General features: G+C 31.8%; 1 protein-coding gene and 1 non-coding gene across 2 annotated transcripts; both read right to left on the reverse strand.

Moving 5' to 3' along the window:
* Positions 1 to 18,365: 18,365 nt before the first annotated feature.
* On the reverse strand, positions 18,366 to 115,751 carry LOC133325939 (putative uncharacterized protein DDB_G0282133). The gene is made up of 5 exons (XM_061534637.1): positions 114,831 to 115,751; positions 114,499 to 114,749; positions 34,976 to 35,079; positions 24,058 to 25,691; positions 18,366 to 18,448 (listed from the first exon to the last, which is right to left on the reverse strand). Exons 1-5 carry the CDS (start codon positions 115,712 to 115,714, stop codon positions 18,376 to 18,378), a joined length of 2,946 nt encoding a protein of 981 aa, XP_061390621.1. The 5' UTR covers positions 115,715 to 115,751; the 3' UTR covers positions 18,366 to 18,375.
* Trnat-agu (transfer RNA threonine (anticodon AGU)) lies at positions 37,799 to 37,872 on the reverse strand. The gene has a single exon. It is a non-coding gene; the product is annotated as a tRNA-Thr (tRNA).
* Positions 115,752 to 144,179: the final 28,428 nt, after the last annotated feature.

Genomic DNA, 144,179 nt, shown 5'->3' on the forward strand with positions numbered 1-144,179 from the left:
GATCTCTAATTGGTTAAGTGTGTGCAAATATCGCGAAATATTGCCACAGAAATTTAGATTTTCTTGGAATTTGTGTAGGGTATCATATGGCCGGCACCGTCTGACTATACTGTACCGCTCACTGGTTTATTTATGAGAATTTATAAGAATTTTTGAAATTTTTATTAATAAGTATTGGTCAATTTAACTTTGGATTTACCCATTGGGTCTTTTAATAAAAAACAGAATTGGCCAAATGAACTGACGTGTATGGAACCAAATGACCTAGTCCCTTTTCCGATACAAACTGAAAAACATCGAACCGAATTAGGAAGAATATTTTCCAACTCTAACAGATAAAATTAACTTCGTTTCGTGACTGTAAAAAAATATCGAATAAATAAACAAAGTTGTTATTATTACCAACGGCAACCGGTCGTCTTATAATCCATAAACTAATTAATTCAAATAGTTATTTCCAAATCAGAACACACAATCTCTCAATCAGACTATAAAACAGCAATTGTGTGAAATTATAGTATCAACATTTAAGCATATATAATTTCTCGCAAATTGAGCTGTTAAATTACAAAATAGATATCCAATAAAAACGGTTTACAATTTCCGCGCGACCACACGCTGCAATAACGAGCTTCTTATTCCCATATTCCCACCACTACCTGAAACCAACATGCATAAAATCAATGAACCAGACAATTTTTTCCGAGTTCGTTAAATGAACAAATTACTACTGTTACTACTATTGTACCCCTAAACAGAGGGGGTGTGTGGTGGTTATGACCTACGTTTTACTAGGGTGCAGAGATGTTTGGTTTGTGACTTTAGTCACGTATGCATAAAAATTCGACAAGAGCATAACACAAAATTGTTTGCTTATTTCTAGGTAATTGGATAGGGATGTGTATTAATGTGGGTTACAAAGATATATCACACAGACATATTGTGTGCTGTGATATTGTTATTAATTTGGAAACCAAATGTGGCTGACAAGGTATTTTATATCGAAATGTATTTACCACAGATCATTAAATGCGAAGTAGAAGATGATATACTTTGGCTTATAAATTAAATATGGAATTTGTTAGATGTACAAACAGGAAAATATAATTAAGAACATAATCACAATCGACAATACTTTTTAATTGCAACGAGATGGGTAGACTTCCAGAGGTAGAACATAAATAATGAAGTGCAATAACAAAAAAAATAAATTTAATGCTTCCCATGTTCTAGGGTATTATAAGTTCATCCCGTCTGAAAGTAACGGTTTTTATATACTTCACAATCAGGTGGAGTCTATAAAAAATTAGTCATTCCGTTTCCAAAACTTCATAATATTCACCAGAACATGGGGTCTTTGGTGAATATTATATTTTTGATAAAACCGCAATTCTACATCGATGTAGCCACGTCGATCTGTCTGTTTAAATCACAATGGTCAATACCAAGTTTCGCGATAACCTCCATACAACGGTACACACCATTTTTCGGTATGTTGGTGATTTTGACTACGTTAAAAAAAATAACTTTAAGTTAATATTTTTAGTTCTCATTGGCTGGCCACTCTTCCTACCAAAAATTGTCTGTATCGATCCACTTTTTAAACTACCAAACATATCAAAGCACATTTTGGAAGTTGCGCCACGTTTTTCAAATTTATCATTTTGTGTTCTTAGTTGGTATGGGTGGGTGGTTAGTGAAAAAACAAAGAAAAAGAGAAGCGGGAGAAGTCAAAATGGGTACAACAACTGCCAATTTCGGAGTTAAAAACATAGTTTTCCTACTTATCTTACATTTTGTCGTACCATGGATATAACGAACTAGTTCGCTGTAATCGTACTTTACTGTACAATGTTGAACATTCGGTTGAGCTTGCTGTTAGTATAAACCCTTTTTAGATATATTGTGCATTGATATTGAAATAATTTGGAAAATACATATGAGAATTTGGTAATACCAAGAATGCATGAAACAAGGAAACAATGGAATACAAAACTAGTCACAATCGAGTGTGTGGAAAATCGCCGGTTAATAGCAACAGAAATGGTAGAAACAGCTGAACAATGAATGGTGCTAAGATTTTCTTTTTCTTAGGAGGAATGCATTTGTTTATGTCGAAAAAAATCAAATAGCCTGTTGTTATTATTTCAGTGGGTCCACGTTTTGTCATAGTAAATTTCCAGCATTTGAGGGATTGTGAGGAAACATAACGTATTCAATATCAGTCCATGTTTCTGCAGAACTCTCATAAAAAGGTCATGCAACTATTTCGGTATGTTTAAGGTCTTTGTCAAATTTTCAATCCAGAATTTCAATATTTTATATAATTTTTATCATATATGTTTGAAAGAGTTCAAATTTGTTTGGCTGGGCAGTTGAAAAGGTGTAGCGTGGAATGTGGACCGTTGTAAGGGCAGATATTATTGACCGCCCGTCAATTCGTACCCAATAAGATGTGAGACGGCTACACCATCCCCGTCTCAATTGTGCCAAGACCACTCTGGTTTGTCGGGGTAGTTACTGCTCTTCTACAGCTATCGCAGGCGGCTGATTACCGATTATTGTATTCACACAATATTCTCGTATTGCTTCCTCAACTGCATCCGTGTGAATACGACTTAATCCTGCTTGTTATGCTAGAGGCTCTCCTTTGCACCTCTCTCTCTATCTCCAGATCATGAAGATCCTTCCTGACATGCCTAGGTAGTGGGTGCGTATCCATTAGGTAACGATTTGGATGGCTACTTTTATAACACCCAAGCAGGTATAGTGTTAACGCACAGGAAGGATCTTCGTCCCCTCATGTAAGAGGTCTATTGAAGCCATGAGGAGGCACCCTGTTGCAGTCCTCAGGGCAGCATTCCGGTAGGATTGAAGACTTTTCCACTGCGTTTCACTAACGTTAGCGGACCACACTATTGCTGTGTATGTCGTTACAAGGCTTCTTTGTCAGCTCTCCAAGAACCTTGTTTCTGCTCTTGATCTTATCGCAAATAACTGTGGCATGCGCGAATGTGACCCCTAGAACCTTGGGGGTAGTTCGTGGTCGGAATAGTGGACCTGCACATTCAAAGGTAGCCGCTCTCTGTTTTCCATGTGGTAAACAGTGTGGACGTTGATTTAGTGGCGGATATTTCCATATTCCTCTCCCGGAAAAAAAATCAGTTATATCCACGAGATAGTGGTTCATCATCTCGCAAATTTCATCAATTTTGGGTCTTTACGCCATTAAGTTTAGAAATGTATGCTAGTTTTCCTGGATATATTTGTTCTCTCAGTGCTAGCATTTATGATAACAAGGAAAAAACATTATTTCCGTTTAGGCCCAACACTTTATACCCTTCGTAATATAAAAAAATACCTGTAATATCAAGTGACGATCTAAATTGATTTCAAAACATTACTAAAAAGATCAGCCCATACCATTGTATAGTATCTATTGCTAATGAGGTACTTATATCGACAACTTTTTTCTCGGACTGTTATTATCCACTAAATCTAGGAATACTAAAATGGCATAATAAGCTGTTCTCGCATTATAACCATCTTTAAAAACCTTAAAATTCCCAAAATGGACTATAATTTTTTTCATAGATTATTATTGCAATTTTATTTTTTCCCACAACCCACTCTAATGTTTAAGTTAAGATTTTATGTTCCAAGAAACAATAACAACAACAAAATACACGATCGAGCATTGCGAAAACATAAGCGTGAAAAAATATTCCCATTAAAATCAACACCAACAATAATAACTATAAAAGTGATTTGTGTGTGTGCGTGTTTGTTTATTTCTTTCTATTTTATTTGCTAACCAACTTTTTCTTTTGCACAAACATTTCTACCAAAACGTTGGCTCATGTTTCTGAAAATGTTGTTGTTGCTGTTTTTTTCATACTCACCTTTAAAACGTTATTTAAATAATTCATTTAATTATCGAATGGAATATCAAGGGGGTATATCCCAAAAGGTTTTTTAATTGAGTCATCATTTGTCGATTCGCATTATTGGCTATTCGCCGCTCCATTAGTTTATCGTTCAGCGAATATTTGTGAATTTTATTATAGAGCTCAACGATTAAAGTGCAAATATTTTTTTTGTTTCTTTTATTGCAATACTACCCATTCAAAAATTTTGTTTTTCTGTTGTTGGGCAGTCAGAAATTGGAGTAAAACTTGCTAGCTAATTATACCCTGCTAAAAGTAGTCAGTGTACAGAGTTGGGAAGTAAGAATTTGTAACAATGTTACGATTTTGGGTTTACCTCAACCCCATGTGAACGTTGTTTTATTTCCCGATATTCTGTATCAAATAATCTGAGGGGTAGAAACCTCCTTATAAGGATGAAAGGTCAAATTCGTGAACAAATTGTATATCTTTGTTTGCGGCTATTGCAGTTTATTTTTTATTATTTTGATATAATATGACTTCAATCAAATGGAATGAGGAATACTTTTGTAAAAATATTCTCCTTCTATCTTGATTCCATTTGCGTTTGTTTCTTCCTTATTTTCTAGATCCGTAATCGAAATATCACTAGACGATATTTTTTTCAACCCAAATGGTCTACTTAAGATTTTATATAGGTTCCAATCCCCATAAGAAATTTTTCACCCCAGACCATGAGTACGATTTTGTAACACAGTGTAATAAATAAAGTACTAAACAGAAGCTTGTTGATTCACGCCCTGTCTGGCTATTGACATAATGTTGGTGTTCTGATGTTTTAAGTCGAAGCTTAGTAATTGTGTACACGTTGTCCACGTTTTGATATATCCCCAACACCACCATATTTTTGTTACGTTAAATAACTTACTCTAAATCATTTCTTAACCCTTTGAGCCCCGAATTTTTTCCGTGACAATAGAACTATTTTCTGTGCACATATTTAATGAATAGAATAGGATATGAACAAAATTGTACGACGCTACATCCCTGCATTCGGGAGATACAGTACCTTCTTTCCGAAAAATAAAAGTCCAATAACAAAAAAAGCAAATGAAATATCGACAAAAAATCACTTTTAATTTTCTTTACGTTCTTTTTTACAAGACTCAACAACAATTTCGTATACGAAGCGATTTAAAAAATTTGGACTGTATACACAAATTGGTACTGTACATATTTGTGCACTCATCTGTGTATTGAAAAGCGTATAACTTTACCAAAACTTTGAATTTATTAAAATATTTATTTTGATATGTGTCGTCCATAATCAGCTCGTAACATATGTAATCCAAAAAATATACATTTAGCATCCACGTATTAAATATAAGCTCTAAAACATTTTTTGTTTGTTGTTAGGCCACAAAGGGTTAAGTACGTCCGTGTCTTTATATACGACGAATCGTTTTCGTAATTCTCACAGTTTTGGTTGTATTTTCCAACCATGGAAAGTATATTTTTGCAGTCATCATTCCCGGAAGGCAAGGAACTTCATCCAGAAAATTTTAACGTACATCAGTGATTTTACGTTAGTTTTAGACGAAATGAAAGGTCATGTTTCGACTTTCTTCCACTTGATCTTTCCTTCGAATTGGTAGCCTTCCCCTTCTGTATGAACCACCAGTTGGCTCGTTTTTATATGCCTTTGGTCTATGACATCTCATCCTTTCTAGCAACTTGACCATAGTCGCTGCAGCTCTTAAACACTCCAAGAGCTGCCTAGTCTGCTTGCGCAAGAACCCATGCTTCAGATCCTTTCAACAGCTCGGGTACAATCAGCGTCTTGTAAAGTGTAAGTTTGGTCTGGCGATAGATGGCCTCGTTCCTAAATTGCTTACCCAGCGTTGGCTACCTCAGACCTGTAGTTTTCAAGTTCCACGGTTGTTCCATCAGTTTGGTTTTCCCGCCATTTCCAGTCCGACTTTGGCATACTGCTTCTCAATTTATTCAAAGGTGACTATTATCGCTCGCAATGTTCAACCCATTATGTCGATATCATCGGCGTAGGAGAAGTAACATGTGCTTTTTGATGTAAAGAGTGTCATTTCTGTTCACCTTTGCAACCTTTTGACCTTTCCCAGCAAGATGTTAAAAATGTCACACAACAAACTGTCACCTTGTCTGAATCCTCACCTTGTCTGAATCCTCACTGAAGGGCTCCGAGAGGTCCTTTCTGACTTTAACTGCTGACCTTATGCCAGTTGAAGTTATCCTGCATAGCCATATCAATATCGCAGGAATATCGAACGCAGGCATGATTTTAAACACCTCAGAACGAAGTTGTCGATGTGTGTTCTGATCAGGTCTTAAGCCGCATTGGTATGGTCCAAGTGTTGGATAGCACTTTATATGCGATAGGAAGAATACTAATTCCTCTATACTTGCAACATAACGTCTTGTCTCCTTTTTTGTGAACGGGGCACAGTATGCTTAGGTTGCAATCATTGGACATGCACCTTGCCAAATTGCCAGTTAATGCTCCTATATTAACCAACGGTCTTGAATATAGCACCTGTTTTTTTTTTTAAATTAAGAATAATGACCTTCATCCAGAAATTTTCTAACAGTCCATTTTTAAATATTTTTATATGGCAAATCTAAAGTATCGGTAGGTTATGAACTTTTCTACCAAAATTTTTGTTTTGACATATTACTATCCTTATTCTGAAGGCTTTAAACACATTTTCCATGCATGGAAATAAAGATTAGCCTATCTATATTCTCGGAGAATAAAGGAATTTATCCAGAAATTTTTCAAGGTAAAGCAATTTTTTGATATATCCCGCATGTAAAGGTAACGACACATTTTCGGGATTATAAAGTTTTTAGTTGTGTTTTTTAAGCTAGGGATACGCAAAAGTAAACTTTTAGATTTTTCGATTTTTGCCACTGATCAAAAGGGGTGTTTTAGACTTTTCGATTCTGGCCTTTGACTACAAAATCGACTTTTCGATTTTGTCAAGCCCAAGCATTTATGAAGATAGTCGAATGTCGTTCCTGAAAAGTGGACTTTGCGATTTCTTCATAGATCAAAAGTCCACTTCGATTTAGACCATGACCCAATAAACAATCGTTATCGGGAATTCTGGATTAAAATCTCACATGACCCAGGTCAATTTTTTGTTTACGTTTACGAATAAGTCAAAATTGAACGCATTTTGACAGTAGGCCATGGCTTAGGCTTTTAAGTACAAAAAGACTAAAGTCAAGCATGGAAAATGTAATTTGGTAAGTCCACGTTTTGGTATTGACCATACATGGAGGTTCCACATCTTTTTCGGCATTTGTAACGTTTTTGGCCGCATTTTCCATCGGTTGAAAATTTATTATGACAATCTAGGTCCGTACGTCGTGTCATCACATTACCATCATGAGAAGGTCCCCCACTACGTTAGATATATTGAGTATTCGACAATCCTTTCGGAGTTCCAGAGATAAAAAAATACTTTAACTTAAAGAAAGTGTTTCTTTACATTTTGTTATATTTTTACGTTGTTTTTGCCCTGACGATTATGGACATATTCCATGACGACCCAAATCAGTTGTTGGGGATCACAACGAATAAATTATGTTTCTGTAAAAACTAGAACACAATAATACCAATTTTAAAGAAGGGTGAAGTTTGGTATTTATATTTTTTCGATTACAGATGCACTGTGCAATAATATAATTCATACGCACCATATGACGATAAACATTGCAGATCACAAGAGTTCCCATCCCTGGTCAAGTTATCAATGACGTTGCATGCGCGACTGTATAACTGATAAACTGGCACATGTAAAACACGTGCATCGTAATAGTATTTCAATATGCATATAAACTTATATATTTAGATTCTACTATAAATAATTGAGCTTTAATTTATATGTATGCATATATATTGTATTTCCTATACATTTCCTCACAATCATCCTCTAATGCAATCCAAACACTTTGCAAAGGTGTTTCTCAACCTCGATTTGTTTAGAATTTACGACAATACCCCTAGCCTGACGTGCTCACCCATTTCTCGTATTATATTTAGTGTTATTGTTGTTATTATTATAATTGTTATTGTTGTGACGACCGACGAGCGACCACTACTCGAGTTGGCAAAAACAAAAGCCACATAAACAACGTGGTAAATTATTTGATTCACATTACAATCTAAAACAAAACAACAACAAAAAAAAACTAAAAACAATTTTCCGCGTATGCATTTTCGTCATATTCGTCATTCGTTTGTTATTGAGAGAGTCGGGCCTACGTGATCTGAGTAATGCAGCCAAAATCGTTTAATAATTTTTTCCGATTTCGCTGTCAGAAGAGCTTAGAATACTTTGTAATATTGTAAATTCTAATTAGATATCGGTAACAGGCTAATAATGAAAGTGTTCTAGTTTTTTATTTTTTTGTTTAAGTCAACAACGATTGAGAATTAGTTATTGCAAATAAACATGCATTTGCAATTAGTTATATTAATTAGTGGGAATAACAATTGTGTGTGTGGTGCTACTTTTTTATAAGGAAATAATAAAGGGTAGTGCGATTTAGTGGCTAATAAAATGAAAACGTTTTATTTTCTTATTTTTTTTTATATTAAAAAAACTGAAACATTTTTCGTATCAGCAGACAATAAATTAAATAGACAACATTTAAATAAATTTTGCAATAAATCACGTGATTTCGTTCGATTTTCGCTTCAACACACAATTTGTTGTCATTACCAATTAGGAACTACTAAAAACATCGTTATGTTCGGCCGGTTCGAATTGTTTATTCTCTCCACCTTAAGGTGTCCATTCAAAATACTTAAACCAATCAAGACTTTCATATAGGGTAAATTTTTGGAATGAAGGTCTTCAACATTTGGTTGCCCAATTGAACGGATATGGTTAAATCTACATAGAATTAAGGGGTATCGAGGTTACCAAACGAAATAACAAATTAAATATACAACAAGTAATAAAAGTCGTTAGGTTCGGTCGGGCCGAACTTCTTATACTTTCCACCACGTGGGGAGCAAATCTCTATGGAAGACTTGCCAAACCATGCCTCCAAATGCCGTATATATTGATGATATATTGATCATTTTTGTAGATTTTCTAAGTCTAAAAAATAAAATTACAGCTTATTTGACTGAAGCACGTGTCCAAGCTCTCCAAAATACCGAAGTTAGGGATGTAGGGTTATATAAGAACCATTATTGATCATGTTGAGTAGGAAAATTTAACACCCCATCAGAACCACCCTTAAAGGTGGAGATATATTGAGCACTTTTAGTAGGAATATTTATTACCATAACACAACCCAAAATTACAACCAATTAGATAGAAACATGTGCCCAAAACCATCAAAATACCGATTTAAAACTGATTCCGTTGAAAAACGTGTTTAAAGCGCACAAAATACCGAATAATGTTGGGGGCTACCCTAAAAAGTGGCTATAGCAAAACGTGGGCCGATATACCCCATTTGCAATACCAACCGTCCTAGGAGTAAATTTTCAAAACTCTATCGGCAATAATTCGATCTCTATCGTGACCAGTTCTGCGAATTTAGCACTTTTTAAACTCATTTAGCACCAAAAAAGTGATCTAACATATAGCACCTTTTTTAGCACTTTTTTTAGATTTTTTTTTAATTTTCGGTATTATTGGTTTCATTAAAAAAATTGCCGTTCTTCGATTTCACATTGACGCGGGTCATTTCACCCTATGTTTCACACTAAATATGTTCTATTCTACAATATTGCGGCCTAAAATAGGGTGGTACTTCAATATGAGGGCTATGTGCAAATCTTGACCAAATTTGATCATTTTCTGCATCGAGTGCTACCGTTATAGGAAGATATGACATCCCCCTAGAATGAAAAGTATAATATTATCATATTATCTAAAAGGACCGATATATCCCATTTTCAATACCAAACATCCTTGGAGTAGTAGCAATGTGTCTGCAAAATGTCAAAACTCTGACGACAGATATGGCTAAATAGGAATACAGATCTCATTCTTTTTGTTAACAAATTTCTTTTATTTGTCACTTTTTTTAAATTTTCTAGCATTTTTTATCCACAAAGATCAGTATTACGATCGTGAAAGACAGACGGACACGCATAAATTAACATAGAATTTCATTCTGATCGTGGTGTCTCCGGAGAATATTTCGATGCGTTGCAGACGGAATTACAAATTTAATACACACTTCCCTTATAGTGGAGGGTAAAAAGTGGCTGGATAATTAACATTCCTAATTCACTGTCCCATTCCGCCACAGCATTTCGCCTCGTAATCCGTGTATGGAGTACATGACAGTTGTAGCAGCCCTCCATAAACCCCAATTAGTGTTTTTATGGTTTACAGATCACTCCGTTTCATAAAGTCTTAATGAAAGAAAATTAGCATTAGTGGTTGGACTAATTTCTTCCGGAACCAAACAAGTCTAATGAATTAAGCGAATGCACCTTTCAGATGTTGGGCTTTTCGGGTCATAATCTCTACCGGCATGATATATCAGCGGATCAAATATCTTACGTCGGACCAACTTCCCTGCCAAGACGGCGGCATGTGCTGGACTGCCCAAACTCTTCACACTCCATAATCAGAGGTCATCATATTATATTTAAAATGCGACAACTATTATTTTTAAAAGCAGTTCGATGGATGATGTTATAAATATTGCTTCAAAAGCGACATCATCAGATCGGGGAAGACGTATTTTCCAACCGAAAGGGTTGAAATATTGGTTTTGTTTAAGGCTGACATACTAGTTTGTTATTTTGAGGGCTTCAGCCACATTTTCTAACCGAACCGAAGAGGTTTAAACTTGGGATTTTAATTAATGCACAAGAAAAACAGTTCTCTCCAGAAAATGTTTTATATAAATTACAACGCAGTTACACATGTAGAAGGACTGCACTAGGACATGCAATAGACCCTAACAAATAGCTTTTTATAATGTAAATATATTTATCAAAGAGGTAATGTTGATCAAATCGGTTATTCAAGTCGCTTCAAATTAAATTTAAAAGTTTATAAAATATTGTATATTGTGATCCGTCGCACAGTGGGTTAGAGTACCATGTTTTCTTGGATCAAAACAAAATATTATTGTAACAATGAATATTATTAAAAGAAACAAAAATAACAACAATAAAATAATTAGAAAAAATAACATGAAAAACAAGAAAACACAACACTCAACAACAGCACCCGTCACGAGATCAATGTGACTTTTAGCCAATTTGACTGCTGCAACACTTGTATTAAACAATGCTTTGCTTCTAAAAGACACAAATGGGCAGCGTAAAATTTTGCAATATAACACAGATTTATGTCCTCTTTAATATAAACCAAAAATTATGACACGAATGTGGACGAATAATAACTATTTATCTATTTAAAATATAAAAATATTAATTCTTTTGGCATTTTCAATATAAATAACTACATCTAAATCACTTCCAAACACAATTTGATACTCAAATGTTAACAAAGTTTTTGCAAAATAACCTAAACTTCATGGTTCCATTGAAAAATGTTTAACTTTTACAACACTTTTTAAAATAAATAAAATTTTCAACGGGAACGTTTTCACTTTTTTCAGCCTTTTTTGGGGAAAAAAATTTCTATGAAGTTTGACTTTGAAGTTTCACTACAAAAACAGCAGTCCACTTTTGACATTTATTTTAACGACAAGTGATGTAGAATTTTGAATACTTTAACCGTGTGCAAAAATTTTTAACGATACTTAAAATTTTATTTTTTTAGTTAATCCAAGAAAACAGGCTATTCTAACCCACTGTGCGTCGGCACAGAAGGAGAGGACCGACGGATCCACCTTCGGACTTGATCTTGGCTTGGTAAAGATAATAGGTTTGAAATGTTTGGTTCATATTAACACTTAACGTTTTTCTGTTTATACCGCGCTTTTTCCACTAGTCTAAGAACTTTCCGAACTGCCCTCGTATAAGGCTATATGGCTATATTATATGCGATACTGTCAATTTTGCAAAGCTTTTGGATAATGTCGAAGGATGAATTTTACGCCTATGTTTAGAATTTATACTCTTAATGAGACTTATGCAGTTTAATAGACTTTTTTCAAAGCTTATGGTTTGATTTTTTCGGGGTTGATTTTTGTCTAAAATATTGTGAAGTGTTTTTTAACTTGGTGTCCTTAAACAATATAGAATATATAAGGTAATATGTTTCGTAAACTTTTTAAGAATGCCAAGATTTTATTCAAAACCCAAAAACTCATATGAAACTATTTTAATTAATTCATACATATTTCATTTTGAATTCTATGCAAAATTGCATGTCAATTGGGCAGACTAAGAGTATTTAATGCACCATTTTTATGAAATCGAATAGAAGCGGAACAAAAGCGTGTCAATTGCTATGCTGAAGGACATCACCCCAAAAATATATATGGAAACTATATCTAAATTTTTACACTTCATTATAGGCTCACTAAACCAACTAGTAGGGGATTATAGATACCAAGCAACGGCTCTGATTGGCTTTAACATGGCAAAAACATGGTAGTTAGCAGCACCAGATTTCTCCTGATCAAGCAACGAGAAATCAAATTGATCATGTTGTGATAGACGGAAGGCATTCATCCAGTGTATTAGACGTTCGATTACTCCGATAACCGAATATCGATTCGGACCACCACATTATAGCAGCCAAGGTTCGAACTCGTCTTAATGTTGCAGCAAAGGTGCGATCTAACACAACACGAAAACTCGACGTCGAAAAGCTGCAAACACAACAGGTAGCCGAAGCTTACTCCGCTCAACTTACCCACCTGTTTGACGAAAGCACTTCTTGTTCTGATAATAGTAGAGTAAATTCGGGTAATGTGGACCACCATTTTCTTTTTTTTATATTGTGGGCGTAACAAAGGTAAACAATAACCAGTAAGGAAAGTTCAAAAGTCGGACGGGGCCGACTATATGATACCCTTCCCCACTATGGGTACATGTAAGACATGTTTATATCTACAATATCCTGTAGATATAGAAATTTCGCATACATCAGTCGGGACCTAATTCAGTACTCTGTGCAAAATTTTGTCTCAATCGAATAAATATTGGCAGTATGGAGCTTCATTTACATAAAATGGGACGACACTACATATAGCAGCTATATCTAAATCTGAACCGATTCCAACAAAATTTCACATACATCAGTCGGGACCTAATTCAGTACTCTGTGCAAAATTTTGCATTAGTCGGACCATATTGGGAGTTTGGTGCACTAGTTACGAAACTAAAAATCGGAGCTATATATAACTCTGAACCGATTTCAACAAAACTTGGCATATAACTATCTAGACCTAATTCAATACTCTGTGCAAAATTTTGTCTCAATCGGATCACTATTGGGAGTTTGGTACATCAATAAGTTAAAATCGGGCGAAAATATATGTGGGTGTTATATACAAATCTGAACCGATTTTTTCCAATTTGCCAAAATTCATCCAAATCGGATCATAAATGGGACCTGTACTTTGTTAAAAAATACATGGACGGACAGACGGACGGACATTCAGAAATCGACTCAGAAAGTGATTATATGCATATTCTCAAAAAGGAACCATGATCTATTTCGATTTTTTCCCTGCAACAAACATATGCACAAAGACACAATACCCTGTACCACAGTGAGGTGAAGTGTATAAAAAGGGGGTTACATGTGGACTACCCCTAAAAGGGGCGAATATTTATAATTTTTGGGATGGAGGTTTTTTACCATATACGACTACAAAAACCAAATTACAAAGAATTTGGTTGAAAAAGGCGCTCAAGAACCCCAAAATACCGAAAATTGAGGATTCCCTTATATGGGGTCTACCCGAAAAAATGGACCTATATTTATAATTTATTGTGGAGATATTTGCTACCTAATAAGAACTCGACGTACTAAATTACAGCCAAAATACCAAAAATATGGGGGTACCCTTATATGGGGACTACCAGAAAACCTGGACCTATGTTTATAATTTTTAGTGGAGTAATTTGATACCCAATAAGAACCCAACGTACAAAATTTCAGAGAATTCAGTTATAAAACGAGCTCAAGAACCTCAAAATCCCGAAAATCGGGGGTACCCTTATATGGGGACTAGCTGAAAAAATGAACCTATATTTATAATCTTTAGTAGGGAGATTTGCTACCCCATAAGAACTCAAAGTACCAAATTTCAGCGAATTCGGTCGAAAAATGCGATCAAAACCCCCAAAATACCGAAAATTGTGGGTACCCTTATATGGGGACTATCCGAAAAAATGGACATATATTTTTAATTTTTTGTGGGAAGATTTGCTTCCCAATAAGAACTCAAAGTACCAAATTTCAGCAAATTCAGTTAAAAAACGCGCTAAATAACCTCAAAATACCGAAAATTGGGGGGTACCCTTATATGGGAGCTATGGCTTAACGTGGACCGATTTTTTCCAATTTCAATAGGGTTCGTCCTTGGGCAAATTTCATCCAAATCGGATCATAAATGCGACCTGTACTTTGTTAACAAAAATACATGGACGGATGGACAGACGCACGGACGGACAGACGGACATGCGTAAATCGACTCAGAAAGTGATTCTATGCATATTCTCAAAAGGAACCATGGGTCTATCTCGATTATTTTTGCCTGTTACAAACATATGCACAAAGACATAATACCCTGTACCACAGTGTGGTGAAGGGTATAAAAACAAATTGTTTTCACAACATGGTAGATTTGTTGGCTAATTATATTCCAGGTCAAAAATTATATATATTTGTCCATAAAAATGTTATTGCATTATATTTAAAAAAACTCAAAGCTGCATATAAATATAACTTGGCGGGTAATGTGGACCAGTATGTGTGGGTAATGAGGATCAGTAAGTTAAAGGTAGGTTGTGGATTAGTTGTGATAAATTTAAATTTATTGCACTCTTGGGTAACAATGAATGCAAAAATATATGGGTGCCTGTTTTGGAATAGCCCCCATTTAAGGGTATCACCCCATTTGCGGTATTTTGAAGATCCTTGCTTCATTATCCAACCGAGGCACCTATAATTTCTGATATCAAGTTTTCAGAGGATAGAATACCTCCTCACATATTAAATGCGTCCTTGTTTTGAACTCTTCCTCATGAAAATGTCCCACTTTTTTATAGTGGTCCACATTACCCGACATTGAATATTTTTATTTACAACTAATTATCAGCTTAAAAAATGAATAAAAATTTAAAAATAACCGATTGTAATTACAGATAAACGTGTATTTTTGTTAAAGAAAACAAGAAAACCACATAACCTCTTTATAATCGAGAAAAACAAAATGTTCGACTATTTTACAAAATCGTTCGACTATTGTGCTAAAAAACTTTCAAATCACACTTTTACAATCAGAGCTACATTTTCACCTACTAAATTTTCAACATTGCAATTATTTATTAAAAACCAAGTTTGATGTTTGTTTTCACTAATTAGGAAAACATTTATCAAGGCGGTATTGATATATTTCAAGCATTTTCTTAGATATGGGGGGTGGTCCACATTTGACGCATGGTCCACATTACCAGAAGTTACTCTATAGAAGCACTGCAGCAAAAGCAACACTTGGGTACCAAAAACCACCACCAAGAAACCCATGGTACGATCAGGAGTGTCGTAATGTTGCTGATGTGAAAAACGCAGCGGCAGGGCAACCCGGCAGACAGTAGCAACACGTAATGTGATGGAGAATTTTCGGGAGAAAAGGAGAGATGAGAAACGTGTTTTCAGAATAAAGAAGAAAGAACAAGAAAAATGTGAGCGTGAGCAAATCGGGATGTCAGAATGAAGTCCGGAAGTCCTTCGGTTTGGTCCAGGCACATCCTCCTGTAGAGATGAAGAAAGAAACCTGGTGACAGATACAGACAGCGTGTTGAGGATCTGGAAGGAGCATTTTGAAAAGCTTCTGGTATCAAATAGTGGTGGTGAAGAAGATACCCCATAACCAATAAGATATGATTGGTATAGATTGTATACCACCTATCCAAGATGAAGTCAGAGTAGCAATTAATCGTCTGAAGAACAATATAGCAGAATGAGCCGATGGATTACCATCCGAACTATTCAAGCCTGGTGGTCAGATGCTGGTCAGGAGCATGCACCAGCTGATAAGTACAATTTGGCTAGAGGAAAGCATGTCCAATGATAGGAACCTCAGCATCCTGTGTCCCGTGCACAAAAAAGGAGACAAGACCATATGTGCCAACTATAGAGGAATAAATCTCTTTCCCATCGCATATAAAGTGCTATCCAGTGTCCTGTGTGAACGACTGAAGCCTATGGTCAATGGCATAATTGGACCATACCAATGCGCCTTCAGACCCGGTCGAACTTTGCGAGCAGTAACAGCCACCTTTGAACAAATTGAGAAAGAGTCTGCCAATGTGGGTCTGGCAGTAAACTGCGAGAAGACCATGCTGATGGTATCAACGAGCAAGACGTCCAGTAGACGCGGACCAACTGTGGAACTTGAGAACTACAGCTTCGAGGTAGTTAAGGATTTTATATACCTTACTACCGCCATAAATAAAACGAATGACATCAGTTTTGAAATTCGGAGAAGGATTGTGATGGTCAACAGATGCTACTATGGTCTAAGTAAGCAGTTAGAAACAAGGCCACCTCCCGCCAGACCAAACTCACACTTTACAAGACGCTGATACTGCCCGTGCTGTTATATGGATCTGAAGCATGGGTACTTGCGCCAGCAGATGAGGCAGCTCTTGGGGTGTTTGAAAGAAAAATTCTCCGAAAGATCTACGGGCCGATCTGCGTCGACGGTGAATATCGGCATCGAATGAACCACGAGTCAGTCGTATTCAGCTGCAGCGATTACGATGGCTAGGTTATGTTGTGCGAATGAATGAGAATGCCCCAGTTCAAAAGGCATATAAAAGCGAGCCTACTGATGGTTCCCGTAGAAGGGGAAGTCCACGAATCAGATGGAAAGACCAAGTAGAAAACAACATCTTGGATCTTGGTCTTTGAAATTGGCTTTTTTAAGTTCGGCTTATGGAACAATCGTTCTGTAACAAGCCAGCTAAGTATGTAAGTAAACCAACCAGTTCATTGCTATCAGAAAATTTTAGGTTTACTGGTACACCATTTAGATTAAATCGGATACAAGTATATAGGGGAGCTATATCTAAGTCTGAACCGTTTTCAACAAAACATAACACACTTGATCCTTTCTCGTTTAATTAAGAATATTTTATCGTTCGTTAACACAAGAATATTTTGTATGTCCTGGAGTCCTATAGAAGTACATGGACTGGAATACTCCAGATCGGAACACCAGGACATATAATCGTAATATATTGTATGCAGCCTTCATATTGAGGAAGCAATTTAAAGACACAGAGTTATGTAAAATAACTTCCTCAAAAAACTAGAATGGTTTTGGTACAACTAAGATGTGAATGTTGACCTAGTAGAAATAAGTAGGAAACTGTGTCATCTTTTTTTGGTAATTTAATTTTGGTATTCCTCCAAATATTTGTCTCAGTTCACCACAGTGTGCTTGATGTAATCCAAAGAACAAAAATTTCATGGTATTCCTTACGCAATTTTGGGAAGAAATCTTGACGTTTCGTTCAATTATGTTGCCTTTTTAATATTTGACAGATGAAGCCACTATCAACAGAGTTGCTTTTTTGTTATTCACCTGATGTTATCGTACCTTGTTCTATTGTACCATGGTGTTTACATAAAACTAAATTCAATAAATCACGTCGGTATATTATTTTATCCTCTACTTACCAAAAATGTGCTAATAACAACCACTTTAAAAACAATCCCATTATTTGATTAAAACATCAAAGGAATTTTTTATTTGAATTATAATTTTTTTTTTTTATTTTAAATTCAGTCTTTAAATATAAGAACATATACATATATATAATAACATAAAAAATAAATACATACATATAATAATTCGTTACTTTTCCTGGCATTTTCACAAATCAGTATACAATGCAAAAGTATAATGAATAAAATGCCTAAGAAAAGTGAAAATCGTTTGTACATTATGTACAGTTTTTGTTTGTTTGGTTTTTTTCTTCTAGATTATATCCTTATAAAAATGATAGTATGTATGCACGACTAAAAAACAAAGTATTTAGTTTAAACATCTTTATAATAATACTAAATTTATATACAAAATACAATACAAGACATACATACAACATTTATAAATGGAATAAATAACACTAAAAGCAGGAACATTGCGTTACAATTTATAATAATAGTATGGCATTTAATTTAAGCTAAATCTACAAAGCATATTAATAATATAAACGTAGTATTATAATACAATTTAATAATGAACTAGGTACCCGTAGCACTTGTAGCAGGACAAATAAACGTATGTTGAAATACGTAGAAGTTAATCATCAGCTGATTACTTGTAGACTCCAAACGAGTATCCATATGACAGCTGTCAATTCCCAAAGTCCCATGGGTAGGCTAAAAATATATTGCACACAGAGAGAGAGGGATAACGTTTTAGACAAATACAATTTTTGGCAAAGACAGGGACACTTATATATGTAGACAGTGGATAAATTAAATAAACTATGTTATGTTCTAACTACAAATAAATCTACAAAGTGTTTTTATATGGCTTATACCATGGCTACAAATTGAGATAAAAAATTTCATGCGTATTGTTAGCTAAGAAAAAACTATAAATTAAGAACAAACCAATAAAAGCAACATTCAAACAAATAATGCAATAATTTATAATGGTATACATGCATTTATCTTGGAAATAAAGGGATAAAGATAATTGAATAGAATATTGATAAATTGAACAGATTAAATATTATAATTTCGATATAATTATTTTATATTTTGGGCATAAGACATTTGGACATGAAACATTTTAGAAAGAGGTGGTTTAAAGTTTGGGTAATTATTTTATTGTCTGATGATTTACTTTAGGCCAAAAACAAATATCAGGATATCTAACATCCTCAGGTTAGCAAATTTGTTAACCGCCAGAGTAACATTTTCATCATTATTATAATACATAAAAAAGTGCTGCCAAGTTTTAATTTTACTTAAAAATATAACTGTGCCATGGAAAATACAGACATTTGTGACAAGGTTCGTGACATTATTATGAAACACATAAAAAGCAAGCAGGGAGTATCTTTTGGTGGACATAATGCATACATATATAGATTTTAGTTACAAACAGGACATATAGGACATTTAAACAGAAATTCATATGCTATTGAGAAACATTTAAAATTGTGCAATATATTTACTAAAAATAAATATACATGATTGCCTTACATACAATAGTTATGAATACATACAGTTTGTCTTATACATACAACAGGAACGGATTTATATTATTCTGTAAAAATTTTAAAACTTCTTAGGTATATTTTATTATCCTTCACCTAAATATTGATACATCAAATATCAATATTGAAATTAATTTCAATTTTAAAATTGTTTTATATTGTGTGTACCCCCCATAAAGTCAGCTGATTGCAAGAAATTTGCCATTCGAAGTGCGTCTTTATTGAAGAAAGTCGAAGAATGATTTTATAAATGGGTAGAATTGTTTTGTGTACTAAAATGTACTCTAAATCGATATTGTCCAATTTGTCAGATTTATTTCATGAAGATTTACTTTTGTATAAAGCGAATAACCAAATTGAGAAATATGAACGCAAAATTTATAAAAACCTTCAATATCATTAAATTTTAATTATTTCTCATTTTTTAAGATAATAACTGTCAGATTATTTTTTGTTTACATCGTGTTCTTTCTAAAATTCTCCATTATAATCAAATTAATAAGTCAAATTCGATCAATCAGCTGATGTTTGTTTACATATGACGGCACTAAATCATATCAGCTGACTGTCACTCGTATCATCTTTAATCAAACTAAATTATTAGAATTTGTAAAAATGGATACATATCATACATATTTTGACACTTCCCATATGTGTTCAATGGAGAATTTTATTTTCCTCGCTTTAAAGTACGCTTAGATTTTCGAAATGCACTCGATCTCAAATGTCAATTTCATAGCGTATACGTCAAAAATAATCCAGTGGATTTGTGAGCAGGGTTAATGTGACGTAAAAACTATGAAATTAGCATTTGAAATCGAATTAGAATAAGAGAACAATCAGAATAAAAAAATATATTGTGGTGTAATCACGGCCTATTTTAAACTTATTTCCAATGGCAATGGAATTCAAACCGCCCTAACAAAGTCCTCATTTCATTTCCCCCATTACGATAAATTAAAAAATGCTTTTTCATTTTATATTTTTTGTGTATATTTTTTTATGATTTTTATTCATTTTTTTTAGTTTTGTTGTGATTGTTAATGATTTTCATTGTTATTCTTGCAATTGACACAAAATATCAGAAAATCTTTCGTTTTTTTTTTTCAAATATATGCTAATACATATATAAGGGTGAGTGTGTGTGGTGTATTGTGTGTCGTACTAAAATTAACATTTATAGGTAGTTCTTGAGCTGTCTACAAATCTAGAGAAAAAAATTTACAAAATTTATATATAAAATAGGAAAAAAAATAAAACTTAAAATAAAAACATATTTTGTTTTTGAGAAAACTTCATTACAAATGGATGTGTGTGTGAACTTACAACAAAATGATTTTTATTTTCTGTTTGTTTGTATTTTTTTTAAATATAAATAATTAAAAAAATAATCATAATAACTAATATAACACATTACATTACATTATTGCATTGTTGTTAGTATAACTAAAAATATTGTGTTTATTTATTTATCTCAAAAATTGTTAAGTAGTCTGTCTGTTTGTCAATTTTCAGTATTACGTTTTCTACGGATTGTATTTTACAACCAAAAGGAAAAAATAAAAAAAAAAACATATAATTAAAAAAATAATAATAAAAATTTTGAAAATATATTTTATTTTTGAAAGGCCTTGTTTTGGCATTTTATTTCATTTTCTAGTATTTGTTTTGTATAATTAATGGCGTGTTGCTTCAGGTTTTATTTTTTGTTTTCGTATTAGAAATTACTAATATTCTTATTGAGAGGCAGCGAGGTTTTCATTTTTGTTCAATTTTCATTTTTCTTCTTCTTCTTGTTTTCGTTTATGAGCTTTTCTTTTCGTGTGAAAAATAAATTGCATTGGACATATTCTATCGTTTTTGTTTTAAATATTTGTTTATTTATGTTTATTTTTTAATTAATGTTTAACATAATATTTACAATATGGCATTGAGTACATTAGTTTATTCTTAACTATTTCCTTTTGTGTTATTTTCAATTGTTTATTTGTAATTATTTTTAGTTATATTGTTTGTATATATATTTTTTAAATACTTTGCAAGTTTTGTAGTTGTGATGCTAAGACATGAAAGTGTATAAGTGTGTGTATTTTGTGAAAAGGAATATATTAAGGATTATCGTTGAGTGTTTTGGGAAAAGGATTTTTTTTGAATTTAGGTGATTAATAAGTTACTATATATATTGTGTGCAGCTTCGAGCTGTTCGAGCTGTATCAGATTCGAGCTTCAATATTGGAATCATTGGAAAATAATTGTGAAATTAATTTGATTTGAAAACAAATCTATTTTCGGGGGAATAGCTGCAGAATAATATTCAATGCAATTTCTGTCACTGTAAAAGTTATGCCAAGTTCACAATAAATTTCACCGACAATGCTCTGTTAACACTCATACCACTTTAAATTGCCTAAGTTGTAATTAATTAAAATAAAAAATAATAACAAGGAATTTTCTCGATTTTTTTCTGTATACATTATAAAAGATTTATAATTAAGAATTAATTAATTTTACTTTTTTTTACTTTGTCAATCGTTAATTTGAAAATATTATTTTTTTATTATCCAATCATTAATTTTACACGATAAATTGCTATTTACTCAAAAGTGCACAAAATTTTTTTTCTAAGATAGAGATCAGCTGTGCTGCCAAGTGCTGCCAAGTTAATTTGAAAATATTATTTTTTTATTATCCAATCATGGCCTGTCTTCGCATTCGATAAATTGCTATTTACTCAAAAGTGCACAAAATTTTTTTTCTAAGATAGAGATCAGCTGTTCTGAATATTGAACAGCTGATCAGGGAAACCAAATCATTTAACAACTGGAATTCTAACTCGGCCCAGCCGATTACAATTTTAACATTATTATGCATAGTTTAATGTGTGGCCTTTCATAAATATATAAAATATTTGGAGCAAAACATCAAACACAAGGTGTGCCTTTTAATATATTTTCGTAATAATACGTTTACATTGCAACGGATTTCGTTAACCCAGTAGATTTAAATTATCAATTCCATTGTATATATGCCAAATAAATCCGCATAAAGTAGGTTAACACGGTAAAAAGTTCTAATGTAAACGCCGTTTAATCCAATTTTGATATATTGCTGAGGTTACTGGAGAAAAACGTTCCAATAATATTAGGTTTGTTCAATCAGCTGTTTTAGAATAACCTGTGCAGAATAATATAAGATTTAAACACAATGTTTTTTATTCTGCTATAACGTTACACAAGAGGAAACATCTTTCTCTGAATCTCAAAATAGCTTAAAAATAAAATGGACACAAATGTTTTTTGAATTACTTTAGGAAATTTGGTAGCATTTTTAGAGAGAGTTGCAATTTATTCGCCAAAATCGATCAGCTATTTTTACCGATTATATTTTTAACTTTTCCAATTCGAAAAAGAATATTTTATCTTCATAAACACACTTTTAAGTAAGTAGGCAATGAATACAACCGAAAATCGATTACACAGGCAGACTACGTATATATCCATATAGTTACTCATATTTATACGTAACGTAGACGTAACACACCTTCAATATTGTTTAGATCACTCCAAATGGCACGGCTTCCGATATCCATCAGGTTTTTTTTTTGCGCAATATCCATCTCCAAGTTCATAATTTTCAGCAGCAGATTTTCCGAACACTTTACTAAATATTTGTTTTATTTTTTCCAATAACAGACAAAAAAGGCAATGCAATGGTATGAATATTGGCAAGCAGATTGATTAAATGGTACCGCGTTAACCCTGGTTGTGTGGAGGTGGTACGTATAATAACCATAACCCCTTTGAATGACTTTGACTTTAAAATGGCTTAAAAGGAAAATGTCGGATATGAGGGGAGGATCAGGGAAACGAGCATGGGTAATGAAAGGTGGTGTTGGTGATGGCCATGAATGTCTTGTGTGCATTGTTGTATGATATTGTGTTAGTGTGTGAAACATGTATGGCTTCTTGCAAAATTTACACAGATTTGTTTATATATATCATTTTTTATATATATTTTATATCAATATTTTTTTTCTAAATGCCTTATTAACAATTATACACACAGAGTACAGAGAAGATGTATTGCATCGTCTTCAACATACATACATTTCCATTTTTTTCTTTTTGTTTCTTAAATATATTTATATTTTATGTATATTTAACTTTGTACACTTTTTTCAATTTTTATTTTTTTTGTTTTGTTTTCTTAAAATATTTCATTGCATAACATTAACAATTATTTACACAACAAATGAGTTTTGTTTACGCTTGTTTTTGTCTGACAATTTCCTAATAATTTCGAATCGAAAAATGCAACTCTGAATTTGAAATAAAAATTATACGGAAAATCAAAAAAACTACAAAAAATCAAATGAACCAAAAAAAAAAGAAAAACTAAAATTCTGACAAACCGAAAAATATGTTAACAATTAAAGAATTAAAAAAAAAAACAAATTAGGAACGAAAGATTTTGTTTTAAAGCCAAATTCATACAAAATTAAAAATTAAATGAAATCTAATTTAAATTTTTGTTTTTTGTTGTTGTTGTTTTTTTACATTAAATTATAAAATAAATAAATTACTTTACGTATTATTATTAAGTATTAGATAAATAAACAAAACGAAACGAAAAAAAATAAAATAAAAAAATAACTAAATAATATGAGGAAATTTATTATAAATTAATTGTTTTGTGTATACATATGTATATGTAGTAGTAAGTAGTAGGTGGTAATAATAATAAGGAGGATGTTAAACTCACACATCAAGCTGGTCGTAATACAGGAAATCATCTGCACCCCCTGCTATTGGCGGATTGGCAATATCCGCCTCAGCATGGGGCATGTGACTGCTGCTCGAAACAAATGAATCATCTTCATAGCTGGCGTCTTCTTCACCGTCCGCCGTATAGCCATCATCCTCGTCTTCGTTGTCATCCACCGCCGCCGATGTGTCTTCGGATGACACTTCCATGGACTCTTCCATGGAATTGGAGTATCTTACGTTGCGTTGTTCACGATCGCCACGATCACTGGTGCTTTCGGCATGCGGATCGTAGGTATCGAAGAGTGTGGATGAAGGCATCAGTGATGAGGTTTCCCAAAAGCTTGAATCAAGCGTTGAGGTAGAGGGGCTTGTCGAGGTTCTTTCGGTTGTCGTTGTGGTAGTTTTTTGCTGCTGTTGTTGTTTTTTGTTTTTGCCATTGGCACCAGGGCCGCCACCACCAGCACCTCCACCCCGTTTGGGATTCTTTTGTTTCTTCTTTTGACCACCGCCGCCGCCATTGCCACCATTTTGTTTAGCTGGCTGGCGACCACCCGCTGCTGGACCTGGACCCAGGCCACTACTTAGCTTTTTCCCTCTTCTGTTGTTGGGGCCCAGGCCATCGGTGCCGAGGCCGTTTTTGTTGCGACCCTCGCCAGCCGGACGTTTGTTGTTCTTGGCGCCCTGCTTCTTGGGGCCCTTCTTCTTGCACATGGGCGGCAATACGATATCTGTGATACCCTCCTGCTGTTGTTGCAACATTAGTTCCCTGCACCTTTTCTGTTTGCCTGGTTTCTGCAATGCCTGTGGCCTACGCTGGCAATTGTGCTCTTCCTCATTTTCATAGGGTCGACATTTGCGTAACTTCTTCCCTCGACCCTTCGGACTACCATTACTACTACCATTTGTTGTTGCTGTCGCCGATGTTGTTTTGCTATTACTATTACTACTGCTATTGCTAATATGGCCATTATTTTGACTATTGCTAATACTACTCTGGCTATTGTTGTTGTTGCTACTACTACTACGCTGATTTGTTTCTGGTTTGTTGTTGTTGCTATTGCTATTATTACTATTTCTACCACTTGAACTAGAGCTATTGCTTAATTTAGTTTTATCATTGGCAGCAGGAACGTTGTTCAATAATTGGCCACTATTGCTATTGCCTAGACTAGTACTACTACTGCTATTTAAATTATGCTTATTGTTTTTATTGCTATTACTATTACTACTATTAGCTGTGTTATGACTATTGCTATTACTATTGCTACTACTACTGTTTGGATTGCACTTCGGATGTGCTTTAAAGTTTTTGCTATCGATCAGTTCGATCAATGGTTTGCCAGTATCACAGAGTTGACGTATGCCATGTTTAATGCGATTCGCCCCGAAATTCTTTGCAATCAGCTGTTCGACACGTTCTTGCGGCACCGATTCGGTAATGGCATTCGTATAGGTCGCCAGTTTGCCCAGCGAACGGGTGGGTGGTATTTGCAGTTTTCTCGGTTCACCATGGCGATTCAATGCCAAATAGTATTTTCGCCTTGAATTCGAGTTGTAAGTCGACGAATAGGTGTTGTAGTTGTGCTGTTCCATGTTTTCATTGAAGACACAGTCGTCGGTGAACTCTTTCTGTAACGAGAAACTATAGTAAGTTATTTGGTTATTTTTTAATTTTTTTTTTGTTTAGTGTTAAACAAAAAAAGCTCAACGAAGGTCAACGACTAAACAAAAAAGTAATAATAATAATAAGGAAACGGTAATTGGGGGCATTTGGTTAGTATTAAAACCGAAAGAAACAATTCAAAATAGAATCTGATTGAAAATGTCAAAGAAAAATTTAATAATATTTCGATGTTCAGAAGTCTATGATTTTTCTTTCAAAATCAATCCATCAATTCCATACCACTAAGCCTACGTCTTCAATGAAGCATCAAAATGCTAGTTCATATTAACAGGGTGATTCAAATAAATATATTGTATAATTAATATGTGTTTGTATGAGTGCCCCTGTTTTATGTTATTAAATTATAGAAAATAACATTGTGATCAAGCTTTTATCCAATGTTCTACACGTTCTTGGATTCAACAATTAGAACTCCATATAATAGAAATTTGTTCAGTGAGAATTTAAAATGTTGGAGAGATATAAATACAAACGCGATGATGACCTTTATTTTCTGTATGTGTGACCCTGTTTCTCAAACATTGTGATAAATAAAAGTGTGGCCAAGTTCCTCATCTAAATTAAAGCATAACCACCCAGTAAATGATATCAAATTCAAATAAGATTGGATGCAAATAATTCACCTTAATTCTTTCAAAATTTAAAAACAAAAAAAACTGTATCGCAAACTAAATATATTTTTAGAAACTCATTAGATAAATTGTTTTGGTATTTTTGTTGTTTCATTTTCAGCTAACGAAGATACAATAACAACAGCCATAGAAAACAAATAGGGGAGAAAGGAAGTAAATATAGATTGGTTTTGTTTTTTAATGAACCAATTCTGTCGTCGCATGTCACATCATTTGGTGTACCAAAAAATGAAAAAAAAATAAATAAAAAAACAGTCAAAGAAAATACAGATTTTTTTTGGCAAAATTTCACACTCCCCGAAAAAGTATACGCAACGCAAGTCAAATGAAATAAAAACAAACAAAAATCAATCGACTCTTGACGATTGACTAACTGACTAATGTGACAAAATTTAGATTTCGAATATACAGACACAGTCAATGTTGATTATTGACACAAAAATGACATAAAATAATAAATCATTTCGTTGTTTATTTTCAAATGGTGTCTGAGGAATTTGATTTTTTTCAATTTCTCGTTTTGTTTCTGCATTTGATTTTTCTAAAAGTAAAAGTTTACGCAAATTCTGAAATATCAGCTGATATTTGTATTGGCACCACATTTACAATGGCAACACCTGTTCTCATCAACATATTGTAATTTAATAGAACATCTTTTATTTGATTTAAAAATAAATATCATACGACAAATCAATTTGCTATGCCAAATTTGTCCCGATGGCATTGCAAATTAATGCGTATGCCAATTCGAAAACGTATAATTATTGAGTTGATTTTCTTTTTTTCGTACGTCAATATTGAATATTAATTTTGCGGAAGTAATTCAATAAGATAATGTTTATTTCTTAACTTAATTTTAGGTATTCGTCCAGACAAATTATCATGGCGCCCAATTAAATAGTTTCTGGGTTTACTTTTTGTATTATTTTTATAATCACGAAACTATGACTACATGTCAAACGAATATTGTAAATGTAATTAAAATGCTGGTCAACTTTAGATATTGCTAGGAGTAAATCCTTACCCTTTGGCGATTAATTTAACCAATATGAGAAAATGTTGTCCACTTCATTTGAATTAGCAAGGAATCAAGAAAACAAACCCTGGTCAACGTTAAGCTACGCTTTGTTTCTATGCCGTCAATATCCAATCCAATTTGTTTTTACAAGATAACCCTTGGTCAGAGCGAAAGAAATAAAATAATCCCACCAAAATCTATGTCAATTGTTAAAGACAAAACAAAACTTTTTTTCATACAAATCATTTAAGCGATAGCATCTATTTTCGAATAATGTCATTTTGGCCATTGCTGTGTAGCACAATCGAAAAAAATCATACCACCACCAACAGAAAAAAAAAACAAAATCGCCCCAAACAAACAAAACTGCACTTTTCAATTGGCTAATTGCCCAATAATTTTTTACTGTTTGCATTTTTCCTACTTTTGAGTACCATTTTTTGTATTTCTTTCAATATCTTGATTTTCCCCTTAAATGCAACAGAAATTTAGCATTAGGTGGATAATATTATCCGATAACTATTATCGTTTGGTTTTTCTTGGCAACAATGCGGAATACATTTGAAAAAAATAATAAATATTTTTATGGAGACAAAATTTAGACAAAAAAAATTGACATGCATCTCATTAAATTGTGCCAGTAGAATCATATCTTAATAGGTTTACACATTTACGATAAAACAAAATAAAAACAAAACGTTTTATGTCGTGTTGAATGAAATGTGACATAAATTTGCAGTGATGACTAAGTAAGAAAATTGCAAAATGTAGTAACAAAAAGTAATAATGGTAAGTACGTTTGGCTATTTTCTGTCCAAATATGTATTGGCTTAGGTCATGAGCATTTTATTCTGCAAATTTCATATTTATTTCAGTTGCTATTGATATTAAATAATAATAATACACCGCTTGGTTTGAAAATAAAATTAATATCGATTAAAATTGACTATGAGAATTTTAACAATATTCCGAAGATCAGAAAGTATATGAGGTTTGTTTCAATATCCATGCCAGACGGCATACGTCATTACTGAAGCAGCTACATGTATTATCATATGTGTAGGGTGCTTCAAATAAAATTATTTGATCATAAATATATGTTTATATGAGTCCCCCTGTTAATTGGTGTGTTTTATTAATATATTTTAGATGTATTTGAAAATTTATATTATAACATTAGAATGATTATAAAAAGACGAAAAACAAATACATATTCATTTACATACAGTATTGAATGATTTAGATGGCAGACAGCTGATGTTTGTTTACAAAACATATGAAAGAGACATAGAAATAATTAAACAAGAAAGGTAATGTGGATTAATGTGCAATTGTTCGAAAAAAAGTCATTTTCGTATCTGCCTCAAAATGGTATCGGGATAAAAATTAAAAAGCAAGAAGATTTAATTTCGTATCGTAAACCTCGTCCTTTGCGGGAAAATAAACCTCTGGTTATAATGCACAAAATTACCCATTAAAATTCATATTTCAAACAAATAATTATTTTTTTTTACAAAACACATTTAATGTACATGTGACATAATTCTACAAAATTTGCCAGTCATATGCACACGTTTTTATGTAAGAGTTGATTTTGATTAGAATAAATACAGGGTGACACAAGTAAAATTTTAAATGAAATATTGGTTTCATGTGACATAAAATCTCTCATTTAATAAATGAAATACAATAGAATATGATTCAAAAGGCAAATTTACAGCATTACATTATCTTAATATTCTTTATAAATTAAATCTATGGTTTCAAAATTTTTGTAAGTCGTTACCATTTAGAGAAGTAATATCTCGTTTTTTGATTTTGGTACACAAAAGCAGGGTTGAATTTTAAATTATCTCGATTGAGCATAGAATTTCGGGCAAATCGAAATATTGTGTGGATTTAATTTTAATGATTTTTAATGTACAGTTTTAGCATAATTCTAATAAATTTGCCAGTAATATGCACACGTCTTTATCAAATAGTTAGTATTGGTTAGAATAAATACAGGGTGACTCAAGTGAAAAAAATAAGTGAAATATATTTCATATCTCATTAAATCTTCCACGTAACTCTTATTTAAATAAACTAGAAATTAATGAATTACTGACGGCAATCTGTTGATTTTTCCCCCCATTTTCTTGCGATTAATTCAAACTATAAAGAATTTTGACAGCTAGTGGGATTATCAGCTGACCTTACTGGTTGATCCTATCAACATCCTCCAATATTCCCAAAATAAATGTAAAAATGTTTCTAATACGAAAAACGCCTAATTAAACATCACTGGCAATTTCATTATATTAACCATAGCAAATAAACCAAATGTTACAAAAAAGAAGTTTGAGGTCAAATCATCAAAATTGTCAACAACTTTCCATCATCATTGTTTTATTATATAGACTACAATTCCCAGTGAACTCCATTTCCAACTAGTTCCACACAGAAAAAGCACACAAACGCTACGAAAATCTGTAACTAAACATTTGATGAAAATGAAATCATCTTACTCCAGGGAACAATTTGAATTAAATTATCCTACGCAAGAAAATCTAAACTGAAGTTTTTATGGAGAAGGCAATTTTTTAATTTAACGCTTGGCTGCCACAAAAATTAGTTGCAGTTTATAGCAAATTATGAAGCAGAAAAAAGGAAGAAGAAATACACAACTTCTGTGTAAATAAATGAAAATCACCCTGGACAAATAAAGTGGGGAAAAATATTTATTTTTTTCCACCCGTTTTAAAAATAGACCGCGAAGACAAACTAGACGAGCATGACAGCAAATGGTACTAAATACGACACATTTAGGGTAAGATGTGGTGGCATTATTAAAAAATAAAAACAAAACACAATGGAAGATTGTTCTCCCTCTTCTTGTAGGGTAGGCTAAGGCTGCATATGGCAATGCTGCCCGCCGTTTGGGAGTAAACCATTAAAGGCAATTCTGGCGAGCAGTGAGAAAGAGAGAACGACCACGTGAAATATTTTTTTGCTGACAGTTTTATATGTCAAATCAATGTTGACAACTTTATTGTTCATAAAGTATGTAATGCGGCTGGAGAAGAAAAGCCAAAGGCACACACACAAAAGTAATCTACAAATGGCCCAGAATCCCATACTAATTCCAATCTCCTTTCAACCCCTCGGTTCCAAGTAATCATCAGCCACAAGAAAAAACGGACATTATATTTAGCAAAACTATTTTAATTTCCAAGAATGTAAATTTATGTGCAACTTTTTTTCTTCTCTGTCTCACTGATTATGTTGTTAATGTTCTCTACAAAATAGTTCTTCTGTCTGTCAACCATTCACGCCGTTGTTGTTGTTGTGTGTTATGCTAAAAATTGTTGTTTAGGGAACATTTATGACAGCTCCGCAAACTGACATTATTTACACATATTTTAATGTGAAACCAAGCATTTCAAAATGTGGGCCTCTTTGGCGTTTTTATTGCAAGAATTGCATTAATTTTACAAAAAAAAAAAAAAAAATGAGTTTAATTAGATTTTTTGCTTTCTAGTGTTGGAGAAAAGTTAAATCATTGAGTCATAACAACAAATCCGGCTATAGCGCCCCTGCTATTTTTTGCTGTACAGTTTCATTTTTTATAGTATAGAGGTGAAATAGCTTGTGGCCCAATGTGGCAATTTGTCTGGGGGCTCTATTTTCCTTCAGTCGAGACATAACAACAATTTTAATTGACTGTCAAAGAAATTGGTTCAATGTTGTTAATTGTTTGTGATTTTTTGAATTGCAATGAACTTGGAAGTGATCACAAACAATGCAAATTGTAGACAGTGACAAAATAAATGGCTATGGTGACTCAATATAAGTGTTTTTTCAAATAACATTGATAGTTTTTATACATTTAATGGGAAGTTAAAAAAACGGGGAAACATAATGAACTCTTTGAAATGGGGCTTAATTTTGTTTTTTTTTATATTTGAATACATATCATTACGTTTTGTTCTAAATGTCCATTGTATCCAGTGCGGTAATCTACTTTCATGTCTAAACAGATTTTTGAAATTATTATCTTAACAGAAAAATCTGCTTTAAACACAACGATTGCTTGCCTGCTTGTGCAACAATTGACAAGGGCATTTCTTTCATTTTTTTTTTGTTTACAATGCCTGGTTTGCCGCTCTCATTGTTATGTGCCGATTTCCCTACCCTCAAGTACTACACCTGTCACAAATGTCACATAAATATCAATAGTTTATTGGCTGCTCACACCTATTTTGACATCATCGATGTTACACTGCTGATCATCATGCAGACATGCATGCTGTTATTGGTTCTCAGCTTGTATTTCTCTCTTCAATGTCTTTTTAAACACGATGGCGTCTTAGATATGAAAAGATTTTGTGTGATAATGTGCAGTTTTTGTTTATTATCTTTTATCAAGGCTAAATAGGCTACCATTTAAAAAAAAGGATCACACACATTCTTGAGTTGGATAATGTGACAGAAATGGAGCAGAAGGTGGCACAGATTCAAGGTAAATGGTTGATTACAAAAAAAAAAAAAAAAACATTGTTTAATTGGGCGCCATTGTATGAAAAAGTGAATATTTTAAAAAAGGGTAAATCTGAGGTGAAATTTGTAATAAAATATTATCCTGAAACAACACCGATCGAGGTAAATGTTGTACTAAAAAAGAATAACCACAAACAATTGGGCACCAAAGAGAAAATGTTAAATAGGCTACCATTTAAAAAGGCTCACAAAAATTCTCGAGGATAAAGTGACGAAAATGGAGCGGAAGGTGGTACAGATTCAAGGTAAATGATTGGTTACAAAAAAAAAACAATGTTTAATTGGGCGCAATCGTGTGGAAAAGAAAATAGTGTTAACAAGGACAAATCTGAGGCGAATTTAAAAATAACTACACAGATTCTCGTGGATAAAGTGACAGAAATTGTGGAGAAGGTGGTACAGATTCAAGGTAAATGGCTGGTTAAAAAAAAACAGAATTTTTAATTGGGCGCCATCTTATGGAAAAATAAATAGCTTTAACAAGTATAAATCTGAGGTGAAATTCTACTATTTCCCATATTAAAAGCTCACTTTGAAAAAATACTGAAAATAAATGTTGTACCAAAAAAGAGAAACCACGAACAATTGGGCGCCAAAGTTTGGAAGAGAAATTTTTTTGAAAGGGACAAATCCGGTTGTTTTTTTTTATAGTTTGCCTTTAATATTTCAGTCATTGAATATTTTCACTAGCTAGTAGCAAATATACACATCCAAAATTTTCCAACAGCTGCACTGCACTTCAAATGTGAAAAGGGATATATTTATTACAACAACTAAAAACCGCAACATAACTATTAGTTCATATATTTCCAAAACTAGCAACTAAATACTAATAAATGCATTATAAATAATCTAATAAATATATCAAATAGTCTTTTGTTAAAAAACCGTGATTTGGGATGAAATTAAAATGTATCTGTTTAAAAAAAAAATATTTCAGGTAATTCGAAAATGTCATATTAAAAGATCTAAAAGAGACGAAAAATTGGAACACGTTCTATTGTGTTTCAATTTTTTTCTTTTGGATAAGGGACATTTTTAGACAATAAATTGTATTTATTTTTTACCAAAAAAACCATACTCATTTTACACACAAAGGATACAACCCTCAAGTGGTGTATTTGTTAAACAATAATTACACACACTTACTACAAAAGGGTATCCTTGAAACCAAATGATCATAATACGTAACGCTTATAGTTGTTTTTTTTTATGGGTGGAGTGTCAAATAATGTCCTTGTGAAAATTTTCCCTTTTCATTTCGGTTTTTGGGTGTCCTTTTGAAAATTGGCAGTGGTGATAAGTAATGTCATTGTCGTTTCCACATTTCAAAGGACATTCCCCGCCATACCCTTGTCAATTGTATGTTTTTTTTATGTTACCAGGGGGTTGAACGCCGCCGCATTGTATTAACATGTTTTGGGAAAAACAAATACTTAACATTTGCCGAGAAAAAAAAAACAAAATATCCTGTGGTGAGAGAGAGTACTCTAGGCGGAAAATATACCTTCCTCCTCCTATTGAAAACACTTGTTATGATTGCCCAAGAAATAAAATTATTTGCACTTTGTGTAACCGAAAGGCGCCAATTATTGTTCCTCACTTTTTGGAAATGTGTAAATGTTCGACAATCGATAAGCGTTTTATTGCTTTTCATCATCAAACACGATGCTGTTAATTAATATTGAACTAAAAGCCATTTACTATGGTTTTCATAAATTTTCATTATGTGTCACAGAACGAACGAACGAACGGACTATTATGAGGGATATTCTGAGAACCACATAAATGGCCACAATAGACCGCCCATGGATTTATCTTTACCCTTTCTGGGTTTTATTTTTCTTGTTCGTGTTGTGGTCGTGGTCTTCGGTGATCCCGATCCCTCCAAAATACCTCACACAACGTTGTACATAAACATAAATATTTGGAACAATCTCGGCAATTACCATTGAAAAATAAGAATACATAATTAATGTACCGAACCCATGCCATCATCATCATCATCGTCACTGCCAGCCACTATCGCCCCATTATCCTGTCAAGGTGATAGGGCTTTTCGGAAACGCTTAACCATTGAAAATATATGTGAACATATTTTCAAAACAAAGCCAGACGACAGGCGTCAAAATTATTTCAAATCGTTTTGTGGTGTGCCCATGGAACCAAATGCATTATGAAAATATTTGTGGTCATAGCTTATAGAGAGGCCGTTTTTTTGTCGTGGTTCAGATTAGCTGGTTGGTTATTCATAACCTAACCCAAGCACACACACTCGCACGCTAACAATTGGTCTATTGACAATCATATTCTGATTAAGACCTGTTCCCGACTTAATAAGAATTTTATTGTATTGTATCTTCTTCTTCTTCTTGAAGGTTGAGAGGCAGCAGCAGCAACAAAGTGCACCGGTGGCGCCACATTGCATGCGTTCGATCAACGTGTTATCTAACGTGTTTCAATTTGTTTCTACTCTTCCCAAATTAAAATAGAAAGTAAAAGAGAAAAACATCACAATGTTTGTTTTTTGGTGGTCGCGATAAGATTTCAACCTCGTTTTCCTCATCCGGGGCAATTGGTTTTTAATTAAGTTGTGGTTAAAAAAATATCTGTCAAATTTTTTTTAAAGAAAATTTAAAAGATTTTGGCTTTAAGAGGCTTATGTGATGACCATTTGGGTTGATTGAAGAACGGCCGATATATTAAAAGGCCTAATAAAGATGAAAATTAGTTTTTTTGTTTTGAGACTGAATTTTTCTAATATGATGAGCATGTTCGAAAGGAATTATTCATTATATTTGATATGATGTGATTTGATTTTTTATGGAATTGAAATTTTTTGAAAGATCAAAAGCCAATTTTTCGGAAACTTTATTTTTATAACTGAGGATTAGGATTTGTGGGAAAGAAACAAAAGGGAATTCTTTTAATATTTGACATTTAGTGGTTATAATAAATAAATTAAGTTAATATAGTTTTTAATAGAAAAAATAAAAATTATTATCCAGATAGTATTTGTAGAAAGAGACTGTGTACTTACCGAGCCATAAACAGCACCGCATGGATCCATGCATAAATAAAGGCAAGTGGCAACGCCTTGAACTTTAATACGCCCCACGTCGACAGTAGAACGTTGTAGTATTGCTGGAAAAAATAAGAAAAATAATATTAAAGCAAATTAATTTTAATTTTTTGATTTGGTTTTGTTTAAAAATTTTAAAATATTTTTAATCAATTTCTCCGACATATCGAAACATTTTTTAGTTTAACATGTGCTCCATTCTATCTTTGCAAAAATTAAGCTAGGTCATAGCCTATTAATAACATCAACCAGGGAGACCAGTTGGATATCAGCTGTTTGCTGGCAAACGCTATTACTGTGAATTGACTTCCATTTTAAAAACGTAAACAAAGTTCAAATTTTTGACATTAGACTTGAAAAAACACAACTGACTTTAGCTAGATGGGTGAGCTTATTAGTAGATCATGAGCTAGGTCGACCAGAAAGCTATCGAAATCGGGAAACAGCTGTTGTTTCCCAAGTCAAATGTCAAATGAAGTCTATTCACAATAAACATAATTTGACAGCAAGCTTGAGAAGCATCTGATACAGCTGATCTTCGTGTGTGGCATTATTAATAGATTTTGAATTAAGTACAATAATACAATAATTAATAATAAAATATATCTAAACTTGAACTTCAGTAGGCCGAGAACATGACACTCTTCTTTTTTTCTTATTTTAGAAACACCTGAAAACAAATAACCAGATTTCCATTATTCGAAGAACAGCTGATGGAAAATCACCACATGCTCAATTTCAATTTCAGAGACACATAAACCCATTTTAAAATATGCGGCCGCTAAAAAATAAAAAACCGTGAGCAATATGTATTTTTTATGATCTGCAGCAGCATATGACAAAGTCCAAAGTAAAATGTATATTGTCAAGTGTGTGTTGTGTGCGCCCGTCTTTGTCTGTCGTGCGTTTTGTTGCCGAACCGGAGACATGAGACAATAAACTGTTAACCGCATATTGCGGATTGTAATTGAACGTAACAATGATCGACATAACTACCATCATGTACCATGTGACCAAACGATCGATCGACCATTATTGAGAAATGGACCTCACAGATCAGATGTATAAATCGCATATTCAGTTCAGCCAGACCGGGCCAGCAGCATTCACTGCCGAAATCATATGTTTTAGAGTTGTATTGCAATAATGTGTGTTTTACTGAATGTTTTGGAGCATTTTTTTTTTTTGTTCGTCTGCGGCCAAATGCTCGACTACCATTACTGATGTTCAATTTAAATTGAGCACTATAAAAAATGAAAACAGCAACAACAACAAAGACATTTAAATTTTTTTGTTTCTTCTCAGGTTGGTGGCCAATTTTCGGTTCGGTACATTTTTAACGTTTGTTTGCTGGTTGCTGTTTTATGGGGGGAATAAACGGGTTTTCATGCCATGTAAACACATGCTAAGGAAAACGATATGCGAAATATCAAAACAAAAACCAACCAACAAAAAAAATTAATATAAAAATATTTGAAAATCATGTCTGACATTATTAACAGTTATCAAAACATTGTTGTTTTGGGAGTTGGTGAAGTGTTTTAAGCGCATTTTATGATATGAGTGAGACTTGTTTTTTGGGGAATAACATCAACAGATGTTCGCTGGGATTTGTTGTTGGATGTCATTTGACTCCAGATATGAAATGCAACAGCAGCATTGTTGATCAAATGATGCCTGTAATCTGTAACGTTAACATCATGTTTGCAAACACTCTGGGCTACGATCATATTTTATTAGCACCACAAAACATGTAGCCAGACACAATAAAACCGCCGCATCGCGGCTATTGCATTTTGGTTTACACTTTGTTTAGTGTTATTACTTAGTGGAGTAGTTAGATAGGCAGAGGAAACCCAACATATGTGCCTGAACGGAAAAGAAAACTTCCTCAGCACTTAAATGCATTTCGTTTTCATGTTTTACTTTCCTTTAAGAAAGCCGATAGTTCAAAAACAAATACCGTCAAAATATAATTAACATGTTAATCAGTATGTTAGCTTGAACACAAAGATATTCAGGCAACGTTAACACCTTGGCCAACAAGCCTGGCAAATTCTCTCATCATGTCATTCTTAGGAGACGGACATAAATCCGCCATGAATGGTGGTGTTCCATTCCTCGTATCGCTCATTGTGGGTTTTTGGCATAAAGTGTTAAAGTGTGATTTGTAGTCTGCAAAATCTTGAAATCTTTTTTTGCATTCAGAATTAAAAATGCAGCATCATTTTGAAGCACGGAGAAGTATATTTTCATTGCTCATGCTATGACCCATTTATGTCAGATTTTTCATATGATCCTAATAAACCTATTGTGATGATATTATTAATATGGTATTTTACGTTTTTCTTCATTAATTCAAGGCTTCATTCAAAAAGAGTGATTAATGTCAGGTATCAATTTCATTGAGAAAAATTAATCATTTTTATTTACATCTGGGAAAAAATATTGGCCACACGGAATTAATTATTCGATTGAGTTTTTTTATTTTGTAAGATTAGCCTCGTTCACACATGATTGTTCTTTTTGCGGAATTTTTATGCTAAATGGCATGTACATTACGGCTTTTTACCCGGTTAACCTTTTTTATGAAGATTTATTTGACGTATATTCAATGATATTGATTATTTAAACTCACGGGGTTAATCAAATTTAGTACAATGTAAATGTACTAGTAGTCTAGTAAATTTTTTTTTTAATGCCAAATATTTATATTATTTTTTTTTTGTACAATAATATTAATTAAAAAATAAATAATAATAAAAAAATATTTCAACTCATAGGCCCCGGCGAGATTCGAACTCACGATCTCCTGTTTACTAGACAGGCGCTTTAACCAACTAAGCCACGGCGCCCTCTTGCTTGCCCAATACACAATGTGCTATGTGAACTCACACATACCCATAACCAAAGTATGCAAGCACACACAACATCGCCTTAGTATTGTTACGTGCCATTCAACTCACTTCTCTCTCATTCTTCTAAACAACAACGCAACAACAATCGCATCAACGATGACGTTTTGTTTACACTCATAAAAAAATGTTAAGTATTTTCATTCGTTTGCCCAACAGTGCCGATGTACTAATTCGTATTATTTATACCATAATACATAATACCAAATATATTGGCACACTGAGTTGCTCTCTATCAAGAGATCTACATATCTCACACCTTTCCACACATTGAGATAGAGAGAGATTATGAATTCTTCCGCAATAACATGACAGCATGCCGCCAACATAATCACCTCTTCTCACTCTTTCCATATTACTGTATAAAATATTTATTTGTTTTTATACACTTATTTTGAGTAAATCTTTTTTGTTTTTATTGTTGTTGTTGTGTATTCTGTTTGTTCCAAGTATGCGCCAGATTATTAAACCAAAGGGAATCTAAACAACAAATCACCTTACATTTCATTGATGATGACGCACAAAAATGATGAATGATTATCGGTATATATACATACAAACATACATATAACATATCTTAAGCGTAAGAAGTACTTGAAAGTAATACGCCAGGCAATCATCATCATTATAACTATTTGGTATTGGGCAATGCATGTCTGGCAATGACAAGCGCCTACCTATTGATGTGTGTGCAAGTGCTGTTACACACAATTGACGCGTTCGCCGCCGCCGCCGCCAAAGGTCCATGTACAACAAAACGTAGGGCGTTTTATGATTATGACGAGTTATTCTAAACACGGCAAATATTTTCAGTGAAATTGAACACGATAAAATGTGTTTTATTTCAATATTTGGCTTTCAAAAAATCTCAGCCAAAAGACGAAAAACATAACAAACATCAAACACACAAACCATCGTTTCAAGTGTGTGTGAATTGAGTGAACCTGTGAAATGATATTGTCGGTTATTAACAATGTGTGAAATTGTTGACCTTTGACACTTGTGTTGTGTTATTGATGAATTGTGTGTTGTGGAATTTTGTTTCTTTCTTTTTTTATTGCATATTTACTTAATATTGGGTTTTATTTGATTGTAAAGTGAATGGGAATTGTGTGGGTTTTTTTTGTATTGAATATCGCGAGGGAAAAAAGAAAGGTTAATGCAAACATAAATTCATACATCAAAATGTGTGTTATTCATGACCTATGCACTTGAATGTTGTTTGACCAAGGAAACAATATTTAACAAATATTGTAAATTTTTTTTATAGAAAGTTAAAATAAATATTTGAGATTTTTTTCTTTATCGTTAGGAGTGCTTGCCTCCTAATCTAAAAAATCTACTCGAAGTGTTAATCTTATTTGGTATTTGTTTAAATATATCGAAAATATGCTATGATAAACAAATTTATCGCGAAAGTGTAAACGTGGTATTACTATAAAATAGTCATATGCTACAAATACGTTTAAATTTAGTTATATAGCGCAATTATGTTCACAGTTTATATGATGTGGATATGCGAAATCCTCAAAATAAATTAAAATTATTTACAACGGGTTTGCAATAATTTTTAATGGCAGCCAGCTGAAACTTGTTAAAATATAAACACATTTGTTTACAAAAAAATGGTAGATTTATTTTAATAAATTTTAATTATTTGTTTGTTAAATTTATTTTATATAAACTCTGTATTAAGAAAGTTCTGGATTTATTTAATTCCCTTATATGTGTGAATTCGAAAAACAACTTTTAGTGTTAATTATTTACAAAAATATTTCCGTCTACACCATTTTACATTACATTATTTATTTGTATTAATAAAAATATTATTTTTCACGCTTTTACAATATTAGAACGATTTAATTTTTTTCAACAGCGACAAAAACAAATAATTTTTCACACTTTCTTCCCAAACACAATGACTACTTTAGATTTTCAATAACAAAAACATTAACTAATAAAGCTCAAAATATTTATTTAAGATTTTTTTACAGTTCATTGATATTAATTTTGTATTATTAATATTATTTTCTTTACAGTTCACTGATAGTTTTTTGATTTTTATTATTATCCATTAAAAATGGGGTTTAATGGAAATTGGTGTTATATTACAACTCTTTAATAAAAATTTCCTCTTCAGTGAAAAAAAACAAACAAACAAACCTGCTAAAAGCTTTTCCATTTAAGCAATTATGAATCCAAAAATAAAACTTGTAAATTGAAAAACGTGTTAGATATGTAATTATATTGATTACGATTTTATTAGTTTTTTTTCTTTTCTTTTATTGGGTAAAAATGTTTGTAATTTTTGAATTAAATCTGGAAAAGGATTTTTTCGTGTATGTGCATGTTTACATTTATTTTCTGGCACTTCGTATTTTATTTTAATGCATTGCAAATCTTATTAATTTTGGCATGTAAATTGAGCATTAAAGTGATTTATAATTGATTGCGTTTTGATTTGAAATGTCAACGACAACGAAAGGAAATGACAAATTTTTAATTTTTAATTGGGTAAGTAAACCAGCTGATTGGTTTAATCAGCTGTTTGTGTAAATTTATAAAGTTGATGTTTTAGAGATGAAATCTTTCATAATTAAACAAACATAAACGAAAATGCTTTTAAAATCCTTTAAATGAAACACAACATATGTAGGCAAAATACTTTCAAATCAGCTGATTGGATCAGCTGATTTTATGTCAAAATTACAACTTTTTGTTTATGTTTACATTAAATCTGTTTAATTAAAAAATCGTTGGAAAATTATACAGAATTTTGTATTTTTATTATAAAATCAGCTGTTATTTTCTGTTCTCCACTTTTTTAGGTCATACTCAATATTGTTTCAGCAAGTAAATATGTAATTTATTTGATGTTTATTTAATGTCCAAATCATTGTCAACTCCTCCAAATAAATAAAAAAGAAAGAAAAAAAAAACGTGACGAAATAATTGTTGTAGCTTTCATAGCAAAACAAAAAAATCCAATGGAATTCAATTCCGAAAAACCATTTCGAAATTGCTCCATGAGAATAGACTTTGTAATCTCCGCATACAAGCAAACACAAGCTTCGGTAAAAGTTGCACCATAAGAATGAAAAGAACAAACACAAACGACAAAGAAGCTGAAAATCCCAAGAAATGTTCTAACAAATGGAAGTGATGGATAGGCTGGATGGTAAACAGATGATGCATAAAAAAAGCAACAACACCCACACCAGTGACGATAAGCCATTCCCTAACCAAAAACAAATTAGAAAGATTAAGAAAAAATGCATTTTCATCACCTACCAACTAAATTACAAAAAATAATCACCATAAAAAAGGTGCAGCCGTTGAAGCATTCGGTCCCATCCGTAGATGAAAAATGCATCATTACTAAAAAACCACAATAGCTGCCTGTTGATAATTATTAAGAATATTTAAAAGATAGCCGGTTGTTTATTCTTTGTTTAGCCATAAATTATGCTTAACATAATTATCATGGTCACCTACCTTGCTGTGTGGATGACCGACCCCATAGCTTAAACTTTTCTTTCATTTTATAATTATCTAGACAGGTGTTGAAAGCTTACATGGCCAGTATATCAAACTAAAATTCTGGAATTCCTCCTACACTTAACCCTACACTTTTGTGCTCTCATCTTGCCTAAATTAAGATGTCATGGTGTTAAGTCAATGTTTTTTGACATGATCTTTGTTTAGGGGAAAAAATCGTGAAAATTTATTTAAAAAATTAGTAACAATTCTATGCTATGTGGGTAACACCGCTAACACTTTTTTCTTCTTCTAAAAGTTATGGGACATTGACTGCTAGCTGCATGCCCAATGTTAAACAATGTGACACAAAATTAGGTGACCTAACAACATGAATTACGACGGAGCTTTGTCCAGGTGTCGTCGTCGGCAGACAGACAGTCATACATTAAATTGATTATTTGAATATTTATTTGAAAAATTATGATTACGATTCGATTGCATTTGCATAAGAATGTCATTAGAACAGTGGGTGAGTAGGCCACTTTATAATTGGACGTCGTCGAAATGTAACAAAATTATTGTCACGTTTCGATGGTATCAGCATGTAGACAACAGTATATCACAAAATTTTGATTGTTATTATTTAAAAAATATGTATATTTTATTTTTTTGTGCTGGAAGTGAAATTTAGTTCTTGGGAATTTTGTTTGGGTTTCATTTTTCAGAGTTGTGTTTCATTTGACAATCCGTAATTTGTGGAGCAGTCCAATTAGAGTTGTCAGACAACAGAGAGCAAATTATATTGCCTCTTCTATATATTGAGAGAGTATGCGAAAATATTTGTTTAAATAATTATATTGAAGAATTAATAAAAGACAAACCTATTATTTAATGTTAATTTGCATATTTGATGACATTGCGTTCTTGACATACTTAATGTAAATTCTACTCAGTATATTTATCATATTATGTAAAATGGAACACAACGCTGCATTGCTGCTTCGGCCACCAACTGTGCCATCATACATTATTTTATCTCATCTAAACATTGTATGAATATTATCAAATAATGGTTATGCTGTTGCAATTGAAGAAGGCGTGGGGTAAAACGATCCCCAGGCTTTTAAGAAATCTCCTGGCAAATGATGCGGAATACAAGTGGATAATAAGCATGCAATGCAACGAAGAAAAAAATGAACAAAAACCATTTTTTTGGGTTTGTCAGGAAAAGAAAGTCAACATTACAAATAATATGTCAAATTGCATTGGTTTGACAGTTGAGTGCATTTCTAACACATTGTATCATTTATCACCCTCTCATATAGATGTACTAAAAGAAATGTGTAGGAAAATGTAGGTTGTCTTGAAATCATTTCTCATTTTTTTTTATTTTTGTGTGGAATTTAAAATGCATTTAATTTTTGTTCGGTATTATCGGAAAAAGAAAATGAAAGTTGTTGTTAATGAAACATATCCAATCATATTGGTGGCCAAACAGAGGCAGAAAATTTCCATTTCATTTAAAAAACAATTTGTTTTATTTAAGTTACCACCAACCAGACTGCAGCGTAACAGAGGTGGTAGCTGAAGAAGCCCACCTTCTTCTGCTTTTTCGTCTGTCATGACAGAAGATTAAGAATATTTAAATTAGATAATCCGGGACCATAGTTCGAAATTGAAACAAATTGATTATGTTTTCATGGATTAACAACAGAGAAAAATGACGACGACAACGACAACAAGTGGAAGGGAAAGCATTTCTCCTCTCCCTCATATTGTGGAGTGCAGTGATGCATTCTGGGGAAGAGAATAGTAGAAAGTGCATCCATTTAGAAAACTAAGTTTTTTTTGGGAATATAATTATGATGGATTAGCTAATATCCATGGGAATTTATCACCCAATGTCAGTTGTAAAAGATTCCCATATTTATTCATATATAGAGGAAATTATTCATAAATAAGAAGAAGGGAGAGTAAAAAGTCATGTTAATTATTGGGTGGTAATACTTCAATCTTGTCAACTGTCATGTCAAAGTTGTGAATAGAAAATGCACAGCTTTACAGAAATCATGATGCACAATTCATCTTTGATTTATACAACATTTCATTCTTATACATTGACGGAAGTCAAATTAATTGAATTACTTTAAAGTATACATTTACATATACTACTTTAAATTGAATCGATTAATGAAATTCTGAAATACGGCTTTAGACATACCTTGAGATGATATAAAAGTCCCGTCAGCTGTGGATTGACATATACAAGAATACACCAATGTTTACTTAAGCCTAATTTACACTGGACATGTTTTACGGAAACCGTGATTTATTTGACATATATACAAAGGAAATGACAAATTTAACGACGAATAAATGTCTATGATTTTCATCATAAAACTCATTCGGCGTAAAGTCGCATTTAAAGAAGGAAATTGGTGGAAAACTGAAAAGTATATTATCATGTCTTTAAATCAGCACTTATATTAGAACTATTTGTCGGGATATGTAATGTTGCCGGGATATGTAAATTTGGTACAATGTAAACGTATTTTTGCGAAATATTGGTTTTTAGGTTGTATTTCAATAATACTATGATTTAGATCATGATTTAAAATAAATCGAGATCTGAGATGATTGAGTTATTTATACCTAACAATTAGAAAAATAAATTCCAACTTTTGATTGGTATGTATTCTGTTCTTACTATGTATGTTATCTGACTTAAATTCCTAAATTAATTTAAAATTTCATAATCCTTCGCCCTAAAAAGGCATAGAACTCAAAAATGTTTTTATTGTATTACCATACAAAATTGAATCCATCATTATCTAAATTGTCGTGTAAAATTGTGTGTAATCGAGATAATTTTAAATACAACACTGATTTTGTACCAAATAATACAAAAACAACAAAAATGTTTATTAAATCCTTTAGATTTTATAGCAAATGACATACAACATATGTTGCAAAAATACATTAAAATCAGCTGATCATTGGATCAGCTGACTTTATGTCAAAATAATAACCTTTTTCTTGTTTACTTTAAATCTGTTTAATTAAAAAAAGAAAAAAAGATTGGAAAATTACACAGGATTTTGTATTGTTATACTAAAATCAGCTGTTATTTTCTGTTCTCCCCTTTTTAGGTCAAAAAAATATACGTAATTTGTTTGATATTTTTTTAAAGTGTGTGGAACAACTTTCCTGAGAGTATCAAAATGGCAAGATTTTTTTATAAGTCTTAAAATTTTCTGCAGCTAAAAAATCGATTAAAAAATAATATTATTTTCATTTTTTAAAGGTTAATTAATATTATGAATTATGAAAATACTAGCCAGCTACGTGCCAAACTGTGTGTGTGTACGTAAACAAATATCAGCTGACTGACTTATGTCATTTTAGTATTAAACTAAACAGCTGTGATTTTGTGTCACGATTTATAAATCAAGTCGGTTTAGAAGGTTTATTCTAAACAAACCTTTTGACATGCAAAAGCGCCAAATTTAAATTTTGGAGGAAACGATAATGTTATTTGGTAAAAATATGTGGATTTGTCTAATGAATATTCAAAAAAAATGCTTTTTATACGGCAATTGAACACAAAGCAAGGAAAGTAGTGTTGTAATAAAATAGTCTTTCAGAATATACAACGCACGTGGCTTATTTTACGAGTGTTGGTTTTTTTTTTATTAATTTTGTTTATTGACAATTTGTCAAGGACTATTACAGGGATATCCTAATTAAATGGTAGCCACTCTGCAGGACAGAAGAAACCAATATTTATGTGCACATATCAAACAATATTTTCAAATAAAAGTGGTGAACACACACGCACGCTCGGAAGGAACTTTGCAATCATTGAAATGTCAATTGTAGAAATTATGATAGCGTGTGTGTGTGTGTGGGTCGGAAGGATATCTACAATTTTGTTAAGTGTTGATAATTCAAGTGCAGACGTTCATATGCCGATTATCATCACATTGGTGGTGTTAACAACATGTCAACACCATGGCTTATGCCATGTTTACCACAGCCCGTTGAGAATGAAAGGGAAATTTATGTTGCACCCTGCAACTTGTTTACTTTTGATTAGAAGAAGAGGCGGCATTGTACATAAAATAAATAAATATATTGCATTCCCTTCCGAAAGTTCATAATAATGCTGTGTAATTTCTCTCTATTGTTTAAGATGATTTATTGGCTATGGGGTGGACCATTTCTATTTCAATTTGAGTGGGGTGGGGGTTTAGACTATCGATTGCATTAAATTAACACTTAAAACCAATTTTCGGGCCATAAATCTATTGGTGAAGCTTATTACAACAATAACAATGACTGTGAAAACTCCCCCCTCTAAACACAGATATCATATCACAATAACAAAAATCATACAAGTTTTGGGTTAAATTAATATTCGAATAAACACATTGCCATAAATTCTTTCCAGCTGATGCGAATGCAGGCTGCAACAGATCAACAAAAATATGGACTTAACATTTTTTTTACAAGATAATAATTTGCATAATTATTCTGTAATATTGCAGCCTCAGTTGAAATACAACTATTTAACGAATTTTTTCGTGTTTTATGTAAATCACCAAAATGTAGTCATAAATATATCAGCCGCACATTGTGGGGCCTCGTGTAAACCCACTGTGATGCGGTTTTTCGTTTTTGTTTGGTAACAAGTAGAGAACTTTCTAGAAATAACTTAAGCTCAAAAAATTTGACACTTGCTAATGAAAATTTTGACAAAATTAAAATTATGTTCTGCTGAGAAGAAAGTTTACATAAATAAATATATGAAAAATAAATATTTTTTATAGAATGGTTAAATTTTCTAATATTTTTTTCATTCCAAAATTTCATATGCAATATATATATTTTTTTAGTATGGCATGTTTATGGCAACCCAAGCTCTGGAGGCATTTAAAATGCAATCCGTTTTTCGGATGACTACAATTACACGGACTAATGCTGCTGTTTGACCCCCTATTGCTTCAATGTGGAAATTGATTTATAGCTGTTTTCACACAAAAACGAGGAAAACTCACAAAAAAAATCTTAGCAAAGAGGAGATGACATAGCTAGTCATTCATCCAAGCAACCAAACCAACAACCATTTAAATTGTGAGCAAGTTCAATTTTAGGCAACTTCATTTCCTATGCCATCATTCGTAGTGGCTTGCTGGTTTTCCTCGTTGATTTTTCTTTTTTTGTTTTTGATTTTCACAACTAAAAATAAAACTAAGACAAATTGTTTGGATAATTTGTCTACAATTTGCCGAGACGGAGCCATGAAACTGAACCTGAATAGGCCAACAACAACAAAAAACCAGTGTTATGTGGTGTTGGATGGAAATTCTTGAAATAATTTCAAACGACAAAATTTTAATTACTTAATACCAAAAGACCAAAAGAAAAAAATTGCCGTAATATTGCGTGTTTGTCTTCTTCTTCATCCTCCACGCTTGCTTAAGTGTGGAAATTAATTTGTGGACTATATCATTGACATGAAAATGGGGAACTTTTACTATATGTGTGCGTGTCAGGAAAATATAGATTTTCACTTAATATCTGTTCCAATTTTTGTGTGGTTACATTTATTTTATTATTGTAAATCATGTTTGATATATGTGTGTCAACACAAATTAAGTTTTCTTTTCAAAATCTAGGGAGTTTTTAAAAAAACATAAAACTTTTCATTCCTAGACAAAACAGAGAAAATTTGTTTGAAATAAATCATGCATTGATTAAATGTTTCCATTAAAACAGATCACTTTTAAAAATTCTTGATATAAGAGACAGAAAAATAAATGTGTAAACATGTCTGCAGTGAAAGCAAATTCGTCAAGTGGGAAGTAACAACTTAAAAAGCTCGAGCGTCAGAAAGTACGATCAGCTGTTTGCTGTTTCACTTCGATCAGCTGTTTGTTGTTTAGATTTTTATTTAATAGCGTCGTTTAAAATTACATTCTACTTATTTATTATAAAATAACATTACAACCTGATTCGTTGAAAAAGACGAATTTGTCAATTCCAAATACGTCTCGACTATCTGTCAAATTTTTCCTTATAATATTTCACATGCTTGGCAACATTGCACATCGAATTCAAGTAGAAATTACGCACTATGACAGTTAATCGAGAAATCAGCTGCGCTAAATGTATTTCGTTTTTTTTTCGAGTCGATTTATCAGCTGTTTCTCAAGTTTGCTGTCAAATTCCATAATTGTGAATTGACTTTTGTTATGAAAACGTAAACAAAGTCTAACATTTTGACACTAGATTTGAGAAAAAAACAGCTGACATTCGCTTGCTGAGTGACGTTATGAATAGATCATGACAATTATTTTCAGATGTCAAAGAGAATGTTCCCTCAATTTCATCTCACTACGATTATGGTTTAAAAAACGACTAATTTTTCTTAAATATCGTTTAAACTCCCTGTCACCTGACTGTCGAGAAAAAATAACTATTCCCATAATATGCAAATTGCAAGCTCAATCATGGGAACTTTAATCGTTAAAAACGAATATCAATAATTTACACCCCCTGTGCATAGCATTCGCTAATTGACTTTAATAACCGAAAACATGTTGTGAATTTTAAAACTACACGAAGATGAAGAAGACGAACTTCTTTTCCAACACACACACCTATTGTTGATTTATAAGTTTGGCTCGATGTTGCCAACTATAATCTTGCCGTATTTTTTAATATTCCTGTCATATCTCCGCTTCATATATTATTTCGAGCAAATTCTTGTCAACACTTTGTAAATCAATCAGCTGGTGTGTGTGTGTGTGTTTGATTTTTTAATTATTCGAAAAATTAACAGAAAAAGAAGAAGAATACCAACAACCGAACATTCCTCTCACAAATTGCACATAAATTAAATTATTAATATTTTTCCTTATTATATTCTTCGACAAAAATAATAGCCACACCACGACGTCTGCGTGTTAGGGAGAAATGGGACTTTGTCATTTCTTTTTGGCTTATTTGGCTGGCTTCATGCTAAAATCATAAATGTCTCAATAATTTCAGTCATTGATAATTTGTTAAAATTTACTTCTTCTTCTTCTTGTGCTTCGTGAAAAAATACACATGTATTTGAATACGTATTTCAATTTCACGAAAATCACATAAATTATTCGTGTGGATATGCAAGCAAAGTTATTGTTTGTCCAGTCGAATTCAAACATCATCCAATGGAAAATTTACATACACATGTTTCTAATTTGTTGTTGTAAAAAACAAACCAACATATCTGTCTGACCTCCAAGCGTTTGCCCACTTTTTTGTTGTTGTTGTTTTTGGTTTGTCTGTCAATCATAATTCACGCATTGGCTCACGATTTCAAGACCACTGGCTGGGCAGCAGCAGTGGCTCAATATACAATATTCAGGTGGTACTACTTACCTGAAAAGAAAAAGAGAAAAAAGAAAAACGATTAATAAAATTAGGTTTTTTGTTGGTCACCCAAGGAAAATATTTAATTCTATAGATTAGCTGGCAATGATAATAGAAATAAACATTTCCCAAATTCGGTCACTCATTCATTTCACTCAAGTTCAATCAGAAACATTTCAAAATGTGAAGCTAAACTTTAGCATAGGAAGTTCCATGTGAATCATATCCAAAACAAAAATCAACCAAACCAAATGGTGAAAGTCCATATCAACACTAATGATGCAATTAATTTAAATAAATCTTTAACAAATTAATAAGCCTATAAAAGCTATTCGAAAAAATAACCCCCCCAAACATATGTTCGTTCATCTTCCGTCAGATACCGATCCCAAAGAAGAAGAAGCAGACAATCATGCAGTTGTCAGAAAATTTAAGTTTTGTTTTTTTGGTGTTTTAATTTTACCGCTTACCGCATTAAACATCGATTTTTTCTATTAATTTTTAACACGCAAACAAATGTTATGTTTTTTTCGACTATTTAATTATTTAAACATTTCTTGGTTAACACCTTGCCTGGGGCCATTCAGTCATGCCCATTAGAAATCACTTAGTCACAAGCATGGGCACACAATTGCCACTGGGGAAAAATGCCATTGAAGTTTTCCCATATAAACTGAGTTCATCAGAAAAAAAATTGGAGGCGTTTCTGGATAATTTGAAAGCTACAAGTGGCAAAAGCCCAAGCCCCAACGAAGCTAACATGCCAAAAGGAAGTCTTCCAAACGAACAAGATTGTAATAGCGATGATGATGACGATTTTTTTGTTTTTTCTGGAGTGCAGACAGTGGGGAGTGCTGCTACTAAGTTTTTCCTGATATGCAAATGAATATTCAATTAATTTTCCTAGTGATCAATGAAAATGTTTCTCTGGCAATACCTGTTTCCTTGCCAGTGTATGTCTTCCCTGGTTTTCCAGCCAAGACAATTTGAAAAAAAAAATACCGTCTTACGAAAAGAGAGGCGTTGATTCACTTAAACTGCAATTTCTAAGTCTATGAATTATGATCTTGAGAATTTAAGACCAGTCATTTAAAAAGGAGGAAATTGTCTCCACTACTGTCATTTCACTACGTTCTTATATCTTAATTGTCAATGTAATAGTAACACAATTCCATTTGAAATCGTTAAACGAAAATTGATTTTTAATTAGAAATTTTCGTGGATTATGATATGAGATGATTGAAATCTATAAATCTAGTTGCCAAGATTAGCAGTTAATAATCGTCGATTGAAAACGTGCAAAAAAAGATATGAAGAAATTAAAATGATGTCTTTGTTAATTAAGTGTCAGTTGCAATTAATGGATGAAACATAATGAACGCATCAAATAAATTAGGAAAAATGAGTTGATAAATCAGAGTTGCATTCTGGCAAAATAAGCGGAAGATTTAAGGTTTGTTATGTGTGTAAATTTATAAACAAAATATCAGCTGGCTGTGATTTAGGTTTTATTCCAGGATTTATTAAAATATGCTAAATTCTGAATAATATAAATCTAGAATTACATGTTTATATTAATTCAAAACGATTGATTTTTTAAATTCATAAACAAATACCAGCTGACTGTGATTTATTTTACTCATGGGTACATGTAAACGTGAATGGTTTTATTTCAGGATTTATTAAAGCTCGTTTAATACTGAGTAATAAAAATACACTTATATTAGCAATTACTTAGAGTGAATTAGTATTGTGTAAGAAAATTGAAAAAAAATTTAATGAACTACTATGGGCAATTTTGTGGAATAATACATGGAAAATTTAATGTTTGCTGTGCATGTATATATTTGTAAACAAATATCAGCTGATTGGTTGAAAGGTAACTAAATGTAAATATTCAGAGTTTGTTTCCAAATCTTTTAAAGCTGGTTTAATATTGCATAAGATAAATTCAGTATTAGAAGTTTTTATTAATTCAAAACGACAGAATTTTAAAATTATGTTTTATCTACATAAATCAAGATTTAATTAAACACGTCATTTACATTTTCAATTTAATTGGGTATGCATCAAATAAATGAGCACAGTTTGGCAATTAAATAAAGAGAGCGACTTACAAACAATGTTTCGTATTGAAAATAAAAAAAAGTGATTTTTAAAGGTGAACTAAATTTATTTATTTAAAACGTCAAAACAAAATCTGCAAAATACAGCTGATTTGATAATTAATGAAAAAAAGTTATTGACATTTTACATTAAATGTCAAAATAAAGTCTGCAAAAACAGCTGATTTCATAATTAATTAAGAACAAGTTATTGGAATTTTACAATAAAATTCTAAACATTTTGAAAATTATCTTGCCAATAGTAAGACCATCGTTCCTTTATCTATCAAAAATAATAACTATTATATAATATATAGTTCATCTTTTGATATGCAGATGTTGAAGTTAAATAATAATGATAATGGTGTAAATGTTTTGCTCTATCAATAGCAAAAAGTTTATTTCAGTTGAGATCGGCTAATTTATTCATATAGAGAACAGCTGATTGTTTGTTATGATTCTTCTTTGTATATTAACCATGGCACAATAAATAGGTAGTCCATTTAGCACAGCTGACTATTCGATTAACTGTCAAACTGTGTATAGTTTCCACCATGGCACAATAAATAAGTAGTCCATTTACCGCAACTGATGACTTGATTAACTGTCAAAGTGCGTAATTTCTACTTAAATTCGATGTGTAATGTTGCCAACCATGTGAAATATTATCACATGGGCAATTATTCATCCTTTGACAAATAATATGTACTTAAAACCAATTATTCTGTTTTAAACACAGTGTGAGAGGTAAATGTAAATATTGCATTACTCTGGCATTAGGTTATTCAATACCTATTAATAAAGTCATCCAGAGAGCAGAAGTCATCTGTTATTTTAATTTAATATTAAAAATTTGAAGGTTGTTTACATTTTCATGATGTGAAATCTATTCACTATGAGAGAATTTTACAGCAAATTGGAGAACAGCTGATTTGCAGCTGATCTTCCTAGGTTACCATTTCTCAATAGACATTGGTTAATTGTTTCATTAAGTTGAAGACAGCTGATTATTTCGCATCTTATTCTCTCTCTTTCTCTTCTTATTCCCAATGACTACTTTGACATGTGCACCTAAATAATTTACCCTTTCAAAATAAAACCAATTAAATGGAACGCTTTCGCTTTTCTTGGACAATGTGGAGGCGTTGCAAATGCAGATTGTTTTTAGCTTTAAAGTAATAACTACATTGTGTGTAAGTATATGGTTTTTTTACCAAAAGCACAATTTCCATACATCTGTGCTACATTATTCACTTGGGTGTGATAAATGACATGTTGCCAATTTTGTGACGTTTAACAATGTTGCCAACTATGTTTCCCTTTTTTCCTTCATTTTTTACCAAACGTAACATCAAATTAATTACAATTCAAATGCTAAGTGAATACCCCCTACCTTGTAATTAACTATTTGAAAAATCTTATGGATACTTGTTGTTGTTTATTTGCTAAATATATAAAAATATTGTTTATTTATTCCATTTCCAAAATTCAATTGCATGCTGTGTCAATATGAAATATTTGCAATAAATTTGAATATTAACGGCCATGTTTTGACAAATTCGTTGAATTTGAATTTATGTTTGTTAAGAAAGTCAGAAACAATAAAAAAAAAACACCAAAACCAAAAACGCAAGGCATAATCTTTTTTGATAATCATGGTTGAAAATTTTCGAGTTTTGCCATAAAGATTTGATATGTCTCTCCCCGGCAAACCACAAGGTTGTCTGTTGCCACTTAAAAAAAAAAACCAAAAATTGAAAAAGCTCACGCAATATTAAAAGCCGCTACAGCTGAGCTCATGTTTCAGCTGTTTAATAGCTGGTGGAATGGCAGTACTTTTTTTGTCCAATTTGTTTGAATGCTTGAGCTGCACTGCCACGCCTATCAACTGTTTTGACTACTGTCTTGTGTTGAAAATGAAATCCAATTCGCTGCCAAGTTGTGTTTTTTTGTTATTATAATGGCATTAAAGCATGTTTTTTGTTGTTAATTTTATGGTGTTTGGTGTTTTCATTAGACTCACTCACTTTAATGTAGACATTTTGACATAATGTAATCTCAAACAATTGAAATGCAAATTTGAATTATAAGGAGATACAACAGGGCAAAAATTAAAAAAAAAATAAAATAAAACGGTTTCTTATTCTCGACCTAAACATTGCAACATTTGAATGTCAGTCAACAAACTTTGGGTATGTAATACATGCCACTTGTGTATGTGGCTAATTCATCAGACCAAAAGCGTAGTTAGTGGGTGAGTGTAATAATACACACTGCCAGGTTTACATGACGTGCTACAAAAACAAAGCAAAAAATTCGTGAGTTGACCATTTGAGAAAAAACCAACAAACAAGAGTTGATGTTACCAACTCTTCAGGTTTATTACCGAATACATTTTTTAAACTACTTGCATTTTTGTTATTGTTGTATTTTAAGTATGTTGAAAATTACATAATTTAAGCGGTGTTTTGTTTGTACAAATTTTAATGATACCGAAATTAAAGAACAGTAATACATATTTTTATTGTTAAGATTATTCACATTTAAAGACACGTTGCTAATGTGCGAAGCGTGAGGGTCATTTGGGTGTTACTTCAACAACAAACTATTGGTTTACACCCACGCACACAAAATTGCCGGGAATTGAAGTCTCCTCTTTGTCACATTGCAGTGTGTGTGTTCTGCGCTAAAGCATCTATTAATCTGCATGGCATATGCATTAAAAAAGAGTGTGTGTGTGCATCGTGTTATGCCACCTTCCTGCTCTTCCTTCTTTTTAATGCCACAATATCATATTTTTTTTGACAGCAGATGGTTTGGGATTTTGGCTGCTAAATGCATATTTATGTTTACGACTTGCAACAACAACATAACCAACAAAAAAGAGCTTCTATTTATTTTGGAAGTTATTTTAGGTTTGACCTAAAGAAGAAGAACTGACAGCAAACACTTCGTCATTTGGGTGTGTGTGTTTGTGATTTTTTTTCATTTGAAATGTCTAAATATTGACATTTCAGAAGTGTTGAGTTTATTCATTTTTATGAAGACTATTTTTTTTTAAGTTTATTTACTCTACTCGTAAAAATGACCTCAGTTGCGAACAAACAGCTGTGGTCTAGAAAAATAGCACTAAATTTTAATAATAGGGGGATTGATGTTTTTTTTGTTTTATGTTTGGGTTGTGAATTTAGAAACATTTTCAAATTATTTAGCCAATACTGGACATTTTGGGATGTGAACATATATCAGCTGAATGTTTTTTTAATTATCTCAAATTCAGTGTAAATAACATCAATTGATTTCGTAAATCCACATCATATAAAGTGTGTATGTAAATGCGCTGTAGGTTTACTCTTGTTAATCGCAGCTAACTTCACTCTAATGTCACATACTATTTTAATACTAATTATTACAACCATGGCACAATAAATTGGTAGTCCATTAAACGTAACTGATTATTAGATTAACTGTTAAAGTGCGTAGATTCTACTTGAATTCGATGTGCAATGTTGTCAACCATGAGAAATATGAATAGATAAAATTTGACAGATTGTTGGATAAAAAAAGAAATGTTTTTCTTTAGATACATCACCTTCTTATGGCATCATGATTACAACTAAGGAAAACTTCAATTTAGAAATTCAAATTTCACTATTATCTAATTATATATATATATATATATATATAAGAAAAGTCTCTTGGATAAGTTTTTATTAATCTTGCAAGGACAGTTAGGAAAAATATGCTTCGAAACTAGTCGGCTTCATTTTAGAGCTAGTTGTTTTATTTATATAATTAAAAAAGCTATTCTTTTAATAAAAATAATTTTCTAATTTCAAAGATTTTTCGCATATCAAATAATTATAAATTCTTTCTGCATATTGTAATTCATTGTATTATTATATTTTCTTTCCACTTGCATCTAACTTCACTCCAATGTTACATACTATTTTAATACTAATTTTTGCAACTCGGAATATTCACCATTTTAAATTTCACTAGTTAATTATTTATTTTAATTTAAAATACATTTTACAAAATATAATTTCAACGTTATTCCTCGACTTTCCATCTCTGTTCGCGATGCCTTTACATCTCATTTCCATAGGAGTGTTAAAAGGCGCAAAAAACACGCGGCCCTTCATCTCATCCATTGTGTGACTAATTCATAGCGCAATGTCAAATAGAGATGAAATGTCAAGATGACAGGTATGTCTGGTTTCTGGTTCTTTGCATAATTATAGAATATTATGTAAGTTTTTGCTGAAAAAAAAATATTTTGTAGGTTGACAATTTTTCTTGTTGGAATTTATTTAAATGACTTCATCATCGAGACGAGACTATTGAGACAGAACAGAATGTTATGTTTTGCAAGAAACGCCGTATGTCATTGTCACAATTAACATATTTTAATAAGATTTATTTTCAAGATGCTTTAGAAATTTTACAAAAAGAAACATGCCGACAATTCTAAAGCGTCTTATATACTGTTCGCACAAGGCAAAGATTTGTTTGGTATTGGAAAGGGACTTGGTGTTGAAATGGTAGAGAGGAGATACATTTTATTTCCATTTCATTTACTTGCATGTTTCGTTTGTTTAATTTTACAGAAAATTAGTACGTTTACATAATATGTTGATTCACGTATTTTTTGACATATCAAAAGACACTTTTCAGTTTTAATAAAAATATATTTACATTGTACTTGAATCGGTTAACATAGCTGACGGTTTTAAATTGCCAATTCCATTGGATATATGTAAAATAAATCCTCATAATGTAGGTTAACCAGGTAAAAGGTTATAATAGTACGTTTACATTGTACTGGATTTCTTTAGCTCAGTAAGGTTTAATTGTCAATTTCATTGTATATATGTCAAATAAATCCTCAAGCAGTCTATTAACCGGGTAAAAAGTTTTAATGTAAATACATATCAATAATCGATTCAAAATAAAAACTCAATCGGTTTTCCCATCCTCACTACTTCCGGTATATTATAACATAAATAAATCTGGCATTTAAACGGAAATAAAGCCTCCATGTATATTATCTATCATCCTATTCACACATACCATCTTTACCGCATTCACACATCTCAATTTTCTTATAGTTACTTAGTGTCAAAAAATTAGCCACTTAGACAACCCATTGTGAATTGGCAACAAAACAAATGCCAAAAAGGGCTTTTGTTTCCCTTTTATGAAAAAAAACAACACAATAATAATAACAAACAAATTTTAACTTTTTCTAAGGTCATATAAAATAAATAGAGATAAAACGAACAGCGACCCCATCATATGGAAGTGTTTACATGCGCAAGTTTTTTTTTTGGTTGGTGGGTAAGGGAGGAGGGGAACTTGAAAATCAATGAATGACTGTCAGAGATCATGTAAAAAATGTCACTAGACTTATTTCGAATAGTGATGCCCAAGCATAACCAGAATTACTGGATGAAAAAAACCCGCAAGCGGTAGACTTGTTTGTTGTTTTGCTATGAACAAAAAAAAAACGCTCATTTAATTGAGGAATATTTAGTTTTCGGAACTGGAAGACACAAAGATTGACGAGTCTATGGCTTAAAACAAAGGCACACTTAATGGCTATTTATGTTTATTGCCGACAAAAAAGTTATAATCCAGTTTTCAAATTTGTTTTTTTTTTTAAATACATGGATATTTATTGAAATGATTTCAGCGTTGCATCTTGCACACGCAACCCGAATATGGCACGGCGTAACCAACAAAAGGTGATGGTGATTTTTTTTAAATATTTTATTAAGAAGTTGCAGTGAAAGTCACCGCTAATTAATAGCCTGTGGAATTTATTGAATTCCCAAAACCCAACATACAAAAATTATTAACACAAAAATCAGATGATCCACAGTAGTTTTAGTATGACATTGTTGACAACATATTTTCCCAAAAATCAAAAAAAAATATATATATATGCATTGCATATTAATCCCATGGGACCCCATACCGTGGTTTGTTGTGAACACAAGGTATTAACAAATAAAGATATCCCACAGAGATTATAAAGTGTTTTAATCTTTAATGCAATGGCAAATGCTTTTCTCAATAAGTTAAAACTATGATTTTATGGGTTATGGCCGAAACACAATTAAACACCCTGTTTCCCCCACAATGCTGTCAAGTTTACGGTGTCAATTGACACTTGCTGTTTTAGTGTCAAATTTGAAACTCTTTTTTTATTATAGTTTATGTTCATCACCATTTATTTCTAACTCTTTGTTTTTAGTATAGAATTTTGTGGAATGTAACCAAATACTTTTGTTTATTACTGTAATTTTATGATTAGAAATTAATACCATAATGAGGGTGGTTAGAATTAAGATGAAGAAAAATTTTATGGCAGAAACCGTTTTCATAGCTAATATTTCTCGGTAATTTGTTAACTAATTTATAGATTATTTCAAATATGACTTACCAGATTTCAAAATAAAATTCTTTACTATCCAACAGAGAAATTGTGTTAGAAATGGGTTAATTGCTGTCATTATTGGATATTTTCAATAAAAAGGGAACTTGACACTTTCTTCATTTTTATTCTAATTTTTTAGAACAGTTTAAAATGATGACTTTTTGATTCCAGGTTGTCATGTGGTTTAATGCAATAATAATATTGACCAAACACAATGAACTCTTTTTAAGGCGTTTGTAAAATTTGACTTTGGAACAGATTTAAAACTTTATTAAGAGCATAAATATAACACATTTGGGCTTTATGAAGTCGATAACAAATTTTAAGCTTTCGAACGACGTGATACGACATTAAACGTATAAATATAATGAAGTCATAATTTCCGCAGTTGGGCTAGAACATAAAGAGGTACGTCTTTAAAATTTCAAACATAATGATCTAATTTAGTTCGTTTTTTCTTTTTCTTTATAAATTACTTGAGCTTATTTCAAGTTAAGTCAATATGAAAATTTTGACAGGAAATTATAAATTTCTTTTATAAAAGACAACATATATCCCACTGAGCTTCCCATGGATTTCTAAAGCAATCTTACGTCTCGATATTTCCAACAGTTTTTTGTTAAAAGGCTTGTTTCTTTAATAATATTCAAACGGAGTAAAGTAGTTAATCAACTATGTGTAAACGTAATTTAAGTATTTCATCACCTGATTTATTGATGTAAGTCTTCTATTTGACTCAAGATGCAATAACAAGGTGATGTATCAGAACAAAAGAATTTATTTTCAACCCGACCATCTGTCAAATTTTATCTAGTAATATTAATCATGATTGGCAACATTGCCTATCAAGTAGAAACCACGCACATTGACAGATAATCGAATTGTCAGCTGCGCTAAATGGACTACCTATTTATTGTGCCATAATTGATCCCCATGGTGTAAATTGCTAAATTATTATGTAAATATTATATAATATTAAACTAAAAGTTGTACAAACTCATAAAATGAGCAAATTTGCCTTCTAACCAGTTCGTTGAAATCAGCTGGAAATGTAATCAGCTGTTAATTAAAATTGTGTTTGTCTCTTTATAATAAAGACAGACATTTGTTATTCCCCTTTAAATTTCTTTTTATACATACATTGTGAAATAATTCTTAAAAACTTGAGATTACATACCGACTAAAATAATAAATTGCAAATAAAAACCGACGCTAATATTTTCCATTTCATTTGTTGGTAATTAGTTTCATTGACACTTAATTTGTTTGATTACACATTTTATGATTAGAAACCAACAATGGTTTAGTGTATGCTGTGTCTTCCTTATCAAATGGTCAAATGTCATTTGCCGGAAATAAATAATATTTCCTCAATATTATTTCAGAGTTGCCATATAACTGAAAAAACAAAATATGAATATTCAAAAAAGGAAGAAAAATCAAATGATAAATAAGTTTAATTTATTATTTTAAATATTCTTTTGTAGAACCATAAAAATATAACTCTCTATTTTCCTGTAATTAAGAACCAATAAACTATAAAACACCATTCACACCGAACAGAAAAATTGACCACCAAATTCCTAGGAAACCCACCGCTGCAATGAAGGGGGCGTTCAATCACTGCAATTGAAATGAAAACAAACCAAAAAAATCAAACGATACGGTAATAATTCCAATTCTCTCGACGTAATCACTCGTAAGCGCGATGCGCAATGTATGGCATATTGTCTTAGGTCAGTGGCTCATTGATTGTCGTCACACATGCAAAAGTCAGACAAACGTAGAATCAGCAACAACCGCAACATCACTCACATCCATCCAAACACACATGTTCGTTTGCACATTTTCGGTTCAGACGGCTGGCAGGCAGGCCAGTTTGTTTGGCGATTGTGTGGTGTTTATTTAAGCAGCAAATTTTCGCGCTTCATATATCATTGTGATGTGTTGTCTCCTCATCCACCAACTGCGTTTTTATTTTCCTTTTTGGTTTTAGCATCAATTTTTTTGTAGATGAGAGTTGTTGTAGTTTTCTGTTTTCATATCTGTTATTGGTTTTTCATTCATGCATTAGTTTACCATTGCAGTAAATCGTTTAATGTCGTGGAAGATAATTGTAATACATAATTTAGGAGAGGTGACGCGCCAATGCAAGTCATAGAGCGTTCTAAGTGTGCTGGAGAAGACTAAGTCCAAAAATTTAAGAAAAATTAGCACATTCTTGGTTCAAAAGTTTTCTAGAAAATTAGTATTTGGTGCGATGTTATCTCAAAATGAGAGAGTGGGGAAGAGAGAGAAAACAACACAAATGATTAATTCGGAAACATATGATTGGTAGAGTTGTACAGTTCACGAACGAACTAGTTCAAATGAACGATTCACTTAAAAGACCGATTGAACTAGGTCTTACAAATTAGTTCTTTTTAGTTCATTAAAAGAACGAACTGGAACAATCAATCAAAAGAGCTGAACTAAAAAGAACGATCAGCCAACTGAACTAGATAGAACAACTCTAATGATGGGACATTTTGTTGTCAGCTATAATATTTCGAGACATGGCTTGAATTTACTTTTGATTGATAAATCGAGATAAATCCAGCTCTTTTTAGCAATTAAATCAAAATAATGCACATTATTATGATACAAGCTATTGTCTAAACCCTGATATAATATTCAAAACAAAAACACATGTTTTTTATTCGACCAGCTGTCAAATGTTATCGAGTAATATTTCTCATGGAAATTAGCAATGCAATGCTGCGCTAAATGCAGTATCTATTTATTGTGGCGTGGTCTGAACGAACCCGAAATTTCCTTGTAAACAAGACATTTGTGCAAACTTTTTGAGGCGTTGCCAAATAATTTTTGGTTATTTATACGTTGCCAAATCATTATTTATTTCCATGTAATGCCTGTTCAAAATTCCTTTATACAATTTTTAATGTTTCAAAGTTTGGATGTATTACGTACATGACACTCTCATGACTGACTGGTCACATGTCATAAAGGTATCTCACTCGTCACTCGTGGCAAAAAACAGAAATACTAAATGCTTCACTTGACAGACAAGAACTTGAACCGACAATGACTTCGGCGAGTAGGAGGAGTATTACCACATACACACGAGAGTAGGTGGTAATGAGAATTGTTGATTGCTGGCTGGCTGACTGCCTGGTATGGCATGCATCAAGGGGATTAAAAAATTAATCCACGTGCCACTGGTAAATAACACAAGAGTAAGGCAGATAGCTGGGGCTCCGCATGCCGGGCAGCAGAAGCCATTACAATTTAATTTGTGTCCTCACACATTCATGCAAGATTTCTTTGGAGTGGGCACAGCAATTAATGGATATAGATTGTATGGAAAGGGGGAAATGAAACCCCCTACTCATAATGTCATTAATAAATTGGGAATTTACCCTTTCATTAAAGGGTCCATTTCTCCCTTTTTATTGCTCCATGTGGTGTTTTATAAACTTATCCCCCCTCAAATCCCTTTAATATTATTTTCTTCATTGTTACCAAATATTTCCGATTTAAATGTGTGATCTTTTGACATCGCTTGTGTGGTGGCACCCTTTCTTCTCTTCTCCTCCTGTCTCCTACACAACTCATTAATTATTCGAGTTAAGTAGGAAAACATTTGATGTGTAAACGTTGCCGTGCCATTTTCTCCTGTCAATGTTGTGAAATATTAGGGATCTTTCGTCGGATAATGGTTGGGATTTTCTGTGAAAATTTGATAATTCCAAATTCTATTTTGAAAGGAATTTTAAAGGTTAATTTAATGAAATTTATTAGAATCAATTAAAATTTTTACTTTTATTGTTGTTTGTCTAAGACTTTTTTTCAAATTACCTACGTGGAAACAATTAAACAATGTTTAATGTCTAGCAATAGGAAACATGACATTTTGATGGCAGCTCACAACACTTTTCGTTGCTTTTCGCAGTGTCGGGGCAAAAAAAGTCGTGCATACGCCTCGCTTTAAAATGTGCTAAACATTGTTTCGCTGTAAGACTGGCAAGCGCCAAACGCAAGCCTTCATAGTATTTCGTGTGGTTTAACAGACCTGTGTGTTCTTTTGTTTTTTTTTAACATGACAAAAACAACAACAAAAAGTAAGAGAAAATATTATCGTGTTGACAACTGTTGCCTCACAATGCAATTTGTACAATGACTTTTTGAACACATCCACATACAATTATTGACAACCATATGTTAAGCACGGCATGCATGTATGTAAATTCCTGTGGTGTGCCCTTCACCACAATTAAAGCGGCAAGGCTACACAAATTTTCCTTTAAAGTAATACCGCTGATTTTTTTGTTGAATTTATTTTTAAATCCTTTTTTATTTATAATCCAAAATTTTGAACTAAAAATATCTGGCAAACCAGGAAGTATAAATAAACCTACAATAATGTAGATTTGTGGTTTATATTATTGGTGTAAAGTTGTAAACATAACATTTCAAAAAAAAAAAAAAAAGAGAGAAGAGAAAACAATTATGAGAACCCACCTCATATCTAGTTATTCATAAATTAATTCGTTTGTGACAAGTGTGAAATGCAAAAGTGAATTGAGTAAACTTTTCATATTTGTACAACCTTTTTTCACACTTGAGCTTGGGGTGGTGGTAGGCCACCATAAACCCCTTCCCCCACTCTACAAACATTTCCATTTGTCTTCAGGGACGCTGGCTGCCGCCGTCTCATTCACATTGTCTCGCTGTATTATGGATCAGAGATGATGGTCCGTCTATTATCTGGGTGTTGCATTAAATTTGCCTTTAGCGAAATGAAAATGGTGACATATTTAGTGCTGTCATAAAACAACAAACAGTGTTGTACTTTCAAGTGTTGTCTTTAGAAGACATTAATGTGTGGTGGTACATTACTCATGTGCGTACATTTGTAACTCATGTGTTTACACATAAAATATTTCCCTTTAGGTGAAAGTTCAAGAAGTCCAGATAAAGTTGCAATATTTTAGGTTGTGGTTGTTGGGCGCGTCCTTCATTACAATGCCATATCATAATTGGAACAATGAAGATGTGAATGTGCTCTATTTCTGGTTTTGTTATACTTTTATAAAATGTCATAAATAATCAGCTGATGATGCTTTTGTTTTGACATGTGAGCGACAATAGTAAACATTGTATTTGGTGAATAATAGTTGTTGTGATTTCTCAGATAAAATTGGTCTGAGAGTCTTTGGGAGCATAGATAAGGTTTTATTCTCTCAGTCATATCTCTCTCTCCCTCTTGAAATTAGTTTGGATGCGATATGTCTGAGCGGGTATTTCTGAATTTCGTTAATATAGACGATTAAAAATCGTATGTATAAATTTCGTGTTTTGTAGGACGATCTCAATCATAATGCAATAATAAGGTGATGTATCAAAACAAAAGCATTTGTTTTTTATCCGACCATCTGTCAAATTTTTTTCTAGTAATATTTCTCATGGTTGGCAATATTGCACATCGAATTCAAGTAGAAACTACGCACTTTAGCAGTTAATCGAATTGTCAGCTGTGCTAATGTGCCATGATCTCAATGTTCCTCATGCGATTAAACACTGTTCACACATTTAAATTCACTTGAAAACAAAATAGCAAATTTGACATTAAATTTAAAGTAAACTCCTATAATTTTAATTTATTTAAAATCCAAAATGTTTAAATCTCCTTAAATCAAGTAGACAAAACACAAATATAATTAATCGTTTCTATAATATTTAATAACGTCTGTCACAAATTTTCAATTAAATCATATCTTCAGTGAATGAAAAATTAAAAAAAAAAATAAACTTGTTTACCATACCGCCATACGTCAGCGAATCAATTGAGTTTGAGCCTCAAAACACTATTGACAGTTTTCCCGATACAAAGTAAATTATTTTTTTATGATTTATAGAAGAAGAAGTAGACGAGAATATATACAGAGAGAGAAAAATGATTTAATGTCTCTGGCAGACACTAATAAATTACTTTTCATGTCATTTGGTGATACGACGCGGAGCATAAATGACAAAAGTATGAATTTTCACACTAAAAACCAAAGTGGCGAAAGATATGCAAAACCAAAAAATCTTCTGACATACATAGATTTTAATTAACCTCCACTCCACATACATATATTTTTTTGTTGGTGTTTGTTATTCACCTGATTTTCCAGCAATGCTACGTTTTTTTCTCTCTCTCTTTCTATATATAGATAACGGTATATGTTCCTCGTACGCCGCTTAATTCCGGCCTTCGTTTGTCAAAACTGTCATTTTTCCTGAGAGTTAAGCTAAGCATACACCAGCCATCTTAACGAACTAACTACCGAACAACGAAGAAGAAAGCAAATTGAATATCTTGTACACGAATACTTTGTCATCGTATGGACAAATTACAAATCTATGCAAAATATACGCGGTACTATGTTCGAGTATCAATGTTGCACATGAAAAATGTCGGGAAAATGTTGTCAGCAAATGCGTAACAAATTGAAAAGCTTGTGTTTACAATAATTGCAGGTTGTTTTTGCTTTTATTTGTTTACTTTATTGGCCATGTCTAACAAACTGGCTTTGGAATAGGCTTGACAAATTGTATGCAAAGTAGCAAGTCTTCGTTGTGTAAACAAAAAACTTTTAATTGTCAAAGTCATATGAGACCTAAATAGAATCAACTCTTTTTGATTGAGCTTTAACTATCAAATCAAAACTGTTACAAATCACATGAAAGGAAGTGACATTGAGTGTTTTACACAATATGCAAAAATATCAAGTTTGTTTGTTTGTTATTTAAAAAAATATATATAAGTCTTTGCTGACCGATTTTTGTTTAGCAAGAAGGAAACCTAAATCTATTTCGTCTTCTTGCAAAACCAAATTTCAGATTTGTATTTTGGCATCAATCTATTAACTTGAACATACCTTTGTATTTTTTAAATTTCAGTTGAAAAATATTTTTATTTGAGAAAATTAGTTGTTAAATTTCTTAAATTTTCTTTTATAATTGTAGAACTGTCAAAATTGTTGCTAAGCTTTTTTGTAAACTGACACATGCGTTTTCAATGATGCCGTATGCAAGTGCTGCCAAATTGCAGAAAGTAAAAACCGCTTTATGCCTATCACGTACGAAATGTTTACATCTGGAATAAATTAATTTAAATTGTCAGTTCCATTGAAAATATGTCAAATAATTGACATTTAATGTCAATCGATTTAGCAAGAAAAATGTTCTAGATTTCAGATGTGAAAATACATTTTCCCAAAGATCTGAAATTTCACAAATTTTTTAGGGGCACCCAGTGGCATAAAAGAGGCAAATTCATAAATAATTTAAACATGCCTAGAACTGGCAGTTAAAGTTAAAGAGCATTAATGTATAAAATAACATTTATATGTTGAATATTAAACTGTCATTAAATATTGTCCAGCTACTCTCTATTCCATACCAATTTATATTGTCGCAGCAATTTAGTACATCAAATTTTAGCATTTCTTTATAATTTAATGATCGGAATTATGACAATTGTCATGTTTGATGGCCTGGTTCCCACATTTAGAGAAATTTTATGATAATGGAGTTTAATAGTTTTTGCCTGATAGAATTACAAGCAAACATTTGGGAAACAACAGAATTCTGTTGCTGTCAATTAAAGTTAACAATTTGCAGTCATTTTTGGAACGCTATCCAATATGGTTATTATTAACAGTTATTAACTATGTTTTACGATTAGCGGCATTATTTGTAAAGGAAAAAATAAATTTGTAAAAAATAAACTATAAACATTTATGCAAACATTTTTCATCACATTGTAATATGAGAGCTAGTCCGCACATATCAACAACTGCCACTGAGTGTAATAAAAACAACTTAATTATTTTTAATTGTTATTAACACAATATTTATGATTTTATGACAGTTGATTAATTAATGTCTGTCATAAATGGCAAACAGTGACAACAACCGGAACTCAATGGGTTACTGTGGATTAATTGAATGTGCTTTTGGAGCTGGAATAAAATTCTTCTTAAATTTAACAAACATTTGAAAGAAAAGCGACATTGCCATTTAAACAAAATTTATGTAAATCCCAATTTTATCATCATCTGTAATTATTTATACGATTTAATTGAAATCCTTGAAACCACTCGATTAACATCATAACAATATTTTAGCTTAGATTTAAATTAGCGATACATTTTACTTAACCCCAAATCCAAAAAAATTATCTGTCAAAATGCCTCGCATTTGTTATTACATCATAAAGTGCCCAAAGCAATTAAATTGTTAATAATATTCGGACTGCGGATGACAGAACGTCGTAAAACATTGTCGCTTCGTCATCTCGCTCACAGCATTTGTTCAGCTCTTGATTTAGAGCGTGTCAAGTATAAAACACACAGCTCACATATGCAAAATGTAAATGCATTGACAATTGCATCAATTATAAGTGACAACGAATGTTGAATGTGTTCTTCGGAACTCCAAACACAACAATTAATAGTCACTACACTACAGTACACTGACAACATCACCATCGTCCAAATTGACGCCTACAATAGCATGGTGTTACCCGCCGCCGCAAGCGTATCCATTGCTCTTGCTGACCGACCGATCGATGGTGGTCTATCACAAACACTTGGTGTGCTGATACGCTCCGCTTGACATAGTGGCAGAAGCTTATCAGATATGTGTGAAATTAAACGCTTTGCAATTGGTAGTTACATCCCATTAGCATAAATAACTATTACCTGTCAATAATACATAATTGTTCATAGTCCACGTTCGACTCGGAGCAGCATATACACTACAAACAACTGTTTAAGGCAAACTGCTAGCCACAAATTTGTAAAAAGAAATCCATTGATGGTGGTATGAAAAAGAATAAATATATTGCATTACTACACGATATCTTAACCATGTAAACGTCGCATGAGGCAAATTTTTCAAAAACCGTTCCAAAGATCAAATGAAATTGCAGAGGAATTGACACTTTAAATGAAGCGTTTTGATAAAACACTTTGATGTAAACTTTACCGATTTTATAAAAATATATAATTTTTTGCAGAAGCAAACCAATAATTATAAAATTCACAAATTTGTTTTAAAAAAAGCGAACACATTAACTGACTAACATATATCTTTGAAGGGTATATATCTCAATCAGCTGATGTTTGTTTATATTTATTAAAACCTTCACGTTTTTGTTTTTGTATATGACAATTGACTTTGTAAAAATTGTATTCTAAAGAAGAAGTAAACGTAATTTGTTTTTGTTTAAATGCGATGTTAAAACATAACAAAAATTATATTGTGTTTAGCATGAATTTTATATCAGGGATCACAACCTAACCGAAACATTTCAATTGAGTTAAACTATCTTTGCTTTTTCAAATATATTTTTGCGAAAATTTTTAAACTTACAAACATCAGCTGATTGTCATTTGGATCATGATCAAAGGTTTGTGTAAACAGTTATTTAGTATTTCTATATTTCGTTAATCGAGTCGATTAGCCGAAACATTGTTTTCAAATATTTGTTTCCGCAAATTTATGAATATACAAATATCAGCTGATTATCAATCAGATCATGATTAAAGGTTTGTGTAAACAGTTATGCTGTATTTCTTGTCGATTTAAAATTAAATTATTAATAAATTATTTTTAGCAAAATAAAAACCTAAAATTAGTGACACATAATTAAGATGAAATGTTTTAAATAAATATCAAGAATTTAAAAACGTTTTTGGAACGTCTTTTCAAATAATGAAGAATAGATACATGACACAATAAAAAGGTAGCCCATTTAACGCAGCTGACTATTCGATTAACTGTCAGTTTCTACCATGGCACAATAAATGATGGATTAACTGTCAAAGTGGGCAATTTAGAATTTCATTTGCAGCATTTGAAATATTATATGGAAAAAATTGACAGATTATCGAGGCAAAAACAAATGTTTTTGTTTTGATACATCACCTTATTATTGCATCATGATTTCTACCATGGCACAATAAATAGGTAGTCCATTTAGCGCAGCTGATGCCTCGATTAACTTCCAAAGTCGGTAATTTCTATGTGCAATGTTGCCAACCTTGTGAAATATTATAAGGACAAATTTGACATATGGTCGGTTAAAAAAACAGATGTTTTTGTTATATGTCAATTAAATCTCGTACTTTCTATGCTCGTTTAAATTGATTGGTTTTAATACTTTAAATAATACTTTATACTTTAAATAATAATTTTCATAAAATAAATGTCAAATAAAACACTTTTTATTGTAAATAAATAAACTATTTTTTTTAAATTGTTTAATTAGTTACCGTCGATGGCATTGCTAAAATATCTTTCAAATTTTTTTTTAAATTCCAATCGCAATATTATCATAGATGTGGGTTAACAATGGGTTATAGATATGTTTGCCAGTCATTACCATATGTGTGGAGGTGTCAATAATTGGTATTATTCATGCAACATTTAACAAGACTATTAAGTGGCGTTAAAATAACAACAACAAAAACAACAGACAGACAGACAGAAGGTAAAGCATGAGTTGAACGTTTTTGTTTTCTTTCTTCATTTCTTGTGGAATGTTCAATGAAGAAAAGGTGGCGCTCAAAGACGTCGCGACACCCAGCTACCAAACATTAGTTGGAATTTCAAATAGTTTTATGGCAAAAGGAAGTAACACTATATATTTGTATTTTTCAGCTCATTAGTAACAATGCAGATGAATGCGGAAAACATATTTTTAAATGATATAATGCGTACATTTGCATATGAAAATACAAAAATGTTCTTTTATTTTTCCCGCGAAAGGAAGAAAGTGTTTTTTTTATTCAAAACACAATGAGCGCTTTATGAAGGGACTATAAAAGTCTGAAATGGCATTGTCCTCAAACAAAATTGAGAGTAATTGTTATACAATAAGCAACATTTTGTTTTAAGTTTTATTATAATATATTGTAAAATTGAAAACTAGTTTCAGGTGGTTTTTTAGTCATCATCTTTTTTCCATCAAATCATTACAAATCATGTTTACAAAGATTTATCTTACAAAGAAGTTCTAAGGGAATGTTAATGGGCAGCTCCAAAAAATAAAGAAGAAGTTACAAACAACCCATAACTACCGTTAGCTAAATTACTATGTTTAGACAAAAACACTACACCATTGTAATAATAACATACACTTATGAGATCATAGAAACTTTTAGAAGGGAACACATCATAATTCGCTAATATCACTACCGCGTTGCCACGTTTGTGGAAATGAATTATGAGTTTAAACGCCCTAGGCATGCTGAAATATTTTTTTTTCGTTTGTCGCTTTGTGTTCGATTTACATTAAATCCCCTTCGCCTATGCCTATTGGCAATAATTATTTGAGTTTTTTTGTTGTTGTTTATATCTCTACATAAAGCTACTGCTGTGTTCGACCGCCTAAAATGACAGCTGTTGAAATATTTTGAAATTTCAAACAATTGACAATTCCGGAGACAATTGTACTGGTGGTATTTATTAAAATGTTTAAAACATTTTGGGATAAATTCACACAGGCTGACTTTAATGGGTCGGTCATACATTACAGATCTAGAGGCAATTTTTGTGTGACTGTGATAGTGCCATTAAAATATTAAAATAAAATATATGTTATCTTAGGATACACTTAAAGAAAATTTAGTAATGAAATAAACATTTTTTAGGAACTTACATTTGACATATTCCATAAGAAATTAATTAAATACTAAATAATAAGAAAATGTAAATTCAGCGGAAATGTTTACAAAAAATGGGAATTCAGCAATAGAAAAAGTTAATTCAGCTAACATTTTCTACAGGAAACCGATTTTTTATTAAACATTAATTCAACAACTTCTATATATAAAGAAATCAGAAATGTTTTTCAATTGAAAACTTTTTTGTACAAAAATAAAAAATCATTGAAATTTGAATTGAAAAAAAAAATCTGAATTCACATACATTTTGCGAAAGGAAAAGTAATTTCAATGAACGTTTTCTATAAAGAAATATACATTCAGCGCATTATTTCAATAGTAAAAGTGAATTCAGCGAAGTTTTTGTTTAGATAAAGTGAATTTCGTGAACTTTTTTAAAAAATTATTTTATCGGTTTTCTATAGAGGAAAACTCAATTCAGCTATTTTTTTAATTAGAAAATAGTATACTGTCGAATTCAGTAAGCCTTTTCCACACTCAAATTAGCATATTCTTCAAAAAGCAAAATTTTTCATTACAAAAAGTAAATTCAGCCAAGTAGTAAAATTAGCAAACTTTTGTACGGAATATGTTAACTTACCTAACTTTTTCTATCGAAAAAGTGAATTCAAAATTTTTTTCATTATTAAAAAATTCAATGAAAAAAGTGAATTCAGTTAGTCTTTTTACTCAAAAAAATCAATTCAGCTAATTTTTTTCCTTATAAAATCTACATTTTTTAACACTTTCTTTTTATGAAACGATATAGCGAATTCAGCAATCCTTATTTTATAGAATATCTAAACTTACCTAGTTTTTATTTAAAATTTGAATTCAGCAGTTTTTTACTAAAACTGAATTCATCTAATTTTTTCTATATAAAATGTAAATTTTTCTAACATTTTCTTTATATGAATCGAAATAGTGAATTCAGCAATCTTTATTTTATAGAAAAAGTGAATTTATGTACACTTTATTTCTAAAAACTGAATTCAGCTAGTTTTTTTCATAGAAACCTTAATCAGCTTATTTCTTCTTGATATAAACATTTATTATTTATTAGAAAAACTGAATTTAGCCTACTTTTCCTTCTAATAAAGTGAATTCAGATATTCCTCTTTATAAAAATTGTATTCAGCTAACTTTTTCCTTCGAAATAGTCAATTCAGCAAACTTTTTCCTACGAAAAACTATATACACATTATTATTTCTATAGAAAATTTGAATTCAGCTTGTTTTTTTCTTTATGAAAACTGTATTCAGCTATCTTCTTTTTTCGAAATAGGCAATTCAGCAAACTTTTTCCTTAGAAAAACTATATACTCAACATTATTTATATAGAAAATTTGAATTCTATTTGATTTCATTCAAAGTAGTTTTTTTATCAAGTGTATATTTATTTTTTTTTTTTCGTACATTTCGTATAACTGTCAAATTCAGAAAAAAAACCAGTCTAATTGAATGATTTATAATTTTGTGCAATTACCTGACATTCATTTGTGCGCGAGAGCACTGAAAACCGGGGATTCAAAAAACTAGATTAAATCCACCGCCATTAAAATTCTAAGCCGTTACAGTTTGAGATATGTTTTATTTTTAAAGTAAACTGAACTACAAACAGCCGGTCGGAGGGTCGGTTGGTCGTCGTTGTCTCTCTCGCCTGAAAATTGTGTTAATTTATTGCTTAACCTCACTTAAATGTGAGATTAGTTTTGTTATTCTATTTTGTGAGTGCACAAAACAAAAGCAAAAACAACAAAACATCGACAGACAGCAAAAACATAACATAATTGTAAAGCCTTCTGTGTGCGAACTGTGTGCGAAATAACGAACTTCGTTTTTGTGGACCAGACAGCCAAGCCATCAGAGCAACCAGCCGGCCGGCCGGCCGGCTTTTTTTTGGCATGATCTTGCAGTTTAGGATATTTTCGAATATCTGTAGATTCGACACCAGTTTGGTGTTTTTCACAAGTGTGGGCGTTGTTTTCAAACATTTGTTAAATGAAATTTTTGAAAATCTTGTGTTTTGTTTCGGTTTTTTGAGAGCTCAAAGTTTAAGTGTTGACACCAAACCGAGGAGGAAAATGGTTGGTTCACCAAGTTGGAGGGGTTTCTCAAATGTATGTCACTTTAATTAAGTTGAACATCAACTTCAACAATTTGGCAAGATCATGGCTAAATGTTGTGTACCACACTGTAGTTTTTTTTTTTTTTTTGGTGTTGTTGCTGTGCCTTAGCTTTGTGAATGAGTAGATGCATGAATGGAATGATGGAGGCCATCGATGGCCATGGTGGTGGCAGTGCCAGAATTAAGAGAAACAAGTTAAACTCAGATTTGTTATTTTTTGGCTGAACTGTCATCGTTGCTGTTGGTTGTTGTTGCTATAATCATTCATTTTGTTTGTTTCCCAGACATACCAGAGCCAGTTAGCCAGCAAACCAAGTTCAGTGACAAGGTTTTCATTAAAAATTTGTGTTTTACTTAATTACAAAAATTGTAAACAACAGTCATTATTATGAACGAAAATGTACGAACAAACGTGAAATTCTCGAGGTAGTTTAACGGAAATACCTGAAAGTATTTAAATGCTACATGATGATTGTATGTTGCCACCAAAAAGAGCCTCTTCAGTAATGACACCAAAAACAACAATGACTTTAAAAAAAGTGAAACCGATATTTTCATTTAACCAAAAATAAATAAACAGCCCCTAAACAACAATGTTGACTTACAGTGATTAGTGTCAACAATAAAGATTTAATGTATTTTTAACACTTAAGAATTTTTAATATCGACTAACCTGAACATAATTAAAATTGTTATTTGAAAACAAAAAAAAAAAATTAAAAATTCTATTGACAACAATTGACATTGGAGATTTATGGCTATTGTTATTGGTTTACTCCTACGCCATTAATTGAAAATGAAATTGGGGTTAGGGTTTTTTTGAAAGTTAGTATAGTTTATAGAGGGAAATATTTGAGGAAAATTAAAGCAGATAATTTATTGTTTAGAAAGTGTAATTTGGTTTGATTGATTAAAGATTTGTCCATGTTATTTCGGCGCCATCGTGTAATAAATTCTTGTTTATTTTTATATCAAAATTATTACCGAAAATTTATAGCTATTTTCAGCAAACAGCAAGTTTAGCGTAACTTAATTTATGAAAAGGCGAATTCAGCTAACTTTTAATTTCTTTCAGCTAACTTTTACATTTTTAAGACCTTGTTGAAATCCGTCAATTTTCTCTATAGATCTAAAAAATTAGATTTTTAGCGAATTTTTCCATATAGTGAAACCACTTTTCCTCAAATGCCGATATTTTTCTATAGAAAAAGTGAATTCAGCGAACTTTTTCTATAGAAAAAGTGAATTCAGCGAACTTTTTCTATAGAAAAAGTGAATTCAGCGAACTTTTTCTATAGAAAAAGTGAATTCAGCGAACTTTTTTATAGAAAAACTGAATTCAGCAAACATTTTCTATAGAAAAAGTGAATTCATCTAAATTTTACTATAGAAAAACTGAATTCAGCTAACTTTTTCTATAAGAAAGTGAATTTAGCGATCTTTTTGTAAAAAAAGTAAATTTGGCGAACTTTTTCTAGAGAAAAACTGAATTCAGCTAACTTTTTCTAATGAGAAAGTGATTTTAGCTATAGAAAAACTGAATTCAGCCAACTAGTTCTATAAAAAATGTGAATTCAGCGATCTTTTTCTATAGGAAAAGTGAATTCAGCTAACTTTTAGTAAAGAAAAAGTGAATTCAGCGAACTTGTTCTATGAAAAATGAGAATTCATCGAACTTTTTCTATAGGAAAAGTGAATTTATCGAACTTTTTCTATAGGAAAAGTGAAGTCAGCGAACTTATTCTATAAAAGAAGTAAATTCAGCGAACTTATTCTGTAAAAGAAGTAAATTCATCGAAATTTTTGTAAACGTGATTTAAAATACGAATTAAAGTAAAACTATATAAGATTATTTTCAAGCTGAATGGTTTCTTTTATATAAATGTCAAATAAATGAAGATTCCCTTAAAACTTGCTTTGTGTAAATGTACCCTAAGAAATATTTCTAAATATTCCCTTTTTTCAAAAAAACGAAAAATCCATTGAATCTCATCGAAGTTTGGCAATATTAATTATCACTTTTTTCTCTTTGGCGCCTAGCATTCATTTAGTTCTACACGCTCCCATAGGAATAATTGCTGTTTGACGTAACACACTCCGAGCCGAAAAGCCTTCATTATGTTCTGTAAGTATTGGCCAAATCTTTAAGCACACAGTAACTCAAAAAAAATCTTTGAATTTTAATGTTTACATTTAATGTTAATAGTGCCATTTTTTATCTCCACTACTAGTATTTACACAAACTGTTTAGCACATTTCGAATATTTATTTAAACATTTAGGAAATTTGATTTTCTTGGTTTGTTGTTTGTGTGCGTATGGTATTTTTTTTCGCTAGCATCAAATTCAATTGCAAAGCACTTAAAAACGCATTTATTTCAGACATTCCCATTCGTCGAAGATGTGTTTTTTGGGCAATTTTAGAAAATCGTAAAATTAAAAAAAAAAAAACACACACACATCCATGTGTAAATAGCAACAGAAACTGGAACACAACAAATTGCAAAAGTATACAAATTTGGATTTGGTGTAAAATAAAAATAAACTGACCATTGTATATTTTACAAAAAATACAATTTAATATGGTCAGGTATATAGGTGTATGAGGGAGGACGTGATTTTCGGAGGAAAAAATGCTATACTCTATGCCAAGTTGTTGTTGTTTTTGGAAAACAAATTGCAACATTGTTGCATAAAAATGATGCCAATGCAATATTGCGATGGAGGGGATGGAAGGCAGGAAACCCCCTCATATTGAGACCATGTTGTTGTTATTTTCTAAATATTTTTGTTGTTGTAATATTATTGTTATTATTACCACTGCAACTATCAATATTTAGCAAAACATTTTGTATGCCATCAACTAGACGTCTGCGATGGGCATCATCATTCAGCGGTTTCATGTTTAGAATGTATGTTCAAAAAATATGAACAGAAAATTTTACATTTTTGTTGAAAACATTTTTGCATTTGACATCATAATCATCATCATCTAGTTAAAATTTCTCAATTGCTGTCTGGCGTTGCATTTCAATTCACTGCATATTTGTTTTCACTCAAAAAAATGATGACGAAATGTTCGTTCTAATTGTTATTATAATTATTGGTGTGATGTTTGTAATTGCATTCTTTTATAGAAAAAACATGTAATGTCTGCAAATTTTGAAATTTATACGATAGATATGAATTATGATGGAAATTGTTTTAAATTATTAAAGAAATTGTGAAATGGAATGTAGCTTATAATGAATATTGGCATCACTTGTTGCGCTGTTCACACAAGGGAATATTCTTAAACCCCGGGATTACATGAAAGACTAAATATTTATGTCTGAATACATGTTCAGCTAATTGAGAGCAATTCATATTAGAATTATGAAAATATTTGCCAACAAATGTAGCCACAGAAATTATGAAACCAGTGAAATGTATAGGTATACGTCAACAAAGAACAGCTGATTGTCAATATTTGGTCTGTTCCCGTACTGAAAGAGTCCATTAACTCTTAGAGGACTTTTAGACTTTTAAATCCACTCGGTATCAAATGTCAATTTCATAGCGTATACGACAGATTAATCAATCAGCTCACAAATCCAGTTTATTGTGTTTGACATCTACGCTATGGAATTGACATTTGGGATCGTGTGGATTTTGTAAATCTAAACGCACTTTTATTATTTTTTTCTGATATCACATAGAAAAACAAAGCTATAATACCCTGACAACATAGTTGTTTAGGGTATAATTATTATCGTAGTAAAAAAGTTTACATTGTTGCAAGATCAATTATATAATTTTAAATACTAAATTATATAAAAGTATATGCTTTTACATTTTAGGAACAAATACATAAATTACTTACTCTGTGTACTTAAAAATTGCAAATATACCAAACAATGACTTACCTAAAAAGAGAAAACAAAAAAGAAATATAATTTTAGTATAAGTGAAAAATAACATTATTTTTAACATAATTGTTTGCAAACAAATTAATTAATTTTACATACATATAAAAATCTTATTAAGAACCATAAGCTATGCTTCTTAATTCTCTTCGGCTTCAGATCATTTGTTTTTAAAATTTAATCATTTATCATTGTAATTGATGACAGTGCAAATAGAGAATTAAAATCAACAAAATGTTTATCAGTTTCTTACATCTAACAATAATTATTCATGGAGTGCCAAAGTGCTGAAGGAATCGCATGAAGAAGAAGAAAAAGTACAATTTCAGATTTGTGTATGGAACTTTAATCGTCATTAACAATGTGAAAACAGCAAATATCTATTGGGCAGAATAAATTAAATAATAAAGAACACTGGGGGGACAGTGGTCAAATGATGGAGTCATACTAAAGAATGTGAACACATTCTTATATGTGAACACCGATTACGGAATTTTTATAATTGTCAAAAAATTACAGTCAGTATAAATTGTGTTATATATTTGTTATATTAATAAATTTTCATTTAATTATAACGTTAAAAGATTATTCCAAATTATATACTCTCAAGGCTCATTTCATCAGTCAAATGAAGTTTTTTAATTCAAAAATGAAAGTCATTTTGACTTTTAAGGTTGCTATCAGTTGTTCTTGTTAGATTTGACTTTGTGAAAAAGACACTATTGTGAATGAACCCTGGCACCATTCTTGTTTACGTTTTCGTGCATATAATGAACAATAACGAACATTTGAATATTCTACATAGATCAGCTGTTTATTATTAAGTTGATATTTCAGTCCTATCGCCTGTTTTATATTTATTAACTTAATTTTTTGTCATATATAATTAAAACAGTTGATTAGCTTTTCACGTTTATACACAAACATATGACGGTTTGTTCTGATCCCCGAAATATATTTTTTCCTCTTCCCCACATTGCCCAGTGTGCTTTTTGCCTACGAAAAATCATCACATAATTTATCTTAAGAAGCCCCAACGAAAAAAAAAAGATTATGAAATACTTGAACAACATAAGAAGTCTATTAATTTATAACTCATTTCAAGGAAGAGAGATAGAAAAAATCTACGTATGGACAACAACCAGCCAGATACATATATAAATCATAATTGACCAAAAAAGAAGGATGAACAAATATATACATTGCAAATTTTCAATTATGTGAGTTGATATTAGGGGGGTTCAGACAACAGGAATCTAATGTGTGAATGATTTTCTATTCACAAAAAGTAGATGTTTTGCTAAAAACACATATTGCTCTTTTCGTGAGTACCCCTACTTTTGCATTTTTTTATTATTATTTATTTCCATGATTTATTGAAATGAAGAAAACGAACTTGGGCTGTTGGTCAGCCACTTTGTTAGTTGGTTAGTAGACGTTGACCATTTGATCTATGCAATTAACTTATATTTGTTGAAATTCTAACAGAATTTTCTGTTTTATTTTTTTTTTTTTTTTGTGCGATGTTCAGGAAATTGTAAACAAAATTTTCAGTTAGTTATGAAATTATTTTAAACTTGGATGTTAGATTTAGTTAATGACCTTCTATGTTGGCCATCGCTGAGGCAATTCTATTGGTATGGGTCCTCTAAATACAAAATAAAAGGAAATATTTTTGGTAATAATGCAAAATAGTTTAAATGCCATTTTTAAATAAGCAAAATAAAACAGATGATAGTGTGGACGTTAAGTAGAATTACATATAATAGTATTTAGTCAATGTAAACATAAAAAATACATGGTGACCACAGAACCAACTACAAATCTACAAATGCCATGACACAATAAATATGTATTCCATTTAGCGCAGCTGACTACTCGATTAACTGTCAAAGTGCAAAATTTCCATTTGAATTCCATTGGCAATGTTGCCAACCATGAGAAATATTACTATATACATTTTGACAGATGATAGAATAAAAACAGCTGTTTTTGTTTTGATACATCACCTTATTAGTGCATCACTTTCATTGATTGAAGTCATAGCACAATGAATAGGTAGTCCATTTAGCGCAGCTGATGTCTTGATTAACTGTCAAAGTGGGAAATTTCTACTTGAATTCGATGTGCAGTGTTGCCAACCATTTGAAATATTATATGAAAAAATTGACAGATAATCGAGACAAAAATAAAGGTTTTTGTTTTGATACATCACCTTATTATTGCATCATGGATTGAAGTCAAATAATAGTACGTTTACATTGTACCGGATTTAGTTAACCCAGTGGGTTTCAATTGTCAATTCCATTGCCTATTTGTCAAATAAATCCTCATAAAGTAGGTTAACCCTCCAAAAAATTCCAATGTAAATGCCGTTTAACTGAATTTGGACGGGCAATTTCGGTGTCGTTCGGTGTGAAGATTTTCTTATATTGGCTACGTTTACACCAAGGTATTTAAACAAAACACGTAATTTAAATTTATAGAGTTGTATTTTAGTAGCTTACTCCACTACGTGTCGTCCATCTAGAAAACTGCATTTACATTAGAACTTTTTCCGGGTTAACCTCCTCTATGAGGATTTATTTGTCGTATATGTAATGGAGTTGACAATTTAGATCTATTGGATTTAACAAATCCACTACAATGTAAACGTGCTATTCTTTTTTTAATTTTCTGCTAGTTATATTCTTTTGCAATTTATCCACTCATTACCATTCATTGTTGTAATCTTCTAATACCATTTGAAAGTGTTTCTATTGTATATGTCTTTGGTGTTTGTCTGTCTCTGTGTATATCCATGTGTGTGGGTGTGTTTTTTGTGATGATCTCTGGTGTCCCGTCTAGTTCGACAACAAGTAACTAATTTACATTTTAGATAGAAATTTATTATGACATGCCAAACAAATAATAAAAGAACACCAAAACGAATCAACGCATTTCGCATAAAAAATCTCCATAGCCTCAGAAGAAGAAGCAGCAGCAGAAGAAATTACAATTGCTGTTAGATATTTTCTTGTTAGTATTGTGTGGAGTTGTTGTAAACTGCTATACTACTACTATGTTGATAATATTACTGATGAGCTTCGTTGGGGTGATGATCACGATGATGATGATGATGAAAACATGTTGTTCGCTTGTTGGACAATGGTCGTGGACTTGTGCTGGTTTATTGTTGATGGTGTTGCCTGAGTTGTCGATAAACAAACAAGGAAGTTTTAGCAAATAAATATCTATGTATCTATCTTGCAATCTTCATCAGCTTCAGCATCATCGTCGTCATCACCACCACCCTGACCGACCGGCCGGCATCCACCTCATCGATTCGCTATTGGCTTCGACATTGCCATCAACAACAACGGTATTAACATTGCCAGCAATGTTATCAACGCCATCATCTTTGTTGGCCGCTCGTCGTCGTCGTCTTTTGCATTGGCGTTGGCGCTGCCATGTAGCAAATATTTTTTACACCATGTGGCATGCCACACTACATATTGCAAGAACTTAAAGAATTTCTATATACATGTTAAATATAGACAAGTTCAGTTGACTCGCTTCTGCCACATTGTACACCACGTCGTCGAATGTCTAACACATGCCACCAAACAGTCACCATCATCAATGCCAGCGGCCAACGAAGCAGCAGCAGCGACAGACGTCAGTCGTCTTCTCATATCTAATCACACTTTCAGATCTAAACATAAAAATTCGTTCAAATCAATTTCAGTTATTAGCATTCCTTCAAAAATCTCTTTATGAACAAAAACAACAACAACAAATGTAAAGAAGAAGTCGAAGAAAAACCCCATCAAATGTGAACACCACCAATATGAGTATTAATCAAAAATGAATTCTTCTTGATGGAACTGCACACTTCTTTTTCTTCTCAACAATTGCCAGCCATGGCATTTGAAGTTCATATTTTATTGAGTATTTCGTGGTGTTTATCATCATCGTCATCATCATCAAATGCTTGAAAATCTTGTGGTGATGATGGAAATCATTGGAGCATCATGGAGTCTGTCTCCAATAAATCAAATAGAAAATGATCAATTGTTGTTGATCGCTCGGTCGGTTATGGATTTCTTTTTTGTTTAGTTTGCCATTCTTATTGATTTAAATTGACAACTGACACAGTGAATTTCAATTCCATTACAATGAACTTGATGAGAGAAAGGTCATCAACAGCAAGCATTAGAAAGCAATGGAATCATTCTTGGAAAATATTTTTTTGTAAATGAAAATTTTTAATTTCTTCCTATAGAAAATATAGTAATTTTAATTTTCAACGAGAAATTTCAAAGATTTTTCAAAAAATAGATTTTTTTTAAAAAATAGGTTTTTTTAGCCCAGCTGACTATCCGATTAACTTTCAAAGTGCATAGTTGTTTTGCATTCGACCAACAATGTTGCCAACCATGAGAAATATTACTAGATAAAATTTGACAGATGGTCGAATGAAAAACAGTTGTTTTTGTTTTGATACATCACCGTATTATTGCATCATTGTTTCGCAATAACAAAATTTCAAAACGTAATTATCAACTTTTTAAACTAAGGAACCCTTGCAAATCAGCTGTTCACATTTAAAATCAAAAAATTTCAAATTTTCTTCAAGATAGAAATAGCGGTTTCTATTACCGTTCTTAAAAATTGTTTAAAAACAAATCTAGAGAAACTTTAGTAATTTTCTTACGTTCTTTTTAAAAAAGTTGGCGAAATGAAATATATTCAATGAAATTGATAGATAAAGTGATATTTTTTATATAAATACTTATGTAAACTTGGAAAAAATGGGCCTTATGGGTTTTATTTTTTTATATATAGTAAATAATTATTTCTTTTAAGAATTCAAGTATGGTTCCCCTTGACATTTTAAACCTTTATCATTGCTAATGTTATACGTACAATATATGTCAAATGAAACAGCTGTTTCTCATTCTAATGTAAACATTGTTTTAGGTGATGTTAAAATGAAACGGAAGAAGCTATCATAGAAATGATAATTGCGATTTTAAATCTAGAAAAAAACGGTATCGTAAAAAATTAATAATCAGCTGATTGAGTACCACCTATAGTAATAATAGGCCGTAATATTAATTTTTTGACAATATACATCCATAAATTACAAGCAACTTGTTAAATAATTAATCAGCTGATTGAAGAATGTAAGTTATGACACAAGACAGCTGTTAACCCAAAAAGAGTGCTATTTGATGTGATTCAAGTATAGTTTTGTGAGAACACAAATGTTGAGGTTTATGACACATTTACATCGAACGTGTTTTATGATAAATAAATATTATGGTATATGTATGACAAATAAATTATGATCAGAGTAGAACCTCTTCCGTGTAAATTTGTTTCTAAAAATATATTAGTAAACAATCAGCTGATTTAAATATTTTTGTAAAGCAAATAATTGATTTTAAAATAAACAATCAATTGATTGAAACAGCCGGCTATACGAAAGTACATAGATTACATTTTTTTAATATTTGTGTTTATTCTCTAAAACTAATATTATTATGTGCCAAAATATTTCACAACATGTTTAATTTTGTATAAATCTGTCATTGCAAAATTAAATTGTTTAGCAAAACTGTTTTCTTAACACTTAACATTCAAAATTCATGATGTGGTGAATGATGGCTATACCGGACTGTCTAAACAGTAGTTTATAACAATGTTTTGTCCATGACCATGAGATCAGTAGGTAAATTTTTCTATTTTAAAATTGATTAACTAATTTTATGTTCAGTTGAATGAATTGAATGATTTTTATGTTCAGTAAATGTGAGTACTTCACCATAAGCAGAACAAAAGTTCAAGGGTAATTTGACTACTGATGGGACATCAATTACACATATCAGCTGATTATTATAGGGTAAACAAATCGTTCAGCACCCCTTTAGAGAGAAAAGTGTTGAAAATTCAAGTCACTACCTCTCATAAAAACATCAGCTAGAAAAGTTAACCCCATGAGATTACTATAATAATAAGAAAAGTGTATTTTAATAGAATCATCTGTGCCTTTTTATAAATTGTTCTATTTTCCACAATCTTTGTGTGCTGTCAAAAAAATAAGTTTTTCTTCATGCCCCTAGGTGTTTCCAGTTTCCAGATTTGATTGTTGTTATTCACTACATTTGTAGTTTATTTTAGATTATTATAAAAGAAAATCTGGCCAAAAGCAAATTTAATTTAAATAAACAATTTCTAGCATCCAAACATTTATGTGGGATGTTCACACTTGTCAGTTGGGCACAGCGTCTTGGTTTTTCTTGAAGAGAGAGAAAGAGCGAAGGCTTGCCAGATTTTTTATATAAAATATAGTTAGCGGCAATTCAATCAAATTTGATAACATTTTAATTAAACTTGGGGGTAAGCGAATACCAAAAAAAAAATGACCTCAAATGTCAAAATTGTTTCCATTGTAAAAAATGCTAAATAAACTTTTTCATCTTCTTTTTTGCTTCATGTCAATTTTGTTTGTTCACCTGTCTGCGTAAATAGACATGTGCATTCATTAATTAATATTAATTTTTGTTTATATTTATTTTTACATGCTTCGTTGTTATTTTTGTTGTTGCTAACCCTCTTCATATTGATTTATATAATTCAGTAATACATTGTAATAATCGTTAATGATTATTATTTTTTGGGTTTATTTACAATGGCAACCAATGTCTGTGCCTCTGAGTCTAGGGCCCTCGGAGGAGGTTTTTTTTTGAAAAATAGACATCAAGTGACAAACGAAGAAAGAGAAGAAGACGAAGAGGCATAATCTTTAAGTAAATAAAATAACTTTGATTTGTTTGCCTACACTTATAAAGTACAACATCACGATTGACATGATCACCCGGCACGTTAAGCATTATCCCAAAGCCAGTTACTTGGTTATGCATCGCGCATGGCATTTATTTATTTAGAGAGACCGGCGACAATAATGGAGATGGGGGGACCTATGGAATGTAATTAATTTGTCATCGACACCCGGGCATTTGGGTATCATTGATTAAGGTGTAAGCGGATTTTGATTTCTATTTCTTTTTCCCTATCTGTCTGTCGTATCGTTAACATTCTTCAAACTGTCAACACATTGTTATTGTTTTGGAGATAAAAAAAACACACAGTAGCATTTTCAACAACTTTTTTTTCGTTTCTTCCGAAATTAAAGTTTTGGTTTTCTGATTCGTATTAGAAAAAAAACGAAAAAACCCTAGTTAAAAAAATGTTAAATCTTATCGTTATGTAAACAGCCAAAAGAATTTTTTGGTTTTGGGATTTTCTGTTATGTCATTGTTGTGATAAGCTTACGGAGATTACGGCGCTAGGTTGCACCAAACTATTACATGGTGGGGGTTTGGGGGAGTTTTGAAAACAAAAAACAGATATTGTCATGAAATGTCATTGTTTAATTTGAGTAAGGTCATGATCCAGGTGCCATGACAAAAAAAAACCCAAAATAGGGTAAATTGTTACAGTTTCGTATTTAGAGTAAATTTGTTTACTAAGACAATTTGTAGTGAATAAATTTTGGGTTCAGTGTTCAATTAAAAATTAAAGTTTTTGAGAGAAGAAATTTAAATTTTGTTCAGACTTAAAAATAAATACATGAAATGTTTTGCCTATTTGGGTCCTAATTAATAATTTAGCTTAATTTTTTGTCCCTTTTCAACAATTTTCTTTTTTCAACAATTCATTTTTGAACTAAAAAATCCCCCCTTCATTTAATCACTGTAAATCAGTGTTAAAATGCGTTCCTGGTTTTTGATATTTTGCCGCATTACAAAAACGGTGGAAAGAACAAAAAAACTTTGACAGTTTGATAACTTTATTAACTTTACTCAATCAATTATCTATCAAAAGCCTCAACAATACGCATAGTCATTGCTACTCTGTAGCAAATAAAAGCGAAAAAAAAAATATAGAAATAGTACCAGAAGAACACCGCATTTTTATATGTAATGGGTATTAAATGTAAAACAGAGCACCTGCTGTTTATCAAATCTTTAAATTCGATTTTTTTCAACATTAACGCCACATTTAAATGCAGACACTGTAATTGAACGTGCTGTGATTATGCTATGTGCAGCGGGCACAATGAGCGGCCGTTCGGAACAGGGTAAAGCCCAGGCTAATACAAAACGAAAATCAAAACAAAAATACTGGCAATTATGGTAGTGCGGTGAAAAAAATTTGTAAACCCTTTTTATTTTTGAATTCAAGAACAGGACCATCACAGAAAGGGCCTTTTGAAATATTATTAAATCTGAGAACAATATCCAGCTGAGATGTAAGCCATTAGAGTTGTACATTTCACGAACGAACTAGTTCAAATGAACGATTCACTTAAAAGACCGATTGAACTAGGTCTTTCAAAGTCGTTCCTTTTAGTTCGTTAAAAGAACGAACTGGATAATCGTTCCTTTTAGTTCAATTGTGAGTGTTTTACGGACCTAGTTCGATTTTTCTCTAAATTGAAGCGGCACCGATCGAGTTTTATTTTGCATGTGATATTAACAGCGCTTTAATTTAGTAAACATATAAAATATGTTGCGTATCATTTATGCTCGCAAGAAATTTTTCAATTAATCTGAAACTTTTCTTTAAAAATCCACACCTTATAGATCCCCATAAACTGTTCTAAAATTTTTCTATATAATATCCTCACCATAAATTAAACAAAATTGTAAAATTGTTTTATTCACACATCACAATCTCCAAGGAACACAAACTATCAACTGAACGATCGAAGTAAAACGACAGCTGAATAAAAGAGCTTAATTGTCAACGATTGAACTACTGAACTAGAAGACCGAACTAGTTTAGTCAAAAGAGCTGAACTAAAAAGAACGATCAGCTAACTGAACTAGATAGAACAACTCTATAAGCCATTCTGCTATGAAGGTTTGTTTAGTCCTTTCCTAAATTCGAAAAAATCAGCTGATCTGAAAAACAACTGATCTCGGAAAGTAGTAAAATTTTATAAAACAATACAAATGCAACTCTGAAATTTCCCGTCGTTTCTTTATATTTGTTGTCTACAAATCAAATATTTCGATTATGTTTTATACTTCCGAAGTAATTAAAAATGTAATTATGAAATAGTCTTTTCCTAAATTCGAAGAAACCAGCTGATCTGAGAAACAACTGATCTTAAAAAGTAGAAAAATTGTATAATGCAATAGAAATGCAACTCTGAAATTCAAGTCGTTTGTTTATAATATAGTTTGTATTAATCAAGAATTTTGATTATGTTTAGTTCTTTCGGGAATTCAAAAAAACCCAGATGATCTGAAAAAGTAGTCGAATTTGACAATGATAAGTATAGACAAGACTCATTTTCTTTATATGCAAATGGTAGTACAGTATTTTTCGGTTAATTGCACATCAAAATTTGCACAAATTGTTGTTCAAAATCAGCTGATGTGAAAACAATTGATCTCAAAAACCCGAACAATTTTGAATAGTTTGTTCAATTACAGTAATCACGTATAATTTGAACTTCAATGTCAAACACAAATTAAGCTTTCTCGCAGTTTTTCCTTAGCAACAAACATATGTTTTGAATTAGTAGAGGTCCCACTTAGTCTTTTTCACAAATTATGTCAAATATGTATGCAAAAAATGGCAGATTATTTTTCATTTATTATTAAGCAATTAACTGGTGAAAATTAAAAGGAAATTTATTTTTGATGACATGATTTTTGAACCAATTAAGCGGGAAAATCAATTAACAGGGTTTAATTATCCGAGAAAATTTACATGTATTTTCCTATGAAATATTTTTTGCCCCATCATGTGGTTCAATTAAGCGTGGAAACCAATTAACCGTAGGGTCAATTAACCGAAAAATACTGTATTATGTATTTCGATTCTGTTTCACCATTTTAAACAAATTTATGTAAGGCCCTTTTCAACTCAGTCCCTATTCGCCACAAACCCTTCCTTCCTACCTTAGTTCCTGCATAGGAAAGTTTGTTGTTTTTCTTCGGTGCAGATTTTTTTCACTTAACCCAAACCTTAGACCATTAGCACGTTACCGGATTTCTCATCACGATTAGGCTTTTTAAACAATACCGCCAACATCCGCAGCGGATGGTATGGCAGCAAAACATAACCAAATCGGATTCTATTTTTTGCGACTGCCGTTGTTACTATTTATTTTGTACTATTTTTCATAAAGATACTTGAAATGTACTAAGTATGTACCCCGTACAGACACACACTCATCCAACAAAAAACAATTTTCCAGATTGAGTCTGGTGTTGCTGCTGCCGCTGCTACAACTATCTAAGACGTGCCTCAACATGTTGCAAACATCATTAATTTATAACCACCAACTAATAACAAGATTTATCACTTCATTGCTGGCTTTGCGTTTCGCGCACAGCGTTGGACATTATTCGTTGTGGCGGCACAGTGCAGTGCAAACAATTATGGTCGCGGAGAACTTTATCATTGCGATCGGTCAATATGCATTGCATTGGCATTCTTGTAATCAAAGGAGGGAGGGAATCCTTGGCAGACTGGCGAAAGAACCCTTTTAGATGGCCACAGATTAAGTGGCATTGAAAAATAAGCTAAGCCTGTGAATCTAAGCTATGCATTCAATTTGGAATACTCGGCGACTTAGCAGCTTAGTTAACCCCCAGTCAATGATGAGATAATAAAGATCATAAATCAATGATCGGTACAGCAGGACATTGTTGCATTTTTGTGGTCTAATGTCGTGCATATAATTACATTTGTAAAGTGATTTTGGGTGAATATGTGTGTATGTAGGTGGGTTCACATTCCAGAAATTGTTGTTTGAAGTGGGTGAGATTTTTGAAATGAAAGACATATTTTTTCAAGATTATGCAGTCGTTTTACCAAATTCAGTACGATGTAAATGTACTATAAAAACAATAACAATTGATCTGTTCTTGTATGGCAAGAATCTACTAATTTTTACTATTTTCTTCAATACCATAAAGGCAAAATTGTTATCGTTCTCCCTTCCACCCTACATTTTTTGTGTTCATTACATCAATTAATACCATTAAAAGCTTGTATATTGATAATCTAAATAATTCATGATCCTGCCACACACACCATAGAGTTCCTTTACCCATAAATGTTTTTTTTTTCTTTATGGCATCTGAGGTTATGCCAAAGCCCCACCATTGGAAAGCAACCTAAAGGGCCATAAGTAATTTTAGTCGATACATTGAAAATGATTTCCTTTGACATCGAATGCTTATACTCAGATTTAATCTGATTTATAATTATTTATATGGAAACTAAAAGCTCATAAGCGTTTATAATATCGATGGGCAACGTTCATGTCCATGACAACAAAACAACAACAACAGCAAATCGCAAAACGCAGTTGGCGAGAATGTAAATGTTAAAAATAAAAATTAATACCTAAATGATGGGCCATAATATGGTGGCGATAATAATGGTTAAAGACAATTTTTTAAGGCTTGTAAAACTTGGTCATTTGCTTGTTGTAATGATGATGATGATCGCGACAGTGTCGGATGTTGTGCGGAGTTGAGTATCACCCATAGTCATGGTCCATGATATTTTTTGCTTAAAAGCCATGCTGCGAGCTATTCGTTGGAAGGGGTCGAATGGCATTGAATTACAATGTTTTTTTTTAGCAAATTGAAAAAGGCTACGTAGATGATTCAAAGTGAGAGGAAATAAAATAATTTGGAAGGGAAACGTGTAAATGGTGATGTATTTACAACAAATAGGTTCCTACATATGTTGTACTTTACACTTATCGAGGCAATGGGCTGTGCTTTATTTTATGATTTACCAATAGAATTATTCTTTGCTACTATTTTATCAAATCTGCTTTAGTTTGACAACAATGCCACCTTATATAAAAACGTGCGTCAAACTACATCTGAATTTATCTCTACATCGAACCGAATTTCTCTCGATTTATCATACAGAATTAAATCCACTCATCAAGGCCTATTAACAAGTTCGTCCAGGAAGACCAGCTGGATAACAGCTGTTTCTCATGTTTGTTGTCAAAATCCATTATTGTGAATTGATTTCCATTATGAGAACGTAAACAAAGTCCAAATTTATGACATTGGATTTGAAGAAAAGCATCCGACTAGATGCCTTATTAATAAGCTTTTAGTACTTTAGATTTAGAAAGCACAGTCTAAACGCGTGATAATAGAGTGTATGTTATGCTCACCGTTTCGCTGTAAACAATGTAAACAAATATCAGCTGACTGCTGGGATTTGGTACCTCGATTTAGAAATCGAGAAGATTTAAAAATCATAGTCTAAACGCATATTAAAGTGTTATTAATTTTTATTAAATTTAGACATTTAGCTGTAAAATAAAAGCTCCTTAATAATAAAGGATGCACATAAATAAATAAGCAGCCAATATATGTTCCACTCCGTCTAAATCAAGTAGGCTTTGGAAAATATCCAATCTCACCCAAGACCCCCCTACAAGAGATGAAATAAGAAAATTGCCTCAAAACTATTTCCCCTTCTCAGATTAGCCTTAACTTACAAAAAAGAAAAAAAAAAAAACAAATCACTTAAAAAAATCTGTTTAGCTGCTACTGCCATAGCCAAGACGACGATTAAGGCCCCATGCGCGAAAAAATCACAGACAAAATAAAACTGAAACAACAAAAAAGAATAAATAACCAACCATGACGGTGTTGATGGCGGCGCTTACATGCCTTTGACATGTCTGCAAGATTTTTTAAATGTTTTTTCTTCTTTTGTTTTTTTTTCCTCTGGAAATTTTGTTCGTGCCGTTGCTTGTTTATTTCCCTGGCGGATTTTTTTTAACACATTGTTCGCAACTAATTTAAATGGATCGCATGTCACTTGCCTACAGTGTTACGACAACTTTAAACATTTTATGTTCGCCAAAACCCTTTCTTGGATTTAAGTTGTGGCGTTTCCATGATTCCATAAACGGAAATCGGTTGTTGTCGTCGACAAATGGCGACAAATACATTAACTACATTTACACAGGGCCGCCTTCGCCAAGGAAGAATAATTTAAAGGCAAAAGCATAATCAAGAGTTTTTTCTTCGACAAAAATCAAATTGTTGTGTGATGTTCATGATGTTTTGCCACCTCAAGTGGCATAGCAATGGACTTCTTTCTAGCCAAAGGATTCCCACTAGTATCTGGGTGTTAAACGAATCACTAGCTCATTAGCTAGACATCGACAGGGTTTTGCGTTAAACCTCTAGAAGTCAGCACAAAATGAAACTCACATACTTCATATTGTTATGTAGCCCCTTCTGTGTTCTTCTCCCCAGCCTCCAGAATCATCATCAATTTGAAGTGAATGCCTTTGGCCAGCGATTAGCTGATGATTTTAAATTGCCGGCAATTACTGCCTGTTGTGTGGCAAAATGATTAAAGGATTCCAGGCATCCATAAACGATTGACTACTGCTGAGACTATTGAGTTTTGCTGTTGTTTATGTTTATTTGGTGGTGGCGTCGTTGTTATTGTTCTTCAATTAAATAATAAAAAGGATGTTTATTTTCATATACACAAACAATAACAAATCGCATTACGATAAATAGAAATACGATTATCGATGTGATTTTTTTTAAAAGAACAATATATGTGAACACCTGAGCTTTATTATTAAGCATTTAAATAATTTTAATCTCGATTAATTATTTAATTTATGTGAATTTCGAAAAGTCATTCATCATTTTATGGAAATTTTTTACTAAATACTATTACATGAGTATTACGTTCAAGTGGTATAATTGCAATTAGATATTAGCATATTTTAATACGTAAAATCTTACGTGGCCTCATGAATGTGATATATTATCCATCAGAGGATCTGGGTATACTATAAATTTTCCATAAGAGCTATGTTTATAATTTATGGTATGCCACAAATTTCTGGTATGTAGAGTATGATTAAAATATTGCTACGTGGAATTAGAAATGTGTATGTATACGTAAACAATTATCAGCTGACTGACTTTATATTACTTTAAAACAGTGTAGACAGCTAGATTTCTGCACCACAAATTAGAAGGCATAGTCTAAACGCGCCTTGATAGCCATTTTACTTGTACCAAATATCAAGTAAACGGGCACAATTAATGGAACGAAGGAACTAGTTCAATTTGAGTAAAGAGGGGGACGAAATTGAACGATATTGCCCAAACATCAACAGAACAGCTGATCATCTGATAAGCTGCCATAATACAAATTTGTTATTTAAATTCACAGTGTAGAGTTAACAAACATGAAAAATGACAATTAAAATTATCGAGAATATTTAAATGAAATTTAAAAAATATCTAGAAAAGTTCAGTTTTATAAATATGTTCCTCTCTTCACAACCTCTATAATAATCTCAACTCCTTTAACAAATCTAAATCAATTTCCCAGAATTTAACTCAATACCCAATAAATTATCCTTCATCTTTGTTCTTTTCTTTTTTCTCTTTCTCATTTCAATGCTCATAAAATAACTTCCGCACCAGCCAACATAACTTTTTAGACTTCCAACAACCACAAGAACAACAAAAAGCCCTCTTAATAGAATATCGATTTGCAGCTTGTAGTATGGCCATTTTCTAGGTATTTATTCACTCATTGCAATACTCAATTAACAATTAATGATCTCTGCTAATAAAGTCATAACCGTAAAACAGACCGACGACCGACCGACCAACACCATTCATTCGATGCAGTACTGCCAACACCACAACCCATCATCATCATCCACATCGTAGGCAAAAACTTTTAGTTTATTTACTTCTGCTAAGTAGTCGGAGGAGTTGAGTTGCCAGACTTGTCAGACAAACACACCACAACACACAGATACTCTAGTTTACAACTCAAACCACGAACTGTGTGTGGGTGTCCGGTGTTACAGTTTGTTTCCACGGTTTCTCTAACAAAACACTTCAAATTGCAGTCTCAATTGCCTGTACGAGGAGTAACAACAACAACAGCAGCAGCAACTGCTATCTAAACATCTTGTCAAAAGAGAGCGAGAGACGTGCATAATGGCCAGGGTTTTTTTGCCAAGCTAGTCAGCCATGCAACTCTGTCTAGATCTGTTGAAGATCCATATGACGAAGATGCTGATGATCATCAACAGAATGCCGATCATCATCTGCTCTGCAATGTATGCACAATGAGATGTTTATCTACTCCTAGAATCTGATATAGTCCGTATTGCAGCAAGTGGGAGTATTTTTAAAGTTAAGACATCATATCTAAGATGAGCGGTTTATTTTGTCTTCTTCTTCATCTACTTCTTCATCCTCCTTTATTATTCAGTGGAACTGGAATTGCAAAACGGCTAATAGATGTACTATTTGTATGAAAGAAAAACAAAATACCACAACGACAGAGAGGAAGTATTTAACCAGACGCTTAGAATAGTAGAACTTTGAAGCCCACCAGTCATAGATGGCGTGCAATCATTTTTTTCTTTTCTGTTGGCATCGAGTGCGAAATTGACATGCGTATCTAACAGTATAATTACAAGTCAAATATTGACATTAAATACCAGCGCACTCGTTTTGCTCCAACCACACCACCAGATATCTTTATGATGAGAAAGAGATAAATATCGAGGAAACCAGGAAAGCCTTTCGTTGAGTTTTGAAAGGCGGGGGTTTGCGAGGATGACAATAATAAAGTGGGTGTATAATGCACGCTTTTCTCCATAGCATGGCTGGGGTTTTTTTATTAGCTGTTAAAAGTTGATTACAATGTTTAAATACACTGGGAGAAAAACAAAATAAATGATTAAAAAAATGATAAAATTATATAAACAATGAAACAGATGACAAGAAAAAATTTTATGCTAAAAGCATATAAACATGTTTATAAAAAGGAAATGGAAATCATTTAATGGAATTTTTAAATAATTAAAGACTACGTCTCGGAATTTAACAAATCAATAAAAAATGTAAAGTGTATTATAAACGCGCTTTAATAGCCTTTTCCGTGTACTAAATATCAAGTAAACAGACATAATTAATCTAGCGAAGGAACTAGTTCCATATGAGTAACGAGAACGACGAAAATGAACGATATTGCCCAACAGTCAACAGAACAGCTGATCATCAGATAAGCTGTCATAATACAAATTTGTTATTCTAATTCGTAGACATGATGCAATAATAAGGTGATTCATCAAAACAAAACCCTTTGTTTTTGTCTCGACCATCTGTCACAATTTTTTATATAATATTTCACATGGTTGGCAACACTGCACATCAAATTCAAGAAGAAATTACCCACTTTGACAGTTAATCAAGACATCAGCTGTGCTAAATGAACTACCTATTTATTGTGTCATCTTCGTAATGTAGAGGATAGTCAACTGTGCTAAATGGAGTACCAACTTATTGTGTTATGGCTATAATGATTGGATTTTATTTTGTATTGCAAATCGAGAAAATTTCAGTTTAATTTTAAAATTAAGTCTAGATGATGCCATCACATTTTTCTAGTGTAAACTATTTTCCTATCATTTCACTTCCTTCCCTTCCACAACATTGTAATGAACCACTTAGCGTAATGCGGATAAGATTTTGTAATGTGGCAAGTAGTCATTATTTAATAAGTAAATATTGATAAAAAAAGACAATCTAGTAGTTGTTGCTGAAAAGGGTAAGTGGGTTCTGAGGCTTTCAATAACATGACAGACAATTAATATGATATTAAATAATTTTTTATTATTAATAAATGCAATTTGGGTGGTATCCACATGTCAAGCCCTAAGGTTATCTTTTGATAGAAAACCTTCAAAAGTTAACTAAACTTTTTTTGTTTAATTCAATTAAATGATTTGGATCTACGGAGATTATTTTGGATGATACAGGGTCATTACTTAAATGACAGACCGACAAACAAACAAACATGCAACATATGTACATGAAGTTGAGTGCTAATCATCTACATTTCCCCTCAATTTGAAACGAAACGAAAAAAAATTGGGGAAGTTGCATATATTCCATGGGGACCCTTCAACACATTGAGTGGTTTCGTTTTGTTTTTATTGCCCTGCAGCTTGTTGTAAAGCTTGGTTGGTTGGGTGTCTGCTGCTGTCTGTCTGTCCCATGTCCGAATGTTGTATTTTTTTCTTATTTTTTATTGGGTTAATCTCATGTTATTGCCTCTCTGTGGCAATTATAAACGTCATCATTGAAATAACATCATGGGGAAACATCTCGAGACAATGAAATGAAATTGTACTTGTTGTTATATGTTGTTGTCTGTATGTGGCATTGTGTTGTTAACTTTCACTGTTTTTGGTGGCTATTTTATTGCTTGTGATGAAATGATTTCTTTCGATTTTGATTTTGGGGAAAAATAATTCTTTTATTTAAATTTGTGGTTGTTGTGGTTTGGGGGCTAAACAATTTAATTTTCCCATAGAGATTTCGATTTTTTATAGTAATTACATGGTATCCAGGGGGAAATAAAAAAATAAGACATAAAATGGAAAATAAAAAAATTGGTAAATGGGAAATATTTGGTTTAGAATTTGGGAAGAGATTAAAAAATTTGATTTCCTTTATTTGTCATGTGTAAATGTAGTCTACAATTTGTCTAAATTTGATTCGGATATTCCTTAAAAAATTGACATTTTATACAATGGAACGTAATAAGGCATGCCTCAAATCCTCGTATGTATCTCCCCCATTAATTCTTTATTAATCTCCCTTTCGTATTTATTTCTTCTTTTATAGCATGTTGAAACTTTGCTCTTTTACATGTTTTACTAACAAAAACTCCTGGAATATGTCTTGTTAATTGATATTTGTATCCTCAATGAACCAAATCCAAATGTCTATCCCTCCAAAAAACTTAAATATTTGCATTTGCCGAATACTGAACAAATTGAAATGTTGTATCGAGTCATGTGCTCCTACCTAACTGATTTCCCACTAAAACCTGGTGCTAACCATCGAAATAAAGCAAATAGTTCTTCGTTGTGTTTCACATCGAAACTAAGGAAAAATACTGCTTGCCAATATCACACACCGAGAGAAACGAAAAAACTAAAAACTCTTTGCCATTGTTTGTTTAAGTTAAACATTATTTTTTTATTTATTTTCAACGTGGTCATTCAATTAGCATATGTACATAATTTTTGTTTTTGGATCTACACAACACTTATTATATATTGCCATATTTATCCAATAACAACTAAACAATTTGTACTGTCCGTTTCTGGTTCAATTGAAAACAGATACAGATCTTCTTAGTAACCGAAAACAAAAAACAGTTTTTGCATAGTTTTACGAAAAAGTGAAATAAAATTGAACAGTAGAACACATTCATCTTCTCCGAAAAAAAGCAGACAAAAATATGACTAGAGGACATTGTGTAACATTTTTAGAATATTTTATTTTATTGTTCAAATGTAACAATCTGTGTGGAATGTAAATTTTTTCATAGGTGATAATATATTTATTGTTCCAAGGTTAAAAAAAATAAATAAAAAAATCGTTTTCCGTTTTGTGTAAATTAGGTCTAGGTGGAACTTGTAAGACACAAAATGTAATTGTTTTAAATATTTTAAATTTACATCACTTATTTCGTTCGTAATTATTCACAATGTTGCCACATTTATTGCGAAAAAAATTAAAGAGTTGCTAAATAAATTACGATTCAATAATCGAACACATAAACAGCTGATTACAGCCATATCTTTTATTTGAGATTTTGTAAAATTATTGCCAAATTCCATTTGGAAGAATTTTTTTTTTTTAATATTTCACAGAACAAAATCTCTACAAAAAAGTTAAACGCCATTTACATTAGACCTTTTACCGGATTAACCTACTTTATGAGGATTTATTTGACATACATACAATGCAATTGACAATTTAAACCCACTGGGTTAACGAATTGCGGTACAATATAAACGTAGTGAAAATTTTGACTGGAAGTTTTAAAATTAAATTAACTCATCTCGATTTGCTCGAAATCATTTACTATATCGAGATAGTTTCAAATACAACCCTGCTTTTGTAATAAAAAACTGCATCACTTTTCCTAAAAGTACCAAAATGGCAACGCTTTATGCTTTAAAATACCAGCTAGGGTTCTGTAACTTGATTTAGATGGCATAGCCTAATTGTGCCATAAGTAACTGTGTGTTTACAACTGAAAATACGATGTACTTAAATTTAGCACAAATGTATGTATCCCAAAAAAAATTAAAATTAATAAAGGGAACATCTAAATTAAATTGAATTTTTAAAAAAACTAATTATTGATCAATTAAATTTAAAATTTATTGAGAGATAACTCTATACAGCTGATTGCACATTGGCAATTTTGCATAAATGTAATTACAACCGTCAAACCATGGCACAATGAATAGGTAGTCCATTTAGCGCAGCTGATATCTTGATTAACTGTCAAAGTGTGTAATTTCTACTTGAATTCAATGTGCAGTGTTGCCAACCATTTGAAATATTATATGGAAAAAGTTGACAGATAATCGAGACAAAAACAAAGGTTTTTGTCTCGGTTTTTGATACATCACCTTATTATTGCATCATGCGTCAAACAAAAGCGATCCATGATATTTGAATGAAACTATTTCCACATTTTTTTTACCTAACCCCATTCAAAATGTACTGAAACAATTTTTCGAAAAACTATTGATATTTAAAATTATAATAGCTTCTTTGACAGCTGATTGAACCAACAGCTGATCTATGACTCCATTTAGCGCATCCGACTATCCGAAACTTTCAAAGAGCATAGTTTATACCATGGCACAATAAATAGGCAGCCCATTTAGAGCAGCTGATGTCTCGATTAACTGTCAAAATTGATAATTTCTATTTGAATTCGATGTGCAATGTTACCAACAATTTAAAATATTATAAGGAAAAATTTGACTGAAGATCGAGACAAAAACAAAGTTTTTGTTTTGATACATCACCTTATTATTGCATCATGGTTTATACTTGAATTCGACATGCAATGTTTCCAACCATGAGAAATATTAATATATAAAATTTGACAGATGTTTTTGTATTGATACAACACCCGATAATTGCATCATCAGCTGTTCTAATCAGTCTACTATGGCAATTTTGTTTTAATATTTGTGCAATCCTCAAACAAAAACGTTACAAACAATTTAAATAATTTTATGATGATGTATTTTGTTACGCCAGTAAAACGCTATAATGTTTTAAATTTCTGTAGGCATTAAGAAGCAAAATTAGAGACATTTTGGATATACGCACGTGCCACATATTTACATTTTGAAACCACTGCGGCTTTATACACAAAACCCATTGGTGTTATTTGTTTAAATCACTTAAATGCCCCCTTGAAAATTATTATTATTATTTCTATTCTTACGGATGTACTTGGGCTACCTTAATTGATTAATGAAAGAAATCGTATTTTAAGTACAACAACAATAACAAAAAACAAACAAACATTATTTCAATAGCAAAATATCACTTAACAGTGCTGAGTTCGGGTATGTATATATGTACTAGACCTTCAATTTTAATTCCTGCTGCTTTATGTTTATATCTCTCTGTAGATGAGTTAATTAATTACTTAGGCCATTGGCAATGTGGATATTTTTTAGAATTTATTTGAATGTTGTGGGCACCCCTTGGGGGGTGCAAACATTCTGCTTCTTGTAATTTAGTGGGCTATTTATTTATAATGATGTAAGAACTTAAATCATAGGAAGAAGAAGATTTTCGAATTCCATTCAACTCGAGGTTGCCTTGTAATTATTAACCGTTAATTTGTGATCTTCTGTGGATTGTGCAAAATTTGCCCTCCTTTCGTATAAAAGAAAACAAAACATGCTTGCATGATTTCTTTATGGCAATTAATAATTTATTGATTTTCAATTAAAAAAAATCGAGTCTATTTTTTGCATTCTAGTGGATCAGTTAGTTGTTGAATTACTGTGCCAAAAAAGAATTTCACTTTTTAAAATAAAACTGAGGAAAGTTCTTGAGAGTTCGGCAAAGAATGTCGCATACATTCAATTATGTCAATTCCAATTATGCCAAAAAGTAGGAAGCACAGAACCCAGCACAAGTCCAAGGCATGGTTGTTCTTTTATTGACAATAATTACCAATTCATTGCAACAACATGTTGTACAACATGCTGACAAACAAACGCGGCAACCAAGAAGCTTGGGGTCTGTGTGTGGCAGTGCCATTGATTCTTTGCGCCCCTCCTTCATGCATTGCAACAATACAGGAAATATTGCGATGAACTCTCTTCTTCAGTAGCCCATGTGAATGCTGACGATGATGATGATGTTCACTGTCTGATTTGCCCTGATGATGACGTTGCAAATTCTGTGGTTGTTTGATTGGTTTGTTGAATGTGCCACATCAAGAACTTTCAATCACTGTCATTAGGGTTTCGTAATTCTAGGTCAGTATTACTGCTGCTGGTTATTGATTTGTAATTCATTGTTTGTTCGGTTGATACTACGTCATTGCCGACGACGAGAGAAGGGCAGTTGATGTTAAGGGCATTGATCCGGTTTCTTGTTTGTTTTGGGGAAAGGAATGTTCTTTTTCTTTATTAAAAAAACCCACTTACATAAAATTATATAAATTTTTGGCATTGTAAATCATTTTTGGACAAGGCAAAATATTGTTACATATTTTTTCTTTGAATGAAATCAAAAAAAAAAAAAAATTATTTCAAAATTATTATACTTGAAGTGACCAAGTGCTTGTTATAATTTTCCATGACATTTGAAATGCAATTTTACGCCAACGAAATTCTAACAATAAAATATTGCTCTGTGTGTCCAAAAAATTTTTGCCATACAATGACTTTCATCTAATATCCAACACTGTGTATTGGACATACAGTTGCTCCTGAACATTTTCTTTCTTTGACCATTATCATGTGAATGCAGTTGTATACGAGTGTGTGCAACAACATGTCACATGTCAACAATATGTCAAAATAAATGCAACCGTTTAGATGAAAATTTACATTTTATTTATAACAAAACACATACAAGAAATGAAAAAAAAATTAAATTGCAAACCAATGCTGCTGTTGGCAACAAACATTTTGCAAGTGGGTAGGACACAACAGAAAATACAATTTATAACAAATCAGCTGACAAGGATAGATGCTATCAGCTGATATCTGTCTAATGTGGCAATATATGTGACATTTTATATATTAAATGAGCTTTTAATTAAGGGAGAATAGACAAGAAAAGTAAATTTACATTTACGAATAGAAATCGATTTGATTTATGAAATCCTTAAATAAATCGCAACCGTTTAAACATACCTTGAGATAATGACAATGCCAGTCAACTGTTGATTTGTCGATATACACATTTGATAATTGATGACATTGCAACCATTAAATAAAAGCGAGCCATGACATTTGAATGAAATAGTTTCCACATTTTTTGCACAACTTTATTCAGGTTTAAATTGTCAAAATATTATCATGGTTTAAAATCACAATAGCTTGTTCGATAGCTGATTTCACCAACAGCTGTTCTAATCCATATACTATGACAATTTGGATTTAATGTCTGTACAACCCTCAAACAAAAGTGTTCCAAGAAATTTGAATAATCTATTTATATTATTAGATATTAAACTACTTTAAGATAATGAAAATACCAAACAGCTCTTGATTGATGATTTGAGAGGGGTTTACATTTAATAGGTTTTATCGGAAATAGTCATTTATTGGGCAATATATACAAAGGAAATGACACATAGACGATGATTAATTTGCAGAAGTGATGCATTTTTTGCTGAAAAACAGTGTTGTATTTGAAACGATTTCGATTTAGTAACAGTACATTTATATTGTAACAGTGGGTTTAAATTATCAATTCCATAGGATATATGTCGAATAAATCCTCATAAAGTTCCCCTTAAAGGTTTAGCCCATGATACATCAGCTGCTCTAAATGGACTACCTATTCATTGTGCCATGGTTTAGCCGGTAAAAATGTATATAACAGTACGTTTACAGGACTTATTAATCCAGTAGATTTAAATTGTCAATTCCATTACACATATGTCAAATAAATCCTCATAGTGGAGGTAAACCCGACAAAAAGTTCTAATGTAAATGTAAACTCTAATGTAAGGTAACCCGACAAAAAGTTCTAATGTAAATACCGTTTAGATATCAAATAAGACAGTATTTACAACATTCTAATAAATCGTGTCATTGAACTAAAGTATTTTGTATCCATATAAATAACGAGAGTTATGATATATGAAACAAAGAGAGAGAGAGAAATGGAGAGAGTAATTTATGTTTAATTGAGAATTTCTTGAGTTTGCCATCAGTGCACTGACAATCAGCTGATTTTGTACATACATACATTATATAACATTACAACGTCAATGATGAATAAGTCAATTACTTGTCCTCTAAATTAAAACTGGTTGTATACGGCTACTAATTAAGTTATGTTCACACCTCTTTTGCAATCACATGACGGTTATGTTACACGAGAGCAACAGTGAAGAAGGCAAAAAAACATTTTCGGTAAATTTCCATTTAATAAAGATACACGCCCACTTTTACATTTTTTTGCCACCGATCAGCACGTTTTGCCCATAAAGTAATTTGTCAGTTATCAATTTTTGACAAGATCAATCAAAAATTCTGTAATGAAGATGAAAAACGCAGCAAGGCAACAATTTAACGTTTAATAAATGCCGTTGTCATATATCAATTTTTTTTAAATTACTTTCACTATAGGATGAACGACAAGTGTTGCATGGATAGTTACAAGCTTTTACCCAAAGAGGTAAGATACGATTTTTTTATTTTAATTTTTTTTCCTTTACCATCATGCATATGGCATTCTTTTGAGAAATTTATTGTAATTTCTTTTAATTGATGTGGCCTAAAACCTGTAATTAAGTAGGCAGAATTCTTGACTAAATGCCAGAAAATCCAATGTGAAATAAAAGGCAACACCACCATCATCATCAGCGTCGCTGACGTCGCTGTTGTGCTGCAAAAAAAAAGGAAAAACTCCCAACTTGGCGTTTAAATGAGTGGCTGGCTGGCTGTCGGTTAAGCCGGCTTGATTTGGTATCACTGGCACATTAAAATGTCCAAAAGACTTAAATCATGATCAACACTTGTGGTGTTGAACTTTACTTTACTTTTTTTTTTGTTAATAAAATGTTATTTAAGGTGTATCAAGTCCAAATCCAATTAAACGTTAACACAGAAACACACATAAATGCGGGGAAACTTATATGTATGAATCTGGGAAATTTCTATTATTTTCCTATAAAGTGCTGCCAAGTGTCAACACTTTAAAATAGTACCAAATTGAGAGGCGTGCTTGATTTGACAAACTTGTAAATCTAATCAAAATGTATCGGAACATTTTTAGGAGCTGATATCTAGCACCATAGTCTAAAATATGCAAATTTAATATAGCAATAGCACATGGTTTACACCGAAGAAGTTTTAATTAAGTGCCAAGTTTTAAAATAGCCAAATATAGGCTAATGATCATCCTCAGTTTGCCTATGGCATTCTTGTTTATTTAAATTTTTCCAACACTGTATCACAATAATAAAAATAATCGTTAATTTCACAGTGGGTGCATATCAAATCTGGCACAAGTAGTCAACTACTCAAAAAAAACACACAACATTTAAATCTGGCAATGCATTTGGCATGCCAACAAAATTCTCCACAGCATTTGAACTAAATTTGCAACAGTGCGAGAGAGTTCGGCCATCAGGGTGGTCATGTTGCACTTTTTTCGTCTTCTTCTTACCGAATGCGGCGTGTTTAATATGCAAACGAAACTCTAAAGGCCATTAGAAAAAAATTTCTCCTAAAATACATGTCGTCGCTTGAACTATTTTGGCGGCAAACTGTCACGTTTATAGTCACGTTAGCATGTAACCAATGATTTTATTTAATTACAGACTTAACCATGATGGCTGGTCGGTCGATCAACACCAGCCGCATTAAGGATAAATAATGTTGGTGGGGCATGGATGCTGGTATTGCTCCTGCTTCAATCTTGTTTTTTTTTCGGTTAAATCAATGTTCTTCGGTTTGTTTATTTTTTTATTGTAACCGGCGTAAAGGTGATTGATGGCGGTTTACTTTCTTTTATTGACTAAACATGACAATTTTTATGTCCGATATATGTGTCTGTGTGTGTGTGTGGAACCATGATGTGTGGACGGGTTGTTTAAATTTATTGCACAATGTCTCCCGTTTGTCGGTCTAATGAAATGAAATGTGACCAAAGTCACGATATATATTTTCTTTTAGGAATACTTTTACTTTTCATTCGGTGTTGGGTTTTTTTTTCATTTCCTTTGGCATGAAATTAGATATTTGGGTCAATTAAGTCATCTAAACGACGATACGTTAGATTAATGAGAGATAGAATGACAAACAAATGTGGCAACATTGGGAAAAGATCAGCTGATCAACATATTGAAATGGATTGGATTGCACCAATCAATTTACGTAAAATAACTTTTGGAGCACGATTAGACTCTAAATCCACTACAAGGTCTATTAATAAGGTCATCCAGGGTGACCAGATGGATATCAGCTGCCACTCAAGTTTGCTGTCAAAATCCATTATTATGAATTTACTTCAATTTTGAAAGCGTAAACCAGTCGAACTTTATGACATTAGACTTGAGATAAAACAGCTGACTTTCGCTAGCTGGGTGACCTTATTAATAGATCTTGATCCACATAATCTCAAATATCAATTCCATAGCGTATACGTCACCTTAATCGAATTCACAAATCCAGTGGATTATATTTGACGTATACGCTATGGAATTGACATTTGAGATCGAGTGGATTTCGTAAATTTAAATGCACTTTTAGACAAGGCCTTCTAAATATAGTCGATTTGTAAATAAAGAAACTAAATGCTAGCTGTTTAAACTAGCATTTAAATGAGAAAAAGGCAGTCAGCTGATATTTGTTTACGTATTCATACACATTTCTAAGTTCGCGTAGCTGCCTAATATTCTCAAAATTCTAATAGGAATTCCTCAAAATCAGGTATTTTCAAAATTGTCACCTCAAAATTGTATTAAAGTGCCCAAGGTAATTAAGACGTCCCAGTTTTTAGCTGCTTTAATCTGCTGTTATTATTAGTTAGAGATCCCTACCTTCAGCTGGCTTTGATCAGCTGGCTTCAATTATGCTACATACGCTTTTCAAACTTAGACAAGTGGTTAGGACACAAATGAAAACGCAATTTATAACAAATCAGCTGACAAGGAGGGTAGCTAGATGCTATTAGCTGATATATGTCTTAGGTAGCAATATATGTGACCCCCCCATTCTCGGGGTCAATTTTTTTTGATTTAATTCGAATCTGCATTAATTCAAGAATTTCCCTACAAAAATTGCGAATGCCGGGCACGATAACTCAAAAACTAATAACCCAATCGATTCCAAATTTTTACACGTTTCTCTGTGAGTGTATAGCTATCGTATGAACTAGGATAAAGCCAATCGGTGAATATCCTTATTTTTTAACTTGGTTTTTGGTAAAAAATCGGCGATTTTCCAAAAATATTTTTTCAAAGTTCCGCCATTTTGTTAATTTTAGAGCGAAGTCAATAATCCTAGTTCATACGAGTGCCAGACATGTACTCTTTCTAACACCGTTGGAATTTTCGGATTCCGATGTTCCAGTGAGGAGTTATCATGGCCGCCATCAAAAATAAGGACTTTTATTTGATCACAAAAAACAACAACAACAACATTTTTGTAAATTATTTTTCTTCCTGTTTAAATCTTCAAATATATACGTGCAAAGTTACAAACCTTAAGAAGCATTGGTATCTATTTACCAGCCCATTGAAAATCTTGAAAAATTAAAATCGAGAATGGGGGTGGGGTCCCTTAAATGAGATTTCTATTAAAAGTGACTTCAGAAATAGAAAATAATTAATAGTTGACTTTGTATATGTAAGCTGACATGATAAACGAAGTCCTGAAATACTTTACACACGTTTAAACATATTTTGAGATGATTGCAAATGTATTCAATGCTTTTCAAACTATGGATATAGCGCACATATAGCCCACATATTTCCGTAAACCCAAACCCAACTCAATACATAATTTCTTAGAAGACACTCACACATTTATTACACTATATAAGGTGCAATCATTTCAATTATGTTTACAAATGACCGAAGACACAATGGACGCTTGAAGTGACAGCATAAAATAATAATTCTGCTGCAGTCAAATGTGTATGAATGAATTCAAATGACAGCAATTGACAATGTGGATGTGGATGGACCGAACGCAAAATATGCGACGCAACACATTAGCATACCTCAAATGTACAAACATACATACATACATTTATGCGTTTGTGTCAACAGCCCAGACACTGTCTCGCCAGCATGAAATTGTTGTTGGTCTCGATATCATGCAAACACCCCATGTCCCCCCACTCCCCCTCAACATTAATTCTACTATATATGATCATTTGATTAGATGAGAGCACCTATATATAAATATTTTATTTCTTCTACAAGTGTTTGGAACACACTCACGCATATTTTTTTCATTTTAGATAAATATGTGAGCAGCTGACGAAATAAAACAACAACAACAGTACAAACTATGACGTTACAAATTTCGCGATAATGACTAAATTATGAAATGTGTTGTCGTCTACTGTTATTGTTGTTGGAAAAGCCAGCACACACACGTTTCCTTAATGGTGTTGTTTTGTATTTCAGATGCTCCAATGGTCTTGGGTTGTAATGTAGGCTGTTGGTCGCCAGTGACGCTGATGATGATCCACCGACCGACCGACCAGCCAAACAAACATTTTCATTAATTTAAACGCACAGCCATACACATTTATATCTCGCCACGATCTGATGATCATGGACATCGTTATAAATACTTCAGTAACTACTGCTACTACTACTGTGACTTCCAATTGCTACCGCTACTGCTTCCAGCTTGTCATCTCATCAGCATTGAATTGGGTTCACTTCCTACTTTGTTGTGCTTTAACAAAAAAAAAAAAAAAATATTCCAAATTTTCGCTGTGTTTGTGTAACCCAAAATTATATATTATGGTGGGTGCTGCTGGCATGAGGTACAACAACGAATTAGAGGACGTTGGATAATTGAGTTTAACTTCTTATCAGTGTCGTCGTCGTACGAGGGAGGCATATTAATTATGGTATAATTTCATCCGCAATTTGTTACTTGTTGACCTTTCAAAACAAGTGTACAGTTAATGCTACTTTTGGCGGAGGAGTTAAAGGTAAATATTGTCGTTTTATAAGTTGCTACTTGTAGGTCTTGACCTTCAGTTATTAACAGAAGTGATTAGTTTGGGTTTTGCCATCACTATGACGTAAGCATTTACAATAGCAAAAAAAAAAAAATATGTGACCTGTAAAGTTTTTTCAAGGTGTCAACAATAACTTATGGTGAGTACACACTATAAGACTGTGCTGTCGGATTTTTATCGATTGCTGACTGTCCAACATCCATGAATATTTGTTGTTCAAACTGTCATTTTAGGACGAATTTGAACTGCCATTTAAAGGATTTTGAACTGAAAATGGCGCCCAACAAATATACCGTGTATTCCATGGAATTGACAATTTAAACCCACTGGGTTAACGAAATCCGATACAATGTAAACGTACTATTATAACTTTTTTAGATTAAAAAACAAGTCTGGCAAATGATGGCGCCCAATAGGTTAACTGATGAAATTTCTAGTCTATAGGATAACAAAATGGTGCCCAATATGAAGTGGTAATATTTTAGTAATAATGCTGACATTCTCGTATAGTATGTTTATATTGTACTGGATTTTCGATAACCCGGTGAGAATAAGTTTCTCGTCAATGGCGCCCAATATGAAGTATTACAATTTTAGTAATAATGCTTACATTTTCTTATACTATATTTACATTGTGCTGGATTTCGTTAACCCGGTGGATATAAATTGTCAGTTTCGATCGCTGCAAGAACAGCTGATTTATAGGGTGACAACATTAATATGTAGATATTGGTGTAGACCTCCCAAAAATCGAATTCCCTAAAACGTCAATCGGTCCTCCTTTAAGTCTCCAACGAATTTTCTTTATTGTCAAAATCACCATCACATCGTCTCTGCGTGGTGTTTGTCGTTATCTCTCTCAGCATCAACGGAAATGATGTTTGTTTCTTCTTCTTATGCTCACTTATTGTCGCTAAGTGGAGGCTACTCAGAATAACAAATTTTGCTCTCATTAAATTGTACCTTGCTGTTCTTATCTTCGATTTGATTATCAGTAGAAACAACTCCAACAACTTGTCGCAGGCCACATAAAACAAGAGAATCGCCAAACACTTTCCACCATGTGGTCGATGGTTGTCATCATTATTTGTTCATAAATAAGTTTCAACTTGTACGAATTGTGCCTCCAGGGGGTGGGTGGAGTGCAATTTTTTACATTCTGCTCAACAACAAAAAATCTTTCCGCAAATATTTGTTGTGCTATGTTGTGAAATTTTGCAAATCATAAAAAAAGTTTAAAGTTTAGTCAGTGTTTAAATGCTTGCAGGCTTAACATCCGAAACACCAACAATGTAGACGCACTCATTTACGGCTGCATCAATTTAATGTCTGCGACCATCCTACGCAAAAGATTGCTGTGTTTACATTCGCGCTTTGCTTTGCCAAAGATTGAGACGCGCTCGCGCTATTCAATCCACACTTGCCTACTCGTTGTCGTCGTCGTTTTATAAACTAAAGAAAAAATATTGTCATGTGGATTCGTCCGTCGTATGAACATCTGAACGGCTACTTAAGAGGCTACGTGGAGCTTCTTAACCCGCCAAGAGTAAAGTAAAAACTAAGTCACCCTGGCTCCACATATTAGCACTTAATTTTGCGTTACATTTCTGGGTAATTTGTAATGTAGACCCGACCCGGCGACTTTGTAATGGTGGAGAGTTTGACTGAGAGGGAGCAAGATCTGACAGCGTGTGTGGTTGGATGGGTGTCGAACATCATTTATGATGCTTCTGCTGGCTGGCAGTTTTTTTTTTCGTTTAACAATATTGCTGGTATTCATCACATGTTGTGTTAAATAGATTTTGATGAATTTTGAACTAGTTTTTCCGTTTACAAGTCGTTAATTTGTACGCTGATGGCGGTTGCCTTGCATTGTAAATTTTTCGTTATGATTTTTTTTACAAAATTTTAGTTAGATAAATGCTTGCTTTTTGGTTCGGTTATTTCGAAATTCCTAATTTAAAACTGGATGCTGTTTTAATGGGTTTTGGTATGTTGTGTGTGTGTTTTTAATGAAAATGACAGTTACATTTGTAAATGTCGAGTTTTTTTTGTCAAAAAATGAATTTTTTAAATATATTAGAAAAAATAAACAAAACTAATAGCCACATTAACACTTGAGCTTTTAAAATTGGAATATTGGAATACGAAATAAAATTAATGACAAATTTAAGTTAAAAAAGCAACTTTGTTGCAAAGTCATGTATTAAATGTCATAACCACACAATAAATAGGTAGCCCATTTAGCACAGCTGATGACTTGAATAACTGTCAAAGTGCGTAATTTCTACTTGAAGTCGATGTGCAATGTTGCCAGCCATTTGTAATATTATACGGAAAATTTGACAGATGCTCGAGACAAAAATAAAGGTTTTTGTTTTGATACATCACCTTATTATTGCATCATGGTTATAACCAAGGTAAATGCATCAGAACAGCTGTTTGTGTTGTTAGATGTCAAAATAATGCTTTTGTTAATCAAATTGTTATTTATCTACATGCCGTAGTCCTTTAAAAAATATATTTAGGAGAAATCGATTACAAGTTCGACTAGTAGAAGATTCTGGAACAGATCATTCAATTAACCTGGTCATACCTTCATTACTATTCTTCAAGTATGTATCATATATATCTGTTCTGAGAGTATCTTTGCATTTTTAAATTTATTGCAATTAACTATCCCCATTCCCATCATCTTTCCCTAGAATGTCATTCTTCTTCTTGCCATGAAGTTTATTAACCATTAGTAAGAAGAAGCTGCAGCAAAAGACAAAATACTCTTGTCATTAATCCTCAAACAGCTGATTGATTTACGAATGCCATTTTCATTGTCAGTCTGTATTTTTTTATTTGGTCGTAAATAGTTTTTATTGCATTTTTCTCCTAACAAAAAATTTTGCCATTTGTTTTTTTTTCGGTGAGTGGCGTTTTTATTTTGGAAACTCAAAAGCACCCACACATACTTTTCACAAATTAAATATATGTGTATATGCATTTAAAACATATGTTAAAATAAATTTATAACAAATTCTAAATGCAACCACTAAGAAGAACAACGAAGAAATATTTGATCTTTCTTAATTATAAACTAAATTCAGACATTTATTGCATTGGACATGCCGCGTTGTCTGCTTGAAGCGTACGGCGGTAGTGCTTTGGCAGCACTGCAGCTCATCATCATCATATGGTCAGGTTCAGAGATGGAGAGAGAGAAATAGAACTGTGTAAATCAAAGACGATCAGCTGGTGACATAATAAAATAAAAAACTGCTGGACAGAAAACTGTACGTTTGGAGAATGTTATAGATTTAATGTCTATGCCAGATTTTATAATTATAAACAACCGATATTTTGTGCATAACATATGCAATTTATATAGGACAAATTTCATGTTATTATTCATACAACTTATCAAAATTAAAACTTTAATTAAAATAAAATTAATTGTAAGTAGAATATGTATTAATCCAAGATCACAAAATGTATAATAACAACAAAAATGTTTTTCTTGTCGTTACGAGATTCTAATAAAATACTTCTGAAGAAGTTGGAAAAAACCAACGAGACATCGAATAAAAAATGAAATAAATTAGTTTTATGTATTCCATAAAAGTATTGAACATTTAGCCGGATGAAACAACCTTAAAATAAAAATTTTATTATTGAAATCTTGGATATATGATAAAAAAATGGCAATTTCAATTAACATCATTCTATATACATGTAGCATAAGTAAATATGACATAATATGATACAATTATTATGATTTCCATTCTTACTACTCTATTTTTTTTAAATTTATTTGTTGATAATAAAAATATTAATTTAAATTCAAAATCGTAATATTTGCGAATTTATACATGTTTCATTCTCCCTTTCATATGTTATTTTAAGGGAAATATATCCCAATCAGCTGTTGCCATGCTTGGTATGATTTCACGTCATACGTATTCATAAAAGGAGCCCCCCAATAAATCCAGGCGATAACGTTAACTACAAACATTATAGTTGTTTGCTAATCAAAAGATCATTGATCCCCTACCTCTCTAAAAGAGAGTTCGCCAAGTATCCCCTCCCCCTTTTTCCCACCCCTTTTTAGTTCCCAACGCGCTTAGGGATATTTAAAAATAAAAAAAGATTATTGATCCATGATAAAACATGGCTAAATACAACTAATAAAATCACATTTTTACGACTTTGATTAAAAAACAGTTATGTACCAAGTTAAAAAAACACACACACATACACACAAACATCAATAAATATCGATAACAACATTATATCCGTATCGAAACTGCCAATCAAAAAAAGCAAAACATTTAAATGTAACAACCCATAAAAATTATATACCCAACAATATAATAAAGATGTTTGGAGAACATATTGTAATAGCCACAGCATGGCCATCATGATCAGTAAAATGGCCCTTTAAAAAACGCTTAAAGAACCAAATGTAAACTTATTTGTTACAGATGTCACCGCTGTGTTAGCCTGGTGACCTCATTTTTTACTCGGATGTTGTTGTATTCCGTTTTTTGTGTTTTGTTTCGGAAATCTTTTCTCAAAATCTTCTCTCAAAAAGTTATATATGATTTTGTGTTCGTTTTCAATCGTAAAATGCTTCGATTAAATTTATTTTTATTGCTCTTCGTGTCTTCTTCTTATGCTTCCACAGTTGATGTTTTACAAATTTAGTTGTATGTTTTGCCAGCCCACCTCCTTCCACTCCCCCTCTACCATTTTCATTGTGAATGACCGGTGGGGGTATGGCCTCAACATCCAGCCAAAAAGAAGAAGAATACGAGAGAGAGAAAAATAAACCCGCACAGCTTTTGGTTCACATCTTCATTAGTTTTCGTCATAAATTATGGTATTGTTGTATTGTGCTAAGCATGAATGTGTGCTACAACATAAGCCGTTTTATTGTTATTATTTATACACTGTGTAAAGTCCACTGTGTTGTCGTCCACTCTCTACTCTTTCACTCTTATATAGTTTCCAAATGCCATGCTCATTTGCGTGGGTTAGTTAATGTCAGCAGTCCTGTCAACAATTTTCGGCCAACACAGACGTTGATTTTTTATTCTGAGGAACTCTGATGCTGCCGTTGGTTGTACAATTTGTTTGCTATTCAGGGGATTATTGTTATAGTGTGTGTGTGTGTAGTAGTAGGCAATTTTCTTTTCCTCCTGCTCTCTATCTTGGCCTTGGTGAAATTTTCTTAAATATCTCATCTTTATCATTTTTTGTCCATTTGTAGGCTGTCATAATTTAATGTGATTGTAGTTTATGTTTATGACAATTATTATAATGTTGGCAAGCTCTCAAATCGACCAAAAGGCTTATGGGTGAGAAAATTAATTTCCATGTTTAGGAAAATTGAAAAAGATTTACTTTATATGTTTTTATTTACATTTTAATAACTACCCACCATTTGACAGATTTAAAATACAACCATGTTTTCGGTTAGAAGTCAATGAAAACTGTTCCCTTTTTGGTTAGGTTAAAGACAATTTATGATCTAATAAGAGACAGTTATGGGTCATTTGAAACTAAAATATCTCAATTTCCCATGTAATAAATATCGGTTTTGTTGTTCTTACAGCTTCTATGGAATTTCAATATTTTATTAATCAGATATACCGTAATCCGTTAAAGGAAATTCTTAATAATTTCCAAGAAGAGAATTGAAACATTTCCCTCCAAAAAAAGAAGCTTTATAAAGCCGCCTTGAGGTATCAACTTTCAATTTCTGTTCAATGATATGAAATAAAAAAACAAACGGGAAATACATAAACAACTTATTTTCGTTGTTGATGTTGTTGTTATCAACAAAGCTCGCTCATTCTTTATGATGTGACAACAAAATGTGAGACAATTTTTATGATTTCATGTCATTAGTCTTGTATTGACTTAATCTAATTTAAGACAATATAAACACCACATAAAACATTGGTAGACAAGCATTCCTACACACACACACCCGTTACGGGAATGCAGCAGTGAGTGAATGAGACACATAAAATGCGTTTGCGTTGCAATGCTTTAAGCGCTGCGGATTAAAACTTGTAGTTGCATTGCCGCATCATATCAAACTAACCCAGTAGCCTAATGCCCGAGATATGTATGTATGTTGGATTATGTTGGTACTGACAGAAGATTTACTTTTTAACAGTTGGTTTGCCACAGTATTTGCTTTGTCTTGTTTTGGCCAATTCATGCAACCTTGTCATATGACGTTGGCTGGGGGGATTGTTCTTTTCTCCCATTGTGTGTCGTAAAATTCAATAAATCGTCTTTTATTGCCAACTTTCAAATAGTGGCAATAAAGGAATTATGAATTATAACGTGCAAGTAAATAAATAAAACTAAAAAACAAGCACACAAAAGATGAAAATGAATGTAAAAGGTAGGCAGTTCCAGACAGTGCGTGGACAACCTCACGTTTTTTTGGTTTTGCGTTTTGTTTCTTCATTCATTCCAATTTGAAAGTCATTGGAGATGAAACACAAAACACCACAAATATGTTTAAACTATGTCAATGAATGCTTACGGGCCTTTACAATATTTTACATATCCAAAAAAATTTTGCGCGGCCCATACACATGCGAGCGAGAGAGAATCAGCCACCATTAAATAAAGCCATAATTTTAAACACGAGCCGTTTTGTTCGTTACTCATTACTGTTTAACATTCATCATTTCGCGGTCCACCGGTACGAAATATTTTTTTTTTCCTTGGGGATTTTCATTGGTATTTCAAAAATTGCGGCTAAATTATGGCCTAACCAGAAAATATCATTAATCATATCAAACAGCTTTTATAACACCTCATATTTTACAATACAAAAATGTTTTTTTAAATTTATGTACATTGTCTAAAAATATCAACAATTTTGTATTTTACTTCGTATATCTGGGAGAATAAGAGGTAAAAATGTGATTTGCATATCCAAAAATATGAAAATTTGTAAAAGAAAAAATATTGTCACTAGAACAAGAACTGTAAAAATAAGGAAATGATTCGTCTATTTTTAAAGGAACCAGTTTTGAAGCTGTTACTTATAAACGGAATATTAAATAGTTTCTATCACTCTGTTAATTTTGCCAATAAGAGAAAATCTTTAACATGTAATACTAGAAGCTCCACCTACTGCCCAATAACCCCATCTTCTGATTTTAATTTTAATGATTCTGAAATCAATGAACACTATTGTGAATATGTATTAATGTAAACAATCAACAGCTGATCGAAGAATCCCATGCGTGTTTCCTTGTATGACATTTGTCTAGCATACTTGTGACTACAAAAACATCAGCAATTTTATAACATTTTATCAACGTTTCAATTCCATTGCTCATTCAAAACTCCTTCACAAGTATTACGAAATAAAAACAGTCTCAACACCAACATGATTCACACAGCCCATTATCTTCAAGAACATTCGAAAGAAAAACCTTACAACACTGAATGCTTACCACTTATCATTATCGGTTTTTATCGATCTGCAAGTAATAATTCAATCAAATTAACAGAAGTCAATTTGGTGGCTCATGTTACACGGTGTTTGCAAGCCGCCAAAAAGAAAAAGAGCAGACCAAGGAGAAGCAAGACAGAAACAACAACAACAAGAAACAGTAATGCACAGCGACAACATGATCAATGTTTAAAGATAGCCAATAAAACGTTTAAGGATGCGATGATAAAGAAGAAGAAGAAAAAGCAAAAATATTTAAAGAAAATTTATGGCAAACATAAACGCCTTTTGTTTTTTCATACTTTATTTCAAAAGAAATTGTGCAAAAGACTGGCATACGGTTGCAGGTATTAATTTGGTGGGAGGTAAACAATGTATAAAGCATATAAAACATATAGGAAGTCAATTTGAGAATACTACGAAATGGGTTACCGTTATTAGCAAACAAAAAGATGATTGTATAGATTCCATTGAAGTTCTGCATAGAGAGAGGATCAATATCCCACAAGTTCAACTACACACCTCTCAAAGCGAAACATATGATCTTATGAATACATGTTCCCAAATGTCAAAAAGCCAAAAATCTCATGTGAGATATGATATACCACCACACTTTAGCAAAAATGTGGTACTCAATGAAATGTGTTGTGTGTTCTGCTTCTACTTCTCACATATCACAGAGAATAAATATTTTTTTGTTGGGGAGGAAAAAATATGAAGAAGCTTTATCTGTCGGCAAGGCCCATCATCAAGATCATCTTCATTGTCATAATAACAAATGTGATCTCCGTCACTATCGGCGGCGTCGCACATCATTAAGCTTTTGTGCTTATGAATGATTGACAACTTCACCAAAAACAACAAAGAAGGCGAAAAGAAATGTGAGGAGGAGGAGGGTGGGTGAGGTAAAGTCGTGAATAGCAAATACAAAATAATTTTTTTGCTTTTTTCGAAATAAAAATAAATTGATTTGAAATATTTTAAATGAGTTTTGTCCGTAGTGTGTTTTATTGGAATATATTTGGAAATGTGACTAAGAATGTTTTTTTTTTCTGTGTGTTTTGCCAAACATGAAATATTGATATTCATTCAGATCGATTTAACCCAAATTTGTTTGACATAAATGATTTAATTTCAATTTGCCATTTGTCTCATCTTGTGCGTACATTAGTAAGATGCAACATAATTGCAAATTAATCGCACAGGCATCAGCTGATTGGAATTCATATTATTTAAATGTATTTCTAAATTAATACTAATTGCACTCTATTCATTAGAAATGTCTATGTAATGAAACCCCTGTATATGTAAATTGGGTTTCAATTGTCAATTCCTTTGCATATATGTCAAATAAATCCACATAAAGTATGTTAAAGGTCGTTTACATTTAACCGGATTTGGTTAACCCAGTGGGTTTAAATTTTCAATTCCTTTGAATATATGCCAAATAAATCCTCATAAAGTAGGTTAACCCGGTAAACAGTTCTAATGTAAATGCCGTATTCGGTAAAAATAATGTACCACATTTTAGAAATCGAGTCGATTTAGAAGGCATAGTCCAAACGCACCTTACGCATCGTCGTGTTCTTTCTATGAAAATTAACTTGGATACTTGTGATTTTAAAAACATTCGAATATCATTGCTTTCAAATCTCCTTTACAAGTATTGCGAAATTAAAACAAGCTAAACACCTACATTATTCACACTAACTATGTCACCAGTTCCATTTTGTGAATCCTGCAGTTGAACTAGTTTGTTCGTGTTTTAGCATTTATTTACACTTGGCAGTTTAATGTAAATTAAATTAATTATGATGATAGAGTTGAAAAGAAAATCAAATAATTAAAATCTTTCACATAAAAACTTAGATTTTGGTTACACTACATTTACGTCATACTTATTATAACAAAACTAGTATTTTATATTGTCAGTCTCCGTGGATTAGTTTGTGTTTTATCCCTTTTTCGTCTCACCATATAATGCAGAATTCCATCTATAATAACTGCCTAGTGTATTGTTGGTGAGACGAATTAGAGAATGAACAACCACAGACCTTTATAAACTTCAATTTTGGTTTGTCTTCGTTTTAATAAAACGCGTAATTTAGGTTGTCACTTCCTTGTGAATTTAGACCAATGACGTACGAAGAGAGCTTTTTAAAATAATTTATTCTCCACTCTTTTGCCTTCTAATATATTTTGTGATTTTGCGAAATATATGTAAAATTAAGAAACAAAAATATCTCTCAAAATATTTTCATTGATAAAAAAAAACAAAATTCTCTTGTGAAATTTTTGAAAAGTGAAAAGAAGCTTGTCGATCATTTGCCGTGGAAACAAATGAATCCAATAAATTTGATTTATATTTATTGATATACATATACACAACTATCACTAGATGTCGCCATAACAGTACCTAACTATAATTCATGTTTATTGCAGACATGAGGAACCAGAAGCAGATGAGAATAGTTTTCAAATATTCCATTTCATATACAGAATATTTCATTTTAGCAAAATATGAACATATTTTCCCAAAGTGACATTAAGTATGATTATCTGTTTTTTTTTATTTTTTGTTTTTGCGGAAAATTGTTGTTGGGCAAACGTTCTGAACGAACGAAAAATAATATTCTGAAATGTGAAAAACTTAAAAAAAGATTATTTATACAGAAAGATTTGTCGCTAGAGAACATTTAAATGACGGAGGCTATTTTTTCGCGTTTACCGAAATTCTAAAAACGAAAAGAATCAACGCCCACGTGATAAATGACATCCTAAATTAACTTTTCGTAATTTTTGTTTGTCTGTTTTGGTTTCGTGCGAAAAAAACAAATTTCACGTAGACCCAAAGACACAGGCGTGAAATGTTTGAAATAAAAGGTTTGTTGAAAAACATTTTCCCCTTGGTGATACTAAAAAAATGTAAAACTTGTCGAATATGTTAATTATACCAGAAAATTTTATATTTTAATTCAATTTAAAAATTGCCTATGTTTTGAATAAATTTATATATATGTTTGTTTAAATAGGAAAGAAATCAATTGATCTGTGCTGCTTTGAAAGGTGTGTCACCACAATCATAATTTAATTAATTTCTTAATCATATTCAAAAAAATAACAACAACAATATGCAGAGCCTATAAATATTTGTCTGGTATTTCTGGTTCCGTGGGTCAGATTGTTAGGTTATTTTATTATATATTTTATGATTACTAAATTATTAACTGCCAATTAATGATACAAATTTGTGTTTTTAGGTTATGTGGTATAGGGAAAAAACAAGAGAAATATTTACTAAAAAAATTCCAGAAATACTTAAAAATGCTATTTTATCAGCTGTTTGGTTGGCAATAAGTGTGGTCACCGACAAGCTATGAATATGACTAGACTTGATGTCAGCTGATATATGATTAAGGTCGTTTTACAAAAAAGCTCTCTGTTTTTATTAAAACCCCATAAAATCTTTTTTTTTTAATATCCAAACATTTTGTTTTGTTGAACTAAATACCATAAAAATTTAATTGAATAACACTACTTACTGTATTCACTTTGATCATCTGGCGTTCCATTGACCGTACCATCTGGCAACAGCTGTAAGAAGCGATTTTTTATATACAATTGTATTTTACGTGATGGACCCGATAGATGAGACACCGTCGAACGTTCATTGCGATCCAAATTATATTTATTATGTAGATTTCTAGAATTATTCAGTCTTTTGGTTTTCATGCCACCCATATCGGATGAACGTCGCACAAGACCAACACCGCCAGAGCCGATGCCACGACCACTGACGACGCCGCCGCCCATTGATGAATGTGATGTTGAAGGACCACCACTTGTATTGTATTTGGCATTTATTGTCATCGACGATGCTGATGATGCTGCGGCCGCTGAGGCGGCAGATGATGATGACGAACGTATGCTACGTTCCGTTCTGGACAAAATGGCCAGATTATGTGACGCAGAGAACTGAAATGTGGAACGTATATCGGTGGCTGGGGCCTCCGTTTCGTTTTCTTTGGTAAGGTGGATGACATTATCGTTATCGATAACTGTGCTGGGCATTAATGTCGATTGTATTTGGGCTGATGATTCGGTGGTGGTCGTGATAATTGATGGGAATGACGTTATTTCGCTTGTGGGGGTGTTGGTTGTCCATGAGTCCATGATATGAGTATTTGTTGATGATGACACGCCTTCTGTTGCGACTTCTTGTGGACTTTGTACATTATCCGTTACATTATCCACTGATGCATTTACTGTTGTTGTTTTTGTTGTACGATCAATATCGTTTTCACTAATACTATTTAGATTCTCGTTTTCCTGCTCCTTCTCACTCATCATCTCTGGACGATGATGATGATGTCGTTCCGTTTGCATTTCCAACGTTTCCATTGTGGAAACGGAAATATCTGCTTCCGCTTCTTCCTCTACTACTAACGGCTGTGGGGTTGTCGTTCGTTGTATTTCTTGTAAATCACTAAATGGTCGATTTGACTCATCGACTGTAAATTCGTCCTTTACACTACGCTGAACATGCATCTCTGTGTCGGCATGCTCGTAAGGATTTAAGACATTTAAGATTTTATCGTTTTTAATTACATTTATGGTGTCCGACGCTGGTGCAGCCATGGCCAAAGGTGGCAAAATTGTTGGCATCGCATACATTAAGCCCGGCCAATCGATAATAATCGAGAGGAGGGCACCCAACAGTGCCAGGGCCCTCCAGTCTAAACGCAGATTTCTTCGCATTTGTATAGGCTAATGGTGGTGAATGGATAATGACAGCAGCGTTTTGTAGGCAATTTTTTTACGCGCCGCCGCTGTTGTTGCTGAAGCGATTTGCTGATTGTCGTGGTCGTCAACCTTGTTGTTGTGGTTGTCGTTATGCGTTATACGCCCCAACAAGTTGGTTTTATTTAATTGTTCGTTAACAATAAACCGAACGTAAACAACAATGCAACACTGTAGGCCTAGTCACACACTACCTGTTGCCTTTGTTGTTGTTGTGGTTGTTGCTGTCGTTAAATTTGCCACTAGACCACGTAACTCCTCCTGGTTAATTGTGCGAAATCGAAATTGTTAAATAATTTAATTTAAAACTTGTTTTCTTTTAAATATTTTTTTTCTTTCAATATTTTTTTCTGTTTGACTTGAATTATGATTAAATTGGCTTTTTTCAATTTTTCTTTGACACTTCGTTTTTTTTTATAAATTAAATCGCGGGTTTAATTCACTTGAATGTATTTTTTCTGAGGTTTATTTTTTTGTTTCTTTATTTATTTCTTTTGTTATCACTATTCTGACAGCTGACATTTAGGTTACCATATTTTGGGCATATCTTTTGTACATCACCAAAGTTTCACAGTTGAGTTTGATAAATCGTTTATGATTTTCATCTTCGTCTTCCTCTTTGATAATGCATTTTTCAAATTCAACTGTCGTTTTCATTTTACGGTACATTTGAACAGCACGAGCGTGACCGTAACTGACGGTTACTACTAAGGCGTTCCGATGTTAGCTACCGCTTATTTATTTTTCCCCTCTCCTTTGGTTAGGTTATTTTCTTTCGTGCTCTTGTCGTTTTAGAAAGTGATCACTGAATTAATATTTTGCACAAAAAGATTTTCATTAAACCGTGATGATTTTTTGTTTGTAATCATAGTCTTCTTCCCCGCAGTGAAGGTCGTCGTTTTGAGTAGCTGTAATGAAAAAGAGAAGAAGAAGAAAGATTGTATTAAAAAACCGGTCAAAATTAATCATAAAAAATATATGGTAATACATTTAAAAAGATTAAAAAGAGATAATACAGGCAGCCTACAAAATTATTTTAGCCAAGGAAGATTTACACGTGATATGTCACCTTAATTACATCACAAAATACATGTTAAGACTTCACTTAAATAATATCTTAAAATACCGATAAATTGCCGCTGACAATGTCAACTGGGATCTTGTCTTGGTATTTTTTTGGCATTGTTCAAATAAAACATGTTTTCATTGAAACACGAAGATTTTAATTCGTATAGGCAGTGATAAATGGTTTGTCAATGGTTTCCGCTACGCCTTGTTTTTAAGACGGACCAAAAAAGTCGACCATAATCAAGTTTACAAAAAAAGCAGCCCTTCTAGTCACAGGTGGAAAATATTGATAATTACCAGACAATTATAATGAGTTAAAATACGCGTCTGCCTTAAAGGCGATCATTAATGGAGGAAATATCTATTAATAATTTTGAGCATATTTAAATGGGCCTTTATGAGGTGCTTAATGTGAGCCGTTTTATTAGTGTGCGATCTCTTTGATAAAATTTGAAATGTTTTTTTTTATTATTAAATTAATTCAACCTACACATTTTCCTACGCATCAACGGAAGCGAAATTAGATACCTCATTTAGCTATCATTAGTTATAATTATGTGTAAATGATAGCAGATTAATATGATTTACAAAATCTTTGATATATAAACAGGATTTACAAAAACATGAAATTATGACAGACAGCTGTGAACAATGAATTCCTATCTATGTGGGTTCAATCTAATGTACGCAGTTTTGTTTGTGTAAATATGTAAGTAAAGATCAGCTGACTGGTGCATAAAATTATTTTATAGACGAGATGAATGGTTTATATTTATTATAAGATTTCATGAATAGAAAATATTTAAATTAAGCGATGGTATATTTTATATTTAAAACCAAAATTGAAAGTTATTCTAATACACATTGTTTAAGACTAAGGATACATTTACACACAAAACGCTTGTCCTGAGATGTTGATGAATTAAAAAAAAATTAGTCAAAAAGCTTTGTTTCCATAAAACATTTTTATACAACCTTTTAAAGTATAAATTGCTAATTGAAATTTTTAATTTATTATTTATTTTATTATAGATACCCTATTATTTAAAATGTAAGTATCAATGAAAAATTGGCAGTATATTCAGACCTGTTCTGTAATCGATAATCCATAATTTTAATATAAATTTTAAAAAATGTTTAAAAAGAAGATATATCAGATCAACCTTTAGCTAATATTTAAGTAGAAATGGGTTATAATAAGTTTATTTAAACGAATATAAATTTGAAATGTTTCTTAAAAGTGGATTTGATAGTAAAATTATAAGGATTAATAATTTGATTTTTAATAATTTGATTTTGATTTTCGATCATGATTCTTTTTATTAAGATACGTGGTAACATCGGCAGAGGTGTATAATGAAAATCATTAGGAGCGTTTAGATTTACGAAATCCACTCGATCTGAAATGTCACTCCCATACCGTAACAAATATAATCCATTGGATTTGTGAACACGCTATATGTATTCGCTATGGAATTGACATTTGATATCGATTGGATTTAGTAGTATAAACTTGCTCATATATTCAATATCCAACTTTCGTGAATTAGAGATTAAATTAGAGTTGTATTCGTGGCAAAATATCGCATGTAAACCTCAGGTTAATACACCATTGAATATAAACTCTGATAATTTCATTTTAATTCTCATAACATTACTGTTTATAGAGCTACCAGGTCACACTTCAATTTGCATTTAAATATAAACTCTGATAATTTCATTATAATTCTCATAATTTTACTGTCTACCTAGAGATACCAGGCCACACGTAAATTTGCCTGTATGTTTCTATTAAAATTTTAATTTGTATAGAACGGCATTTACATTAGAACTTTTTTACCGGGTTAACCTACTTTATGAAGATTTATTTAATTGAAAAGTTAAACCCACTAGGTTAATGAAATCCGTTACAATGTAAACGTACTATAGGTATAGTAATCATTAATGTTTGGAGACAATTAATTACTGTTTTGTTTTAATGGTTTTAGATATTATGAAATCCCTTAATATTAGTTTGTTTTTAGGCGGGTCACATGTTTATTATTTAAACAGCTGTTTTGGCATACAAATTCATTTTAACAGATTTATCTTTCAAATGTAGCAGCTTTTGAATTAGAATATTCAAGAAAAATGCTTATAGATTTTAACAAAAAAAATATGTGTTTGCCCAATTACAAAAATAATTTAAATTAAGACATTTTGCCAACAACTTAAGTCAGTTTTAATAAAAAAAAAATACTATTAATATTTTATTAGGAACTAGACTTTGAAAAACCACATGGTAAATATTTGACTTTAAACATTACCAAACAAATTTACAATAAATTTAAATTCTTGAAATTAATTACTATTAAAAAACTTTGACAAATAAAACCATTTGTTTAATTATTTGTTTTAATTGTTTGAATGAAAACACTTGCCAATTAAAAGAACGGCTAAATTGAAACAAAAAAAAAACTATACAAGTTTTAAAAACTGTCACCATGCCATAGATTGTTGACGATGACAGTGAAATAATAACGTAAAAAATATTAAATCAAATGCCATGGCTTAATTGAGGAGAAGACAACACAATTAAGAAAATCTAAAAAATAAAATTCTAAGATAAAAATTCCTAAGGAATTTATTTATAAATTTATGTACATACATATATGAATTTATTTCCGTTTTATTTTTTGCTTTCAATATTTTTTATTTTATTTACTAATTTATGTTGTAAATTCACCCATCATCACAGTTGTCTGATGGTGCATAGCCACCACCCAAGGCACACAGATTTTACAGTCATGGGAACTTAATTAAGGAAATATGCATCAACAACAACAACATGAACAGAAAAAATTGCAAAAAACGAAACATTTTTTTAAAATTAAGAATAAAAAACACAATATCTAAAAATAATTGAAATTACGAGAATTAAAAAAAAACTACCGACCGACACTCACACACTAGCTAAACATGCGTTTATTATGCAACGATGCGGCACAAAAGACAAAACAAGTTTGTCCCAAAAAACAAAGCGTTTGCACGCAAACCTTTACATAGAGTGTTTATTTTCTATATAGACAGAGCGACGAGGGAGGAGTTGAGAGGTTTCGAAATGATAATTGACAGTTTAGTATAGGTGATTTCCAATACACGATTTGGTTAGTGAAGGGAATGACGAAAAATTGTGATCGTGTAAACATGGGTTTAGTTAGGGTTGCAAAGATCGCATTCGCATGGCACAATAAATAGGTAGTCCATTTAGCGCAGCTGACTATTCGATTACATGTCAAAGTCCGTAGTTTCTACTTGAATTCGAGTTCAATGTTGCCAACCATAACAAAAAAGTGGTGCCAAAAAATTAACTTGCATTACCAAATAAACAATAATGAGTCTCAATTTAATTTGCAATTTTTTCTGGAATCTCTTTCTCCCCCTTAGAGGCGTGTAATATTTCCGCAAGGGAAATTAATGTCAAAATATAGACTCAATTAAAAAATTTGTCATGTACAACAAGTGGCAGATGACAAGCATATCTAGTCTATATATATTTTTTTGTGCCAGCCACAAATCACATGGCCAAGTAGAGGTGGTTTTCCCATAATACCACCATTAGCATTCAAAAAGGGGACCAGGGAAAGGGAAATTCTCACATCATACACAAAATATTATCATTGATGAAAACATTGGGCCATTACTACATACCGGTCGGGCTAAGACGACACATGGTCGCCGGCAAAAAAGTCCGTATTTTATTTTTATTATCGTTTGTTACACTTTTTCAATTTAATTTGGTTTTGTTGAGATATTGCCAAAAAACAAATTTTCCTCGAAAGCAAAAAAAAAAAAACAGCAACAAAAATTTGCACAATTAGATAAACCCAAAAATATGTAAAAGCAACAAATATGTAAAAGCAACAACAAGGGACACCTTTATACGGCATGCATCCACTGCTCACTCAAAGACACACACACACATACACACACCAGGCGGTGGCATGTATTATTTGCAAGTGGTGGGTATATCGATTCCGCATAATTCCGATACATACTCACAATTTTTTGAATATGTACCGACTGACTGACTACGTTGCTGTTGCATGTTAACATTAAAAAAAATGAGAGAAGCAGCAGCAGAAAAAAAAAACAATTTCACTTTTCCCCTGTCTGTGACTCGAAATAATTTCACTTTCTTTAATTGCGTAAAAAATATGTGTGATTATTCTCAATTGCCGGTTGAATGTTTTTTCTCTCTCTGATTTCTTTTAAAAATTGTTTTACGTAGACGACACACATCTTATTATCCGTTGGGTTGCACGGTGTGGTATCTGTCATTATCTACTTGTCACCCGCCTTCTTGTTAGAGGAGATAAAACATTCAAGACACTTGACGACGCTCGAGATTCTATGCGGGATGTAATTAAAACGCACTAAATTTTCGAAAAACAATATAATACAATATGCGTAATGTGTACGATTGTGGAGTATCGTTGCACTCTGTTTCTAATCTTTTGGCGGTTTTTTAGAGTGGTCGAAATTTCTTTCGATTTTATTTAATTGATTTCGTTGCTAGTTTCAATTTTCGTTTATTTTTTTGCTTTACATGCAATTTAACCTACAAAACTATATATAAAAACCCCGACGAATGTCTTTGCAATGACTGGCACGAGTAGAACATTAATCAAACTCAGCGAGACTAAAAGTAGCAATTAGCCGTTTGTCAAATGGTAAGACAAAAACAACAACGACAACAGAAATAAAATTGAAAATACTACACTCGATTATGCAAAGTTTTTAATAAAAGAAAACCAAAGTCATTGACCCTTAATCGTACAACAAAAAATAATGGAAAATTCTATGTGAATTGCCATTGTCCATGCGTCGTAATTTAAGGTGGAATGCCAACACTGTCATTTATGGAAGATTTACATGAGTTATCGTATTACAGAAAAACAGCTGAGGAATAAGGATAATAGAGAGGACATCATCAAGCCAAAGCTTGAACAAAAGAGACATTGACACTTAATTTAATAAAAGTTATAAGGTCTATTAACTTTAAATTAATTTAATAAACTTAAAATTTCATCACCTGTCGAACTTTACAATTAAATAATTCTATTGTGAACGGCAAATACTTAACTAGTGATCCCTATATCACATGCTGTTGGAATGGGAACCTAAGATCGTGTTTAGACTATAGCTTTAATTGTGATAATGTGCATTATCACGATTTAATTGCCAAAAATGCATCATTTGTTCTAATAGTACCGAAAAGACAACGCATTTTACTTCAAAATGCGTTAATGACAAAAAATTTAAATTTGCTTTATAAGGAATATTACTATAATTGAAAACAACATATGATTTTATGAATTTTTGGCCTAATGAAGAATAATTATTATTAGAATTATTAAATTATTGATTAGGAAATTGCCATAGAAATTAATAATGTATATGTAAACAAATAACAGCTGACTGTCAATTTTAAATCATTTTTATACTATTCTGAACAGCTAAGATTTCATACCCTGATTTAGAAATCGAATCGGTTTGGGATGCATAGTCTAAACGCACCTTAAATTAAATCAATTATATTTACGAAATACTGAAACTCACTCTTGCTGTTCAGACGTACCTTACCGTTTAGACATACCATGGAGAGATATTTATTACAATGCACAGAATAGAATATTTTGCAATTGTGCAAAATATGGATTGAAAAAATGCCACAACATATAACAGCTTACAGTAAATTGTATATGATTTTAATACTAGTCTAGTCTGTACCTCGATTTAGATGGCATAGTCTAAACGTGCTTTAAATTAAAGGAAAGTCGTATTTTATTTTAAATCAAGGTCTAATAAAAAGCAAGACTGGTTTTTACCAAACATTCTATTAACTGAGATTATGAAAATTTACAAAAAAACTTACAAATTGTTTTTCTCTAAACATTAGCTTAATTATGTATGTCAACAATCATCAGCTGACTGTCATTTATATCATCATTTCAAGGTATGTCTAAACGGTTAGAACGGGTTTATATATAACTTTTGATTAAAGGGACAATCAGGAATAAGTAAACAGTAATGGTGTGTTTCTGGATTTCATCAATGTAATATATGTAGAATCGTATACATCATTTGGGTTTTATTGAAACATGTTTATGTACATATATGACAAATGAAGGGGTCTTTCGTATTGTCATAACGATTTATATTTGGAACAAAACCTTAAACCAAACGTTGACAAAATGATAATAAAATCTAAATTTTTGTTTTCTTAATTTTTTTTTCAGAAATATTTGTCTTTAAAAAGAATCTAAAATTGACAATTTAAATGCCGAGTGTATTTGAAATGCGTTTCTTTTAAACAGTGCATACGTATAAATATTTACTCTTTGCAATACACTTCATACTTACAATTGTTTTACAGTGTGTACTACACTTAAGACATTTGGGCTGTATAGGCCGTACTTACACCACTCAACAAAAAGGCCGTTCTTGTAATTTTTGCAATCGAGAGAAAATATAGGGCTCCTTAAGAAGAGAACACAATGAATATTTGTCGACAAGCGCCAAAAATAATACAGCAAATAATTTGAAGCTCATTTTCAAAAGGTAAACTTGAAGCTGTTTTCGTTATCACTGATATTAAAACGGATAGTTATTTGTTTTTAAATTAATTTTCCGAAATCAAAGCGATAAGGGAAGTAATCGCATGTGTTGCCTTGTGTTCACTATGCCAAACTAACTTTTGTTCTGTGAACAAATAAAAAAAAATTTTGGTGCAAAGTTTTCATTATGTTAAAATATTAACACAAATTATTGTTAACCAGTTGATAGATCGTAAACATCGATTAAACACAAGCGGGCAAGCAATTGTAAAATCGTTTCGTTTAATAAACTATGATTTAATAAGTGTTCGGGTCAGAGAAAGTCCCATAAAATCCATTTATTTGTGCTGTTTATGTTTATTCGTGTAAAAACATTTTAAATTTGACAAATTTTCAGAAAAACACACGAATTATACATTTATTTAATTTGCCAAAAATTGACACAACGACGAACCTACAAAAAGGTCAATTGGATGGGGTGCTTTCTAGATTTTTTTGGTTTTTGCAATTTATTATAAATTTTAAAATATTAATTTCAATGGAAATATGAACAAATGTTTTTTGTTGTTGCTGACATTGTTGTATTTTCACAGTACAATGTCATAAAGCGATTCTAACAAATATTATTTTTACTGACAGTGGCAATGACCTTTCAGTATATGTACAATGTGTGTGTGTGTGTTTGGGCAAACATTATTGTTATTTTCGAGATGAAATGAAAAGCAATACTCTTGGGTTCTTTGTCATCGTTGCTATTTCTAATGGTCACCAGAAACCAAGCAAAATAAAAAATAACATTCGTTCCATTCAATTCAAAGCAATTTGAACCGAGAGAGAGGGAGCGAGAAAAAACGCACTTGTTGTCATGTTATTTTATACCATCGTAAATGCCTCCACTACTGGAAGAGAAGGGACCAAAAACCGAACAACCGGTGACCGGCAAAAAGTCGTAAAACGTTTGAAATCAATTGAAATTGTAACACACGTACGTGTACAACAGCAGCAGCACAATAATGGCACACTCACTCACTATACGCTCAAGCACGCACCACACAGCCGGCAGCACACCTCCTTCTTCATATCCAAACACACAACGTAACATGTGGACCCACTACTGCTACTCGTATTTGTATGTATGTGAAGTCCAGAGTGGAGACAAAAGAATGTGAAACATAAAGAGCTGTTTTATGTTTCTGAATCCAACAACCAAAGTACAAATATTATTATTTTTTTTGGATTTTTATGGGCGGCATGTGTACATGTCTGTCTGTCCGTCCGCCCATCCATATGAAAGTACTCTGATTTGCAATACACACACACAAACAAACTATATATTTACTAGTTCCAACTACTGTCGTCCAACATATCGAATGGTACTGAGCTGTCATTACTTCTGCCGCTGCCGATGTTGTTGTTGTTACTGTCACCTGGTGCTGTTGTTGAGCATATTTTTAGAACTTTTTTTGTCTTTCTATTTAGCAAAGGTGACGACAACGTTTAACTTAACATAAAAAAGAAGAAGAAATAAATATTTATGCATGCTTATGCGTTATGTTCTAAAGAAAATACAATGGGTTTGATGGGATTGTAAACGAGAAAGTTATATAAGGAATAAGGACTTCTTTCAATGGCGTAAATTTTGAAAGAAGCTCCACTTTATGGCATTATATTCTAATCATGATACAATAATAGGTTAGGTTAGGTTGAAAAGAGGGGTGGATGATACCACCACATGTCCAACATGAGAAGGACATACACTTAAGCCATATGAGGCCTGTTGTGCGCTCTAGATGTGCGGAGAAAGTACAAATCAAGAATTAGTGAAAGTGTATATTAATAAAGAAAAACATTTGGGTTTGATTCCCTATGAATCTAGGAATTCCGTGTTTTTTGCGAACTCCTTCAGTCTATTCCATTCACACCCCCTCAGATCGCTTAGTCCGTGAAGAGTGTCATTTCCCAAGAATTGTCTCCGAAGGTATGTAAAAGCTGGGCAATGGCATATGAAATGTTCCAGCGTTTCACTGTCTTCCCCACACGCTCTGCACTCGTTACTTCCTTCGCATCCAATCTTGAGTAGATGTGCCTTCAGGCATAGGTGTCTCGTCAGAACACCCGTCAGTCGGCTTATTTCTTTTTTGTTTAGCGTTAGGATTTGCTTAGTTTTGTCTTCACTTGGGTCGCCCCATAAGATTTTGGTGATTTTTCCTGTCCCATCATTATCCCAATGGGTTTTGTGGGTCTCATGTGCCCATACAATAATAAGGTGATTTATCAAAAAAATATATATTCGTTTTTTTACCCAACCATCTATCACATGATATGAAGTAATATTTTACATGGCTGGCAACATTGCACACCGAATTTAAGTAGAAATTAAGCACTTTGACAGTTAATCGAATCGTCAGCTGCCCTGACTTTGAGATATCTTTATAAGATTAATTCAAAATTGAGAACTTCATGACATTTTGAAAATACTATCAGCTGATATACTGGCTGGTCTTATAAATGGTCTTGCCCCTTAATAATTTAGTCTACCATGCTTTGCGATCACAATCCGAAGAAATGTACTGTTTTGCTTCTGCGATTACATAGCTTCAATATTTGTACGACCCATTATTTTTTACGCTGCAAAACAAAAAAAAACGAAACAAAATGACAACAAATACAACAATACAATATGTTGTGGTTTGTTTTAGCATAGAAAATACTTGTTGTACTTTTGAGTATTTGCATACATTGGCGGACATTATTGGTACCGTGACTGTTTGTTTTATGGGTTCCAACCAAAAAAAAAAAAAAAGTAACATCAACAACTAAACATGCTAAAAGTAATGAATGACACAACACGCGATATCAAGATGAGATTTTAGCTTTTTTAATCTATTTCATTTGTTCGTTTTTTTTTTTTGGTTTTTTTATTGGACCCAACATTGTATTATTTTGTTGTCACAAAAAAAAAAATAATTTTAGATCATGGGTATTGAATGAAATATCTTATGTTTTCTCTGAATGTGTCTGTGAACGTTGTATTTTTTCTGTACTTCATGACAGGTGCGTCAAATGTGGCATTTTCGCAAAAAAAATCTTTTTCCTAGGGCATCAGCTGCTTTCTGTGTTCAGTGTGTGTGTGTGTCAATGACGTTTGAAGAAACAATGACAATTCACCAAAAAATCTAGGAAATTAAAATAATTTTTCTTTTATAAAATTCCAAAAATATTGGGATTTGTTTGATTAAATTTATGATAATGTTTACTTAATACCGACGACGGATAATCTTCAAATGACATATTTATGAACGTATTGTTTCACCTGACACATGGGGGAAATAAAGATCTGTCAAAAAGTCAATAAGTTCTTGATTTTATTTATTTTTTGCTCTGATAAATTTTCACACCATTCAATTAGGCGAGAAATTAATGCATTTTTCTTTATTATTTGTTGCTTTTGGGCTTTGCCCGCATTTCGCCACAATGTATTATTTTTTGACGAATTCTTCAAATCCTATGAGGCGCATTGCATGAACATACGTCTGTCACACTTGGCGTCCAAAATAGATTTATGAGTGAAGACATTTAAATAGAAATTGTTAATGCACTCGGCGTGTTGGTATTTGGTTTGTCAATTGTTAAAAAACAAAAATCATAAACATATGCACATGGTTGTTTTTGTTGGTGAAATTAAATTCTAAAATTACCGACAAACGAGTGAACACAAAAAAAAACCTATAAAGTTTTACATATTTTCATTTAAAATACCTTCAGTAGCTCTAAACCAATTATAATAATATAAAATTTTACCATCGTCTTAACTTCTTTTACAAACATAATTTAATTTCAATTTTCATAAAACAAAAAAACGTAGTGTTGGATATAATAAAAATAACACCAAGCGGCTGCCTTTGAATTTGAGTGATTTTTATGACCAACTATAAAATTAAAAAAAAAATACTTTACTTCTTTGCATATTAGATGAGTCAACACAACGCCGAACCGTTTTAAAGGTGCAACTGGTACGTTTTGCCATATAAAAAAATTAATTAAATATTTAGATATTTAATGGCAGTAATTTGTAAGACAGGTTCTAACAAAATCATAAAATAATAATAATTGAATATTTTATTGTTGCCTAAATTGTAGATATACTCGAGATAAATAATGGAGGCAAATTGTGAACTTGTTAAAATCGTGGCACGCTTGGATTTATACGAAGCACTTTAAGTGAATTTACATCCTTGTCCCCGTAAAGGTAAACAAATATCAGCTGACTGTCTTTACATATTTTTAAAACTAGTCGTAATCTACGATTTATAGTGTGTTTAGAATATTCGATTTTAAAAAATATTTTTTCGACCATCTGTCAATATTTATCATGGTTGGCAACACTGCACGTCGAATACAATAGAAACCATGATGCAATAATAAGGTGATTTATCACAACAACAACCTTTTTTTTGTCTCGATCATCTGTCAAATTTTTCCTTATAATATTTCACATGGTTGGAAACGTTGCACATGGAATTCAAGTAGAAATTACGCACTTTGTCAGTTAATCAAGACATCGGCTGCTCTAAATGGACTACCTATTCATTGTGCCATGATAGAAACTATGCTCTTTGACAGTTAATTGGATAGAAAGATGCGTTAAATGTGCCATGAAATCATGTACATCCCAATCAGCTGATTATTGTTGACATACACAGTTGAAGACGGTAATGTTCATGTAAACGTTTAAACTGGTGAACAAATGCTTGTTATTGTTCCAACGTGTATATATTTTTCGAAAATTGTTTTATTCCCGATTTTTCAAAAAGACTTTGCCAATTTTGGTACTATTTCAAAGCGATGCAATTTTCCCTACCAACCAGTGTTGGATTTGATTAATAATGTGATTGTGATCATGATTTGAGATCTGAGATTAAATATTTTTGATTTGGATGATTTAGCAAATAAATCGAAATAATGCCTATTAACATCTTCAAAGTTGTAGTGTAAATACGCTATTAATTTCTAAACAGCTGATAGTAAAAGCAGCTGAAAATAGTGTCATATATACGTTATATTTTTATGGAAACTCCAAAATATGTCCTGTCATTTCAAATAAAGAAAATTAGAATGGATTATTTTACAGAATTTTTCTTAAAAAAATATAAAACCACCACAAAAAACAACTCTCAACCAAAAACCTACCGCAATTTAAATTCTCCAACCTTAAGTTTGTTTTCTTTTTTCACGTACGCGAATTCCTAAGTATAACCTTTGCACAAAAGTCATTCTGTCCAATCAGGCCAACTACCAACCAAGTAACTACAACAACAAAAAACAATATTAACATTGACTTTGATAACCGTAAATTATCAAATTAGCTGATGTTTAATGAATAACTTAAATACACAGCTTTTATAAAGAAGCCACATGTATGAGAGGAGCGAGCACATGTTGCAACCACAAAAAAAAAACAACAAGCTGGTTTTCTTCATTCATCAAGCCAAAAAAAAAATCTTACATATTTTTTGTAAGTTAATATGATTGACTGGAGCCTATAATTAGAGAGAAGATGGAACTTCAAAAAAAAAAAAAAAAAAAAAAAATAACCAATGACCACGAGTAGGCTCAGTTCGGCAAATTTGTTGAACATAAATTAGAGGTTTACAAACATTTGGTTATGTTGTGATATTTACTTTCTTTTTGGATTGGGGAAATTTTCCTTCGTGGGTTTGACAACAATGGATAACAGTTGTGAAAACAATGATCAGCTGATTTGACAGAGGTGTGTCTTACCATGGCCTAAGTTCTTGGGTGGGCACTAAAGCAAGCCTTAAAGTGCTTTTAGATTTAGAATTATCGTGACGTATACGTTATGGAATTGACTTGAAATCGAGTGGACTCATTTTTGTTTGTTTCCTCTTGTGAAGCAAGTTTGCCGTTAAAATAAATAAAACTATGTTAAATCATTGTTTTGACGGAGTTTAATAAAGTACAGTTTAATAAAGTAGTTTAATAAAGTATGGCGTTGCCAGAACACAACGCACACTTTGATGTTTATGTTAGCGAGAGGCGTTGCCAATTACATTTTGGCATAGGAAATATTCGCTAATTTCAATTATCTTATTTTTTGTTCGTTTTCAATTTGACCTTACCCTCAAAATTACTTGACAGACCTTCATATACCTGTTCCTATTTTATTCGTAAAAGCTTAATTGAAGATTTTTTTTGGTATGGGGTTTCTCTCTCTCTATCTCTTTTGTCGTTCCACAATTGTAACAAGTGTTTTATTTCGTCAGCAGCAGGTGAATTGATTTCAATTTCAAAACCGGTTTAACCCAAATTCTTTTTACAAAATCACCCAAAAACAAACAAAACAAAAAATAAATAATGTTTGTTGCCAGCCAAAAAAAGTGGAAATAAAATCAGCTGCGAATACAAGAAAAAATAACAGACAACAACAAAACCACAAAGCTAAAATGCAAATTAAAGATTTTTTTGTTTTGAAATTTTGGTCAACACCGGTGATTAGTTCAGTCAATATAGCATTTGGAGCCATTTGTTGTTATTTTTTGGCAAACATAGTCATGAAATTTAATAGGAATTTTTTTGTTTGTTGTTTTTGGTTACAGATATTGTAATAAGAAACCTGAAAAAAACATAACCGATAAGAAAACGAACAACAATACTTTTGTAACAAATTATCCACAAGAATGTCGGACGAACAACAAACTCGAAAAATAGACATGAGTCCATAGGCCAATGGCGGCAAATCCGTTGATTTATATCTCACCATCTCACCAAAAAGGGTAGCTAGAAATGATGTTGGTATAAAATTTCGGTTATACGATATTCGATATTCATTTCGATATAATTATATATGCCCGTCTTCCATAGATCATTGTTATGCTCTCTTAGCAATCACCTGTGCGACTTGTTTGTGCTGTCATTAGACCAGACGTTATTAATTTGCATGGATTAATTATGATGACAGTTAAACGGGCACAAAATTTAAATTTCTTTCTGTTGGAAATAAAACAAAATAAAATTCGAGCATGTGAAAACAAACACACACACGCACACCAACAATTAATTGCAAATCCCATTGTATGGTTAGAAACTAGATTTGCCAAATTAATAGAGCTATCAATATTCAAAACAATCAATAATAATAATCATTTATTTCAGATTATCGTATCATTATTTATATCAGACAACAAAAAACTAAGAGTGTTAATTTTTCATAAACAAAAAAAAAACAACAATAATTTTTTTTTTGTTTTGTATGGATTAATAGATTTTGGCCTTTTTTATTAATGAACGGGTTTTTATTTAGTAGAGCAGCGATTATGTTAGTTTTCCAAACATTTTACTGATTATATATTGGTGGTTCCCCAACACATACATTTTTCCTATTCCCAATATTTTTCTTTTTCAAATTATTTCATTAAAATAATATTCCTATTTTTATTTAGAAAAAGCTCAACAGTCTTCAATAAAAGTAAATTTAAACAGCTGATATGCATTTTGATATTGTAACCAGAGACCTAGACATTTTAATATGGCAATCATGTCGATTAACTGTCAAAGTGTGTAGTTTCAATTTGAATTCGATGTGCAATGTTGCCAACCATGTGAAATATTACTAGAAACAATTTGAAATATTACTAGAAACAGATGGTCGGGTAAAAATCAGATGTTTTTGTTTTGGTATATCACCTTATTATTGCATCATCAGATCAGATGTTCCTCAAGTTTGATTCTGTCAGTATCTGTTATTGTGAATTTACTTTAACATTTTTTGACATTAAACTTGAAAAAAGATAGTTTTTGGCTTTATTAAAAAAACAAAACAAAAATATTCAATAAAGGTAAACAATTCATCACAAACAACTGCTCATTGTTAAACAGTCGATATGCATTTCAATAGCCTGACACCAATCCAGGAAGATCAGCTGTTTCTTAAGATTGCTGTCAAAATCTTTTATTGACTTCACAAAATTTTGACATAAAACATCTGAAAAACAGCTGTTTTTCGTTTTTTTGGGTGATATTATTAATAAGTCGTATCTAGCCCTAAAAGCAAAACGATATATACATTAGAACTTTTTACCGGTTTAAACTACTTTATGAGGATTTATTTGACATATGGAATTAACAATATAAACCCACTAGGTTAACGAAACACAGTACAATGTAAATGTACTATAAGCAATTTTTTACAGAATTATTTGTCAATGTAGTCACGTTTTTTTGGTAAATATCCTCAATTTTATCTTCTACTCGTTAAATTATGAGCACGTGTTTTAATACAACTCATCTTTAAAATGTTATTTTCATTAAATAATTTAACTGAATATAATCAGCTGTTACTCTATTTTGCTTACTTTTTTCCATGGCACAATGAATAGGTAATGATTTTGGGGCATCTGATGTCTTGATTAACTGTCAAAGTTTATAATTTATACTTGAATTCGATGTGCAGTGTTGCCAACCATGTGAAATATTACATGGAACAATTTGACAGATGATCGAGACAAAAACAAAGGTTTTTGTTTTGATACATCACCTTATTATTGCATCATGCTTTTTTCAGTATCCGTAGGTTTGCCCCAAGGCCTACTAAAAATGTCATCCAGGGAGATCAGCAGGATATTAGCTGTTCATCAAGTTTGTTGACAATATTCATTATTTATGAAAGTCAAAATTTTTGACATTCGGCTTGAGAAAGAAACAGCTGATTTTCGCTTACTTGAGGACTTTATTAAAATATCTTGGTTTGCCCTACATTAATATTAAACCACATGTGTGGTTCTGAAACTTTTAAGACTGGCATAAGATGACCTAATTTCCCTGCAATTATATTTTATTATTATTTTAAAATGTCAAAAACATATGGCTTATCAACGATTGCAATTGTGGTTTTCTGATGAGCTCCAAATTGTCAAAATATTGTCAATGGCGCCACATGTTGTAATTTGTCTTTTGTCTCTGCTATGGGTGGTCTCTACAAAATTCGAATAAAATAAAAAAAATATGAAATCCGCTTTAAAGCTTCTCTGAATAGCTTGATAAACTGTTGCAATTTGTCATCTCTTTGGAGGCTACTGTTGCTGTCACATGATGAGAGCCGTTTCAATTTGTGATATTTAATTTGAAGATTTTTTTGTTTTGTTTCATGCCATCACTTGCTTGATAAATTTCATCTTTTGTGTGTGTGTGAGAGAGTTTTTGGTTTTGTTGTCATCATCCTATTGTCTTATTAATTGTTGTTTTCATGCCATGGCATTGTCACATTGTTTGTTGACATTACTATTGACACTTGTACCGTGCTACTGCGTAGACATAGAAGAGGGTAGCGTAGAGTGTGTGTGAGATGCAGCAGCAGCAGAAGCAGCAGTAATGTTTATTTAAAATCGGGAGAAACAACAAAAATATAATAAAAAACGCATAAAATACAAGAGCAAGGGAATATAATAAAAGAAGAAATGTAATTGAGCTGTGATTTTAGGAAAAAAAAAGAGAAAAAAATACTGCTGTGTCTGTCTCTCTGCTTGTCTCTTTGTGCAAAGAAATGTCATTGCAATTGAACTAAATATTTAAAAAAAAAATTCAACTTCCGCTAGTTAAAAAATTGAGTAAAAAACTACGAGGAACAACAACACCAAATCTAAGTGCTATTATTTTGGGGGCCTTGCGACAATGCGTGCTTTTTTGGGTACCAAAAAAAAAGATTAAATGTGAAATTTAATTCGTTTATGATTTTGTTTTGTTTGGGGTTTTTGTAGATCATTTACAAAAGATTGGGGTTTTTTACGACTCGTTGTCTGCTCTAATGAATGAATGGGAAAAACCTCGTTACACATTACAGTTTGTGGTTTTTCGTTTTTTTTTTCACGTTACTGTGCGTAAATCACTGACGTTTTCAGTTTTAGAATTGAACGATGGATCGATCGATCAATCTGTAAATGATTGTTTGTTTCTTTGGTCCATTGATCATTTGGAAGTATGAAATGAAGCAGGCGGATTCCTATAAATAGAGGAAACACATCAACCCACTAACCAAGTGATCGTTTTGCCAAACCTCAAGCGGTTGCTGTTAGGTATCATAGCATTTATTTATGTTTTGTAGCTACCAACGAACACTTGGATTTTTATATGAAGAGGATCTGTGGTTTGAGGTTAATGTATGAGGGCATGTAGCCACCCAACCAAACATAACCCAAACAAATGACACAAATAGTCGCATTTTCACTTCCCCCTCACCCCCACCACCACACTTCGTTTGTGTGGTCTTGTTTTGTTTTAATTACATTAATTTGGAGGTTTTATTTTGGAGCTGCTTCCAGACATTTTTCATTTCATTTCCTTTTTTTGGTTTTTTATTGGTTTCAAAATTTATTGCGGGTGTTACAGCAATTGTAGTTTAGTTCGGAGTAATAATTATTCCTTAATTACATCAACAAAAAATGATGAGGAGGAGAAAAGATGTTGTAATAGTTTTATTTTGTTGTTGTTATTGTTTGTTCTCAAAAACCTAAACAAATTGTAAATTTATTTGCTTACCTTAGTAACAAACAAATTTATGATCTAGCCAAAAAAAATCGATGAGGAGGAGGTTAATAATTTTTCTATTAAGACCTCCAAACAAAAAACCAACGAATTGTTTGCATTATTGTTTGTTGGCCAAGTGATTTATGATTAACGGAAAACTGCACTTATTTATGTTTTGAATCAATAAAATATACTACTGGAGATCGTCCACTTTAAAAAAAAAAAGTGGCCACTCTTTTTAATTGAGGAGGCGGAGGACGATGATGCTGCAAACTGACCCCCATTCCCAACACCAAATATTTACATTTACCAAATAATTGTGTTGTATTAAAATTTATAGATTTAAATGTGGGTCATTTACGGTTGCTAGGCCTCCAAACAGAAAAAACACATTTTTTCATATAAATTAAACACAAAAATTTTGAGAGTTAATGTGGTTCAGTGAAACAGTTTTTTTGGGGCGGTAAATTAACTTAAGGTGAACGCACACACACATATTTATGTTTGTTATGACATGCCTACATATATATGTAGATAAGTTTCACATGTTTTACTTAGACCAAATTTGTTGTTCATTTTTTTTCTACACTCAAGTTAATACTGAAAATAAGCAGTAATGACCCAGATAAACGAGGCAAATACTGACTGACGTAGAGGTGTGAAAATCTGAAAGCAAATCCCAAGATACAATATTTCATATTTTTGTTGTTGTTGTGTTTAAGAAAACAATTTTTTGCAAAAAAAAATCCAAGTCACGTTGAAAAAATGTGAATATGCTATGATGCTACACATGACGGTGAGTCAGAACAGAGAAGTTTTTTTTGGGGAAAACAAGTTAATATATAATAGAAACATATTTTTCAAATACTGGATATAAGGATAATAAGTTAGACCTTTTCAAAAGGAATGTTAAATTGTGAAATAATTCACGGCTGACAACGAACAGCTGTTTGCTGTACAAGAACCCAAGGCCCAGGAATTCCATTAAGAAATATAAAGAAAGTCGAAAATTTAGGTTTTAGAAATAACAGCTGATTTTCGCTAGCTGGATGACCGTATTAATGGATCCTATCAAAAAACCTTTTTTTACAAAAATATACCATTCAATTCACCCATATTTACAATAAATGGTACGTTTTAATAATATATGTCTAATGTAAACATTGCTTTGCAATAATTATGAAAATGTCAGCTATAATGCATAAACAGCTGACTGCATGAGTCGTACCAGTTGAAGGCATACTGTTAAATTTTTAAAGCATACTGTCAATTTTGAACCATTTTCCCGACCATCTATCAAATTTTATTCTAGTATAAATTCACATGGTTGGCAACATCGAATTCAAGTAGAAATGGACTTCCTATTTATTGTGCCATGGCTCCGTCCATGATGCAATAATAAGGTGGTGTATCAAAACAAAAACCCTTGTTTTTGTCTCGACCATCTGTCAAAATTCCTCCTTATAATAATTCACATGTTTGGCAACCTTGCACATCGAATTCAATTAGAAATTACGCACTTTGACAGTTAATCGAGACATCAGCTTCATTAAATGGACTTCCTACTTATTTTGCATTGGGTCCATCTTTACTGTAACAGATGTGTTCACATATATATCTAGTTTTAATACAGGTTTTATTTTAATTATTTGTGCTACGTTTACGTTTTTTATGATATATTTTTATTAAATATGTTAAATTTTTTGTACAGCACTTTTGTTGTTAATGTTGCATTAGTCACTTTGGTATTCAAATGAATTTTATGCTATTTTAAATAACTAAATAATATAAAAAATATTTAAATATAAATAAAAACTAAACAAATCCCCTCAAATTAGCAATCGGCACGAATTTGAACATAAAATGATAATGTTTGCTAATAAAATTTTGAAACTAAAAATATAATTTCATTAAATATAAAATTTCTAAATTTATTGATCCCATGTCAGGGTACATTAAGTGACAATTTCATTTTGTTAATATTTTTTCGGTTGGCGGTCTCTGACCTTTTATATATTTCAATCAGACAAATTACCTCAAAAATAGGCACACATACATTCACACCTATGTACAAAGACTAGACATGTGATTTAAATATAACGACATGACGAAATGGAATTTTCTTGGAAGCTTAATATAATAATCGCGAGAGAACTTAGAAAAATAAAAAAAACTCTTAAATACATAATAGGGTTTTAACAGAGAAGATTTACGAAATTTCCCACAAACAGCAGCATGTTGCAAATATATAGAACTTTTGTATGTTTGTATGGCTGGTTGTCCGAAACATACTTTGAAGAAAGCCAAAGAAACGTACGAACGAAAAGGAAAACAAATTTGGATGAAATAAAAATACAAAATATCACTCACACCATCACAATGTGTGCGTGTGTGTGCTAATCCCCCCGCCTCGTGAAAATCCAAAGACGCACACAAATGTCGCCAACATTTTTAAAGCACATAAAAAATCTGTTGCCAAAATAAAATAGAAAAGAACTGTCTCACTCTATGCTAAAACAACATTTTTCCCAAAAGCAGAACAAAAACAAAACCGCACGAAAACAAAAAAAAAAATATATAAAACTCGAACGCACAACGAACTTTAAACAGACACCCAGAAGTAAGGAAAAAGTCGCCGCCGAATAGAAAAAAATCGCTCGCACATACACAACTAAGAAGTGAAATTGAAAACGAGGGGAAATAAATAGTGAAAACCCATAGACATAATAGCAATAAAATGAACAACAACAAAATCTTTAGAATAGTAACGACATCTAATTGCAACAACAACAACAAATTGTAGCAAATAAATGATACACTCGGCAAAAAGTTCATTCATTCAAGTTTTTGGTAAATAAACTATCAACGTGTAAACAAAACATTAAACAGCTGATGCCTAAAACATATGATTGCTGTATACACAATTACAAGGCCTATTAATAAGGTAATCTAGGGAGACAGACCATTATTGTGAATGGATTTCCCATATGAAAACGTAAACTAAGTTCACATTTTTGATAGAAACTTGAGAATGAAAGATGAGAAAACCAGCTGATCATTTATAGATCTTGCACAATTGAAATTACAATTTGAACTATGAGTTTTTATTACAACAAAGCTCTAAATATTCTATTCACTGACACCTCAACAAAATTAATTAAGGAAATTGACAGTCTAAATAAACGAGTTTTATTATAATTGCTGAAAAAAAGTCTTCGCTAACAACGAACAGCTGTTTACTGTATATACTATACAGTCTGGATTGGTTTACTCTATTCGAATTCAGGTTTATTGAACAGCCTGAATTGGTTTACAAAAAACCCGTGTTTTACGAAAATATGTCCTTCAATTCACCTGCATTCAAATAAAAATGGTGCGATTAACTAATATATGTCTTGTGTAAACATTGCGTTGCAATAATTATGAAAATTTAATGCATAAACAGCTGACTGCATCAGTCGTGTTGATGCAATCAGCTGTTAATGCAGTATTGTTGGCTTCCACTGGGTTTACATGATTGAAGAGAGTGTTTCACAAACATTTTTTACACATTTTTTTCCTTTGAGTGTAACCCAAATAAATGTTTGTGCAAAAAAAGAGAATCAATTCTAATGTAATTTCCTCTAAGTACATTTATAATTGTTATGCATGCATTTTCTTCGTAGTCGTTTTATTTATTTTTTGAATTCCAATTTGAATTTTAATTTATGTAAGCACCAATGTTGTTGTTTTTTCGTACTTGTCTTATTGTTCACTTGATGATTCGAAAAATTAGAATACACTTAACATTTTGGTATCAATCATTTGTGTACACATTCATTCATCATTTGAACTTTAAAAAAATCGGTGATATGTTTATACAGTCTGTGACGGCTGTGTTTTTTTTTTCATTATTTTTGGCGCTAGTATCTTTGGATATCAATTGCGAAATTTTTTCTGGTGCGTAAGTTTTGTTCTCTGCAAATTGTATGAGTTGGCGTTAGAAATGTTTTATGTAATTGCAAATAAAGTAAACTCATGAGGTTTATTTTCTTTTGGGTAAACAACTTAAGTTCTAAAAACAATTCTATGATTTATATTTAAGTGTAAACATGCGTAGATATATTAGCGTATTTACTTATTGGGGAATGTGGCTCTGTTTCCAAGGAAAAATAATGGTTAAAAAAATAGAAGGGGTTTTTTCGATTTCCTTATCTAGAATCTGGGAAAGTCATAATTTTTTTAAATTCCATGGCATTCATGGTCTAAAGTTATTACTCAAACCTTAGTGCAAAAAGGCGTATATATGTTGCCTTAAACCTTCCATTAAAATGCCGGTAATGGCATTTGTAGAGTAACACATTAAATTTACTTGTTTTTAAATTCCCTCCTGTTTTTGGTGCTGCATAATTATAGATTTAAGCAATAACCTTAAAAAGTTAAGGGTATAATTAGTTAATATTTAGAAATCACATGCTAATTGTTGTTCGTATGTGAACGGAGTACTTTTTTCAAATAATATTTGGTGGTTAAACACTTCATTTACTTATATTTGGAAATTGGTAATTAGTCTATGTTGTTGTTATGTTGAAAACAATGTAATCCATTTGCTTAAACCGCTACTTAAATTTATATGGGAAAAATAGATGATAAATATGTAAATATAAACAGCAATATAATGAAAACTAGGACTCCATAAAGTACATTTGTAAAATTAACAACAAAATGTTTAGTATAATAACGACAATTAATTGCAAAAACAACAAATTGTAGCAAATAATTATGCTCTCTGCGAAAAGTTCATTCATTCATGCGTTTTGTGAATAAACTATTGAAGTGTAAACAAAGCTTTAAACAGCTGACGCCTAAAACATATGACTGATGACAGCAACAGTTGTTGTATATACAATTGAAATGACAATTTAAACTATGAGTTTTTTTGAAAAAAATGTATATCGAATGAAAATATGTGATGATGTTAATATAATGTTATGATTATATAATATAATGTTAATATAAATAAAAAAAATATAATGAAAACTAGTACTCCATAATGTATGCCTGTTTACATTTGTCTGTTTTAATGTTTCCTTTTTAACTTTTTGGCCAAAATTCTGCAAACTATTTTCCAGTACATGAAAATTACAAATAGCAAATTTGATGTACTAAATGTAAATTGTCATAGGGAAATGAATGAAATGGAACAATTTATATGCGATCAGCTGTTTTCATAAACAGCTGTTTGCTATATCTGAAATATATAAAAACGCATAAAAGTACTCAGTGAGATCCAATTTATGTAATTGTGTTACTGGGATTTTAAACGTCGTACGATTACAATGGATTAGCTACATCTTGACTGTATTTACATCACAACCGTTTTAATAAAACATATCAATTATATTGTTAAAATTATTTATTGTACGCCACACAAAACGTAAATTATAGTGGCAGGGAGTTCTATTTTCCCGATAAACTTCTTATAAAGTGATAATCAGATAAATCATGAAAATATAAAAGTTAGTCATAATAATTACGAGTAATGTAAGCAAATCTGTGATTAGTTTTTAAGTCACTGTTTTTCGTCTTTTAAATGTGAAAAATGTTTGTAAGCTCGTCTTAAAAATAATATTGTAAGTAAAAATAATTGTTTACTGAATTGCAAATGGGATTTAAAATAAAATGTAATAATTTATTCGATTAAAATAGACGAACTCCCTAGAAGAACTTGCCAAAAAGAAGTGACGAAACGTCGGGAAAATTCAATAAAAAACTTTTGTTATTTGAAAAAGTGTCTAAGGTCAGTAAGCTGAACATATTACATAAACCGATAAAACTGTGTATACCAAAATACGTTTATATGTAGTACATAAATTACAAGTAATTTTATATTCTGACATTTTTAATACCTTTTCCAATACATGAAGTTTCCCGCTAGATGGCACCCTTATTTAAATATGATTTTGGCAAATTCATCTGCCTGAAAATAAAATATTGTATTTTAAGACAAATACTATTTCTATGATGTTCATATTCAATTATTTTGATGGTTTTTGTTTGGGAATATCCAGTTTACTTCCAAAAATGTTTTAAAAAGTAACAAGGCGATATTGAGAAAACAGCTGATCGTTTCACGAACTGTCAAAATATGTTATATTTTATTATGATCGTAAGAAAATAACACAGAAATCGGTTAAAATATTTCATTACAACCGAGGCTGCCAATCTATATAATTTCTGCTCACAGTTTCATGCGATAATTTATAATATATATGAAGAATTTTGACAGTTCGTGAAACGATCAGCTGTTTTTTGTTATCGTTGACCTAATAATTATCGCTGTTTTCGAATTTCTGAATGCCCGCAATATTAAACCAGTTTTTTACGTAAATACGTGATTTATTTCGAATTTATTTAATAGTTTTAACAATTTTAAATAACAAAATTTTATTATTAAATGTTTGGTGTAAACATAGCCTGTGTTTTGCAAATTGCAACAATAATACGAAATATTATATGCTTAATAAAAATTAGGTTTCAACCGGTCTTTGGAGTACCAATAAATTAACAAATTAATTGTGAATGGTTTTCAAAAAAAAAAAAAAAAAACTAGGCGCTAAATAGACAAAGATGACCAAAATTCAAATAAAGGTCAAGAAATCGATTTAATCACAACGACCTAGACAATTTACTAGAAATTCATCCATTTCATTAAACATTTTACATTGAAATTTGCTCTAATTTTGTTGGAATTTATTTAAATGCGGGTTTCAGACAAAAAAAAAACAGCCAAAAACCAATAGGCAATGACAAAATCCAAGAAAAAACGTGCTGTATTGTAATAGAGATAAGACAAAATAATTTTTTATATATTGTTTGTAAACAAACAATAATCAAATACAGACCAAACTATTGACACCTTTGAAATAATGAGATTCCGAAAAAACTACTTCATATATAAAATATTTAATATTTAATTCATATAATTTAATCTCATATTAATATTTTGGGTTAAACATGATTCCAGAAATGTCATGTGAATTTATTTTATTTAAAAAAAATTTTTCCAACTGCAATTGTTTTAGTTGTTGTTATAAAATAAACAAAATTCAATTATGGAATTTTTGAAACTATTTATTGAATATGCTGTCTTTTTTTAAGAAGCCATGATCATTTTTCCACTTTTTTATTGTTTCACTATCATTATCATGTTAGCATTTTTTTTTGTTTCGTTCGTAACAATTCGTTTATTGAACCCGATCGATAAATATGTATTTGACAATTTGCTAAACGTTGCGGTCAGCTGATTCATATTTGCTGCTGCTGTGCCATTCGTTGGTTCGTTGAGTTTAATGTCTAACCGTATGTCTGTGACATAATTAGTGACGTATAAATTTTTTTCCCGCCTCGAAAAAAATATTCAATACTCCCTCCATCTGTGTGACGACAACTTTTTAGCGCATGGTAAATGAAACACACATTGGAGAAGATAACAAGTTTTGTTTTGCTTTAAATTCTGTTTTTTGTTTTATATAAATTATCACACATTTTTATAATGGTGTATTCGCATTTATTAGTGTACTCCATTGGCTATTGTTATTATTATTATTATTATTGTTTTTGTTGTCGTCGCCGTCGTCGTCTGTTTTCCGGCATAGTGAACATAATAAATGTGTTGAGTTTTGTTTTGCTTTGCAAATCCACATGAATAAATAGAAAACGCCACGAAATTCAGTCACTCGGTTACTGGGCAAATTCTGTCATCTATGTTTTTTTTTATTTTGTCATTGTGCGTTTTTTGTTTTTTATTTCATATTTTGTTTGTGGTGCTCTAATCTAGGTTTTGTAGCTGTGTGCATTTATTGGGTGCACCCGCCCAGCTGATGATGTTTTTTTTCTGTTTTTGTTTTGCTGAAAGCAAAAGTTTTGTCTTTTGCCGGCATTTTTATTGCACATTTGAATTTGCAAATAAAATCTCCACAAATATTGTTGTTTTTATTTAGAAATGAGAAGCTGTCTCAATATTTTAATTAGAGATTAAAAATACTCTTTCCTAAAGCCGAAACACAATGGAAATTTTTTTGCTACGCATACTTTATTACAAGTCAAAGTTTGAGGGAGAACGAATATAATCTCTCTAAAAGCCGAAACACAATGAAAGATTATATACTTCGCCTATATTAGGAAATGACAAATGATATGGGATTTTTAAAGGCAAGCACTTTCTGAATACTAAACCTGTTACAAATTGACGTTTTGTTCAGGCGATGCAAAATTTTCGCATTGTGTTTCCGTCAAAGCTCTTTAGAGGTCTAAAGAAAATGACGATCTATAGAACATTTAAACAAAACACTTTTACGAATTTTTTGACAAAATGATAAATTAAAGGCGGGGGTTTTATCATACAATACGTTCACCTTAATTAAATTGGTTATTAAAATACATTTGATGTAAACATTGATTAATTAAGTATGATTATAACAAAGCAAAAGGTTATGTTTACATAAAGCTTTTTTTAAAAAAGGGTATCATTTAAATTGTCATATATTTTCGTAGAAGTCATTTCATGTAAACATAGCATAATAAAATACATGATTTATTTTTTGTTTGTGACATGTGAAACCGGTTCATACGAAACATCGGCTTTTGACTCTGAATCATGATGCAATAAAAAATTCTTTGTTTTGTGTCTCGACCATCTGTCAAATTTTTCCTTATAATATCTCACATGGTTGGCAACATTGGACATAAAATTTAAGTAGAAACTACGCACTTTGATAGTAAATCGAATCGTCAGCTGCGCTAAAAGGACTACCTATTTATTGTGCCGTTACTCCAAATTCTCGTAAACACAAAATTCTAAAACTCTATAAAGCGTATTTACTTATGCCCAATTTATTGTGATGTGGATTCATGAAATCCTGAACATAAATTAAGGTTCTTTACATGGGCTTTGAAATCATTTTAATGACAGTCAGCTGATATTTGTTTACATTTACACACATGCACAATTATACTCAGCTTTTTCATCAGATGTACCCGTCAGCCGTTTACATATAAGCATAATAAACTATGAGTTAGAAATAATTTAAAAAACATTTTAATATAATTCAACCAACACATATAATTTTTTTTTTAAATTTATATCAAAAAAGTGTAAGATAAATTAATAATCCTCGTCATATTGACATAAGATAATCAGCATTTTCAGAATTTCACAAAATTTGCATTATCTAAATGAAGTCAAAAAGAAAATAAATAAGTTTACAACTTTTGAATTCATTTTAATTATTCTGAAAATGACAATAAAATTCAAACGTTAAAATACGGGATTTACTTTTTTCTAGAGTCGTAAAAAGTCGTGCGAATTTAAATAAAAATATGCCATAGAATTGAATTTTATAATTAAAAAAATATATTTAAGTTCACTAACCCCTTTCAAATAAAGATAAGCAAATTCAGCTAATAAACTTTTTAAAGAAAGTAAAACTTTGGAAATTTTGAATACCACAATAATTGGTTAAGGTCACTTTTTTGTTTGTTTGAAACAAAAACTGGTTTGTTGCTAATCTAAATGGATCATAAAATTCACGTTGGGATTGAATAAATTTTCATAAAATACATATGACGCGTAAATCATATGGCAAAATCAGATGATCTTGGCGAATTGGATTAGCATCTCTCTAGGGAATACCAATAAATCACATAATTAAACAGTCTTTAATATAAATTGAATTCTATCACCTATTAAAAAGTCATAATTTTGATGACTAACAACAGAATTAGAGATGTGGCCAGACCACCATAATTTGTTGTGACAATTTTTATGAACACTTAATCATAAGGAAAAAAACTTAAGTTTTTTTGAAAATGGTAGAAATTTGAAAATCAAAAAAAAAATTACACTTTATATTTGAATTTTTTTTTGGAGTTGTCGAAAGGTTTACAAAAACAGAATTGTTCACAATTAATATATAAACCCGTTTATCTTGCCTTTTGTTAACACAGCGTAAACAATAAACAGCTGACTGGAGTTCATCATATGTTAAATGTGTTTTAATAAAACCTAACATATAAATTGTCAATTCCATTGAATATAAATATCAAATAAATGTCATTTATTTCATAAAAATCATGTTTTTTTAAAAATTCAAGATTTTTGATATTGATAAAAATTCTTAAATGGAAAATTACAAATATTTCTAAAAATATTTGTAAATTAGCTTTTTAAGTAATAA

The sequence above is a fragment of the Musca vetustissima genome, unplaced genomic scaffold, assembly GCF_032173495.1.
Source record: "Musca vetustissima isolate MV318-11 ecotype Yass unplaced genomic scaffold, APGP_CSIRO_Mvet_v1 utg6593, whole genome shotgun sequence".
Classification (NCBI taxonomy): domain Eukaryota; kingdom Metazoa; phylum Arthropoda; class Insecta; order Diptera; family Muscidae; genus Musca; species Musca vetustissima.

Bases quoted from the DNA above. Each gene is read 5' to 3' on its own strand.
- LOC133325939 (XM_061534637.1), bottom strand. From the start codon at position 115,714: ATGCGAAGAAATCTGCGTTTAGACTGGAGGGCCCTGGCACTGTTGGGT. The intron at 25,692-34,975 runs GTAAGTACACAG...TTCTCGTTACAG, and splicing joins GCGGTGCTGTTTATGGCTCG to AAAGAGTTCACCGACGACTG. The intron at 18,449-24,057 runs GTGAGTTTAACA...ATATATTTTTAG, and splicing joins TATTACGACCAGCTTGATGT to CCTACCCATGGGACTTTGGG.